Source organism: Setaria viridis, chromosome 5, assembly GCF_005286985.2.
Source record: "Setaria viridis chromosome 5, Setaria_viridis_v4.0, whole genome shotgun sequence".
Classification (NCBI taxonomy): domain Eukaryota; kingdom Viridiplantae; phylum Streptophyta; class Magnoliopsida; order Poales; family Poaceae; genus Setaria; species Setaria viridis.
Window position 1 is genome coordinate 9,702,385 of NC_048267.2, and position 138,835 is coordinate 9,841,219.

The 138,835-nt window shown below is 46.8% G+C and overlaps 12 protein-coding genes, 1 long non-coding RNA gene, 1 other non-coding gene and 3 pseudogenes across 29 annotated transcripts in view; 9 read left to right on the top strand and 8 right to left on the bottom strand.

The window, feature by feature from the left end:
* The window catches only part of LOC117856830 (UDP-glycosyltransferase 73C1), a 9,706-nt gene extending 1,940 nt beyond the window's left edge, over window positions 1-7,766 (bottom strand). Inside the window, exons 1-4 of one of the 6 annotated variants that reach the window (XR_011898121.1) lie at window positions 5,163-7,766; window positions 4,831-4,949; window positions 1,861-2,734; window positions 803-1,765 (exon numbers count right to left, since the gene is read on the bottom strand). The gene's annotated coding sequence lies outside the window, so the exon portion shown is untranslated. Of the gene's footprint in view, window positions 1,766-1,860; window positions 4,514-4,830; window positions 4,950-5,162 lie in introns of those variants that run through there. The other 5 variants (XR_011898123.1, XR_011898122.1, XR_011898120.1 and 2 more) reach the window with 5 other exon arrangements.
* On the top strand, window positions 2,098-4,295 carry LOC117856831 (UDP-glycosyltransferase 73E1). Its single transcript, XM_034739257.2, has 2 exons — window positions 2,098-2,742; window positions 3,048-4,295. Exons 1-2 carry the CDS (start codon window positions 2,246-2,248, stop codon window positions 4,042-4,044), a joined length of 1,494 nt encoding a protein of 497 aa, XP_034595148.1. The 5' UTR covers window positions 2,098-2,245; the 3' UTR covers window positions 4,045-4,295.
* Window positions 7,767-9,862: 2,096 nt separating the features above from the next.
* On the top strand, window positions 9,863-13,747 carry LOC117857934 (coleoptile phototropism protein 1). The gene is made up of 3 exons (XM_034740861.2): window positions 9,863-11,022; window positions 12,849-13,154; window positions 13,247-13,747. The coding sequence occupies exons 1-3, from the start codon at window positions 10,123-10,125 to the stop codon at window positions 13,487-13,489; spliced, it is 1,449 nt and encodes a 482-aa protein (XP_034596752.1). The 5' UTR covers window positions 9,863-10,122; the 3' UTR covers window positions 13,490-13,747.
* Window positions 13,718-17,226, bottom strand: LOC117857933 (uncharacterized). The gene is made up of 7 exons (XM_034740860.2): window positions 16,870-17,226; window positions 16,638-16,753; window positions 16,421-16,539; window positions 16,156-16,318; window positions 15,849-16,066; window positions 15,388-15,763; window positions 13,718-15,293 (listed from the first exon to the last, which is right to left on the bottom strand). Exons 1-7 carry the CDS (start codon window positions 17,032-17,034, stop codon window positions 14,000-14,002), a joined length of 2,451 nt encoding a protein of 816 aa, XP_034596751.1. The 5' UTR covers window positions 17,035-17,226; the 3' UTR covers window positions 13,718-13,999.
* A 5,021-nt stretch (window positions 17,227-22,247) lies between these two features.
* LOC140222776 (uncharacterized) lies at window positions 22,248-28,680 on the bottom strand (annotated as a pseudogene).
* A 4,101-nt stretch (window positions 28,681-32,781) lies between these two features.
* LOC117855670 (uncharacterized) lies at window positions 32,782-36,686 on the bottom strand. Its single transcript, XR_011898388.1, has 2 exons — window positions 36,308-36,686; window positions 32,782-33,218 (listed from the first exon to the last, which is right to left on the bottom strand). It is a non-coding gene; the product is annotated as an uncharacterized lncRNA (long non-coding RNA).
* Window positions 36,687-53,588: 16,902 nt separating this feature from the next.
* LOC117854686 (transcription factor NIGTH1) lies at window positions 53,589-57,603 on the top strand. Of its 2 annotated transcripts, XM_072294206.1 has the most exons (5): window positions 53,589-55,596; window positions 55,690-56,316; window positions 56,439-56,515; window positions 56,676-57,184; window positions 57,259-57,603. In XM_072294206.1, exons 1-5 carry the CDS (start codon window positions 55,356-55,358, stop codon window positions 57,401-57,403), a joined length of 1,599 nt encoding a protein of 532 aa, XP_072150307.1. In that variant the 5' UTR covers window positions 53,589-55,355; the 3' UTR covers window positions 57,404-57,603. The 2 variants fall into 2 exon arrangements, with proteins under 2 accessions (XP_072150307.1, XP_034592801.1); XM_034736910.2 differs by having other exon boundaries at window positions 56,676-57,434.
* Window positions 57,604-58,324: 721 nt separating this feature from the next.
* LOC117855559 (uncharacterized) lies at window positions 58,325-62,379 on the top strand. 2 transcript variants are annotated; one of them, XM_034737943.2, is made up of 2 exons: window positions 58,325-58,673; window positions 58,879-62,379. In XM_034737943.2, exon 2 carries the CDS (start codon window positions 58,940-58,942, stop codon window positions 62,213-62,215), a length of 3,276 nt encoding a protein of 1,091 aa, XP_034593834.1. In that variant the 5' UTR covers window positions 58,325-58,673; window positions 58,879-58,939; the 3' UTR covers window positions 62,216-62,379. The 2 variants fall into 2 exon arrangements, with proteins under 2 accessions (XP_034593834.1, XP_034593833.1); XM_034737942.2 differs by having other exon boundaries at window positions 58,328-58,612.
* A 249-nt stretch (window positions 62,380-62,628) lies between these two features.
* On the bottom strand, window positions 62,629-63,522 carry LOC117856209 (BES1/BZR1 homolog protein 1). The gene is made up of 2 exons (XM_034738623.2): window positions 63,181-63,522; window positions 62,629-62,799 (listed from the first exon to the last, which is right to left on the bottom strand). The coding sequence occupies exons 1-2, from the start codon at window positions 63,520-63,522 to the stop codon at window positions 62,629-62,631; spliced, it is 513 nt and encodes a 170-aa protein (XP_034594514.1).
* Window positions 63,523-70,701: 7,179 nt separating this feature from the next.
* On the top strand, window positions 70,702-72,924 carry LOC117858134 (putative F-box protein At2g02030). Of its 2 annotated transcripts, XM_034741147.2 has the most exons (3): window positions 70,702-70,958; window positions 71,448-71,546; window positions 71,685-72,924. In XM_034741147.2, exons 1-3 carry the CDS (start codon window positions 70,833-70,835, stop codon window positions 72,696-72,698), a joined length of 1,239 nt encoding a protein of 412 aa, XP_034597038.1. In that variant the 5' UTR covers window positions 70,702-70,832; the 3' UTR covers window positions 72,699-72,924. The 2 variants fall into 2 exon arrangements, with proteins under 2 accessions (XP_034597038.1, XP_034597036.1); XM_034741145.2 differs by having other exon boundaries at window positions 71,448-72,924.
* Window positions 72,925-73,253: 329 nt separating this feature from the next.
* Window positions 73,254-82,516, bottom strand: LOC117858133 (uncharacterized). Of its 5 annotated transcripts, none has more exons than XM_034741142.2 (18): window positions 78,119-78,208; window positions 77,866-78,037; window positions 77,734-77,778; window positions 77,591-77,662; window positions 77,385-77,471; window positions 77,179-77,303; window positions 76,757-76,844; window positions 76,617-76,685; window positions 76,346-76,437; window positions 76,110-76,226; window positions 75,942-76,029; window positions 75,737-75,862; window positions 75,458-75,646; window positions 75,307-75,378; window positions 74,251-74,322; window positions 74,070-74,159; window positions 73,842-73,968; window positions 73,254-73,766 (listed from the first exon to the last, which is right to left on the bottom strand). In XM_034741142.2, exons 2-18 carry the CDS (start codon window positions 77,926-77,928, stop codon window positions 73,501-73,503), a joined length of 1,788 nt encoding a protein of 595 aa, XP_034597033.1. In that variant the 5' UTR covers window positions 77,929-78,037; window positions 78,119-78,208; the 3' UTR covers window positions 73,254-73,500. The 5 variants fall into 5 exon arrangements, 4 of the variants coding, with proteins under 4 accessions (XP_034597033.1, XP_034597032.1, XP_034597031.1 ...); XM_034741141.2 differs by having other exon boundaries at window positions 75,942-76,026; window positions 76,757-76,868; XM_034741140.2 differs by having other exon boundaries at window positions 76,757-76,868.
* Window positions 82,517-84,681: 2,165 nt separating this feature from the next.
* On the bottom strand, window positions 84,682-97,239 carry LOC117857244 (uncharacterized). The gene is made up of 14 exons (XR_011898211.1): window positions 96,268-97,239; window positions 95,918-95,983; window positions 94,615-94,713; window positions 91,947-92,021; window positions 91,737-91,874; window positions 91,553-91,647; window positions 91,383-91,468; window positions 91,216-91,308; window positions 90,212-90,274; window positions 90,012-90,140; window positions 89,856-89,924; window positions 88,835-89,775; window positions 85,306-88,736; window positions 84,682-84,911 (listed from the first exon to the last, which is right to left on the bottom strand). It is a non-coding gene; the product is annotated as an uncharacterized protein (transcript).
* LOC140222777 (uncharacterized) lies at window positions 85,311-86,302 on the bottom strand. The gene is made up of 2 exons (XM_072293912.1): window positions 85,809-86,302; window positions 85,311-85,539 (listed from the first exon to the last, which is right to left on the bottom strand). Exons 1-2 carry the CDS (start codon window positions 86,300-86,302, stop codon window positions 85,311-85,313), a joined length of 723 nt encoding a protein of 240 aa, XP_072150013.1.
* A 6,602-nt stretch (window positions 97,240-103,841) lies between the features above and the next one.
* LOC117856763 (transcriptional corepressor LEUNIG) lies at window positions 103,842-113,169 on the top strand. 4 transcript variants are annotated; one of them, XM_072293612.1, is made up of 19 exons: window positions 103,843-104,333; window positions 104,423-104,481; window positions 105,118-105,215; window positions 105,550-105,659; window positions 106,131-106,457; window positions 106,545-106,633; window positions 106,739-106,826; window positions 106,904-106,976; window positions 107,207-107,256; window positions 107,373-107,684; window positions 109,022-109,183; window positions 109,287-109,532; window positions 109,661-109,781; window positions 110,084-110,193; window positions 110,590-110,739; window positions 111,270-111,422; window positions 111,763-111,879; window positions 112,140-112,337; window positions 112,718-113,169. In XM_072293612.1, the coding sequence occupies exons 2-19, from the start codon at window positions 104,450-104,452 to the stop codon at window positions 112,883-112,885; spliced, it is 2,604 nt and encodes an 867-aa protein (XP_072149713.1). In that variant the 5' UTR covers window positions 103,843-104,333; window positions 104,423-104,449; the 3' UTR covers window positions 112,886-113,169. The 4 variants fall into 4 exon arrangements, with proteins under 4 accessions (XP_072149714.1, XP_072149713.1, XP_072149712.1 ...); XM_072293611.1 differs by having other exon boundaries at window positions 103,844-104,333; window positions 109,025-109,183; window positions 111,267-111,422; XM_034739151.2 differs by having other exon boundaries at window positions 103,846-104,333; window positions 111,267-111,422.
* Window positions 113,170-114,192: 1,023 nt separating this feature from the next.
* Window positions 114,193-122,314, top strand: LOC117856764 (ubiquitin carboxyl-terminal hydrolase 14). Its single transcript, XM_034739153.2, has 19 exons — window positions 114,193-114,391; window positions 114,481-114,658; window positions 115,366-115,478; window positions 115,559-115,895; window positions 116,547-116,641; window positions 117,074-117,207; window positions 117,284-117,340; window positions 117,430-117,507; window positions 117,769-117,823; window positions 118,638-118,718; window positions 118,953-119,151; window positions 119,221-119,278; window positions 119,356-119,478; window positions 120,160-120,248; window positions 120,635-120,724; window positions 120,793-120,966; window positions 121,094-121,215; window positions 121,412-121,538; window positions 121,910-122,314. The coding sequence occupies exons 1-19, from the start codon at window positions 114,296-114,298 to the stop codon at window positions 122,086-122,088; spliced, it is 2,385 nt and encodes a 794-aa protein (XP_034595044.1). The 5' UTR covers window positions 114,193-114,295; the 3' UTR covers window positions 122,089-122,314.
* Window positions 122,315-122,860: 546 nt separating this feature from the next.
* LOC117858906 (AAA-ATPase At3g28610-like) lies at window positions 122,861-124,728 on the top strand (annotated as a pseudogene).
* A 918-nt stretch (window positions 124,729-125,646) lies between these two features.
* LOC140222778 (protein FAR1-RELATED SEQUENCE 5-like) lies at window positions 125,647-128,178 on the top strand (annotated as a pseudogene).
* Window positions 128,179-138,835: the final 10,657 nt, after the last annotated feature.

Here is a 138,835-nt window from a genome sequence, read left to right on the forward strand (position 1 = left end):
TGTGTTTGGAGTCTGGGAGTCGGAGCCGCAGGATTTGATTGATCTGAGCTGACGGGTGGCGGCACGGGACGTTGCGGCGGAGGCCAAACTCTGCACTCTGCTGCAGACGCAAACGGCAAGTCGGCATTCGGCAACCATGGCGGGCGAAGCTGTTCTAGAAGGGGAAAGCCTTTGCCTCGGTGGTCAAAGAGGGGTGGAAGCGCTGACGTCAGCGCCGATCAAAGCTCCGTTGTCACCGCCTTCGGGTCAAGGTCGAGCGAATCTGCCCCGGCAAGCAAATCCGCGGAACCACGCGAGACGTGACCGTACGTCTCGTGTACAAATCGTCAACGTGCCTAAGGGGGTGTTTGGGTAAACACCCCTAAACTTTAGTACATATCACATCAGATGTTTGATACTAATTAGGAGTATTAAATATAGTTTAATTATAAAACTAATTACACATATGGAGTCTAAGTCGCGAGACGAATCTATTAAGGCTAATTAGTTCATGATTTGACAATGTGGTGCTACAGTAACCAGTTGCTAATGCTGGATTAATTAGGCTTAATAGATTCGTCTCCCGAATTAGTATAGGGGTTCTGCAGTTAGTTTTATAATTAGCTCATGTTTAATCCTCCTAATTAACGTTCGAACATCTGATGTGACCCTCCTAAAGTTTAGTACCTCGTATCAAATACCCTCTCTGTATCACTGTATGTGATACTGCCGGATCCGGGGATGTTGACTCGAAGATATTCCCAGATGATTCATTGCATAGAGCACGGGCAATGAGAGATGGTTACATCACATCTTGCACGAGTACCATCATAGACAACTTATTTATAGAGTGTAAAAAATGGATTAACGGGGAAAAAAAGGGCTCCACGGCACTCTTTTGCAGGTCTCAACGACCAAACACTTGTCGAAACATCCAAACACTTGCTGCCAGCATTTTCTAGCCAAATTGGTCACCACAATTACCTTGAGACCACCCAGATGAACAGGGAATTCGATACAGCTCTTTCTAGAAGGAAAAACCAGTATTTTGTGCTCCGACTGTCTTGCGTGCCTCTACTTCTTGGCTGCTTTCAAAGATCTCTGGATTCGGGGCACTCATGGTACAGATTGTGAATCTTTGCCTCGAATAAGCCGTTCAAAATACGACAAGCAGCATAATCACTGTCCTGTCCACTTGTCAACATCAGAGACGTAATGGAGAAAATGGATACCTAGTATATGGATGAGATCTAGAGATGATGGTGATTAAAGAAGTGGCCATAGGAGAGCAAACAAAGTGATAGACCAAATGGCCAAGAGGAGAATTTTTCAACCAGCATGCGCCACAGCGTCAACAACATCAGACGAGACTACAAAACGAGATTCAGCATAGCTGGATTGGATAAACTTGGAACCTCAGTGTTGGAATATCTCTTCTTCAAAGATATCACCTATCATATTTTTTTAGAAGTAGAGAAGCAACTGAGAATATACTGAAAAACTATACATACCTGCCAGTAATAAGGACCAATTTCCATGACTAACTAGAACAAGTAGGAGTATCTTGGTAGGCAGTACTGCGCGCTCATGCAAGACTGCAAGTGCCTCTTTCAGAAACGATGGGACCCAATGACCCAGTTTTCCAAATAGATGACCTTGTCACTCTCAGAGTAGACTTCCTTTGTCCATACAAATAATGCAGCCAAGGCAAGGTGAGCATCACCAGCAAGATCAAATCATCAAATGGGGAACTGTATTGCTGCCTTTCTAGGCTACAAAAACATGGCTAGCAGAAAACATGCAAAAACCATTAGTACAACCATGTAACGATTTGAATGTGACATATCGGAACCAAAGAACTAAACTTCTAGATTTGCATACCCAGTTTAGTCCCAGGAGTTTTCAGAAGAGAGCTGCTATACATTCCAGGCCATGTGACATATTAGGCAGTAACCCTCCTAATCTGAGCCTCCTGCTGTCCAGTCGGACATAGTTTAAGTAACCACGGTTCTATGATTGACGTGTGAACATACGTCACCAAAGCTGTGGGCAAGTTGATATGCTGCTGGCCTGACACCCCACCAATTGAGCCCTGACACTTAACCCGTGCCATGTTGCTTTCATAACATGAGGCACAGGCACTGCATATATCTCAGTTGCCATCTCCTTCAGTTCAAACAGCATTCGACCTCTCCAGAACAATTTGCGCGTGCTTTCTGCAGATCTTGTCAGTCCTAGCTCAACTCAACATCTTACAATCACAACCATGGCCTCCGTCGGCCAAGCACTCACCGATAGCCGGAACGCCTCAGAAAGGGCACACTTCGTGCTCATTCCACTGATGGCACAGGGCCACACCATTCCTATGACTGACATGGCACGCCTGCTAGCCGAGCATGGTGCACAGGTTAGCTTCATCACCACACCGGTGAACGCCTCCAGGATGGCAGGGTTCATCAACCACGCAGTGGCAACAGGCCTCACAATCCAGTTCGTCAAGCTCCACTTCCCCGCTGTTGAGTTTGGCCTGCCTGACGGATGCGAGAACGCCGACATGATCCAATCCATAGATCTGTTCAAGAATTTAATGGAGGCCTGTGCAGCACTTCGGGAGCCACTTACAGCATACCTCCGTCAGCAAAGCCCATCTCCAAGCTGCATCATATCCGACGTCGCACACTGGTGGACCGCTGGCATCGCAAGGGAGTTTGGTATCCCAAGGCTCACATTTAACGGCTTCTGCGGCTTCGCATCCCTTGTCAGGTATGTTGATGTAAGGCACATTTTATCACTATAAAAATATCTTCAACCCAAAAATAAGAGCCAAAAAGAAGCATAGATTCCTTTCAGAAAAGAAACACATAAGCATACAGTAACAGTTTTTGATGACTGTAAAATAAAGGAAAAATAATAATCTGTGTATAACTACTTAGCAACAGTATTTTACTGTACACTCGAAGCCCATAATGCTAGAAATTCGACAGGAACATGTTGCATAAAAACTGGCAGTAACAGGAAGCAGGTTTGCAGCTTAATGTGATTTACTACAACATAACTATATCTCGTAGGTACATCATTGTCCGTGACAACTTACTGGAACACGTTGAAGATGAGAATGAGCTCATTAACTTCCCAGGATTCCCTACACCGCTTCAACTGACAAAGGAAAGATGCCCTGGAAGCCTATATGTTTGTGGTCTGGAGCAAATCCGTAAGAACATCTACGAGGAGGAGATAAAATCCACCGGTGTTGTCATGAACAGCTTCCAAGAGCTGGAGGCTTTGTACATTGAGTCTTTTGAGCAGATTACAGGGAAGAAGGTCTGGACGGTGGGACCAATGTGTCTGTGTAACCAGGACATAAACACGATGGCTGAAAGGGGAAACAAGGCCTCGATGGATGAGGCACAGTGCTTGCAATGGCTTGATTCGATGAAGCCAGGTTCAGTGACCTTTATCAGCTTTGGCAGCCTCGCCTGCACTGCACCTCAGCAGCTTACTGAGCTGGGACTAGGACTGGAAGCTTCCAAGAAGCCATTTGTCTGGGTGATTAAAGCAGGAGATAAGTTTCCACAAGTTGAGGAATGGCTCGCAGAGGGGTTCGAAGAACGAGTGAAGGACAGAGGCCTGATCATAAGGGGCTGGGCGCCACAGGTATTGATCCTGTGGCACAAAGCCATTGGATGTTTCATGACGCACTGTGGGTGGAACTCAACAATAGAGAGCATCTGTGCAGGCGTACCCATGATCACATGGCCACACTTTGCAGAGCAGTTTGTGAACGAGAGGTTGGTGGTGGATGTGCTGAAAACTGGAGTGGAGGTTGGGGTTAAAGCAGTGACACAATGGGGGCATGAACAAAAGGAGGTTACAGTGACAAGGGATGCTGTGGAGATAGCAGTGTCCAAGTTGATGGATGAGGGGGAGGCTGCAGAGGAGATGAGGATGAGAGCGAAAGAATTTGGTGTTAAGGCAAGGAAAGCTTTGGAAGAGGGTGGTTCTTCTTATAACAATATAAATTTATTGATTCAAGAAATGGGAAACAAGGCAAATGCATCTGGCTGATAAAGAAAGGGTAAAGTTTTTCCCCCTTCCAGGATGCAAACATAAAGCATAAGATGCACAAAAGTTCGATCACTATAAAGTGTTGTTTCAAATTAACCAGCAGTCTTAATCAGGCAGACTATCTAGATATAAGATCAACTCTTTAAGACAAAAAGTTACTGCACAATCTGTTCTGCACATTGTTGTTTAGCTTCATAGCAATCAACATATTGTGATGATTTGTTATCCTTTAAAAGATGCTAAGTTGCTAACCTCTCCTCTTGTATGCCTTTAGACCATACCACAGGACTAACATGAATAACTTCATTCCTCGAACCTGTTGCTTTTGTTATCTTTGAAAGACGGAATCATTTTTTGCCACTTGTGCGCTTGTTGTGCAGTGTTTTTTTTCTGTATAATGTGCTTGTACAGATCGTTTTGCCCGTTGGGTATTTCCCTCTTTTTAATATAGCAGCAGCCCTCCTGTTGGCTTGTTTTTTTAAAAAAAGGACCCAATCATGCTCAGAATGAAGCTTAGCCTTCTAAAATAAATCTTAACAAGTAAGGATATTTATCAATCAACTGTAGTCACTTTCTACTCACATCATTGTTTCAAAATTCCTCATGACGTTAAAGGAGGTAAATAAAAATTGTCTGTTTCTTAGCTCTTATAGATTTATGGATCCAGAATTAAATATCCTTGTGCAAAGCAGCTCAATATTTCAAGTTCGTTACAGTTTCAAATAGAAACCAAGCCAACAGGATCAAACATATGAAAGCCATGGATCTGAGAAATTTTGAGCATACCTTGGGTTTTATGAAGGCCCAAACAAGAAAACTCCAGAAGACATAATCAATCAACCAAATGTTTGATTTCATGCAGAGACAACCCAAAGCTATACCAAGCATCTCTTTGATGTAAAACTCTGCAAAGTAAATCCAAGAGTTAGATACTGATGACATTTAAAATACCTAAAAAAATCTTACGACTATTTGACTTGCAAGAATCTGAATCAGAAACATTCTGAATAAGATGACAACAGATTATTCAAATGAAAAGAGAGAAAAAAAATATCAATTCCTAACAGACAAAGATAGAACACATTTCTTATGACGTGTAGTAGAACATGTAATAGTACCTTCGAACAAATGATATGCCAGCAGAACCATCAACTATGTCAAGGTTTACATCAAGGTGCAACATGCAAGAAGATGAGCTCAAACAGAATAAAGAAATGGAGGCTCCAGTAGATTAATAATGCTATCACTCTTCTCATTTCACTTCCTAAAGCGCAGTCGATACCATATTTAAAGTGAAAACTCTTGCCATCAACTGATCACTCAAAGCTGAGGTCACCGATATTCTGTCATCTTGTGCGACTGATATGTAAGGAGTTACCAATAGTCTTTACAAGAACAGAATCCATGTCTAAAATGATGGAAGCGCGTCCTGTCCCTCACAACAACCTCCCTTCCATACAATCTTGATATCAACTTAATTGCATTATGGCAATCCAAGCACATCCTCAAGTTTTTCACAATTCTTATCACAGTATTAGGTTCTGAACTGAGTAATGCAAAAGAAATTGCTAGCTTCTCGCTGTGCCAATAAATAATCTTCTGCTTTTCTTTTTCTGCAACTTCAACAAAGACCTCAGTTATGTCAGGAGAATACCCAACATTCTCTAAATCTGTGATTATATTCTCCAACTTAGAGTAGATCTTGTTGCTCATGGGATGAGAGCAATCACCAGCTACAAATTCATGAATCATGCCGTTCATTTCAATCAGACTGCAACCAGGTTCTTTCTTTATTCCTTTCTCCATTATTGACTGCCTAAGCCGTCGGACATCTTCCCATCTGTTAGACTTTGCATACATATTTGACAAAAGGATGTACACCGTGCTGTTCTCTGGATCCAGCTCAAGGAGGCGCTTTGCTACCAACTCACCTATGTCTAAATTGCCATGAACCCTACAAGCTGCCAGCAGGGTTCCCAAAATAGTAGAGTTGGGAGTCACTGGCATTTGGTCTATTGTCTCCAAAGCTTCTGTAATTTTCCCAGCTCGGCCAAGGAGATCTATCATGCATCCATAATGCACCACATTTGGGGCAATCTTATAGGAATGAATCATGCTGCGGAAGAACTCTCGTCCTTTATCAACCAGGCCAGCATGGGTGCAGGCTGTGAGAACACCAATGAAGGTCACCTCATCTGGAGCTTCCCAAACCCTGATCATTCTGTGGAACATGTCAATAGCCTCTTCTCCATGACCATTCACCGCAAGACCAAGTATGATAGCTGTCCAAGTAAACTTATCTCTGCTGTGCATCTCTTTGAATACCCCCAATGCTCGCTCGACACTTCCACACTTGGAATACATGTCTATGAGGGCGTTGCCAACGAAAACATCCAACTTAATCCCTTGCCTGCTCATGTAAACCCTCACCCATTCTCCCATCTCCAGAGCACCTAGCTGCGCGCAAGCAGTGATCACGCTAACCATGGTGAACTCATCTGCCCTCACATTGCTATATTGCATCTCACGGAACATCTCCAATGCCTCCCTGAACCGGGCAGCCTGTACATAACCATCAATCATTGCAGTCCATGAGACAGTGTCTCTCTCAGGCATACTGTCAAACAGTTCCCTGGCATGATCAACCTGGCCTAATCTCGCGAGCCCAGAAACCAAAGACGTCCAGGACACCACATTCCTCACCTGCATGCCGTCAAACAATCTCCGAGCCGAGTCCATCTCAGCGCACTCGGCATACATATCAACCAGTGCATTCTCAACCTTCAGGTCCGGCAGCACCCCACTCTCCAGAACGCGCTTGTGCACCTGGACCCCGAGCAGCAAGTCCCCACCCTTCCCGCAAGCTGACAGCACCGAGACGTACGTGACCGGCGTGGGCGTGGCGCCCGCCTTCACCATGTCCGCAAACGAGCGGCACGACTCCGCGAACCGCTTGCCCCTGCTATGGCCAGAGATCAGCGCGTTCCACACGACGGGCGTGGCGCCGCAACCGCGCGCGTCCAGCAGCGCCGCGCGCGCCGCCGCGCCGTCGCCCCCGGCCGCGTACGCGGCGACCAGAGCGCTCGCTGCATGGGCGCTGCGGCCCATCCCGAACTTGACCACGTGCACGTGGACGGCGGCGGCGGGCGCCGACGAGGACGCCGCGGCGGGGCCGCCACGCCGCGCCACCGCCTTGAGCAGGGGCGGGAACGTGTAGGCGTCGGGCCGGAACCCGCGCGCCAGCATGGTCGCGTAAGCGGCGAGCGCATCCCCATCCCCGTCGGCGCGCTCGCGCCCCGCGCGGTAGCCGGCGGCGGCAGGCCCCCGGTGCGGGATTCCGTCGAGCAGGCTGCGGGCGCGCGGCGGCCTCAGCAGCATACACACGCGCGGCGCGGAGTAACCGCGGGTAACTCGCCGCCGGTAACCGCACGGCGGGGGACCTCGCGGGAATGGGTGGGGAGGCGCCGCGGTGGCGCGGGCCTGCGAGGAAGTAACTGCGGGGGAGGGCGCAGCGCGCAACGGGGACGGAGCTAGCAGAAGGGGGCGAACGGGTAGGTGGATGTGGGCCTGTAGGAGCCAACAACCAAGGCCGCAAGGACCACGACGATGCGGCCCGCGAGCAGGTGTAGATCGCGGGCCGCGAATTGGTTGCGGCCTACGCGGCGGACCCTCTTCTTCCTCCTGTATTATTTTTCAGGTGCTTCTTCCTCTGCTTTCCGTGAGAGCTCACAGCTTCAGAAGTTCAGAGTGAGTGACATCGGGAAGAAACAGAGAGAGAGAGAGAGAGAGAGAGGCAGCTCGGCCGTCCGATCTCACAATCACCGGTCAGGCCAAGATCAGTGGTGATCTTTTCAAAAAAAAAACAGAGAGAGAGAATCGGTGGTGCAAAGGCAACGCTCTGCAGTGGATATTTGGATCTCGTTCGAGTGTGCAAGGCGCCAAGCGAAGATCTCGCACTTACACACACAGACGAGACGAGAAAGGGCAACGACCTTTTGGTCTCATGCATGATGCCATGATTGCGGCGCGCCACAGCGCCATACCCCTCCGGCGACGCGCCGCTGTACGTGTACGCATACCGACGCCGGCATTCATACCGTACGGCCGCGCCCATAGGCCATCCGGCCGCGCCTCTCTGCAGCTACGTCCGCTGTGCGCGTGCAGGGACATGCGCATTAAAGATGCGGTTTGTCCCGCCCTCGTCGCCGTGACGCCGTGACGCCGTGCCGTCGTCGTCGCGTGCATGGCCGCCCGCCCTGACAGCCGCGGCGTTGCATCTGGTTTGTCCCCCTGGTCAACTGGGGATGCCATGCGGGCGAGAACGAAATCGATCGAGCCTGGCCATGATGCGAATCGCCAGACTGAGCATGGATGATTAGGTGTTTTTCTTTATGATCCATGGGGCTAGCGAAAGTGACCCCCCAAGTATAATTAATTGAACGGGGCGGAAGAGTGTGCAAGTAGCAAGCGGGTAGCTGGAGCGCGAGGACAATTGGCGCCTTTGGCTGCGTTGGGGACATGAGGTGATGGCCGTTTTTGTAACCCCTTCACGTGAGTCAGCACTCCCATCCATGTACGTACCAGTACATGGACAACTCTACCTAGCTAAATAGTAAGTATATAAATCTCCATTTTATTAAGCAAATTATGTTTCAAAATGAATGGAGTCAGCCTCTAAAAATTTTGGCCATTAGTACACAGATTAGCACTTGACACGTGAAAATGGTGTGATCAATTTATCATGAAAATGCGTTATAAAATTTTACTTTTAAGTTTTTGTGCTAAGAAATAATTATAAAAGTAATGGTCAGACATGAATGTTAGACTGGTGTCAAAAATGACAACAGAAAAGGAGAGTACTTTCTTTGCCAAACTACATGTCGTTCCTCCGCTCCAATGCAAGTTGTATAGTTGCATCGCAAAACTATAAATTTAACGATGATATAACAAACTACGTATTTAATAAAGTTTATCACAGAACTACAAATCTATCATTCGACATTATTACCACAAACTACAGATTTACTATGTATCCTATCATAAAACCACAAGTTTCACTCACCTGAAATCTATAGTTTTTTTTTTGTGATACAGCAGTTTAGACACGTAGTTTTGTGAGTCTTTGACATGTTAAACATGTTGTTTTATAACACAACCTCTAAAATGTGTATTTTTGCCATTATTTTGGAAAACAATCTATCCCTTTTTGTGAAATTTTCACACTGTGGTTGTTAAAAAATAGCTGAGGTAGTAATAGTACACCCTGCTGTTCGAGAAGGCAGAAGGCAGGTCAGGGTGTACATTATGGGCTGCAGCCCCTGGAACTCTTTGGCCTATAGTGAATTTAAACCAACTAATAAACATGTACCGTTATTTCTGGAGTACAGATGTGCACTGATAGTTCATGAACATGTACATATGGACGACCGCGTGGTCCTTTCGGGTTTTGCCCGAAGTTGTCCTGTGCGGATGAAACAGTAAATTTAAAAGCTACGGAGTAGCATATAGAACAGTAGATTCGCTTGCATGGCTCTGGATGTTACTCCTCTGTGTACGAGTGTCCACACACAGCTACGTTACACACATGCACTGATGGCCTGATGCACATGCTGCTGCTGCTCTTTGTTTCTTCAGAACCACTCCATCTCATCCGACCCCGTTTGTGTAAGTTGCATGGCCCAGAGAACAGAAGCATCTCCAGCAGTAAATGGATTTCACCCCAGCAAATGAATACTCGAATTAGCATACGCCAATGATGCATAGAAACACGGGCATGTTGTCAATTTATACCGACCTTTTTTGTACGTGTTAGGATGCTAATGATGGTGGCATCCGCGGCCATGTACCTGTGCACCCACTCCGATCCAAGCACGTCGGCGTCTCTCGACCTGCAGCACAGCTTGTTCTTTGGTCCACATACGCAGAGACACTCAAGTGAGCGAGCCTGCAGCTGCAGCTGCTCACACGTCTCCCTGAGCTAGCAGCTACGCCTTCTTGCTCACCAACTACTATTACTGCACCCTCCCGCACGCACATAAACCAGCCGAGAGCTTGCGAGCGCCGCCAGCAGAAACAGCCATGAAGTCTTCGTCGCAGAGTCAGAGCCCGAAAACCCTGTCGCCACGGGGCGGCACGGCGGGCGGAGCCGGCGCCGAGCACGCGCGCTCGGCGTCGGAGCCGTGGGTGGTGGCCGCGGCGGCGGCGAGCGCCTGCGACGACTCGTGCGTCAACGACGTGGACAACTTCGCGCGCACCGTGGCCGCCGTCAAGTCCAAGTCGGCGTCCTGCGCGCGGCCGGACATGCTGGCGTCCGTGCTGTCTCACTACGCCGCCAAGTGGCTCCCGGACGTGGCGCCGCCGCCGCTTGCGTCGTCCCCGGCCTCGTCGGCGTCGGGGCGGTTCCTGCCACCGGAGAGCCCCACGGCGACGTGGCTCAAGAAGCGGCTCCTGCTGGAGTCCCTCGTCGCCGCGCTCCCGCCCGACCCGCCGGCGCCCGGCTGCGGCGGGGGCAAGGCCGGCGGCGGCGGCGACGACGGCATCACGTGCGACTTCCTGCTCAAGCTGCTCCGCGCGGGGAGCATGGTGGGCGCGGACGCGGCGCTGCTGCGGGACCTGGAGGCCCGCGCGGCGCGGCGGCTGGACCAGGCCACGCTGGGCGCCGTGATGATACCGGCGTTCGGGCACGCCGGCGAGAACGCGGCGCTGCTGCTGGACGTGCCCCTCGTGCTGCGGCTCGTGCGCGGGTTCCTCAAGGAGGGCGCCGCCGCCTCCTCGAACAAGGCCAGCTCCGCCGCGGCCGTCGGCGGCGGCGGCGCGGCGGCCGCCAGGGTGGCCAGGCTGGTGGACGCCTACCTGGCCGAGGCCGCGCTCGAGGCCGGCCTGCGCCCCGCCGAGTTCGAGGAGCTCGCCCGCGCCGTCCCCGCCCACGCCCGCCCCGCCGACGACGCGCTCTACCGCGCCGTCGACACCTACCTCAAGGTGCGCCTGCGCTGCGCTCGCCCACATCCCTTTCCATTTCTGCTTCCTGCTTGATTGCACTACATGACCATGACTCGGCGGCACGGCACGCGCGCGTGCCGCCTAGGCGCGTACGGCGTACGTGCCCATTCCTGCTCCCGACGAAGGGCCAAAAGGCCACGGTGACACTGTGTCAGTGATAGCTTTTTAGACAACAGAAAATCGTTTACAGGTGCACAAGGCCAACGTGTCAATTCTAGTGCATAGTAACTTTGCTCCATACTTGCAATCGCCATAGCCTGCGGTGAGGTTGGTCAACAGAGGAAATCTTAGCTGCAGAGACTGTTGGTTTCACTTGGCAACGCCTTTTTGTGCACGGCGAAATGATGGTGAAATCAGTGTTCTTGAGTTGATGGCAATGGCAGGGGTGCCTCTGCATTGGGGGTTGCACACACATAGACCCATCCCATCCTTCCCGGACACTGCGACGTGTTCGAGCCCGTGCTGGAGACAGTAAACTAGAGTACTGGAAAAGTGAGAGGAATCAGGCATGCATATACTGGACTGGACGGCGACTTTGGTCTTTGCCTCTTTGGGCTTTGGCCACCTGAAAACTTGCGAGGCATGTTCATGTGGTTGTGTGTTTGACTGTACTGTGATTTGCATTAGACCGTGTAATGCATATCTATAAAATAATAGGGTACAGTACCGTCAATGTCCATTTTTTATTGCATAGGAAATCTTCCTTCCGTAAATCCAATTATTCTGCAATCATAAGTTAAGGTCCTGTGTGTACCATCAGAGCAATAAGCCTCCAACATACAACTACTCATATTCTATGATTCTATCGGGAAGGGAACAGATACAGGCTTGTTATTTTATCCATTGGTTTTGTTTGTGCCTGGCATGTGAATTGAATGATAGATTAGTTGCTTCCACGGTTTGCTAATGCAAAATCAAATCCCCTCCCTTTTTGTTGTTAAGAGTTAAGACCCTTCCGTTCATCCATCTGTTGCGTGAAAGAGATTGTGTCAAAAGTCTGAAATGTCTTATCTGCTGGTGTCACTGTAGCGTCCAAAGTTACCGCTTGAAGGTTTAGTTAAACCTGCTCCTGATGTTGTTAGCAACTTAGCGTCTGGAGAGAGAGACAGAGATGTCACGTGAGCTCCACCCGCTAACCAACAACAAGAGCTACAACCTGTTAATTACACATGGGAATAGGTGCTTCTGGGTATCAAAATCCCTCTTGTCCCTTGGTGCTTGGTGCCATATTTCTTCTTGTCCTGCTATGACCAACCACCAGCAATTTACACCTGCATCTGTCGCAGGAAACTAGACGTGCTAATATTCCCTTCAGAATTCAGATTCATGTAAAAATGTGTGGATGGAATTCCCAAGCAAGCAGTGCCTGCAAGGCTGCAACCTGCTCAGGGATCTTGCAGACATGGACAGAAAATATAGATACTCACAGTCACAGCCATGGCAGAGTGCGGGCTAGAACAGTGGCAGGATCTATCATTTGATCTCATGGGCCTGATGATCAGAACATTAACAGTTTCAGATCGAAATGCAGCCAAGGAAATCTTGGGAATTTCTGTTCCATTGCTCTGTGCATGTCTTGGAGTTGAAACACTGTCATCAGAAAATGATGACAGCGCTGTCCGAGAGGACATATTCTCATGTCAAGTCGATGGTGCGCTAGTCATGAAAAGTCATGTCAGATTCTGAATCGCTAGCTCGTACAATGCAAATTTGATTGTGTACAAGAATGAAATTGCATTAGGATAATCTAGTGATAATCATGAAAAGAAATGGTCACTGACTCTTTGGTTCCTGATTTCCATCAGGCGCATCCGAACACGGCCAAGGAGGAGCGCAAGTCGCTGTGCCGGCTGATCGACGCGCGCAAGCTCACGGCGGAGGCCGCGGCGCACGCCGTCCAGAACGAGCGCATGCCGGTGCGCTCCGTGATGCAGGTGCTCTTCTCGGAGCACGGCAAGCTCAACCGCCTCGCCGAGCTGAGCGCCTCCTTCAGCGGCCCACGGACCCCCAACCCGGCGCTGGAGCTCCCCGGCCGCTGCCCCTCCAAGCGCGAGGTCCTCGCGCAGCACCAGGAGGTGCGCCGCCTCCGCGAGGACGTCGCCAGGCTCCAGGTCCTCCGTCATCTCCATCTTTCCAGTTCAAGGCTCCGATTCAGTACACTGACAATCTGACGCTGAAAGGTATCTCCAATTCTCCATTGCAGGTGCAGTGCAACGCGCTGCAGGCCCAGGTGGACAGGCTAAGCTCGGACAGGAGGCGGCGCGGCGGCGGCGGCGGCGGCTTCTTCAGGTGGAGCGCGTTCTGGTTCGGCGGCGGCATGGGCGCCGACGTCGCGAGGGTCGACGACTCGGAGAGCGGCATGGAACGCCGGACGCCGGCCAAGGGGAAGAAGGACAGCGCCGCCTCAGCGACGCCGAACGCGAAGTGGCGCAAGTCAACTTCATGATGTTGATATGGGGTTGGAGCAACGCTGATGAAGGGATGATGGGTTGTTTCTTTTTTTTGGCTTTTGGTTTGGTTACAGTGATTTCTGAGTTTGAATGCTCTGTTATGTTACTGTCATCTTGAGTTCCTGTTCATGATCAAATTATCTCACTGAACTGTGTGAAGCAGCCTAAAAGCATCAACTGCTGACAGCTGAAACCACAAACAGATCAACATTGACAATGAAAAATTGATGCGCTGAAAGTGCAGATAAATCTCACATTTTCAGCTCAAGAACAAGAATAATTCATTTCTTTCACAAATCAACAAATAGTTGTACACGCATTAATCTGATCACATTGGGGTGATCATAAACAATACAATATCCCACAAATAACAGGCAGAGCCTCAGACAGAAGTCTGCAAGCTATGCTAAACTCACTTATTCAGCTGCAGAAACAAATAACAAATGGAGTCAACTTTGAACACACTGAAAGAAGAATAAATAGGTCCAGACGTGTGGTGCAGCGACTTATTTGTTTACTGCTTTCTTGATCGCCTGCTTGCATCTGCTGAGGAACTTGCTGCTGCTTGTGGACACTGCATCCTCATAGCCATATCTGCAGTCATCCTCGCCAGCAACCTTAGGCTTCCTGCCAATGCACTCCACACCTCTTCTCATTCCAAGGATCTTGGAAGGCGATGAGGGCAGCGACCGGAAACCCCTACTGTTGTCGGATCTTGGGAACCAAATCTTCTTTTCCTCCCTCTCCTTAATGCCAAAGCTGTCCCTGCATAGCGCTGTTCCCTGGTCAGAAGCAATATCGCCCTCCACCTCAACAATCTCATCAGAACATTCAGTAATTTCATTTCTGCTTTGCATATGCTGCTCTTCTGAAGCATTCTCCTCCTCATCGTCATGCTGTTCATCTGAACAATGATATACAGCTTGACCTTCTTGCTGGTTGTCCATGAGCATATGGAGCCACTTATCAACATTTCCTTTGCCAACATGGTTCATGTTTTCATCATCTTCAGACCTGGGAACATGTCGGTGATGTACTTTACTCTTTTGCAGCAGCATTGACTGATCTGCGGGATACCTAGGAGTTCCATGCATGCCAACTGCTCTATAGGGTGGACTTGGGGGAAGTGACGAGGTCCTCGGTACTGAAACTGTCTCACTGGCATGGTATTTTTCAGTCTCAGACTCGTAGCACTGCTGCATGGTCGCTTTATCCTTGTCATCTCCTGACCTCATAGGTGTACCAGCTCCCCTCGATGCCATAGTCTCCATTCTTTCTCTTCTCCTGCTACGACGCCGTTCTTTGATCGCCAGCTCTTCTAGTTTCTCCCGCACCAATGTTCTACCTCTTTCAGAATCAACAGTGTTCTGTTCAATGGAGAGAGACCTCCTTGGGAAGTTTATCACCTTCGATTGCTCATTCCTGGCATTGCTGAATGCTGAAGCACGAGTTGAAGTACCTTCTCCAATTTCTTCTTCTCCTAGGGAAATGTATGCATCTGAATTCCTCTGATCTTCCTCCAGGAAAACCCTCAGCTCCTGCTTGAGAGGGCTACTCCTCAATTTTCTTGCTGAAAGGTACTTTACACTCTCACCGTGCCTTTCCTCGAGCAATCCATCATCAACACGATACCTCTTCCTTTCTGGCTTTATCTGTCTTTCCAAATCATCTCTCTGCTGGTACTTCTTACGGAGCTCGGTTTCAGATGAGTCACACATTGCTCTCTGGGCCTCCAATCTGGCCATGAGTGTGCTGGTAGCGGCTTGGTTCAGTCTAAGCTGTTCCTTGTACACAACAGACCTGCATTTCGTACAACAATAGATAATAATTAGCATCTTTGAACTTCTAAGGGAAGACATGTTAGTTTTCTTTTTATTTAAGTAATCATGCTTACTGGTGCATGGCATCTCTGATCATCTTCTCCAGCACGGCCTTGTAGTTGGACTGGGCCTCCGCCAAGCGATGGCATTTCTCAACTCGCCGCTTCCTCTTTATTAGGAGTGCCTCCAAGCCCTGGATCGCCACCCGCTCCTCTTCATTCTTCTGCTTCAGCTCATTGGCCTCGTTCTCCAATTCAGTGAGCTCAGCCTGCTTCTTCTTGGCCTCTTCTCGGTGCCTAAGTGAATCCCTAGCCATAGCTATGGACAAGTAAGGATTGCTAATGTAGCCATCAGCATCCGGGTTATTGTTCTCCTTTGCCGAATTAGGCCCCTGGCCAGAGATTGGCAAGTTGAAATTCTCATCCTTTTCACCCGTGAATTTCTTAGAAGCTACATAAAGAATGATCAAATTAGTACTCCGCGGTTCATATCAGAACAGGCATACCAATAAGAAAGAAATGGGAAAAAAATTTACCTATCAAAGGGTAATTAGGCCTGAGCGGTCGGTTTGCATCAAGAGATTTGAGCACAGAGTTGTCAGGACCCTTCGTGGAAACAATTGCAGCAGGCGCAAGCCCCACTTTCCTTGTCATCTCAGAGAAGTGTTGGGGGAACGCGTGCGCCTCCACCACCTGCAGCGAGCTCAGCTCCTCGCCGGAGCCGTCGGCGAACAAGAACGCGAATGCTCTATTTCTGCACATCCCAGCAGACCCATCAGTACAGTAAGGCGAGCCAATCGCCAACACCGACCCGCAACTTGTCCGCTGCAGCGGCCAGCGTACCTGAAGTCGGAGTTCTTGGAGGCGAAGATGGAGAGGAACTGGTTGACGGAGACGCCGAGCTGCAGATCCCACCACGGCATGAGGAACTCCAGCTTGTTCTGCTTCTTCCTGCACACCTGCCACTGCACGATCCGCAGGTTGCTCGGCACCGTCTTCCCTCCCCCTGCAAAAAATCCACAGCAACAAGCCAGTTGGTCAGAACTTGAGGAGTGTCAGACTGACCAAAATCAGGCAAAAGTTTCATCAGATCGCAGCGGTTTCTTACTGGCACAGGGGAACCAGTGGTCGATGTCCCAGGCGAGGGGCGAAGCGGAGTCCGCGTGCAGGTAGAGCACGTTCCCGTACGCGTCCACCCGGAAGAGCGCCGGATCGAACCCCGCGTTCCTGCATCCAAGCGCCGCGGAAACCAATCAGCCGAAATAGGGGGAGGGGGGGTGGGGGTTGGAAGGACACCGGAACCAGCGCTTGGATTAGCCACGCACCCGAGGTGGTCGAGCTGCTTCCAGAGGAGGTTGGCGTAGCCGCGGGGGTTGGCGGTGGGCGGCGCCTCCGCGTCGGTCACCGGGAACATCTCGTTCAGGTCCTTGGCCCGCAGCGCCTGCGCCCCCCATCGGGATCACTCAGTCAGCTCAGAAGCACTCGGATCACACAGGCAGCACCGCAGCAGTGAGGGATGATCAGGCATTCAGGCGGCCGTGTCGAATCTAGACGTACCTCGTGCGGCTGGAGGACGTAGGGGAGGAAGGCGTGCGGCGGGCCGTGGCCGTAGGGCAGGCCGACGGCCGCCCCTCCGCCGCCGCGGCAGAGCCTGGCGTAGGCCTTGGGGTACCCCATCGCGTCGTCCACCGCCTTCTCCTCCTCCGTGAACCCGGCCGCCATCTTCGTCGCCTCCACCGCCGGTGCCGCTGCCTGTGCGCGTACGTACAGCTTCGTATCGGGATCGGGAGCGAGAGTGTGGAGGGTGCGTGGGAGTGCGGGAGCAATTTAGCGGAGCTGGATTCGCAGGCGGGGACGAGGGGAGGGGACGGAGCGTTTCGTCTCGCGTTGCAACGGTCCGCGGGATAGGGATGGGAGAGCTGGAGAGAGCCGTTGGGTGTTCAAATCGGGCAGGTGAGGGGCACGTGGGAGCGAGTAGGACGGCGTGGCCTTGACCTTGGGGGCGCTTGGGAGGCTGGCCCGTGGGGCCATGTGTTTTGGCCGAGGAATGATTTGGAAGACCGTTGGAGCGATTAATGCAGGTGCACAGTAAACTGGAGAGGTACTGGACAGGATTTGTTGGGGCCGGACAGGTTGGGCAGTGGATTTCTTTTTCTTTTATGGTGCCGGGCTGACCTTTGTCGGGTTAATGCCTTTTTATGATGCGGCGATGCGCGATTGATGAATCCGGCGTCGGCTCCAGATAACGGCCGCGGCAGGCGTTGGACTCGCCGGATCGGGGTGGAGAACGGCGTCCGGCTGCTGAGGAAGAATGTGTCACAAAACTAGTAGTTCCCAATGTGATGGATTGAGAAACATTACGATTACTCCTTTTTTTTTAAAAAGCAAACATTACGATTACTAGAAGAGGTTTTAATGCTGCTGAGGTGAAATTGTTCCCGCATTTCCGAGACAGGAACGATGTTTTCGGGATAAGGAACGTGGCACTATACCTCTTTCAGCCTTTTCGCTTCAGCTTATTCAGTCGGCTTATCAGCCACCAAACAGTGTTTTCCTCTCACAACAAATCAGCCGCTTCAGCTTTTCAGCCGGCTTATAAGCTGAAGCGAACAGGTCCTTTTTTTTTTGACACAGTAGACTATGTGTCGCCGGTCACGTCATGTGAGAGCAAAGACCTGGAGTGCTTGCTCGAGTGATTTCGGTTCATATTTCTCTATGGGAGCGTAAGTGATAGAGTCGGAGTGTCCGATCTTTCGGTGAGTGGAGATAAATTCGACTTGGTGGAAGTAGACCCTCACGATCCGACTACGACGAGCGAACCCGAAGCGCCAATGCAATCGCTGAATCAACTTCCTGTGGTTACCAACCTTGCCAGCGCAAGATCAGCCTGATCACGAAGATCGATTCCTGTCCACAATCGAAGAACGAACAAGAAAAAGAGGCGAGCAATCTAAATATCACTCGAAGGTGGAGTTCTGAATCACACAAGGACAACGCGTATTTGCGCGTGTTCGAGAGTAGCTAAAGCTAGATGTAAAACAAAACTCAAGTCGTAAACAAAAGGGACTCCGACTAAATAAAGGGGGCGCAGCCCCTGGAGTCCAGAGGAGGCACCACGGCAGGAGGGGGGGCGCGCGCGACCAGGGGAAGGGCCGCGGCTCCCAACCCTAGGCGCCCCACCTGGGCTACCCTATTGGGCCATCTTCTTATTCCGCTGGGCCTTCGTTCCTTAACAGCATGATGAAGTTTAATTCTCTCGCACGGGCCCGAGTGATTGGCCCAACTGGATGATCAACTGTAGGCGCTTGAGGTGCTGCTGGTGTAGATGTACTCGTGGTGTCCTCATCATCCTCCCCTTCTTGAACTGAAGTCGTCCTCGACGGCAACTCCTCATCTTCGCCCGCATACGGTTTCAAATCTGCAACATTAAAACTCGTGGAAACACCAAACTCCGCAGGCAGGTCAAGGATATAAGCATTATCATTAATCTTGGTTAGCACTTTAAAAGGACCAGCAGCACGTGGCATCAATTTAGAACGACGTAAAGTAGGAAAACGATCCTTTCTCAAATGCAACCAAACCAGATCACCCGGTTCAAAAGTAACATGTTTTCTCCCTTTACTACCCGCAACCTGATATTTAGCATTAGCAGCAGCAATGTTTTGTTGAGTTTGCTCATGCAAGCTAATCATTCGATCAACATGTGCAGTGGCATCTATGTGTGGGGCGTCCTCGGCATCAAGCACAAACAAATCAATAGGCGCCCGAGGAATATAACCATAAACAACCTGAAAGGGACACATCTTTGTAGAAGAATGCGTTGCATGATTATAAGCAAACTCAACATGAGGCAAGCAATCTTCCCAACATTTCAAGTGTTTATCTAAAACAGCCCTAAGCATGGTGGACAAGGTTCGATTAACCACCTCAGTTTGTCCATCAGTCTGAGGGTGACAAGTGGTGCTAAACAGCAGTTTAGTTCCCATTTTATTCCACAGTGATCTCCAAAAATGATTGAGAAACTTAGCATCACGATCAGAGACTATTGTATTTGGAATACCATGCAAACGAATAATCTCGCGAAAGAACAATTCAGCAACATTGCTAGCATCATCAGTCTTATGACAAGGTATAAAATGAGCCATTTTGGAGAAACGATCAACAACCACAAAAATACTGTCCCTCCCCTTCTTAGTTCTAGGCAATCCCAAAACAAAGTTCATATAAATATATGACAAGGGGAAGTAGGAACAGGCAAAGGCATGTACAAACCATGGTTGTTCAATCGTGACTTAGCTTTCTGGCAAGTAGTGCAGCGTGCAACAAGGCGCTCAACATCAACGCGCATCCGGGGCCAAAAGAAGTGGGCAGCCAGCACTTCATGTGTCTTGTAGACGCCAAAGTGCCCCATGAGACCGCCTCCATGCGCTTCCTGTAACAACAAACGACGAACCGAGCTAGCTGGAACACACAGCTTGTTAGCGCGAAACAGGAACCCGTCCTGTATGTGAAATTTGCCCCATGGTTTGCCATGAATACAATGGGCGAAAGCATCTTTAAAATCAGCATCGTCCACGTATTGATCCTTCACAGTTTGCAAGCCAAAGATTTTAAAATCTAACTGTGACAGCATGGTTTAGCGACGAGACAAAGCATCAGCAATGCCATTTTCCCTCCCGCTCTTGTGTTTAATAATGTAAGGGAAAGACTCAATGAATTCTACCCATTTAGCATGACGACGGTTCAGGTTTGTTTGGGTACGAATATGTTTTAAAGCCTCATGATCAGAATGAATTATAAACTCGCGATGCCAAAGGTAGTGCTGCCGAGTATGCAAAGTGCACACTAAAGTATAAAGGTCCTCATCAGTAAGCACATAACAGTGGTCAGTAGCAACAGTGAGGATCCAGGTAATGTACGAGGACACATACTGGCCCCTTCCTTATAAAAAAAGGACACGTACTGACCTTCTTGATCCCCGAACCTGATTAATGAAGCCGGAGCACAGAGCTTGTTGAATTTGGGCTGTTAGGCACCCTGACGGGCCAGGCAGGAGGCTCGAAATGTTTACCTAAACGGCAAAAAAAAAAAACCTGGCCCACGTAGCTAGCACTACTAGAAGGCCAGCAGCAGGAATGCAGAAGTCAGCAATGCAAGAGACGGCAAATTATTGGGCCAAAATAATTCAGCCCGGGTAGTACTAGGCCTAGCCCATGTCCTACCAGCATGTGCACGCTACGGGATGCGCTGAGGAAGGGGGAGCTGGCGGGAAGAAAAGCGCGGGCATGGGGGATACGACGCGGCGCGGGTACCGCTGACCAGTGACATATTTCAGCCTCCGGAATTCCGGAGGTCTCGCGGTCTTGGAACGGGTTGCATATGTCTATTGACTTGCTGGAGGGGTAAATCATCTCCCCCGCTTAAGATATTTTGTGACCTACAGCTGTGAGTGCCTCGGCGAAAATAGAAATGGCAGAGAAACAGTACGATTCTGTTGCGAGCTTGCGACTACTTTATATAGTTAATTCTCAAAATAGACTTAAAACTATTATTTTTTGACACCGCTGCCGCCGTGCGCATGCTGCTGGGAGGAGCCGAGGCCGAGTTGCGCTGGCTGAGCCGAGCCGACACAAATATCACAGCACTGCCTCGAGGGTAGTGCCGCGTAGGTGACGCCCTGTCTATAAAGCAGCACTCCTCTCACGTCTCTCCTCCCAAGCCTCACCCCTCTGCAAAGTACATTCATCTCACCTGATCAAAACCTCTTCCTCCAAGCTCTTTCCACGCGCGTTGCTTTTCCCCAACAAATCCCTTATGATTTTGTTTTTGGGATTTATCCCTTGTGTGTGGATGACGAAGGGAAGGGCAAGGCGTCGTTGTCGGGTGGAAGGAACTCGAAGGCCGATGCTGCGAAGGCGCCCAACCCTTTCAAGGTGAGCTTTGAGAGGACGCACTGGAAACATCTCGGATCGGAGATGCATGACCTGAAGTTGGAGAGCCTCGTCGCTGCCAACCCATCGGTCGAGGAGATCGCAGTTGGAGCGCTAGGAGGTGACGTGGCGTGGGGGCGACACCGGCGACAGGAGTGGTTCCGACAGCGGGCGTGGCTGGGGAGATCACAGTTGGTTCGTCAGGAGGAGGCGTGCAGGCGGCACCGGCGGGAGGGGTGGTTCCAGCAGCGGTAGCAGGCGCCGGCGGACTGCAAGCAGTGGCGGGCCCGGAGGACAGCACTTGTCGTACAAACTTCTGTTGGATGCTTGGGGTGTGTGTCATTTTGCTTCTCGTGGTGGGTTGGTTTCTTCTTTGAGATCTTAGATGGTGGATGTGCATGATTTTGCTTGTAAGGGTGGGTGCTACCTTATCCTAGATGGGGGATGTGTGAGATTTAGCCTGTCGTTGGTTCTACTTTGAATCTTTGACATGCTAGAGGATTGTGTTCAAATATACTGTGATATATATGATTATCTGGCACAACTCTTTTTGTTTGTGTGAAATGTTAGTGAATTTCCATGCATATTCTATAATTCTAGCAATGTAAAACATATGCCTCTTGTGGGAACCATGATAGAAAGTATACAAGGCCCGTTCATCGTCTCTATGATATGAGCCACGTATGTATTCTGTCAAAATAAGAAGCTAGCAACTGATATGTCCTAAGCTACTTGTGGGCACCAATGTTCTAAATAGCGAGCTATGGAATTTAGCGGAGGCCTGCTCAAACATCTATGGCAACTATAGCGCAGCTATGGCAGCTATAGCGTAGCTATGGCAGCTATAGCGGCAGCTAAAGGAAATAGCGGTTAAAAAAACATGCCATATACAGCCACAAAACAAGGAATTTCAGCAGGTATTTCAACATAAAATGAAACAATGAATGCACACACTTCATCTGGCATCTCAAGGCACACAATAAGACAACACAAGTGCAAAAGTATCTAAATATCTTCATCATCACTAGAGCGAGAGATGGATTTGTCAGCATCCTCGTTAGAAGCTGACAGAGATTGCATGTCGATGTCCAAATTATCTTCTGATTCTGAAGAGGAAGCATATTGCACTCCATCATCCATGACAGGAACAATCTTCCTCCTCTTCCTAAGGCACCGGTGCTGGATACCTCTCTTTCTTTTGGACTGTGTTGTTGCTGCTCCCTGTGAAGATTCTCCCTTTGATGATGCTTCAGCTTGCTCGGCTTCATATCCTTGTTCAACATTTGGCACAATTCCAGTGATCCACTCATTTTCATCATTCTCGAGAAGAACATTAGCAATTGCCTTCTCAATTGGGTCCCTAACTTTATCATTCTTCTTTTGCTTGAGTTTAGAGTTGAATTTAACAAAGACAAGATCTTTCATACTATTGTGAAGTAGCTTATTTCTTCTTTTTGTGGGAACCTGCATATAAATTGTGACGTGGTGAACTATGAATTAAATAACAGAAGTATTGTACAGAATTACATAATTGACATGTACTCAGTTCTTACTTGTTCAAATGCACTTCAATTCCTTTCACAAGCAGAGGAGCTGCATGTCAAACCCAAGATTCTTATTGCCAATTTCCTAAGATTTGGTGCACTTGTCCCATGATTCAGCCACCATTTAGCTAAAAACAGGAATTGATGACAATAAAGTAGTCATGTGTCTACTAATTTTAAGAAAGAATTGAAGAAATGTAGATAAAAACTACGTATTCACCTGGATCAAAGTTTTTGTTTCTCCTTTGTCTTATAGCCATTTACTTTCCAAATGTACCATTTGTATCCTGACAGTGCTCCAACTCAACAATGATTTGGTCTTGAACTTCAATATCTTCAACCATCTTTGTCACATAGCTTACTAGTCCTTCTCTGAATGATCCATCTAACTCAATATCTAGCTTCTTTGGATAATAATAATATGGGTTCAGGTAGTAACCAACCCTATGTAGTGGTGTCTTCAACTTGTTGTCCCACCTCTTGTCAATGATATCACATACTTCCTAAAATCGACCACGGTCATCGTCAAATATTTGAAAGATTTCTTCCATTGCATCCAACAAGCAGCCATACAAGAAGCCCATAGATGGTACATCACTGTCCATTCTCCTGAGGACATTAACCAATGGCTCAAAGAAATTAACAACATTATCAACTCCTTTCCAAAATTTATCAAAGCAGACAACTCTACTGGCATTCTTCCCTTTCACCTTGTTCAAGTACCCCATTTCATTGAGTTCATCAGACCTAAAAAAACTCATCAATTATTTCTTGTTGTCTTGTATGCTCTTCAAATTCAAATAAGCTGTAGCAAACCTAGTGACACCAGACCTGACCAAATCTTTGCTAAGAAATTTCCTCATGAGTTCCGAGACCCTTGTGTCAGCATAAAGGAACACAGTCAAAGACCTTGCCTTAGTAATTGTTTCATCCACTGATGGCAGCTTCCCGATGTCCTCCAGCATGAGATCAATACAATGGGCAGCACAACCATTCCAATATATGGTGGGGCGCTATAACACCTGGTGTTTCAATCATCAAAGGTGATTAAGAAAATTTAAAGGTGAATTATGGAGAAAAAGAGAAGAAATTGACTAAAAATCAAATTCAAGTCAAATTTGACCGAAATTTGAATTTTGAATTCTAAATTTAGAAAAATTGGGCAAAAATATGGAATGGAAGCTTGAGAGTGTTTAGAACTTTGGGAATCAAGATTGAAGATTAAACCTAGTCCTAAACATCTCAAGAAAGGCAATGGAAAAATCAAAACAAGAGTGTACTGTTCATTGTCCGAAAATGGATTTTCAGAAAAACAGAGTAAGTGTCCATTTTGGAAATTAATTTCTGCCAAATTTTCCAAATAAGTGGACCAAAGCAACTACACAGCAATGAAGTATGAACTTTGGACAAGTACATTGGGGTGTTGTTGGTCAAGAAAAGTAAAGGGACCAAATTCAAATTAAGGCTCAAAGTCAGCACTTTGCCACGGTTGACTTAGCTGCTGAAACTGTCTAAGTCTGAAAACAGCAATCAGTAGCTGAGTTTGGAGCGAAATTCAGAAGGATGTAGTGCAAAAGGTATAAGTGTTTATGAGCAAAATGGAATCTTTGATAGTTGTAGAACACGAATGGTTAGTAGTTGGACTGAGAAGAATGAATTTGGGCCACTGAAAATGATTCACAAGATGGGTAAATGGCCATGTATGAAGTCTGACGAACTGAATCAGAGGTTCAATGAAATTCAGTTACCCGAGAGAGAAAAGTTCAAATTTGATAACCTTTGGATGTTTATCTCGGGTAAGAGTTTATCTATAATTTGAAGGGTCCGAGTTTATCTCCAACTTTGCTTAAACGACTTGTGGACCGTCGGATTCAAACTCAGCCGTGGGAGGGCTCTGAACCTCGGGTGAAAGAGAAGCAAAGAAGGGGGGGGGGGGGGGGGGCGACAGAAGCAGAGCTGGACGTGTCACCGCCGGCGTCTTCGATCGTCCGCTAGCGCAACATCTACGCCACCTCCTCACCACGCAAGCCTAGCACTAGGCCACGGTGTCGCCCATGCGCGCGGTAAGTCCTTCGAATAACTACCGCTCCCGCCGCCGCTCCTTGCCACCCTGCCTTTTTAACGCCGCCGTCACTCTCTGTCAAGCTACCGTCGTCGACCAAAATTCCACCGCCACAACGCCTCTCTCGTCGATTCCTCTCGCCCACACCTCCGCTCATACCTCACCTAGAGCCCTGTCAGCTTGTCGTCCAGCTTCTCCGCCGGCGCGCCCGTGACTGCCGCCGTTTTCGTCCGCCGCCGCAAGACCTCCTACTCACGGTGAGCATCACCTTGCCGTTGTCTTTCTTCTTTGTGGTAAGCCGTAGGTAAGCGCCTGGGGTACTAGGAAGCTGTAGGGGTAGTCGGAGGGGTGAGTTGCGCCGTCGCCGTGCTTGGCCACGGCCGGCCGTTAGCTTCGCCGCCCGCCGCCGTGGAGAGGGTAGCTCCGACCGCCTCCCGGGGAGCTGCCGCTGCGCACGGGTGCGCTATAGCATGGGGATGCTTCCCCAACCTGGCCCCGTCGCTGGTGGGGCGCCAGCCGGCGAGCCGTGCCGCCCCCTGTCGCGCTCGGTTTTGGCACGAGGAGGAAGATGGTGCCTGGCGTTAGGGGCCCGCATGTCAGTTGGAGAAAGAGGGGGGGAGAGTAAAGGGGCCGGCCGGGGCGCAGTGAAAGCGTGGTGGGCCGGAGTCCAGTAGGCCCAGGTACCAGTGCGGGGGCTGATAAAGGAAAAAGGTCGTGGGCCTGTGAGGTCCAGCAGGCCGATGGGCCGGTGGGACAGGCCGGTGCCACGGAAAGAAAAAGAAAAAGGACAGCTGGGCCGTTGGGCTGGAACCGGATTAAGAGAGAGGAAAGGAAAGAGAATCGGCCCAATGAGCCCGGCAGAGGAGAAAAGGGCCGGCGGGTAGAAGAAATAGGGGAAGGAGGTGGGTCCGAGCCACGGGCCCAGCGCAAGAGAGAGGAGGTAGGAAGGGGGTGAGTAAGAAAGGTTCGGCCGGGGGGTTTTGGAAATATTTAGACTTTCTTTTGCTAGAATAATAGATTAAATTCGTATATCACCATTTAAATCATAGAAATTTCTAGGGGTGTCCAAAATTAGTGAAACCAATTTTGTTAGGATTGTTTTATTTTTCTTTATGCATTAAAATTTTTATACTCTAAGAAAAATAATAAAATTTAGGTATTTGTTTAATGCCTTTTCATTAAGGTATTTAAATAAATACTTAACCTTTATTAAATACATAAAATATGGAATAATGTTTTCATAATTACAAACTATTATTAACTCATAGGAAATTAGGTTTTGAGACTAGAAAATAATTATAATATTTTCTAAAAATAAAAGAAAAAGCCTAAGGTAGGGTTAGTAAAGAAAATAAAAATGGTGGGTTAATCTTTTTGGGTTTTTGTGTGTTGGCTTGCAACTTTATCATGATAAATTGTGTAGTCCCTTGTTGGCTTGCAACTTTATTATAAAGGAAAGTTGTATAGTCTTGTATTCAAAAAGTTGCATCACTAACCCATGCATATGCTATATCGTAGACACCGAAGCGCCTGAAGAGGATTTCTTGGAATTATCAGAAGGATCTCCGAAGTTTGAAGAGATCATTGAATTGATCCCCTGCGAGGCCAATCCGTCGGACAGTGCTAACATTTTTTTAGAACAAGGCAAGCCCCGGTGCATTTATACCTATCTACTTTGGAATTATTATTTCATGTGTCCAATTATCGGTTATCTTTTTTATGACTGCATTAAGTTTAGGAGTTGATTAAAACCCATTCTTGTGCATAATCATACCTTGTTTTAAGGACATCTTTGCCACTTGTTCAAACAATTAGTAAGTAATCCAAGTCTAGAAATGCTTAGTTGCTTAAAGTAACTTGTTTACCAAACCTTAAGGCGAAACGTTGGGTCATACATGTTAATCATGGAAAGGTAGCTTGGAAAGTTGAAAGGCAGGCAGAAGCTAGAGAGGTTAGTTCTGTCTGCTAGTTTAATCTGGTTAAGGCCCGATCGTTGTCTTAACCCTTGATCAAGTGAATGACACCTGATTACTTACTGGGTATGGGACCAGTAAAGCCCAGTAGGTTAGTAGACTCTCTGATCAGGAATATTTCGTACCCGTGTTTGACGTGCTGGAGATTGGCAGGGGCGTAGCCTGAAACTCACATGGAGATCAGGCCAGACGTGGGGTCCCATGTGGGGGTGCGTCCCTGGGTTCGGGTAGTCTTATTCCCAATCCTTGGGTTTGCTAATCGAAAGGTCGTTACGTACGACCTGGACAGTCGTACATAGCTGGTGATCAGGGTACTCTCCTGCATGATGTAAATTGATCCGGATCGCCGCAATTCTCGGTTATGAATGCACTTGATCACTGTTGAGCATCGTAGCATAATTTCATGAATGCAATGTCTTCCCATTAATAATTTTGTGTATGACTTAATACCTTGCTGCTTGCAAAATATTCTTTTTGTCATCATTTAGAATGGTTAGGTAATAACTTAATTGGAATAAAAGATAAAGCTAAGGTCTCACTTTTAGTAAGCTCTTTTGGCAAAAAGTGTGTCAGCCAGTACACTAAACAGCTATCATATAGTTCCAGAAATCTCTTATATTGGTTAGTCGGGTAAGCCTTGCTGAGTACCCCGTACTCAGGGTTATCCCTTGTGGCTATTTCAGAAGCACCGCAGGAGTCCGCCGAGGAGGAAGCCTCGAAAAACTAGGGTATTGTTACGAGTCTCGCAATACCCTCAGAAGAAAACTTAAATGTTCATCTCCCACCTGAACCGGTTTATGTTTTAAACTCCTAGAATCTCTCTGACCTGCACTGTTAAGTTTATTTCAAACTACGTTCTGTAATAACTCGTACCTCATGTATGTATGTAAAAATGTAATATCTGTTGATGCTTTCCCATCGTGGAGGCAATCCTGGTGTATGGCTATGAGACGTGACGTGGATCGTTCGAGGAGTCCTAGGGACACTCGACGGACTACCGGACTTATACTATTTTAAGTGTGTTTCGGATAATTGTTGTTCCGACAGCGATTAGGTGCATTTAAACCAGTTTAAGTTGGGTGGTTCCGCCACAGGCGCTTTGCTCTCAATAAACTAGCAGTTGTATCATTAACTCTAGCATTGTCAGTCACCACTTGAACTACATTTTTCTCCCCTATGTCATCTATACACCTATCAATTAGTTCAAAGATGTATTTCCCATCCTTCTTCATAGTTGAACAGTCCACAGATTCAAGGAAACAAACACCATATGCACTATGAACAACCAAATTCATCACCCCTCGGCCTCTTTTATTTGTCCAAGCATCTGTCATCATGCTACAACCAGTGAGCTCCCAAGATTCCTTATGTACCTTGAATGAATCCAACACCCTTCTTTTCCTTTTCTGCAAGAATGGGCCACCCATCTCATAGGGACTAGGACCTTGCAAGTTTCTACCTTAGTCTCCAATTGCTTCAAGCATAAGGTCAAAGCTTGGAAGGGTCACTGCATTGTGTGGAATGCTTGCTTCATAAAAAAACTGACAGATGTACTCACATGCACGATCCATCTTCTCTTCTCTTTTCTGAGTTGAAATCTTTGACTGGACCTTCTCGGCAAGCCCTTTGCCTTTCCTTGCATTTATAACCTCTTTTGGTGTTAGCTTGTAGTACTTCTCAATAGGTCCACTTGAGCTTCTCTCATTCCTTAGCACAACAACAGAAGTTGTTTCAGCGTCATCATCACTAAACCCTCCTTCTCCTTCCGAGTGACTCAAGTCTACCACAGCTCTAGCAGCCTCCTTATGCTTGGCATTATTTTCCTTTGCATTCTTCTTCTTAGTCAATAATTTATACATTTCATCCTTTACATCAGACGGGACACGGTCACACTTAGCAACATTAGACTTTGGAATCTTGGCAAGGTGGTACTTGATTCGAGTAATACCACCGGTGTAAGTATTCTCACAATAGTTGCACTTTAGAGAATTCTTCTTGGCTGGATTCAGACAAGTACAATGCTTCCATGCTGGGTCAGATGAGTCAACCATGGCAGCCTGTACTTGTGTTGTTGATGCTGTGCTTGACTGGCCCAAGCCTACGCATGGTAAAAATAAATAAATGAGACAAATTGTAGTAGGCACAAGCACAAGCACACACAATTAAACACAAATTGTCAAATTCATAAATCACAATCAGAAATCACAACGCACATTGAACTGTAGGAGTAGAGGGACGGGGAGATGATGAACTTGCCTGGCGCAACCTCACTTGGCTGTGTTGCTTCTGCTTGTGACATCATCCCTGGGTGGCCACCAGTCACAGCCTGAGGAGCAGCACCTACCGTCGCAGCCCGCGGCGACAACGAAGCAACGCCATGGCGACAACGGAGCAGCGCCGCCGCGAAGCACGGGATTGGGGAAAATGCATTGATGGATCGGTTTTGGGCCAAAACTAGTGGTGGACATGATCTCAGATTCAAATTAGGCCTACATAGATATGAACTGTGTTTGAAGCACTAAACGCTATGCGACGCTAAACAATTTAGCGCCGCTAAAGTACACTATTGCAGCCTTAGCTGTGATAGCGCTCTAGTGTGCAATATCGTCACGATATGTCACTAGAAACGCTATAGCGCCGCTAAATGGCCGCTATAGCCCGCTATTTAGAACATTGGTGGGCACCAAAATATTGATTCTGCCGTGATTGACAACTTCCATATGGGAAATTTGCTTATAACTATTTACTATTTCAAGCTACTTTGTGAGTAACAAGACCGAATTTGGTAAAACTAGCTATAATTTCTTCTTTACTATTGAGAAGAACATTATATACAAATGGATCTATTGAGAAATCGGCACCCCAAACTAAACACCAACTTCCTAGAAGTGTCACTAAAGTGTAGTATGACACCACTTCTTCTGTGAACTTTGTACCCACACTAAAGGAGACCTTCACACCGACACCAACACGGGAGACCAACTCTTTACAAGGGAACCCAAATCTTTTATTCACCTACTCACAACCTGATACAACACTCACTTTTACACTCTTTATGTGGCTACCCTACCATGATACCACTACACTACATGGCAACATTGTCATCTTTTCACCTATGGTTCACATGCCACTCTGTGCCATGGTATGGCTAGGAGGGAGGGGGAGCACCTCTATTTATATGTGCTCATGATCATTGTAGTGTTGCCATGTGGCAATTTCCACACTCTTCCATGCAAAATATCCTAACTCTAGAACTCTCTTCATCCTTATCTAGTTTCTTATATTTCTACCATACTAAAATATCTAGTTTTAGAGTATTCTACACTTCACCATGAAGCATGTCAACTATAGCTCATGCATTCTCTCCAATTTTCTAGAACCTTCATACCTTGCCAGGATCTTATCCTTATACATGACAAAGTTAGTCTCTTGAGATCTTCACAATCTTCTAGAATGTTCCAAGTGTGCATTGCATATTTCAACAGGATCATACAATATGATGCTTCAGCAGTTCAGCTACTTAAACCTCATGCAACATGCAACCAAACAGGATCCTTGTCTGGAATACCAAATAGCAGTTAAGCTGCTCAAATTGTCATCTGCACACTTCTTCAGGGAAAGGCAAGGCAAGCAATAAAGCAGTTTTTGGGGACATGCAATCCTGCGCAATTGTCTATGCATGCTCACTCCTTAGTCTTCATACCAGTCCATTGGCTTCATGCTGCACAACAGTTTCAACAGAAAAAAGAACATGTAAATTCTATTTAGTGTGTACGATTACAAGACACTAGTATAAGACAAACTAAGAGCAAGCAACAGCAAAAGACATGAAGACCATTATAAAAGCCTAGATATGAGAAATTGGAAACAAGTTTTCTTTGGTAAATAGGAGCAGTAGTGATTACATAAATTATGCATAAGAAAGAAAATAGCTAGACAGCAAGCAAGTGGGGAAGAAAAGAAATGCGATAAAACCCCTCTTCAAGCATGGATCTTGAACTGACCTCATCAAACCAAAAAGAAACGAAAATCTTGCATTTATCAGCATCAACAATTCAACTGGAGTAACATTAGTTGGATGAAAAAAATTAAGGCCTGGCTCCAGAAGAGGCCGAGAATATAAATTATTAGATAAAACAGATATGCAGTACATATGTTCAGAATGAGTCCATGATACACCCCTGATACAGATGTGTTGCAAATGGATTTGTTACCCAATGGTACAAAGCTATGTGGCATTGGTTGAAATGCCACCTGACTTACCATCTTCTAACATGACCACCCACAAATTAGTGAATCAAGTGCTAGAGTGTAGGTTTGAGCTCATTGGCTCAAGAGTCAAGAGAATGAATATAAACAAAGTTAATGCAGGGAATTCATTGAATCCAAAAATCACATGGATGATTCATTGAATCCAGCTTAATAGAGGGAAAACTTAAGAAATGTTGTGCATAAGGCTTTTATCAAGAGGATTATATGAAAAGTTAAAGAGTCGCATTGCAAACATTGTATCAAATAAATAAAAATAACTATTGTAACAAACAAATAAGAGAAAGCGTAGCCTCTTCCTTATCAACTATTCTCAAAGAGCAATTAAATAGATTACAAAAGGCTACTGGACTTGAACTTCGTGAACAGTTCACTGAAGAAGGCAGGCCTTTGGTGAAGATGTCCGCGTAATGAGAGCTCATCAAAACATGAAGAACGCGGACATCTCTGGTGGCAACGCGCCCATGAACAAAGTGTAGATCAATCTCCACATGTTTGGTGTGCTGATGCTGAACGGGGTTCGAAGACATGTAGACAGTGCTAATGTTATCACAATAAACCAAGACGGTGCGGCGTAGAGGAACATGCATCTCAACAAGAAGTTGGCACAACCAAGAAACCTCAGCAACGGCATTGGCAACCGCCCGATACTCAGCCTCGGCACTCGAGTGAGAGACTGCATTCTAACGCATGGAAGACCAGGAGATTAGATTATCACTCAAAAAACAGGGCATAGCTTGAAGTGTATTTCCAGGTGTCCGGGCAGCCAACCCAATCAGCGTCGGAGTAGAGAAGCAGATTAGACTGAGTAGATGGTCGCAAGAGCAAGCCCAGGTTAAGAGTTCCACGTACATACCGAAGAATGCGCTTCAAAGCAGCAAGATGCGGCTCTCACGGGTCATGCATATGGAGGCAGACCTGGTAAACAGCATAGGCAATATCTAGACGTGTGAAGGTGAGGTACTGTACATGTGAATAAAAGCGTTGTGATGCTGAACATAATAGAAAAAGGCATTATCCTTGCTATTGATGCCCATGAAGCAGTCAGGTGGTTATGCAACACAAGCTCAAATACCTGCATCAACCATTATACAGCGAGGTCAGTCAAATGAGTCCTTCGTTTTCTCGACTAAAGTCAATAAGCACATATCTGACCAAGAGGAGCAAATAAGACAAAATATAAAATGGAATAGTTATTCTACGATACAATTAGGCACGCATAAGCATATCAATTCAGTGTTATTTGGGCACATATAACAAGTGTTTTCTTAGCCCAGGATCTCTTTCCCTCCCTCTTACACACAGTGGTTCTCTGCTCTCACAACATGCATGAACACAGGGAGAAAGAACTCAAAGAAGACACGGACAAAAGCTTTGGCGGCACAACAACTGTCTGTTTTTGTGTTTCCTTTATATGTTCAACAGAACTCAACTGAGCATGCACATAGTGAGCTGCTAGCTTGATCCGCTTCCTAATATTCCACCATAATGTGCAGCTACACAAACGAGGTCACATGGCCACTTCAAACCTCCATGCAAATAATTGCAGCATATCTTGCCATTGACATGACGGGCCTAATGCACGGAGTAAATATGAATTAACAAATTTAACGTGTGAAAAATTGGAAAATAATCTAAGTGATGGATGATTGTGTTTGCATTATAGAAACTTATTTTGAGAGCAATAGAGATTGCGTGAAATAATAGATTGATTAGGGCATACAATGGGTACAACAATATATAGGCAGTCCCTTAGAGAGATTTATAGAAACAGAAACAATCTCAGGGTATCCTCACCAAATACTAATCAAGGGGCCACGACAGTAGCCGGCCCTAGCCTAGGCGTACACGCCAGGGGCTCTACACGCACACAATACATCCACATATCTAACATATTTGATTATAGAGAACGGAAAGAGCATGGAGTACATATGTAATGGATCTGCCGACCTCTTATAAACAATAGATTCGCAAAGACTCGTGCCTCATTTTTAATCCAGAAAGTGGATATCAGAACACTAGATCCAAGATGAGACATTTAAACTTCCCATGAACAATGTTTTGCCTCTTGAAGCCAAACTAAGCAAGGATCCACCAGCCAAGAAAGTAAAAGGGTCGTTCAAAGAGCCTGCATAAGAAAAGAGCATTTTATGTTGAGAAACGAAGCTAGATAAATATTGAAAGTAAACTTTGACCTAGAAATATCAGCATAAATTGTTCTTTATTATCTTTGATGGATCTGAATTCCAGCAAAGATGGATATTGATAAGATAACTTAAAGGTGTCGGGAATGGATGGAAACAAGTCAAAACAGAATAAGAATGACCTAATTTACATTTCACATATTCATGACAAACAGGGAGGAAATAACAGTACTTGTTATAGGTGACCTATAAGTGGCTATCTATTACTTTCTATCTCATGACAGCCTTCAAGATTTGTATTATCAGATGATTTGGCAATAATTTGTACTTTACAGGTAGGAATGTATTGAGCCAAAGGAGAAACGCAGGACCCTCTACCTTCACCAAACTTTCATAACTTGGAGCTGACCACCATCCATTCTTTGTTTTGCACACTTTGTGATAAAAGTTTGTTAGAAAAATGACTCTCCAAGCATCTGATAGAATTCCTCACTACTCCTGCCTCAGAAATCATGTGCACAGTAGCGGACTCAGGTTTTCGCCAAGACTAGGGCTAAGTTGTAAGGCTCATGAGTCATGCCACAACAATATATATACGAAAATATCATATACTACCGTAAAGTCTAAATTGTCTTCTAAATTGACTATCATAGCATAATATTTTCTCAAAATCTACACAAATTGCATAATTATTAGTCGATTCTAGCACTCCATTGTGCTGGCATAAAAATCGTGTGTGTGGCCCCCAATAAATTGCTTCACTGAGTTTATTTTTGCGATTGTTTACACTTAAACGGAAACAGGATATAATCAACTAATTGTTAGTTGACTTTTCCTTTACTAGTGTTTGCTACACAGCTGCACGGGAAACTTCGAATCGCTGCCTCCTATGCGACAAGATGCAAGCAAGCACAATGGCCACTAGGTAAGCTGGGCACGCTAGCACTGGTCTACGGATATACGTGCTCACGCTCGCTGGTTGCTGCTCTGCTTGCCGTGTCAGTTGACAACCAAGGACGCTTCGGCAAGGCCACAAGGTAGCAGACGGCATGCATGAAGTGGCCTAGCAATGGCGCAAGCTAATAAGCTCGGGTCGGGCACTACACCAGAAACGATTTGTGCTGCCACGTTGAAATTAGCGTGCTAGTGGACGGAATTAGCACCCGCCAGCATAAAGGTGACAGGGGTCGTCGGACTGGTACCTGCCAGCACAGATGGCTCTGTGCTGGCGGGCTACCTAAGCGCTTGCTAGCACAAATAGAATCTCATTTGTGTTGGCGGGCACTTAGGTAGCCCGCTAGCACAGAGCCCACTACATCTCCCTTATCTTCAGCGAGGCTGGCCTTATCTTATCTCTCCTGGCCTCCCATCTCCCATGTCCCATCCTTATCTTATCTCTCCAGACAGCGTGAGCAGGCGGCGGGAACGGTGGCAGCTTCGGCGAGCGGCGGGAGCGGCGGTAGGCACGGCTTCGGCAGGAGCAGGAGTGGCGGTGGGCGCGACGGGGACGAGCAGGTGCGGCGGGTGGCGGCGAGCGCGGGAGCAGCGGGGACGAGCGGCAGCGAGCGCGGGAGCGGCGGGCGGCGGTGGGGACGAGAGGGCGACAGGCGGCGGGGATGAGTAGCAAGTAGGCTTTTTCTTTATTTTCAAAAAATATCTGTGCTGGCATCACCCGCCAGCACAGAAAGTCTCTGCGCTAGCGGGTGGCTAACGGTGCCCGTCAGTACATAGCGGTCTGTGCTGGCGGGCGAGCACCTGCCAGCACTGACACCATTTGTACTGGCTTAAGGTTGCTGGTGGGTGCTCGGTCCGCAAGCACGGAGCCCATTTAGCTGCCAGGGTAAATTTTTTTGGCCTAGCGGGGCATGCTGCTGCAAAGAAGAAAAACGCAGAAAGAGAGAAGGACATAGGCGTACAGACCAAGTGAAGGCACGTAGACGTGGTAGGTGTGCTGGCCTGGAATGCAGGAACGAGGATGGGACCATACCTTGCTACAAGGCTCAAGACTAGGGCCACGGCCCTACTGGCCCTACCCACAGGTCCGCCCCTGCCTGTGCATACGAGCTATCACATGTGAAAGAAACTGCCAGTGCCCCTGAACTAGTTCTTTCTGACATCCTCGATGACACATAAGAAAATGACTTCAGCAAGAGAAGACACAAGTTCTTCGTCTGATGAGATGATACTGAAATCATAGACATCAATGTATTCACGAACCAGCAAGAAGGGCCCATCCAGTGCTAAAATCTCTCGCAAAAGGCAGGATCTGCGGAAGGGAATTTCTAGGTAGTCTCACCCTTGCTTATTTTGCAAGAAGGCTAGTTTGAATCCAGGACCTTCAGGAAACAAGTGGAGAAAATCTACCAGCCCAAGAAGTGTAGGCAGACAACAAATATATATAATCTGAGCTAAACTATACAAAATTTGCACCTTTCTGTGTTTGCCCAAATCTTGGAAATCTCTCTGAACCCAGCGACACGACCATTAAAAGTAGCTTAAAACGCCATCGTCAAAACACTGCCAGGTTCATTTCCAGAGAAAAAAAAAATCAGAACCAAATCCTTTCATTATCCTACAGTCCCTGTCTTTAACCTCCACAGCTTGCAAAATTTACGAAATTTGCCAAAACTTCCTCATAGTCTAGTGTAGGCAGAAAATCTAACTGAAGTTCAAGAATTCTGCCACACTTCACATGTACGAACAAAATAATAGATTCGAACGTGAGTGCGGTACAATAAAATGAAAAAAGACTCCAAAGGTAGATTTTGACCTTGAATTTCTTTTGGAATATATTCATTTGCACAAAGTCAACGTCATATTGAAAGCACTTTGATCTGTTGATAAAACTTCTATAAACATACCGTGCAGATTATTTCACTAATTGTTGGTCAAAATTTATAAATTTGACTTTTTACCTCTTCAAATGACAAAATTTGCCTTATAAAATTGGGCACATGTGGACTACCAATACTAGGAGCACTTTACCCTATATGTAATAGCAAATTAGTAATATTCCAATAGCTGAGCGAACAGGAGCAAGGGGATACGTGAGAGTGGAAGCCGGAAAGCTCACCACTCGTGTGGACGCGGCGTTTTTCCCACCAATCCACCATCATCGGTTCGTGGGGAGACGCCTCGAAAACAATGGACTCCATACCGGCGTTGAGGTACGCCTCCGCCGCCGCGCCGCCATCGGCCGAGACCGCCGCCGCGGCGACCGTCTGCTCCGGCCGAGCGGCGCCGGAAAGCTCCAGCAGCGCGAGGACGTACGCCCGCGCGAGGACGCCCAGGTAACACCGTGCGAACGGGAAGAGAGCACCGCGGCCGCCGTCCGCCAGACCGAGAGCGGAGGCGAAGGCTGCAGGGCTTATGCTAGGGCAGAGAGAGAGAGAGAGAGAGAGAGAGAGAGAGAGAGAGAGAGGAGGGCGAAGGAGAAGACGCCATTTGATTTGGTTCGGTTTTCGTGGTGGATATCGATCGGTTGGACTCGGTAACCGCCTAACCAGTATGGCTTGTTGGCTCGGTCCAGCTCGGCTTGTTAGTCCGACTGACAACCTACGCTCGGCTCAAAAGCTAAAACTGAGCTCGGCGCCTCGGCTCGGTTTGTTTAAGCTCCAAGTTTACCTCGTTGAAGGCTGGTCTTAATTCTTAAATCTTAATAGAGTTCATTCTCATCAAATGAGATGTCACATGAGCAAATTGATGATACGACACTAGAGTAAAAACAAAGTTTCAAATAGCTGGAACTGGACGTGTCACTCGGTAAGTTATAGTACGTATCTACAAAACAGATAAGCATGTTGTGTATCTCATATTTCTCATTTGTGAAACTTTGCATCCAAAAGTTACCACAGCTTGGTAAAAAAAATCCAAATAAAGGTAGCGCTGACATTTATAGTCATCACATCGAAAGGAAATAGTTTAAATGACAATCTCGCAAGCAGAAATAAGTTAAACCAATATTTCACTGAAAAATAAGTTATAAGGTAATACTCTCCTCCTTTTTCTAATATAGACGTATTTTGTTTCATTAGGATCAGGCTTTTGAACCAAATTGCTATGTTTATTGATAGAGTCGGAGTGCCCGATCTTTCGGTGAGTGGAGATAAATTCGACTTGGTGGAAGTAGACCCTCACGATCCGACTACGACGAGCGAACCCGAAGCGCCAATGCAATCGCTGAACCAACTCCCGATGGTTACCAACCTCGCCGGTGCGAGATCAGCCTGATCACGAAGATCGATTCCTGTCCGCAATCGAAGAACGAACAAGAAAAAGAGGCGAGAAATCTAAATATCACTCGAAGGTGGAGTTCTGAATCACACAAGGACAGCGCGTATTTGCGCGTGTTCGAGAGTAGCTAAAGCTAGATGTAAAACAAAACTCAAGTCGTAAACAAAAAGGACTCCGACTAAATAAAGGGGGCGCATCCCCTGGAGTCCGGAGGGGTCACGCGCGCCCAACCCTAGGCGCCCCACCTGGGCTGCCCTGTTGGGCCATCTTCTTATTCCGATGGGCCTTCGTTCCTTAACACCATGATGAAGTTTAATTCTCTCGCACGGGCCCGAGTGATTGGCCCAACTGGATGATCAACTGTAGGCGCCTGAGGTGGAGGAGCAACTGGAGGCGCCTGAGGTGCTGCTGGTGTAGATGTACTCGTGGTGTCCTCATCATCCTCCCCTTCTTGAACTGAAGTCGTCCTCGACGGCAACTCCTCATCTTCGCCCACATACGGTTTCAAATCTGCAACATTAAAACTCGTGGAAACACCAAACTCCGTAGGCAGGTCAAGGATATAAGCATTATCATTAATCTTGGTTAGCACTTTAAAAGGACCAGCAGCACGTGGCATCAATTTAGAACGACGTAAAGTAGGAAAACGATCCTTTCTCAAATGCAACCAAACTAGATCACCCGGTGCAAAAGTAACATGCTTTCTCCCTTTACTACCCGCAACCTGATATTTAGCATTAGCAGCAGCAATGTTTTGTTGAGTTTGCTCATGCAAGCTAATCATTTGATCAACATGTGCAGCGGCATCTATGTGTGGGGCGTCCTCGGCATCAAGTGCAAACAAATCAATAGGCGCCCGAGGAATATAACTATAAACAACCTGAAAAGGACACATCTTTGTAGAAGAATGCGTTGCATGATTATAAGCAAACTCAACATGAGGCAAGCAATCTTCCCAACGTTTCAAGTGTTTATCTAAAACAGCCCTAAGCATAGTGGACAAGGTTCGATTAACCACCTCAGTTTGTCCATCAGTCTGAGGGTGACAAGTGGTGCTAAACAACAATTTAGTTCCCATTTTATTCCACAGTGATCTCCAAAAATGACTGAGAAACTTAGCATCACGATCAGAGACTATTGTATTTGGAATACCATGCAAACGAATAATCTCGCGAAAGAACAATTCAGCAACATTGCTAGCATCATCAGTCTTATGACAAGGTATAAAATGAGCCATTTTGGAGAAACGATCAACAACCACAAAAATATTGTCCCTCCCCTTCTTAGTTCTAGGCAATCCCAAAACAAAGTCCATAGAAATATCAAGCCAAGGGGAAGTAGGAACAGGCAAAGGCATGTACAAACCATGGTTGTTCAATCGTGACTTAGCTTTCTGGCAAGTAGTGCAGCGTGCAACAAGGCGCTCAACATCAGCGCGCATCCGGGGCCAAAAGAAGTGGGCAGCCAGCACTTCATGCGTCTTGTAGACGCCAAAGTGTCCCATGAGACCGCCTCCATGCGCTTCCTGTAACAACAAACGACGAACCGAGCTAGCTGGAACACACAGCTTGTTAGCGCGAAACAGGAACCCATCCTGTATGTAAAATTTGCCCCATGGTTTGCCATGAATACAGTGGGCGAAAGCATGTTTAAAATCAGCATCATCCACATATTGATCCTTCACAGTTTGCAAGCCAAAGATTTTAAAATCTAACTGTGACAGCATGGTATAGCGACGAGACAAAGCATCAGCAATGACATTTTCCTTCCCGCTCTTGTGTTTAATAATGTAAGGGAAAGACTCAATGAATTCGACCCATTTAGCATGACGACGGTTCAGGTTTGTTTGGGTACGAATATGTTTTAAAGCCTCATGATCAGAATGAATTATAAACTCGCGATGCCAAAGGTAGTGCTGCCAAGTATGCAAAGTTCGCACTAAAGCATAAAGCTCCTTATCATAAGTAGAATAATTCAAGCTAGCACCACGTAATTTCTCGCTAAAGTAAGCAACTGGTTTTCCTTCTTGTAACAAAACAGCACCTAGCCCAATACCGCTAGCATCGCATTCAAGCTCAAACACTTTAGTAAAATCAGGTAACTGCAAGAGAGGAGCATTGGTTAACTTATCTTTCAAGGTGCTGAACGCAACCTCTTGCGAATCACTCCAAGCAAAGGGAACATCCTTCTTTGTAAGCTCATGTAGAGGCGCTGCAATGGAGCTAAAATCACGAACAAACCGGCGGTAGAAACCTGCAAGGCCAAGAAAGCTTCGAATTTGTGTGACCGTCGTCGGTGTAGGCCACTCCCGAATGGCATCAATCTTGCTGCTATCCACCTCAATGCCCTATGGAGTAACAACATAGCCAAGAAACGAGACACGTTGTGTGCAAAACATGCATTTTTCAGGGTTAGCAAATAAATGGGCTGCACGCAACGCATCAAAAACAGCACGCAAATGTTCTAAATGCTCTTCCATAGACTTGCTGTAAATGAGGATATCATCAAAATAGACAACGACAAACAATCCTATGAAGGGCCTCAGAACTTCATTCATCAAACGCATAAATGTGCTGGGAGCATTTGTCAAACCAAACGGCATAACCAACCATTCATATAACCCAAATTTCGTTTTAAAAGCCGTTTTCCATTCATCACCTAATTTCATGCGAATCTGATGGTAGCCACTACGCAAATCAATCTTAGTGAAAATAATGGCACCACTAAGCTCATCTAGCATATCATCAAGGCGTGGTATAGGGTATCAGTAGCGAATGGTAATGTTATTAATAGCCCGACAGTCTACACACATACGCCATGAGCCATCTTTCTTTGGAACAAGTAACACGGGAACGGAGCAAGGGCTAAGAGACTCACGAATATAACCCTTGTCAAGCAACGCCTGTACCTGGCGCTGGATTTCCTTCGTCTCATCCGGATTTGTATGGTACGGTGCGCGGTTCGGAAGCTGTGCGCCGGGAATGAGGTCGATCTGGTGCTCAATGCCACGAAGTGGTGGAAGTCCCGGTGGCAAATCTTTTGGAAAGACATCAGCGTACTCCTGCAAAATGTTAGCAACTGCAGGGGGAATATCCAAAGATGGTGCATCATCAAGTGAAACGAGCACACTAGAGCATATAAGGGCATAGCATGGAAAAGGAGCATCGCGTAACTCATCAAAATCAGCACGTGTGGCAAGCAAAACAGGAGCATTCAACTTGATTTCAGAATTAACAGATGGCGATGCGTCAAGTTGTTTAGCAGTTTTAGCAGCTCTAGCAAGATCATCTTTAAGAATTTGTTCAGGTGTCATTGGATGTATAATTATTTTCTGACCCTTAAACATGAAAGAATAGTGATTTGAACGACCATGATGCAAGCTATCAGTATCATATTGCCAAGGACGCCCAAGTAACAGAGAGCATGCTTCCATGGCAATAACATCACAATCGACAAAATCAGAATAAGCACCCATGGAGAAAGGAACACGGACCGATCGAGTAATTCTAATTTTCCCACCATCATTAAGCCATTGAATGTGATATGGATTTGGATGCTTACGAGTGGGTAAAGACAACTTTTCAACCAGCGCGGTACTCGCCAAATTGTTGCAGCTGCCGCTGTCGATGATGATGCGAATCGACCGCTCCTGCACAACGCCCTTGGTATGGAAAAGAGTGTGTCGCTGATTCTTCTCGGGCAGAGCGACCTGTGTACTAAGAACACGCTGCACAAAAAGACTTTCATACCTATCGGCGTCGCCTGGGTTGACATGTACTTCCGCTTTTGCTGCATGGTCAGTGGCAAGCATAGCATGTTGAATATCTTCAGAATCACTAGCGGAAGAATACTCACCATCGTCACGAATGAGCAAGGTACGCTTGTTCGGACAGTCCCGAAACACGTGGCCAAATCCTCTGCAACGATGGCACTGAATATCCCGTGTGCGGCCTGTGGGATGGGCGGCGCCTGTGGAAGGGGCAACGCTTGCAGGTTTGGCCGTTCTCTCGCGCGGTGTAGTGGTGGGCGTGGGTGGCGCACGTAGAGCGGGTGCGGAGTTGGATGTCGATCTTCTTCCTGCAAAAGAGTTAGAATATGTCTTCGAGCGGCGTCCCTGCACTTCACGTTCAGCTTTGCAAGCATATTCAAATAATGTTGTCATATCTGTGTATTCCTTATAATCAAGTATATCCTGAATTTCGCGGTTCAAACCACCACGAAAACGTGCCATAGCAGCGTCGTTTTCCTCCAATAACCCACAACGAATCATGCCTATTTGTAATTCCTGGAAATATTCCTCAACAGATTTGGAACCTTGCTGAAAACGCTGCATTTTATTAAGCAAATCTCGGGCATAATAAGAAGGCACAAATCTGTGGCGCATAGAAGCTTTTAATTGATCCCAAGTGGTTGGAATGGTATTGGGATGTTTGTGATTATATTCACGCCACCAAATTAAAGCAAAATCAGTAAATTCACTAATAGCAGCTTTAACTTGAGAATTAGCAAGAATATCATGGCATGAAAATTTCTGTTCAACTTCTAATTCCCAATCAAGATATGCAGCAGGATCATATTTGCCATTAAAAGGTGGAATTTTAAATTTAATCTTGGAAAAGGAATCATTACCGGGACGGCGTGGCACGCGGCGGGCACGGCCTCGGCGGTCGCCATCGTCCTGGTCCGAGTCACCACCATAACCCTGCTGCAACTCTGCGACTGTTGTGTGCAATGCATCGAGTCGTGCCACAACTGAGTCGAGTGTGGCCTTAGCGGCCGTCTATGCAAGGTCGAGCTGATCACACCGCTCGGTCGTCGAGGAGATCGTCGAGTCCAGCCGTTCATGAATCGTCTGAATGTCGGTGACAAGCCCTTCAACTTGTGCCTGTATGCCCTGCAGCTGGTTAGCCCCCGCGTCGACATCATCTGCCATGGTTAGCGCAAATACAAGAACAAAAGCGACGACAAAACAGGGGTGTAACGGCTCACAAGGCGCTCACACTAGTGCTGTTATCAAATTCTTATCCGTTCTTACCACGCACACAGGGGCGAACTGCAACCAACCGGTGGAACTCGTGAAAGATTGGAGGAGCGATTGCCTGGAGAAACAAAATGTGCTCGTCGTAGAACTATGTGGAGTTCTGGGAAGGCTGCACTCAAATGAAGGATTAGCACAATCAAACAATAATGCAAAGTTGAAATATAGTGCCAAACACGTAACAAGAGTTGCTGGGAACAAGGGAAATCGAAAGAACAGAGGCAAAGGTGGAGAGGGCCCACCTCTTTTGTTTTTTTTTCTGTTTTTTTTTCACAGAGGGTGCCCCAAAACTGATAATATGAACACAGAGGATCACAAGGAGCAAATTGTGGCACACACTTTCTCTCTCTCTCTCTCTCTAGAGTTTCCACCGAAACAAAACCGGATCACCTTCCTTCTCCCTGTTGGATTCTTTTTTTTTTGCTTCTTTCCTTCTTTTTTTTTGCACTTTCCTTTTTTTTGATTGCTTTCTATCTTTCTTTCTTTTTTTTTTGGACAGGGGAGGTGGCGATCGGAGGGGTGGGATGGCGCGGCGCGGTTGTCGCGAAGGGGAGCGGTGGGCGCGGCATGGTAGGGTTGGCGAGCAGCGGAACGGCGGTGGCGGCGAAAACTAGGGTTAGAGGAAAAACGAGAAACAAGAGATTAAACACAAGTAACCAGCAACAATTGAACGAGTAGGCACACAAATTCAACAAAGACACTTATTGAAAGAATGTGCGAGGCTAAACGGTTGCTGGGACAAAGGATCTAACCTGAAAAAAATTTGTTTTGGTTTTTGTGGACTGTAGGAAGGGAAAAACACTCGGTAAAACTCACCGATCAACCTGGAAAGCTGATACCACTTGATAGAGTCGGAGTGCCCGATCTTTCGGTGAGTGGAGATAAATACGACTTGGTGGAAGTAGACCCTCACGATCCGACTACGACGAGCGAACCCGAAGCGCCAATGCAATCGCTGAACCAACTCCCGATGGTTACCAACCTCGCCGGTGCGAGATTAGCCTGATCACGAAGATCGATTCCTGTCCGCAATCAAAGAACGAACAAGAAAAAGAGGCGAGCAATCTAAATATCACTCGAAGGTGGAGTTCTGAATCACACAAGGACAGCGCGTATTTGCGCGTGTTCGAGAGTAGCTAAAGCTAGATGTAAAACAAAACTCAAGTCGTAAACAAAAAGGACTCCGACTAAATAAAGGGGGCGCAGCCCCTGGAGTCCGGAGGGGTCACGCGCGCCCAACCCTGGGCGCCCCACCTGGGCTGCCCTGTTGGGCCATCTTCTTATTCCGATGGGCCTTCGTTCCTTAACACCATGATGAAGTTTAATTCTCTCGCACGGGCCCGAGTGATTGGCCCAACTGGATGATCAACTGTAGGCGCCTGAGGTGGAGGAGCAACTGGAGGCGCCTGAGGTGCTGCTGGTGTAGATGTACTCGTGGTGTCCTCATCATTTATGCTTCACTTATGTCATTGTGTGTATAGAATTATAATCATAAGCAGGTTTTTTAATCAATGTAGTTTTATCAATTCTGTACTGTATCAAAAAAAAGTAAGTGCCAATTGAGTAACTGCTGGCCAAGGGTTTGTCCTGCCTAGCCTTGTCGTTTCAAACGGATGAAAAGTACCTCTGACTGAAGTTCACACAGTCATTGACACATGTTAAGCAAAGTATGATTGCTCAATACATTTATCCCAACGTGGTTGCAAGTTACAGCACCTATATTAATTAATCGTGCATCTGCGCTTTCCATCATCACAAGAACGCTACCATGCAAGTTAAAACACAAACAAACACCAGGTAGGTCCAGTACAATATTGCGCTGGTTCTCACGAGCCTCGCCTTCCTCTCACGAGCTCGGTGCGCTCGCTTCTGAGCAACGCGGCACCTGCCGCCCTCTTCTCGCGCTGGCGCCTCCACTTGTCGAGGGCGGCTTCCCGCCGAGCACCAGTCGAAGCAAGCACGGGGCTGAGCATCCAGAACCTGGCCGAGTTCGCCTTGGGCAGGAGGTGGACCAGGCCGCGCTCGACGCGGCCTCCTTGTACCTCCGGAGCGCGGCGGCGATGGCGTCGGCGTGCGCCCTGATGGCGGGCAGGTGCTGCTTGAACACGTCCCACTCGAATAAGCCTCCGATCTTGGAGCATGTCTCCGTCATGATCCGTAGCTTCGTGCGGAGCATCACCTCGAGGGCCAGCGGGTGATCCTGACGATCTCACGACCTCCGGGGTGCGCTCTCGTGTCGAACACGTCGCGGCGGGAGGCAGAACCTAAACCTCCTCTTCCAGATCTTGAGCCCTATCAGTCTCATCTTAGCTTGCTGCTGATGCTGCGCTTCAGACCTAGTATAATATACGAGAACACAGGGATTACACGCAAATCACAACAGAAACTGTGGAAAATTATCGCACCTAATTAAACGGAGATTGCACGTAGGATATAACTATATATATATATACTATCTCTTACCTGGAGCACGAGCAAGAGCACTTCTCCATCGCCGGTTTAATTAGAATACCGTGCCATGCAGAATCCAGGACGGTTGTTGCTGGTACCGGGGGATGTTTGGATATTTAGTTCGGACTAAAATTCATGTCACATCGAATATTTGAAGGTTAATTAGAAGGACTAAACATGAGCTAATTATAAAATTAATTACACAGATGGAAGCTAATTCACAAAAACGAATCTATTAAGCCTAATTAATCCATCATTAGCACATGTTTACTGTAGCATCACATGGTCAAATCATGAACTAATTAGGCTTAATAGATTCATCTCGCAAATTAGCCTCCATCTGTACAATTAATTTTGTAATTAGTCTATATTTGATACTTCTAATATCTAAACATTCGCTCAGAAAAAACAAACACCCCTTGCTCGAATACACAAAAGTTGAAGCGACACGGAGTACGCTACCGGTTGTACTTCTTTTGCGGGCGTTCGTTGGTACCAATCTCAAACAAGAGATTTATGGTGGAGCCGCATATGCTGCGGTGTAGTTTGCCTGCCGCGACCCGCGATGACGTGCGGTGCAATGGGCTGCAAGTCCGCGAGACTTTGCGCCAATGGGCCGCGACGACCTACGCTCGGTGCCTCGGCTCGGTTTGTTTAAGCTCCAAGTTTACCTCGTTAAAAGCTAGTTTCAACGGAGTTCATTCTTATTCAACGAGATGCTACATAAGCAACTTTAATGATATGCCATTGAAGTTTTATTATAAAAAAATACAAAATGTTTACCTAGGTGAAACTTGAGGTGTCAGTCTATATTTATAGCTATAAATGCATCATCAAATATAAGGTATTTTAATTTGCTCTAAATTAAATTATTCTAGGTTTAAGTAAATTTATAGAATAGGACAATACTATCCACGATATCAAATAATCATAATTAAATCTATTATTATGAAATATATTTTCATAATTTACTTATTTAATGTATTAGATGTTATTAATACTCTTTTCTATAAACTCAATCAAATTTAGAGTAGTTTGATTTAACACAAACTAAAGTCCCTTGTATTTTAGGATGGAGGAATATCCCTTATTAAACTTTGCCTCCAAAAATTACCGCACAGTCTGATAAAAAAAAGTCCAAGAAAGGTAGCATTGACATTTTGTAGTCATCATATCAGAAGGAAAATAATTCAAAAGACAATAAATTTTGCTTGAAGAAAATAAGTTAAACCATTTCATAGAACTGCAATACTTTCTTAGATTCTGTTTTATTAGGGTATAGGAAAAATACTACATGTTATATTTCACTTGTGTGATATGGAATTAAAATCATAGGTAAGTTCTTTAATAGAAACATAGTTCTATCAATTTTGTCAAAAAAAAAATACACCAATAGAGCTACTGGTGGTCAAAGTTTTGTCCTAACGATACAAATTCAAACGGATGAAGTACCTCTGATTGAGGTCCACAAGTTCATCGATACATGCCAAGCAAGCTAGTATGATTGCTCTACTGCAGTCTGGCTAAAGGAAGGCGCCTGCGTGGGTTCTAGAACTAATCAAGGACGAACGAATACCTTGTCTTCCTAGTTAATAAAACTCTTCTTTTACCCTTAAAAAAAGAAGCAAGTATGATTGCCCGATATATTTCTCTGAACGGACTGATGGTCGATTGCTCAAAATGAACTTGCATTCTTAGTTGCTAGTTACAATACCTGTGTTAATTAATTCAGCATTTGTGCTGTTCATCATCACAAGAACACTACCATGCACCTTCAAACAGAAACAAACAGTCAAAACACTAGGTAGCCCAAGTATAACATTGCGCTGGGTCTCATGAGTCTCGCCTTCGTCTCCCCAATCTCAAGGGATGCACAAGCTTGGTCCGCTTGCTTCTTGAGCAACGCGGCAGCTGCCGCCCTCTTCTCGCGCCGGCGGCTCCACTTGTCGAGGGCGGCTTCCCGCCAAGTGCCCATCGTACGGTTTACTTTATTTGCAGATAGCCTTGCTAATTGGATTGGGTTTAATGGTTTTAATGAATTGGGTTTCTTTTGGAAATTGTTTAGATCGGTTATTAATAGGCTGATTCATCAAATGGTTGGTTTGGTTTGGATTCCTCCTAAGAGGAAATAGTTTGGGAGTGGTTTAGAGTGGGTTGCATTGGTTTAATTCACAAAACAATTTAAGGATCCGATTCTTGATGTGGACCCATATATAAGTCCAACTATACTTTTTCGCATGAAATCACTAATTATTAAACTAACTCATCTCCAACAAATTTCAATCAATTTCGTTAAAATTATATATATATATATACATATACATATATATATATATATATCCAATTATACTATTTTGCACAAAGTAGCGGACACTTAAATTGAGTCATCTCCAATAAATTTTGATCAATTTTGCTAAACTTTTGAAGTGTGAATGCGAGGTTTTAATTCTAGGATCCGGCTCTTGACGCGGGGTCCACATTTATGTTTAACCATATTAATTTGCACAAAGTAGCGGGCAGTCAAATTGAGTCATCCCAACAAATTTCGATCAATTTCGTTAAAATTTTATGGTGTGAACGCAATGTTTTAATTCTAGGGTTCGGCTCTTAATGCGGGGTCCAAATGTATATTTAGCACAAAGTAGCGGGCAATCAGACTCTGTCATCTTCAAAAAATTTCGATCAATTTCACTAAAATTTCAAGGTGTGAACACGACATTTTAGTTTTAGAATCCGGCTCTTGACGTAGGACCCACATGTCGAACTCACATTTATTTCAAATATATACGAGTTTTTTAATGAGCCCAAATGTTTATATAGCAAACCATAGTTTTTTATAGCAAACTCATGGATTTTATCAACTCGTAGGGTGGATTGGCTTAGGTTTGGATAATATAAATATGGGGTGAGTTGGGTTGAAAAAATAAATTAAGTTGACTTGGATGGGGGTGGGCTAGAGTTGGATTACAATCCAATAACAGGCCTATTTGTAGACCGTGTCATCCAGAATGCAGCCCGATTGCTGGTAGAATCAGACTCGAATACGAAGTTGAAAGGAACACGCATGCAGTTCGCTACCGATTGCACTTCTTTTGCGGAGTTCGTTTGTATCAAGAGGGTCGACGGACTTGAGAGCCAAGCTGCATGCGGTGCGTGGTTTGCTTGCCGCGATGACGTACGCTGCAACGGGCTGCAAGTATCGGCCCACTCGTGTAGGTCTCGTTGGGCGGGTGAGGTTAAGCCGTTAAGGAAACGCGGCGATGCGGCGAACATGTAAAGTATTGCTTGCCAGGCATTTACCTCGACTTACTTTTCCTTATGCATATCATTATGGATCCCATTTGGCTCAAGATCACAATTATCTGCGTTTTGCCAAGTTCATTCCATCTCTTTTCTAGACCTTGATTCAGAAAAACTGTCGCTACTTTTTTGAAAGAAAAATAAATAAATCCGTGGCTATTTTGCACGGCATCGTTCCGTAAAGGAGATGTAACAACGAGACAAGTCCATTTTCCTTGGCAATTTTGTCATTGCCATTTGTCTGCAAGGCCGCAGCACCACCAGACCACCAAGTACTAACCGCCACCCACCATATCAGGCTCTGATCGCCTGATCCAAGCAGCGCTAGTACTCCTCCAAGCTCTCTCCCTCCCAATGGCAGTATCCCTTTCCAAGATTTGGATCAAACCCTGGGTCTCCCGCAAGCAGCCGGAGAGAAGCCTTTTGCAGGGCACTTTACTTGACCACCCAAAGCCCCTTTGAAAGCGGCAGCTTCTGTCTGCATGGACGGACGGGCGGACGGACGGATGGATTCCCTCCAAGATGCCCCTTTTCTTTTCCGTCCCTTTTCCCTTCTTTTCCTTGTCTTTGATACCTGTAAGCACCTTCCCTTGGCCCCGCCTAAACCCCCCTTTAAAGCCCGAGAGCATTGATCCCCTCTCCAAAATCACCCACGCGCCCTAACCTTATCCCCCATGTGATGTTCAGATGCTTATCGCCATTCTCTCCATCTTCACCTTGGCCTCTCGCTCTTGTTTGCATCTCTGCAAGTTATCTGCAAATGGCTGTTTTTGCCTCTGAAACGCGATCGTTTGGGCCCCCCCAGTTTCCAAGAGCAAAATGGCAGAGGTAATTGGCGGTTGGCTTGGCTTCAGATGATGGGCATTGGCCAGTAAGAATTTTACATGAAAACTGCACTGGATTGAGAAGTGAGTGGGCTGTCCTTCTGGTGCCAGATTGTTGCCAACATCTTAAGACAGGAATTTGCAGCAAAGGTGGGGATGATGGATAAAGTGCCGAGCTGCTCAAGTCAATGCAGCGCACTCAGCTCGTCAAGGTAAACTGCAGTGTTCAGAGCAGCAGCAGGGGTGTTCAGGTCGAAAGGGTTTCAGTCAGAGTTCAGCAATGGCTCTGACTCGCCTACCACCGGAGAGCAGACTAGTCCTGCGAGATGTAAAGCGAGCTAACAAAGGACCTGCCAGGCTAGGCCGCTACATGTCATGCTAAAACAGACATCTCGCTTATTTTAGCTTACCCGTCAGGTCGAATGTTTGACACTAATTAGAAGTATTAAACCTAGACTAATTACAAAACTAATTACACAACCCCTAGGTCAAATCGCGAGACGAATCTATTAAACTTAATTAGTCTATGATTTGATAATATGGTGCTACAGTAACCATTCACTAATGATGGATTAATTGGACTTAGATTCGTCTCGCGATTTAGCTTAGGGGTTCTACAATTAGTTTTGTATTAGCTTATATTTAGTTCTCCTAATTAGTATCCGAACATCCGAAGTAACAGGATTAGCCCCTCCTCCTAAGCAAAAGCAAAGAAGAGCTGAAGATAAAAGTTCAGACTTCCGAAAGATGAAAGATTTCTCTTTTCGAGAAAATTATGTGAAGTGACCAGTCATGTCAGTGTTCTTCACGCTTATGGTTCTGTGCTCTTGTTTGCGTCTGCTGATACCTGCACCGGGACGTGCAGTGAATGGATAATTGTTCACGGCTCCTTGCGGTACGGAGGAATCGGTCCGTTTCACGCAGTGCAGTCAGGGTTGGGCGCTTGGCAACGCATCAGGCACAGTAGAAAACAATGCAGCTTGCAGAAGCAGCTCATCATCTATCCAGATTCCAGAACGAGGAGTGACTTTTTCAGCTCAGAAGCGTAGGGAGAATCGTGTCACTGCAATGCCACTCTAGGGCTCGACTAATTCGTAAAGAGAAAGGAGATGGAATCACTCATCTTCGTGTCGGTGAGAAAGATGAGCTGCTAATCAGGGGATTAAACGGGGGGAAACAACTGTCAGTGAGAGGTGTTTCGAGCTTTAGCTCGACACAGGTGGCCTACTTGTTGAAGGTGACCGGCGGTGAGGTTATTACAGTTACAGAGGTTTATGAAAGGTTTGTGTCTGCGAGGATGAAAAGGGAAAGCCGGCTCCGACCACTTAGGAATGTTTTCACTGTTAGAGTGTGTTTGTTACAGTGATTAAAGTTTAGTTACTGTCACATCGAATATTTAGACTAATTAGGAGTATTAAATATATGTTAATTACAAAACCAATTGGTCACTGTCACATTAATTTTTGATCATGGACTAATTAGGCTTAGTAGATTAGTCTCGCGAATTAGCCTTCAGCAATTGGTTTTGTTCCCTAATTAGTATCTAAACATTTGATGTGATAGGGATTAAACTTTAGTTCTGTAACTAAACACCCCTTATCTTTATGAAAGGCAGGCAGGTTCTGAAATTCTTGCATGTACGGTGGATATAATTTCATTTCGCCTTGTTGCAAGCGTCAAGCAGCAGATAAAAAAGGGTTCTGTCGGTGAGGGTCAAAAAAAAAGAAATATTCCAAACCGGCGAAGGTCTTTGTTTTTTTCTTAACTAAAAACCATGAAGTACTACAACAAGATTATTACTATGCAACAAACTTAGGGGTGTTTGACACACAGAAGTTAAAATTTAGCCCCTGTCACATCGGATGTTTGGCACTAATTAGGAGTATTAAACATTGGTTAATTACAAAACTAATTGCACAACTCTAGGCTAAATCGTGAGACAAATCTATTAAGCCTAATTAGTCTATGATTTGACAATGTGGTGCTACAGTAACCATTCGCTAATGATGAATTAATTAGACTTAATAGATTCGTCTCGCGATTGAGCCTAGGGGTTCTGCTATTAGTTTTGTAATTAGCTCATATTTAGTCGTCCTAATTAGCATCCGAATCGTCCGATGCGACAGGGCTAAAGTTTAGCCCTGTCTCCCAGACACCCCGAACACTTGACTGCCACACGAAAGAGACAAAAGCTTCAGAAACAGACAGATACTCTGGCTGTGGCAGTCTGATATTGGAGAACGTACTGGTCTTGACCAGTCTGAAACTGAACTTTTTTCAGACGCGTGATCCACTACTATTTCTTTCAGACTTCATCTTTCAAACCAAAAATTCAGAGAAAACATAATCCGATCCATAGCAGTCTGATTCAACAAGAACTTTCATGAGATCTCTGCGTAATAGGGGGTTCAAGATCACCAGAGCTCGGCCGAATCTCTGTACCTAATTTCATGAGGCTGAGCTGCAATTCTTTAGAAAATTAGAAGCCATCCATTGAGTGGGGGAGGGGGCACACAGGAATGTCAATCGAGCTGGCGGATATGAGGAACATTCACCGCGCAAATCCGGATCGCGCGAAGGAGATATGGTTTTCTGTAGGAATTCCTTCCCGGATCTCGCCCCCCACTTGACTGAAAGGCTCGGATGCGAGGATGGTCCTTCGCTCCTCCAGGGAACCTTAACGCAGGCGACAATTAGCATCCCGTCAGATTCCTGATGAGCCCTGGCCGTTCTTTTTTACGCCTCTCCTAATCGCTGCTTTTCTCCCTCTCTGCTCCTGCATTTGGCTTCAGAGAATCATCCCCCCTTCTGCGCGCGCATCATGTCGATTGGCGAGTAGCCCATAACGCCTCGATTATTCTCTCCGTCAGTCATGATATCGAGGCCCACGCCTTGATTGTTTCTGAAGCGTTTGTGTGTTTCAGACTTTCAGTACAAGATGTGATGAACAGGAGATGCATCTGAAGGTGAAAAAAAAGATGAAAATAATCAGGATCAGAGCACCAGCCTGTACTGTGTGCTGTTGGCTCGAAGCTCGAAACAGAATGGCAAAAGCAAGAAGAGGACAGAGCGTAGCAGAGGGTTAGGGTAGGGAGCTGGGGAGGGGGAAGGAATATTCGCGCGCCACGTCGCACCAGACAAAAGGGATATTCACAGGACGACTTGGGCAGGCCACCACTGACGCGTGTCACGAGGGGAAAGTGCGTAAAGCCCTCTGCGCCCAGTCCACCCAACGGTCAGAGGAATAATACCACGAGCCCAGCTACGTCTACGTACAGCTCGTCAGCTTAACACCGTGCCGGATCACTGGATCAGTCCAAAATAAAGAGACAACTTTATAACTAGTTAATGGAGACAATTTGTTACTCTATTTACGTTTAATACTCCTAATTAGTATCTAAACATTTAAACATTCGATATGACACGTGCTAAAAATAAGCAAAGGGAACCAAACGCCCTCTAAATTTAGAGGCTAGAGAGCCTTCCATTCTTTGTGGGTAGAACCTTTGGGTTAGTTGACGTACTATCTCCGTTCCTTTTCAGTTTTTTCATTCTCTTATAGGAGCGTATCCAAGGAGACATGTTTGAATTATTTCAAGTAGTCAAAGCTTTGAAAAGTCCTATACTTAGAACGACAAACAAACACAAATCAATTGATACATAGAGAATGTGCGACAAATAAACCTCCATCGCAGAAAATTAATTAATGTTGGATGCATTGTTCAACGTACTATACCTCCGTCTCGAAATATAGGTCGTACTTGTTTCTTTAAGACAAAAGGGAGTAAAAATTTCTCAAAAAAAAAAGTGCCCCGACATTTGCTGAGAGGTAGGTAGCAGATGGCCGACGGGCCCTTTCTTCATTTGTGCGCGTGGTCCGGTTTTCCTGGTCGGTAAATAGTTGGTAGGGAATTCGTCTTTCACTCACAGGAAATGCTGCAATCACAGTTAAGCACCGTCGGCTATTAAGAGGGGGAAAATGCTAATGATCGAATCCCCTCGTCCACTTAAAAAGTCCCGTTGGTGAATGTTCTGAATCTTGTAGTGTATGTAATATAGTTGAAGTTCACAAAAGAATGTCCAAGCAGTTTCAGCCTAATTAGTCCTGCTTAACAGGCTTGAAAATACCCAGTAGAGAAATGTCACGTGTAGAAAGCTTCTGAGCATGTTGCATCACTCATGAGGGACCAACAATAATTTGATTGTGCACAAACATCCTATACTTGAAAAATACGTACCTATGTACATGTAGGTACGTGCATGTAGACATGCACGGTATGCATGTGTAGGATATCAAAGTACGTACGTACGTACGTCGTATCAAACTGATTGTTCACGTAGAGACGGGCGAAAGAAGAGAGAATCCAGAGAAAAGGTAGGGATTGGAGTCTTGTACCTGAAGACTGCCCCAAGAAAGCGACCAACCCCTAATTATTGCACAGGGAATTCGATGCAGCAATACACATATATACACCTTTCTCCCCGGTCTCCTCCTCCTCTGTCCTCTCTCTCTCTCTCTACCCCTAGTATAGCAACACCATACATGCACTCTCTCTCTTCCCTCTCTTCTGATCTTCTCTCTCGGAGAGAGAAAGAGAGAATCTTCTTAGCTTCCTTCCCACTTCCTAAAAAGCCAAGAGTAGTAGCAGCAGCGGAGATTCTCACTCACATTCTCGCTCACACTCCCTCTTTCTCTCTCCAAAGCACACCATGTTTTCCTTTGTGTCCTCCTTTGTGCGTGCTTGATATCCCCCCCAAAGCCTAAGATATTCCTTGCTTGAGCCATGCCAATATATTCCCCTGTGAATGCAAAGTGAGCCGGTACCTCTTCTTCTTGCACACAGACACATGCAGGGGATAGAGAGGAGACACACCAGCATACATGTGTGTTATTCCCATGGCTAGCCAAGAAGAGCTTGTGTGTGAAGGGATGCGCCACCCTTTTCAAAGCAAAGAGAGAGGAATCTTTTTCATATCTTTGGAGGCTTGAATTATGTGTGGTATATGCTGCTTTACTGCTTTACCATCTCCCTCCTTTGATTAATCGTGCAGGAATCATCCATTAGAACCCCGAAAAACAAAAGTTGACAATGCGCGGGCATCTACGATGTATATAGTTAACTTATAGAATTATAGTTGCTTTGCTGCATTCTTTTGGTTTCTGTAATGCAAGTTGGGAGTTGGAGAAGGAGGTGATGTGATTCTCAGGTAGGTATATCTGGTGATTATCCCTGCGTTTTGAGATGAAAATTAGGTAAAAGGTAAATATTCTCCAAGACACCTAGTTGGTTCTCGCTTAGACTTGCAAGGTTCTCTTTGGACTACTTTGAGCTCATCTTTAATTCCATTGAATCAAACGCGCCCAGCTAAGCTTTTCTCCCATGGGTGGACAGTGCAAAAGGCATGTGGATAAATTTTTCGTTGTGAAAAACTTTGCAAAGTTAACTTACCACAAAATGAGCATCCATGTAAAAGATACGCAGACACAGAGAGAATACATATGGATGCCCAAATGCTTATTGGGACAAGAAGACCTGGCCATGTAAAAGTTCCAATTTTTCATGCATGGTTGCATATGCTGGTGAGAGGAGATTCACAGTATATATAGTAGAACTTTATTTGAATGCCAGAGCTGGATTTGATTTGAATGGAGTTACCAGAAGTGCACACAGGTGATGACTGATGAGGTTGATCATCAGGGGAGACTGACTAGACTGGGACTAGAGATGAGAGAGAGAGACGTAGTGCCATGAAGAGGCCAAAACCAGATGTGGCCCCATCTGTGTGGTCGTTGTGCTGTGCTGGGAGGAGATAAGTTTTTGATTCCCTTGCATGTACATGGTGCATGAAACCTCCTGCATATGCAGAAGCTTTTGCATGCAGATGCCTTTGATCTTTGCAAGAAGTTACCATGCCTTTGCTTTATCCCTCCTCCCCCTGCCTGCTCCTGCTGCTGCTAGCTAGCTAGCTAGGAACCTCTTACAAGATCACACATGGCTTTTCCTTTTCTCCCCCTCTAAATCCACCTTTATTCTCTCTCCACTCCCAAAACTCACCCTTAAAAGAAGCCGATTCCCTCCTCTGATCCCTCATCAAACACACTCTCTCACATTCACATTCTCTCTCCACACCCCTCTCTCTCTAGCACACAGACACTTGATCATATCTGAGAAGTAATATACTAGAAGCTTGTAGCAGCTACTGCCAATAGTGCAAGGTCCAAGTCCAACACAAAGGATTCTAGTACAGGACGGTGGACGGCTGAGCTTGGCAGCATGGCGTCTTCGGCCTCCGACCTAACCCTAGACTACAAGCCCAACGGCAACAGCAACGGCGGCGGCGCGTACGCTGTGATCCCGAAGCAGCAGCAGGAGCCGCTCGTCGACGGCCACCACCTGACGACGGAGCAGACGACGCAGAAGCTCCGGGAGTTCCTCGCCCGCCTGGAGGAGGAGCGTCTCAAGATCGACGCCTTCAAGCGCGAGCTCCCCTTGTGCATGCATCTTCTCAACCACGGTGCGTAACCTTCATGTTCATCGTCATCGATCGGCATACCCATGAATGCATGCATGGCTGTAACAATGTATTGATGATTGGGTGCGCGCGCAGCCATGGAGGCCTACGGGCAGCAGCTGGAGGCGTACCAGATGGGGAGCCTGCAGGGCGCGCCGGCGAGGCCGCTGGTGCTGGAGGAGTTCATACCGCTCAAGAAAATCGGGATCGACGCCGCCGCCGACAAGATGGGGAACCCGCCGTCGGAGAAGGCGAGCTGGATGGAGTCGGCGCAGCTCTGGAACGGGCCCGGCGCGGCGTTGGCGGCGGCGGACACTGCGGCGAAGGGTCCGCAGACGCCCAAAGAGAGCTCGGAGCACCAGTTGCCGATCGACACGCTCGGCGCGCTCGACACTGCCGCGGGGCAGCGCAACGGCGGCGCGTTCCTCCCGTTCGCCAAGGACAAGGCCGCCGCGGAAGCCGCGGCGCTGCCGGAGCTCGCCCTCGCGCCGGCGGAGAAAGACGCGGCCGAGACCGACAGGAAGCCGTACCTTGACGCCGCCGGAGCCAACGGTGGCCTGGGCGCGCGGAGAGACGTCCAGAACGGGGTGAAGCCGGCGTCGAACGCGACGGATGGGCAGGCGCCCCCGCCCCCGCAGACGCACAGGAAGGCTCGTCGGTGCTGGTCGCCGGAGCTGCACCGCCGCTTCGTCAATGCCCTGCAGATCCTCGGCGGCGCCCAAGGTACACTCCCTATTGTAATATCTGACGACGAATCAAACCTTAGTTTGGGTAGACGAAATGACAAATGCATGCGTGTGTGAGCTAGCTAAAGACAAATAAAACTTGTTTCTTGTTTGCAAAAGTGGCGACCCCGAAGCAGATCCGCGAGCTGATGAAGGTGGATGGATTGACCAATGATGAGGTGAAAAGCCATCTCCAGGTAATTATAATCTCATCATCCTTCCATGCACGATCATGACGCGGTAATAGTATATCGAGTGATTAGTCATGGGTTGTTATGATTAGCACGCGTGAATCACATTCCAGACAGGAGTATTTGTGTTTCTAAACTGATTATTCTCTTGTGATCTCTCGTACAGAAGTACAGGCTGCACACGCGGCGGCCGATGCCGACGCCGCCGGCGCCGGCGACCGCGGCGCCGCAGCTGGTGGTGCTCGGCGGCATCTGGGTGCCGCCGGAGTACGCGACGCAGGCGGCGGGCCAGGCCATCTACGGCGCGCACCCGGCGACGCAGCCGCACTACACGGCGGCGGTGGCGGCGGCGCAGGAGTACTACCCGCCCCCCGCGGCGGTGCACCACCTGCAGCACCACCCGGCGGCCGCCATGGTGCACCACCGCGCGGCCGCGCCACCGCCGCCGCAGGCCGCCGCGTACAAGGCGGCCATGGCGGGCTCGCCGCCGGAGTCGTCGGAGGGCCTCGGCAGCGCAGGAGGAGGCAGCGTCGGCGGCGGCGGCGGAAGGGAGAGGTCGGAGAGCATCGAGGATGAGGACGAGGGCGAGGAACGGGAGGAGGACGGCGACGACGACGACGACGTGCCGGCCGCCAAGACCGACGGCGAGGACTCCACCGGCGCCGCGGCGATCAAGTACTGATCATTGATCAAACAAAATTAACTAGCTAGCTTAATCACTACTATTAACTCCGGGATTTTTCTAAAAGTCTGTGCTGTTGCATCATCGGGAAAGTGGATTTTTGTTCGCGCCCGCGCGGAGAACGGACGCCGATCGATCTGAACTCACTCCACTCCACTCCACCCAACAACATGTGGAGTGGAGCCGAGTGTCCGAGATTGTCTCATTCGTGATGTGATACATGAGCGAGGGGCCTTTTGTTTACTTTTGGGGGCTTGGCACATTGGTCTCTCTTTGTTCTTGCTTTTGTTTTCGTTTTCGTTTGAACTAGTAGTAAATATAGTTGTGGTGAAATATGATCACCTAATAGGTTAATGTAAACTTGGTTGGATCTAGAGATAATTGGGAAATGTGGATTGGACTTTACTATGCATTTCTTTGATTGTTACATGCTTGTACCCTAGTGTTATGATAAGCACGTTGAGGACCCTTGAATAATGCAAGCTGGTTAAAATTTCAGGTGTACTACTGCTGTGACAACATTGACGATTATTCTTGATTTGATACCTTCAAGATAATTAAACTTTGAGGAGTGTGAATTTTTTTAAGCTTCTTTTTGATTTGGGAAGTAGTTTCTCGTTGTGCTACGGCCGATAGAGGCCTCATAAACTTAGGCCCATATGAAGGGCACGCAGTCCAGTCCCTTTTCCCGTCATGGGCCACCCAAACCTAATGCATCATCAACGGAAGCGCCCCCCGGACAACCCCCCCCCCCCCCCCCCCCCCCCCCCCCCCCCCGGTAACAACAAAGTCAAAGTTCGTTGACGAAACACGGAGACGAACGCGAAGGTAAAAATCTCCTCCTCCTCCTCCTCGTTCACGTGGACGACACATGCCGCCGACCTCGCCGGCGTGACATGCCGTGGACTGCCGCGATGCCCGCCGCGGCGGCCGCGGGCGCCGCCGCGTCAACTCTCTCGATCCCTCGCTAGCCCCCCGGATGTCGCACGGGCACCAATACCCCAAACTGCCCCTCTCCGCCTCGCGGTAGCACGGTGACAACTGACAAGGCTTCTCCTGGGCCGAGGGCGTTCTGGGGAGTCGGCACCCTGTGCCCTCTGTTTCTGGGTCGCTTCCCTCGGAAGTCAAACACAATTCTCTATGTCCAGCCTCCAAGAACCCTACTCGTAGTTCTGAGAGGCCGGAATGGATTGGCAGGCTGATAAACAATGCGGCCGAAGCATCCATGGGGTGACTAACTGAACTATAAGATTGGATTCCGAGTGATCCAATCTGGTCCACGAATTTTTCTGGATCTGGCACATTCTGGTCAGAAATCCATGCGCTGTACTAGAGCAGAGGAGCCAGTGGTGGTGGTGTCCTGGGCTCTCGGATACCAGCCATTGGACGCTGAAGGGGACTGAAGAAATCTCCATGTTGAGGTCAGCAACCAAATCACTCTATGATGATGTTAGCAGCGTAATTTCAGAAGTTTTGCTGCAGGTTTGCAATGTTTTTCGAGCTTTTTTACTCTCACTTTTGTACTCTCCAGGGTAGCAAGCATTTCGTGCCAAAAGTTTGCAGTGTGTCCATGATACCTATGCAGTTATGCTAGCCTTGTACCCCAGCTTCAGATGTCAGCAACGTCAATCCGTACAACGGCACAAGTAGTGATGTAATTCTGTTGCTCTTGTTGTTTCAAATGCAGGGCTGAGAATCTCTGAACAGATAGATAATCAAGGGTGGTTCAAGCTTGCTCTCGAGCAGCAATGGCGTCGAAAAAACTGCAGTACATCAGCGCGTTCTTGCTGCCATTCCTTGCTGTCGCCGCGTCGTTTGATCCCTTTCATCAAAATGAGCAAGCGGTCGGTCCGATGGGCCCCGGCGGCCAGGGCCCCTTCATCCCCCACGAGTACGTCCGCTTCGCCGACGTCAAGCGGCAGTGCCGGTCCGTGCTCTCCGCCGCCGAGGAGCTCACGTTCGACGCCAACCGCGCCAACGCCCTCATGCCGGAGCTGAGCTTCGTCAAGGGGGACTGGAAGCAGGACGCCGACGGCGCGCCGCTGCTGCCGTTCGACGGCACCGACGCCGCGGACGGGGCGCCGGACCCGCTGCCGCTCGCCTCATTCACGCTCACGCACGTCGACGTGGGGCGCCGCGAGAAGACGGCCCTCAACGTCAGCGGCGTCCTCGGCGTCGCCATCTCCCGCAACGGTACCGTCCCGGAGATGGGCCAGTACGTGTCGCCGGAGCTCAAGGTGTGGCCCGGGAGCACGGAGCTCAAGATCCTCTTCGAGGGCGTGTACACTGAGAACGGCGACGGCGAGAGCGTGCTCTGCATGGTCGGCAACGCCCTGCTGCCGCGGCGCGGCGACGACGCCGGCGACCCGTGGGGCTGGGCCAAGAACACCAACCGCGACAACTTCCAGCCGCCAGTCGAGAAGGACGACAACATACTACTCGTGCTCCGGTACCCGACGACGCTGACGCTGACGACGCGCGCCGTGCGCGGCGAGCTCACGAGCACGAGCGGCAAGTCCGGCGCCGCCTACTTCGACGCCGTGCACCTGCTGTCGCAGCTGGGCGCCTACTCCAACTACAAGTTCGGGTCCGAGAAGCTCGTCGACAAAGCGTGCACCCCGCACCCTTACCGCGACGACATCCTCCGCGGCGGCGGCAGGGGGCTTTACAAGGGCAACTCCTTTTGCGGCATCCTCGACCGGTTCACGTCGGAGGACCTGCTCGCCGTCGTGCCGAACTGGCAGTGCAACGGCACGGACGCCACCTGCCGGAGGCTCGGGCCGTTCGAGACGGACAAGGCGGTCGACGCGACGGACGGCGCGTTCACGGGCGTCAGCGTCGTGATGCAGGACGTCCGGTGCGAGCCGAGGAACGCCCCGGGCGGCGAGAGCTCGGCGAGGGTGTCGGCCGTGTTCCGCGCCGTGGCGCCGTGGGAGCACAAGTACACGGCGAGCAAGCGGAGCGGGCTCAGCGGCATGACGCTCTCGGCCGAGGGCGTGTGGCGCGCGTCCACGGGCCAGCTCTGCATGGTGGGCTGCCTCGGCGTCGGCGAGAAGGCGTGCCACTCGCGCGTGTGCCTCTACGTGCAGACCACCTTCACGGCCACCCGCCGCAGCATCACGGTGGGGCAGATCACCCGCATCGACGGCAGCGGCGGCGCCGCCCACTTCCCGCTGACGATCAAACGCACGGTGCACCCGACAGAGCTCTGGAACCGGTTCGGCGTCTCCGGTGGTGCGCCGCTGAGCATGGCGTACAACTACACCAAGGTGAGGCAGGCCGGCGAGTTTCTCAGGCGGAGCGAGCCGTTCGACTTCGGCACCGTCCTCGCTAAGTCGCTCCTGAGCTACCCGAGGGTGGCCTCCGCCGACGCGATGAGCCTGTCCAACCTCGCCGACGACCTCACGCTCCACGTCGCCGCCGTGCCCGACCCGTTCCCGCGTGAACGGTTCGAGCGGCCGTTCTTTCAGCTGGAGGTGCTCTCTCTCGGATCACTCGTCGGCCGTACCTCGCAGCTGGCGGCAGAGAGCATTCCGTTTTCTGACATGCCAGGTGGGCGAGGAGGGGGCAAAGCATCCTCGTCGTCGTCGTCGCAGCCAGAGTCCTCGTCGACGTCGTCGTCGCAGCCGACTGCAGCGTCCTCTCTTCTCAACGTGTCCGCGGAGCTCTCGCTGTCCGGGGAGCCTTATGCGAACGTGTCGAGCCTGTTCTTGGAGGGCGTGTACAACCCGGTCAACGGCCGGATGTACCTGATCGGCTGCCGGAGAATCCAAGCGACTCGGCAAGCCTTCTCGACGCTGAAAGCTGTGGAGGATGGCATGGACTGCTCGATCGAGATGAGGGTGGAGTACCCGCCGACGACGGCGCGGTGGCTGATCAACCCGACGGCGAAGGTGCGCATCGCCAGCACGCGCGACCCCGGCGACCCGCTGCACTTCAACGAGACGGCGCTCCAGACGCTTCCGATCCTGTACCGGGAGCAGCGGCAGGACATCCTGTCCCGTCGCAGCGTCGAGGGCATCCTCCGCATCGCGACGCTGGCGGCGGCCATCGCCGCGGAGTTCAGCCAGCTCATGTACATCAAGGCCAACACCGACGTGATGCCGTACGTGTCGCTGGTGATGCTGGGCGTGCAGGCGGTCGGGTACAGCGTGCCGCTGATCACCGGCGCGGAGGCGCTGTTCGCGCGCATCGCCGCCGGCAACGACGGCGGAGCCGCCGTACCGCCGTCATACGAGGTGGACAAGAGCGCCCTGTACTGGATCATCGACTGCGTCGTCAAGATCCTCATCCTCGCCGCGTTCCTCCTGACGCTCCGGCTGGCGCAGAAGGTCTGGCGGTCGCGCATCCGGCTGCTGACGCGGTCGCCACTGGAGCCCGGCCGCGTGCCGAGCGACCGGAGGGTGCTCCTCTACAGCTCCGGCGCGCACCTCGTCGGCTTCACGGTGATCCTGGCGGCGCACTACGTGAGCGTGTACGGCCGGCCGGTGCGGGACGACGGGTCGTACATGGACGCCCGCGGGAGGACGCACGCGCTGCGGGAGTGGGCGGTGACTCTAGAGGAGTACGTCGGGATGGCGCAGGACTTCTTCCTCCTCCCGCAGGTGATCGGCAACGTGGTGTGGCGGATCAACTGCAAGCCGCTCAAGAAGAGCTACTACGCCGGCGTGACGGCGGTGCGGCTGCTGCCGCACCTCTACGACTACATCAAGGCGCCGGCGATCAACCCATACTTCGCGGAGGAGTACGAGTTCGTGAACACGAGCCTCGACTTCTACTCCCGGTTCGGCGACGTGGCCATCCCGCTGGTCGCCGTCGCGCTCGCCGCCGCCGTGTACGTGCAGCAGCGGTGGAACTACAAGATCATCAGCAAGACCGTCAAGACGCAGCAGAAGAAGCTGCAGCACCTCGGGTCGAGGGTGTACGAGCGGCTGCCGTCCATGTCGTCGGCGAACTTCGAGGCCGAGCTCGTCTCCGGCGTCAACGAGGGCGTCGGCCTGCGCCGCGACACAAGCTTGAGCTGAGGCTGCTGAGCCATTCAACCATCGACCTGCTAGCTAGCTCGTTTGCTTTCCCTTTTTCTTTCTTACCTTTTTGGTGTTTATTTGATGTTCTTTGTTTTCGCCTTCTGTCTTCGAAACAAAACTGTGTACTAATAGTAGCTCAATAAATTTCATTTCTTTTTTCATGTTCATTTTTTTAAAATTTTCCCTGATAGTGATAGCTTTGGTTTGCAGTTACATTTGCAGCAGTCATGCTCATGTGAATTGCATGCCAAAGTCGTCATGGCATCGCCTTATAGATTGTGAATGATGCTGAGGTGATTTGCAACTTCCAATATTCTTTCACAGTACAGTACGGCTGGCTAGCTCGCTAGTTAGTACTACCGGTAATTAGTTAAGAGTCCGGGACAGAGATAATTAATCTAGCATCGCATCTACATGTAGGCGAAGGAAAGGGTGAGCTCGAGTGACAGCTTGGTCTCCTCCTCAAGCTGCTGCTGCTGCTCCGGCTGCTGCAGGGTCGCCGCCTCCGTCGCGCCGCTGTGGGAGGAAGGCTTCTGATGATCGGAGCTGCAGCTTGGGCCTGCCGCGCCGTCAGGCACACCCTGCAATGCAAATGACAATGACATACAGATCAGCGTTGTGGTGGTTGCAAATGCTTCCATCGAATTTGATCAACCCCGTCAGTAGCTGGTTCTAACAAGTTAACAACATTTCAGTGAAATTCATGTGGCTGTTTTAATTTACTTTATTTTAAAATTACCAGCATGCAAAACATGGGTTATGTCGACTTAATGTACTACTTATAACCAACAAAATGCCAGCACTGATTTTTGTTGGTGCAAGAAAAGTGACGTGCTAGTGCTAATGGATGAGTACACAATACACAGGCACATTGCCTGAACGCAAGCAGGAAGGACGTTCTCTTGCCATTGGCCGAGAAGAAAGCGAGAACGATGCACGAGGGAGACGGGGGAGTGATCTACCTGGAGGCGGGTGACGTTGCCGCCGTCGTCGACGTGATAGCCGGCCTCGGCGCAGAGCGCGCGGAGCACGTCGTTCTGGTCGGCGTGCTTGGGCAGCGTGTACCCGGCGTGGGCGCGCAGGCCGGCGTAGATCCTGGCGGCCACCTGCCGCCGCCGCCGCTCGCGCTGCCGGTTGTTCTCCCGCTCCCGGGGCGTCGGGTGCCGCAGCGACGTCGTCAGCCCGCCGCCCCGGCCCCGCCGCCGCACCGTCCACGGCCCCTGCGTCGAGCGGATGCACCCCCGCCGCCCGGCCACTGGCGCCGCCGCCGCTTCGCCCTCCTCTCTCCCGGCTCCGACCTCCATTGTCGTCGATCGGTCACGCACACACCTACACCTCCACGCAGCACGTACTGCTCTCTCGCTCGCTCTCTCACGGGTCTTACTCAACTGGTGGGTGATAAATCTCCCTCTCACTCACACGAATATTTATAGGGAGAGAATCATATGCATGCCTGTGGAGTGATGAAAAGTTGCTGCTTCTTTGGCATTGCGAAAAACCAAGTGCTCCTAGTTCATGAAGGCTTTTGTTGCTACGTGCATGTAAGTTTCTTGGCATCTCCCTCTCTCTCACACACTCCCGGTGTGTGTGTGTGTGTGTGAGAAAAGGAATAATGTAGTTGGGAGCATGTAACATCTGTGTTGAGCACTTGGGATGTACTCTACAAGAGGAAGCAGGAGATGCTGCAGGCTATTGCCACAAGAAGGGGAATATTTTCGCCGCAGTACATCCAATGGTTCCATGCCCCGTTCTGGATCCTACCTGCCTTTTCAGTTCTCGGCCATGCCTTGTGTCTTTCTCACTGGCAGGTGTGCACTAGTGTACTGCCTAGACTGCTGCTGAGCAGTGCCTAGAGAGAAGCCTATCAACCAGTCAGAGGAAGTTACAACGTTACATGCATGGTAACGCATTCTTGGCCCATAGTATGCAAGCAGCTCTAGCTTTTGGCGATGGTGCGCCCAAGCAGATCAAAACCGAATGTTGTTCTGAGGAGAAATATTTGTTGCTGGTTTTCCGATTTATTTTCTTCCTTGTTCAGTGTTCATGCATAGTTCCTATGCTTCTGTTTTCCTGGTATCTTTTACTCGCTTCGATTGAGTACAGTCGGATGGTCAAAAGAGGAGCAAGGAGCATCAGATTTTGATGAGTCATGAGATATCTGCCTTAGAATCTCAAAATTCCCGTGCAGGCAGGCATACATGCGTTTGGGGCTCAAGGAGTCAAGGTTCAGGTGTGCCAAGGTGCTCCAGCCACTGGGATGGTTTTCTTTGACCGTGGTGTTCATGCACATCGTTGTGTATCAGCATGCAAGATTAACACCAGATGTCACTGCAAGGTGAGAACAAAGAAGTTGTAAGGAATTTGAAAGCCGCATGTGTACATGTAAGTAAAAACAACTGAGTAAATCGAAAAGGAATGAAATGAAAGTAAGTAACCATACGACATACTTCAGGGTTCAGAGATGCAGCTGCGTTTTTACTGACGAATACAAATTTCAGAGCTTCCCGTATTAGGTCAGGATTTACAGTGTGAACAAGCGGTAAGTTGTTTGATGTCGCTGTACACATACATATGAGGTTCGCCGGAAAGAAACTTTTCTTCATGTGATGTTAGATCATCGCATTTGCTGAATACCTTGGACATCTTTATCCGGTTGCCTTTTGGCAGAAAATATCCAAGAATGCGCCAGAGTTGGATTGGTTCGCCACTTAACTGTCCAGAGCCTCCTACAACAAACAAGTACTAAATGATTCAAGTAATCTCCAATCTCTCTAATGATTAGGGATGCCTCGATGCCCAGAGCCTCATAAGTAAAAGGCTAATGTCTATTCTTTACATGCTCAAGCCAATGCCTCTGATGCAATGCAAAAGTGTTTCGATTCAGAGTTTCAAAAATCTTTCATGGTACGGAAGAACCAATGCACTTGTGGATGGTAACTAACGAGCAGGTGGAGACAAAAAAAAAGGTCCAGAACTCAACGGAGAAAGACGGCGAAAAGCTAAGCAAAAAGGCGAAGGAGAAGTGCTCAGGCCGCCGCACCATCGTGTTCATCTGATCATCTCTTCACATGTCAGAGACACACAAGCAGCCCTGATTCCTGGGATCAGACACGGGAATATTTACGCCGTTCCAGGGGAATAGAATTGTTACCGCAGCACAAGAGACAAGGAGCAGCTTCTCTCATTCCCTGCGCTTCCCTATCAAACGAAATCTATCTGCTGCTGCTATATTCTACCCACGCCCTACCCATCCATCAGTCACTGAAATCCTCTGCATGCCAGTCTGACCGGGGGCTTGGCTACTCTTTCCTTGCGGTGATGATTGCGCGGCGTCTGAGCTGCGGTGGCAGTGGCGGTAGGCCGGTAGGGTTTCAAGAACTGACGCGCAAAAGCACGAGCCCTTTCCGGCAGCCTCCTGCCAATTGGAATGGCTCGAAAAGCACCAACCTCGGCGTCGTCTTGCAATGGAAAAAGGTGCTGGAGGAGGACCGGCGGGAGGGACGGAGCGCGCCCCCGGTGCGGGCGGGACGAGCTCCGGTACCCGCCGGCGCGGGGCGACAGGGAGGCGGCGCGCGACGGTCGGTATGAGGGGGAGGCAGGAGCGAAGCGGTCGAGGGAGGCGGGGGCTGGTGCGTCGGCCGGGCGGAGGCAGAGGGCGCCGGCGCGGGCAGATGCGGGCGGCGACAGTCGGCAGGCGAGGGCGCAGGGGAGAGGGCCTGCCGCGGCGCTGGGCACGCGCCGCTGCTGCCGCAGGACCCGCCGGTGGTGGTGCTCGGCTCGGCCGCCGGCCCACATGCGGCGCGGGTCTCATGCCGGCGGGGGCGGCTGGCTGGCGGTGGATGCCACTGAAACGGACCCGCCGGCGAGCAGCAGCGGACGGAGCCTGGAGGCCGGAGGTGCAGGTGTGCAGTGTGCCGCCGGTTTTGGGGAAGATAGATGGGGAAGAGACGGTGGGGAAGAGTGAGGAGCAAGATTAGAATAAAATACGCGATTTGTCTCTAGAGATTTTCTTATTTAAGTTGCAATCGTCACTGCGGTGCAAGTGAAGATGTCTGAATACTCATTGGAATATTTTCTTGAACATTTTTAATTATTTATTTTAATAAACATTTTGGTGAAATGTAGGTGTCCCATGAGGAGATTGTTGAACATGTTTCATCGATTCTAACCAGCAGTGGCATCGTTTATTCTGGGAAAAGTATTGACACTGGAAATCTAGAATGGTTTGGCATCAATTTGGTTCACTTACATTCATTCATATATTTTATGCGCACCTGGTGTGGTGATTTTTCTTTTTCTTAATTCTTACCTTGTTGTTTTGAAGCTACCAATATGGGGCAATGCCGATTGGGTCAAGTTCACAAAGCGGTATGTTACTTTTGGTTGATATTATTTCCTACTAAAATTAGAAAAGAATATTAGTTGTGCAACAACTTTATTATGTTTCCAACCATTGCAAAGTTGGATGTGGTGGATGCACCTCTTTTCAACTTTGCAGTACCAAAAGTGGTGCAACCAGACCTTCTTGGAATACCAGCCTCCGAACAATGCTTCCCAATTTCATAAGTTGATTCCTAACCAATTTCATTACTGAATAGGGGATTGTGAGGAAACTAATGAAGCTGACAAGTCATCTTCTGTGGAAGACAAAGTTAGTAAAAGGGTAAGGAGATATTTAACAAAATTTAAGTGCGGATGATATCACATTTTTCCATGTCAACCTGTGGATGCTTTAGCTATCAGATAGTTGCTGTTTGATTTTTTCCCCAACTTGTAATACTTTTGTTGCCGGAGGATAAAAGCCTTTTAGTTTGTTCCAAATATTAATTTTATTCCGGGGAAATTGTGAATTAATTTTATTCTGGGAAATTGTGAAAACCCACCTTTAAGTCATTTTGGTCCAGCCTTCGCAGTTCCCACCTGCAAATTTCCGTTAATTTGATCACATGAACTTGCTGTAAATCTTTGTCCCCTCACCTATTTACTTTGTCTGCTTAAACGTCTGAACAAAATTTAGGCTCACTTTACTCCCCCGAACTATTTCATTTGGTTCAATCTACCCCCTAATTAGATTTATCTTTTTCTGTTTCTTCGTGTAAAAGTTGAGTTTTAAGTTCATATTTTCTCAGTGACTTATAACATAATGCTCGACGTTAGAAAAATATATTAGAATTTTTCATGATTACTTTTCATACAGTTTTATATATTTAAGATCAATTTCATATTAAATATTCCTAACCTATGAAAATAATCATGAAAAATTCCTAGTATAATTTTTTAACATAAAGCATCATGTTTTGTATCTGCTCACAAAATTTGAACTCAAAATTCAACTCATATAGAGAGAAACAAAAAAGAGAAATCTAATTAGGGGTAGATTGGAAAAATAAATTAGTTCAGGGGAGTAAAGTGAGCCAAAATTTTGTTCAGGGGGTTAAGCGGACAAAGTGGATAGGTGAGGGGAATAAAATTGACTTTTTCCTAAATCTTTTTGTGGTGCTATTCTGCAATGTTCTAGTTCCACATGTAGCCCAACGTTTTTTTTTTCATAGCTACCATTCTATCTTGGAGCTTAGTCTCCTACAATGGAACCGAAGCTTCTATCGGCAATTGTATATTTGTTAAGTCTAATTTGTACTGATGATGAAACTAATCTCAAAACAAATTGATACTTTAGTGACATTGTTCTTCTGAGCAGCATCATACCCTGTCGATCAAGGAATTGTTTTATTAAGCAAACATAATACATAACCTCCAATCGTCGCCTTGTTGGTTAAACAGCAGCATGAATACTCATTGCTTCTCACAACTGTTGGCGTTTTAATGATATTTTTACACATTTTGATACTAATTGACTCATGTAAACAGATTCTGATAAAGCAACCGCCGAAAGGATTGGCCATAAAAGAAGTGAGAAACATGTTCTTCCCAGACTGGAAAACGGTGCTGGCTTGTCGGTTCCTGGTGAAGATGGCTCCAACCTGTCAACCAAGCAGGAAAGACTTGCGAAGTGCTGAAGCAAGCAAGAAGGGGGCAAAGAAATCGATGGCAAATCCTGGATCGATGGGATGGCCCCAATTAGCAAGCAACTATGAATCCAGAAGGATGCTTTGTGCTGTTGCTTCCATGTCCCGGAAGGTATTGTTTAAGCGCACTTAGGAAATCTGTGCCGGTATGCTCGTTGAAGTACTTGTCTGGACACTTAGCTTGGATATCTTTTTGGTGCGGTTCCGACTACATGCTCAATGTTGCCTTAATCTTGTGCAGGTCTGAGAAATAGATATGAAATTGTGAGCTGACATGAGAATGATCGTGTCCTGCTGTGCGAGAAGTTATTTTCATATGTAGTTGCCTGACTTTTTAATTTTAAAGCAAGGGATTCCCGCAGTCATTAAAGCAAGGGAGCAGCAACACAACAATCACAGCAGCAGGTTGAGGTGCAGCGACTCTTGCTCCAGAGGCATGTGCAACAGCAGCAGCAAAATTCGCAAGAGCAGCACCCGCAGCTGCAACAGCGCCAGCAGAAGCAACAGCAGCGTAATGAAAACACTGACTTTAGCACAAGAGCTCAGCATGGTACAGTTGCTGCTGCTGATCCACCAGCGCGACAACATGCTGCAGCGGCAAGTGTTTTATGTGCAAAGATATATGAGGATAGAGCGAAAATTACTGCTCAGAGGGACGTTTCAGATGAGGCTTCAATGAAGCTAATTTTCTAAATTGCAGTATCAACTGCTGCTTCAATATTTGATGTACACTCAATATTTGTAATGCACCAAAGGCTCGCTGAAAGCACTGGTCCATTGCTGGAAGCAAACCCACAACTTCAATGCTAAGGTCACCTGCAAGATCAGCTCTAGCTTCAGGGTACCACTTAATTTTATTCTGTAGCACTGCATTTACATGGTAGGAGATATCCCGTGCAAACCTTTCTCAATGTGATTTGCTCGTTTTTATTCTGTTATTAGGCAAACCTTCCATAGATCGGCTGGTGGTATGTCCGGTTCAATAGTTTTCTCAATGGTAGGAGATATCCAGTGCAAACCTTTCTCAATGGTTTTCTGAGACTTGCATTTGTCAAGTTGCTATGTTGTCGGTACCGGATTCCGATTGCGTTAAGGTTTATCAAGTCATGACATTGTCAGGGACTTCCATGAACACCAACTGATATCCAATTCCCAAGAACATAACCATATTTCACTTTTTTCCCTAATTGCTGTATAATGCATTTCATTGGTTGTTCTCAAAACTAAAGTTATCCAAAGAAAACATGCTAGGCATGCCCAGTTGATAGATTTACATTTACTCTGCAGTATCACTTTCTTGTTGCCAAATAAATGTTAAATCATGAAAAAGAATGGGCTATTGATCATCGTCGATTAACTAATTGTACATGTAGTGTCAAAATCAGGTGCCACCGTGCCGGAGCCTCTTGGCTCCTGCACTCTTGCTGATCTTTCCCGGCGGTGATGATTGCGCGGTGTGGCAGTGGCAGTAGGGTTTCAAGAACTGACGCGCGAAAGCACGAGTCCTTTCCGGCAGCCTCCCCTCCCTTGGAATGGCGCGAAAAGCACCAGCCTCGGCGTCGTCTTGCACCGGGAGAAAAGGGGATTTGAAATGGCTTGCTCTGCTTCCCGATCTCAGACATCGCCGCCGCCCGTGAGCCCCGCTCACGGTGGCGCCGTGCATGGCTGAAGAAAACGGGAGCTTTGTTGCCGCCGATCACGCAGCTCGCCGGCTCCATCACCTGCCATTGACTTGTAGGACTCGAGCATCGATCAAACAATCCATTGGTGCTGCTCGGTTCAGGTTGAGCGGCCGGTCGTGGAGGAAGACGTGCGTGCACAGTTTGTTCTTACTTCTTACTCCGTCAGCTCGGAGCATCACCGGATCGTCGACGCGCACGGCGAGTACAGCGCCGGATCGTTCGACGTCAGATGTGAGTTCCTAAGGTGGGCAGGTGACCGCCATGATGAAGCCGTCGACGAGTCTATGATCAATGCACCATCAACCATGGCGAGGACAGGATTGCTCGGTTTTGCCATCGATGCCGGCTCCTGACGGACTAAAGTACACCGCAGTAGCATCTGAAGTGCAACGAAGGGCCTGTTCGCTTCAGCTTATAAGCCGGTTGAAAAGTCGAGACAGCTGATTTGTTGTGAGAGGAAAACACTATTTGGTGACTGATAAGCCGGCTGAATAAGCTGAAGCGAACATCGCGAAAGAAAAAAAGTACAATGAAAGCTGCCACGTGTGCTGACAGGCCCCAAGCTAGGCCCACATATGTGTGTAGCAGAAGAGCATTGGCCCAGCCCGACATCACCGGATACACTGCCCGTAGGCCCATTAGGCCCAATGCAGGAAGAAATGGGCTGGTGAAATTGCAGCCTACATCGTCATTTCCTCCAAAAATGTAGCAGGAACAAATGAACAGCCCAGCATGATGTCAAAGGAAAATGGGCCCAAAGGCCAAAGCCAAAGGACGGGCCTGTCCTTCCACCACAGCGGGTCCCCTTCGTCTCCAAGGAGCACTCGCTCTGTCGCTCACCCCTCCGTTTCCTCTCCCCGGCGGCTCTTCACCAGATCCAGTGGCGCCGTGCGGTATCCTCCGGCGATGGGTCACCCACGTCCTGTTCGTGGATGGCGCCGTCGGCGCTACCTGACCTCGGCGACAGAGGAAGGTGGAGAGAGCATAAAACGTTGTGCGGGTGTGGCGAGCGGCAACCGGGCCCTGACTAATGTAAGTTGCCTCCGATCCGAACATGAATGTAAATCCAATCCTTGCACATGCTCGCACTTGTAGCAGGCAGCCAGCAGGATCTTGTTCCTCTTCATCTTGTTGTTTTTTTAAGAAAAAAAGGGGACCTTTGTGCTTACTGCTTATATGCATATGCTTCTCCGAGAGGAAGCTTCATTTTAGCTGTCAGATCTCACGGATTCCTTTCTGATCGATCATGCCTACTCCGATGCTATCAAGGACAATTGATTGATTTCTTTTAAAATTTGTGTGCGTGCCTACTCCGATCCTAAGTACGAGACCGATTCCTATAAGGACAGGGATCGAATTCGATCAGGAATCATCCATCGACCACGAATATATATATATATATATATATATATATATATATATATATATATATATATATATATATATATAGATTGTTATTGCCAAGCCCCTAACTCGTGGTCATTTTCCTTGCTGCTTGTGCTTGGCGCCATGGGGTTGAAGACGGCCAGTAAGAGGAAGAGGAAGAGGAAGAGGGATACACCTGAGCTGTTCGACGAGATCGTCTGGGAGATCTTAATCCGGCTGCCTGTGAAATCCCTGGTGAGGTTCAGATCCGTCAGCAAGGCCTGGCGCGCCATCATCTCCGACCCCTCCTTTGTTCGTGCGCACCTCCACTTCTGCAGACAGACCCAGCATCAGAACCCATCTTTCCTCATCAGCCCCCATTTTTATCTGCAGCGACGGCGTCGTGCAACTGCCAAGGCTCTCTCCACCAACATCCGCTTCTACCAATGGCATTTAAAAAAGGAGACTTGGAGCACTGCAACGCTTGTCTACGGGAGGCACTTCCCAGCTGGCGAGTTTGGGACGGTGTCCCAAATGGTACACTGCGATGGCTTGGTCTTGCTCTCCACCAACACCAAGGCCTACGTCTTCAACCCGGCCACAAGGGACGCCATTGCGCTGCCAGAGAGCAAGCGCAACGCGCTGTCGCTGCATGATACGTGCCTTCCTATAGGCTTGGGTATGGATGCTTCCACAGGCAGATACAAGGTTGCACGCGCTTTCTATCGCCCCAGCGACGACGATCCCATGAGGATGGCTGCCATGGGCATGGAGGTCTTCACCATTGGTGGCGAAGACGGCTCCTGGAGGGAAATCTTGGAGGATCCACCCTACCTCATGGCGAGCTTCTGGCAGGCCGCCGCACATTGCAAGGGTTGCCTATTTTATTTCATTGATAAGAAAAACCATCAAAATCCCCCGCAGGGGCTAATCCGTTTCAATCTTCAAGACGAAACGTTCGGTATCACTCCATTGATTCCCGACCTGCTTCCTCAAGTTGAAGATGATGATATTGCTTTGAGCGAGCTTGATGGGGAGCTATGCGCTTGTTTCTTCTCCAAGTGGTTGCAACGACTAATGATCTTTACAACAGGACATATCTTGGATCGTTCGGACGATGCGCATTGGAGATGCCGTTATGTGATCGATTTACCTGAATGCCATCCAATGGCCTTACATGGCAGTGGGGGGATTCTAATGCGACTAGGTCACTGCCTCTTCCGCTACGACTTGGGAGCTCACGGCATACAAGGCAAAGATGACTTTCATTGGATGGATCGCCTAAAATACGTTGGGCTGCGTTGCCGGGGGCGCGCATGGAAAAACCTATGCTTCTTCAACCTAATTTCTTACACGGAAAGCCTTGTTCCACTTAATGCTAAGGCGAGCTCGCAGGCCTTGCAGTAATGGGTAAACTTTGCCCACCATCTTTGATGGATGCAACATTAGTCTCAGGCAAAGCGAGCTGTTTGCATGCGAGTTCTATATTGTTACCTTAGAAACATTCCGATTTGTGCTTATCATGGTCTTCAGTTGTAATTGTATTAAGGTTGCCGTTGGCATTTCTCCATGGAACTCACTCTGTTGAATCATTCTGTGCTGAATAAAAATTACTGTGTCAATCGTTTGGCTACGCTGTGGGATTTTCTTTCCAGAAAGAGTGTTGCCACTCATGTTAGCTTGTTTAATGGATGAAAAATTAAAATGGTTTGCCTAGAATGTGAAAAAAAAAATTCCTGTTCACCGCACTATAGTATAACAACGCCCATTCTCTAGCCATCCCCGTCCTGCCAAAATGAGCACTTCTATGCATTTTTGAGTGGGTTTTTTGAATTCGAATCAAACTGATGGATTAAATGCAAACACCAACATTGCGAACAACCTACGCAAATCTAACACAGGACATGTGCTAGTAGGTATTTTTTGTGAAATAGTGTATCGCGAATCATCACCACCAGAGCCAACAAAAACTGGCGTGCGATGCAACAGCTAAGTTAATTCGTGCACAACTGACAATAAACCATCAACAGACGCCAATGCTTACATCTTCAAAACAAAAGCCATCGTGACATAACATCTCCCAGAATGCCCCCATGCAACACAAAAAACATATGGTAATATGGGAACCAAATGAAGCAACACTATCTCTTCTGCGTTTGCACACTCAACTTGGCGGCAGAACGCAGCTGCCTCTGTTGGTGGTGTGCCCCTAACCCTTGGTTGGAGGTTCCTCCCCCGGCCACAGCACTGTATCCTGAATCTGATCTCTGCAGTCTTCTGGCCCTATCCTTGGATGATAATTTTGCCCCTCCAACTGATGCTCAAAGTTTCCAGGAGGGCTGAATGCAATCCCAGTGCCCCTTTCACCATAGTACTCGGACCTCGCACGTGGAGAAGGCATTCCCTGTGGTGGCCGCAGTGTGTGGTCCATGGCAGATCTGTACATGTGGCCACTGCCACGCCCAGAACTCAATCCTGGTGAAGACATCGCCTGATCAGTAACCCTGGGACAGTAAAAGTTTACAGGAGACCTGTAAGGCGTTGCCTGACCTGTAGCCCTGGTTGTGTAGAAACTTCCAGGAGGCCTGTCATGTGTTGACTCGCCTGAAACCTGAGCCTTGTGATCTTGTTTCAGAATCCGTTTACCTTCACCTCCATAGGACGAAGAGCCAGCATGCTGTAGCAACATACGTAACCAAAACATATCAATCAATCACATCTAAACAAGCTATGCACCACATTTAATAACTGATGAAATAGATGTTAAGTAATATGCACCTTGTTAATGATGTCTGACATAATTCCTTTAGCATTGTTTACTTCTTCTAAGGTACCACGGATCCTGAATTTACTTTCATGCTTTATATGCTGTAAAAAAGTTTTTTATTAAGGCCAGTTATGGGAAGCAGGCCTGAACTTTAAATCTACGGAAAGGGGGGGGGGGGGGGATTGATCATACACTAATACGAGCACCAGACTCATGTTCTATGCTTTGCACTCTTCGGCCACCGCTCCCAATGATCAGCCCGATCTAATGACAAAAGAAAATCTTAGAATATGCAAGGAAAAAGGCTCGAGTTTGGTCTCTCAACTCTTCAATTAGTTTAACTGTGAGTCCTCATCTTCGATACCTGTCACATTTGGTCCCTTATCTGGGAACACCAGGCAACTCTAGTCCCTGTGCTCATTTCCTGCTGGTTTTGCAAACCTAGCAGAAGCCAGAACCACCATGGCCCATACCCACCATCCGACATCAGTGCATGCCCTCTCTCTTCGCCTTCTTTGTTTTTTTCTCTCTTTCCCAATGGAAACACCAGCAGGCCCAGTCCAGCTGCTGCACTGCAATCCCACTGCCCATCAGTGTTGCAGTGCACCCGATATACGGCCATAAGATGCAGCTGGACATTGCTTAGCAAATTGCGAAAAGTCTGCGAATCACAAGTGCTAATTTGGCATGCAGTACCAGCCCCAGGTACTTGTTACTCCAATAAATCCAATGAGTGGCGACCTCATTGCAATCATGGAACATGGCTAATAAATACTCAAAGAGGGCACTCCTTATACAGGACCAGCAAGGGCAATGACCAAAAGACCTTCCATTGAGCTTGCCATCAACTAGACATGGCTCACAGATAGGAGTTTGTCATGGCTACAGCCTACAGGGGTAGGAGTAGCAACTGCACACAATATTGTCCGTTGACTTGACAACCGGATGGTTCAGATCTACTTCTATACTACCTAAAAAAACACATGTGCTACCATGTCCTCTGCTACAATATAGAAAAAAGAGAGAGTTCCTAACACGTCAGCTCTACCATGTCATTGGAGTCAACTATGCACATCAGCAAAAGAGCCATGGACAGCGAACAAGGACTACTCTTGCCTGGTATTAGAAGATGGAGGACTAAAGATGACTGGTAAAAGATAAGAGACAAAAATCAAACTACAAAAAGAGACACGGTACCAATCTTACTTTTTCTTATTAGCAAACTAGCAACTAGGAGTTAAGACTCACCATGTGCTGTGGGACAGAAAAATGAATTTCTACACCACCATCTGTTGCACCTTCAATATATGTTTCATTTTCCTGTGAAAGATGATACAGTGACCTCCATACCGTTGTATCCAAATCAAATAAAATGTACACAGCAAAACTGAATAGATACCTTGGAAACGGCTTCCGTGATGAGTTGCACAGCCGTAGTTATCTCCCTGAGTGTACCCCGGATTTCAACCGGGCAGGGGTCAGGAAATTTACCTCTCCAGTGCCCATCTGGATTTATTCTAATAATTGCAGAGGATCTTATTTTAATCCTTTCGATTGTATGTCCACCCGTGCCAATAAGCGCACCGACCTGGCATATTTACATAAAAAAGATCAAGAATTAACACAACAATGTTGTGCTGAAAAGAGTTCTATAGCATAAAAAGGAGAGCTAGAACACCTTATTCGCAGGAATATAAATTCTCCGAGAAGTAGTGGTAAGTGAATCTTCTTCATGTTCTAATGATGCATCATCTCGCTTCTTGGAATGATGACAGCTTTTGGGTTTCTCATTCAAGGAACGTACCTAAGCATAATGGATCTCTTTAAATCAGAGGAAAATAAACAATTATGTGTGCATAATTACAAAGATAAAAAATTATTACATTTTGTCGTTCCTGTTTATAGCTTTTAGCACCTTTGCTAGCCTTTGTAGCATGTCTTTCCTCTGAGGAACTGGCCTCCTCATCACTACTGCACAGATTCATAGCAGATCATGCATCTAAAAAAATTCATAAATATGGAAGTTTAAGTTAATGATAAAAACATGTAACCTTTCACTCAGGGGTAAATCAATAAGTGATATTTCCTCATGGGAAGAAATAACTTCCTGGTTTGTCAATCCGGCAACAAGATGATGTTTCTGCAAAAACCTTTGGTGTCTACTTCTCCTGGTAAATTTTCCAACATAATGGTAAAATACAAGTATAAACCCAATTGATGCAGACACTTTTATGCATTTACCGGGAACATATCACATCATCTTAATATGATAGGAGAGAAACATTACATTTCAAGTATATCTCCCATCAGAGTTTCCAGCAGCTGCTGTGTTTTTGAAGAATTAAAACCACACTCTGGAAGTCTAATAAATTTCCGGTCCTGCATTTTTTTAAACGAGATTTAGTATCCTTTCTTGCACTTTCATAACTCGTGAAATGCCAAGTGGGCACGAATTCCCCCAATTTGCGAAAAAAATGATAAGTTCAGTGTTACTACGAGTATGTTAAGTACAGCTTCGAAAGGAACTTCTGACAGATAGGAACGTTTGCTCGAATTACCTCGAGTTCAACTAAAGGTGAACAAACCTTTCCTTCCAATATTGCTCTGGCCAAATTACCTTTTAGTATCTAAATAGCAATATGAAAAGGACGTCAACACAACAAAAATACGTATAGAAAAGAGAAGATGCTCATGTTACCTGAGTTTTATATATGTCTTCTTCAATTGTCATGCAGGTCACAAGCCTGTATACGGTAACATCCTCTTTTTGGCCAATTCTAAAGACCCTGTCAGCTATCTGATTGTCATCACTATGGTAAACAAATGTGTAAGTGACATTGAACAAGGCAATTATTTTGTTAGACTCAGAGTGGCTTTAAAATGGAATTTTATTATGCAAATTGTGCTGCACTGACCACGAAAGGGGTTTAGTAATGAAAGAGGTCAAGTAGTTCATGGTCGCATGGATTATTATCAAGCTTAGGTTCTTGTGGCAGGAAAATGCATGAATTGTACAAGCAGAATAGCTTGTTGGGAAAAAGATTGTGGACTAGACAGAAATATTGCCCAAATAAAAATCAACTGACGCAACATTTCTAGCAATTCCGTGAACATATAAACCTTATGTTCCATGACGGATCAACGATGATAACCCTGGTTGCTGCAGTCAGGTTCAGGCCTTCACCACCCACTCTTGCACTGAGCAAAAAAATTTTAGGAGCATCTTCAACTTGAGAACTAAATTTCTGCACAATGAGAAGGTAAGTAAACAACAAGAAATTAAGAGGGGATATAAGTACTCTTTGCAAAAATAAATAAGGAATAACCTTAATCTTTTGATCTCTTTCTGTCCTCTCCATGGATCCATCAATTCGAATAGTATCACCTTCTTTTCCTATAGCTTTAAGTGCTATCTGCTTACAATACAACAAAGTAATAAATTTTGCACATCAAGTACATGGAACAAAAATTGTCTTCAAATATGCTCAACAAGCATGTAAAAAGAAAAGTCATGAACTGATGGAGCTATCACCTCTATTCTATCGAGCATAGAAATGAATTGTGAGAAGATAAGTATCTTCAGGTTCTTGTTTTTCCTCATACCCTGCAACAAAAGGTAAGAGTCTATGTTTCGATGCAATGAAAGAAAGCAAACTAATTGTTTAGAGAAAATACCAGATCCTTTTTTTTCTCAGCCTTCTCTTCCTCAAATAGTTCATTCTGCAACAAAATAAAAGGTTGAGTTTCAAACAAAAAGAAAGATAATATCCTATAGCGAAGGAAAGGAAAAGCTCAAAAAAAACTTACGTGCCACAAGATCCAAGATGAAGGAAATCTTGCATGAATTTTTATATTTTTTCCAAACTTCATGATCGAATGACTCAAGCAATCTTTTTGCTAACCTCCTAACTGAATTCCCCTGGCCTCTATCAATTGCTTCTAACAGTAGCTCTGGACCATTGCATATGTGTCGACAGATCTATTTCAAAGACCATAGAGAATGGTAAATACGTTCATCACATGACTAAGATAACTGATAAGCTTTACCATGTAGGCTTACCACTCCCTGCGTGATTGTTGACTTATCTTCATCATACCATGCATGTGATTCTTGGTCAATAATTTTGCAGAACCTTGAGTAAATCTCAGCCTGTGCATCAGTTGTCATTATAGACGCATAATAAAGATAAGAAAGCTGCAGTAGTTATGCACAGTGCATAACTACGTAGATAAAACTGCAGTACCACTAAACATAGAGAATACCTGAAGCTCTGTCAATCTTAACCAAACAATAAGCTCAGTTTTCTTACAGGGTAGCTCCCCACTTTCTATTAGGACTGATTTTGTTCTTCTGAGAATATAGGGAGAAATTTCTTTTCTGCAACTCTGTACAAGAACAAGGCCACAGTTAACTTGGTTAGTTGGTATGAACTAATGACTGTAGCATGCAAGAAAAAATTTGTGCAAAATTTACCGCAAGAGCTTTTATAAATCGTTTCTTATTTCTTTCTGTAGAGTTCAAATACTGTCCCAGCTCAACAGGCCTCATATACTTCTTGTGAAAAGTGTGTTGGTCACCCAGGACATCAGGTTTTATGAATTTCATAAGAGAGAATATGTCCTGTTAGAAGCAAGAAGTAAAAAGAAGGGTAAGCCGTCGAAGAGGGTGTGGTGTGTGTTGGGGGTTGGGGGAACGTACTAAGAGGTTTCTTGGCAATGGAGTCCCTGTCAAAAGAAGTTTTTTCCTGCATTCAATGTTATCCACTTGTTTTCTTACATTGGAAATGAGGTTCTTTATTCTGTGAGCTTCATCGAGAATTGTGTAGTCCCAATCCACTGCTGTCAGCTCCTTAAACTTGCTTCCATAAGTTTCATAAGTTGTTACCAAAATACCTCCTCTCTGAAAAGAAGAAAACATGTTAAAAGGCAGTCGCAGATAAACACAGAATTAAGAATATCTCGAAATGAAATGAAATATAACCTCGTTCACAATTTGCAGGCCTCTTTCACCAGAACCATGATAGATGTGAAAATGTTTGGCTAGCCCTGCATTTGTAAGCTCCTCTGACCATGAGACAAGGACACTTACTGGAACAATAATCATAGCCCTGCGAATTATATCGGAATGCAGAAGACCGGATAGGAATGCTACAGTCTGAAGTAAGGAAAACAAATAAATGTGTTACAAACACAATGGCTCAGTGATTTGAAACCATCATCTTAAAAAGAGCTCACAAGATCATTGGAAAATATAAATAATACAGCATCCCAAAGCAGATAAAGTATTTTGTGATCCATTCAACTGACCAGTTGAAATACTGAAGAAATCCAATAAAATACATTGCAAAGGTGTGTCAGATGTCAATTGACATGTGATATACTTCATCCGTCCCAAATTACTATTCGTTTTAGCTTTTCTAGATACACACCTTTTGGCATGCACCTAGATATATACTTATGTCTAGATACATAGCAAAAATGATGTACCTAGAAAAGCCAAAACGAATAGTAATTTGGGATGGAGGGAGTAATTGAGAAAAGGGGCAATTATTTAGAGGAAATGGAAATATAACAGCAATGTAAATCGATCTTAGCTAATATGATATGCAAATTATAAAATAAGATGTACCTGCAATGTTTTTCCCATCCCCATATCATCCGCAACAATACCTCCAGAATGCTGGCAATAGATTCTCCAAAGCCAGTGCAACCCCTCTTGCTGGTGGGGCTGGAGCTTCTGGTAAAGTCTACCAGGTACAATGCAAACTTTGTCCATGTTCCCCCCAAAAGGGTGCATTTGCAAATCCGGCAAGACATGCTCAGCTAAGAAAGAATGCATCAATATCAGTACAAATTGAACCACTGCAATCATTGATTCATTATCATGATGCCATAGCTGATTTTGCCTTTAGAAACATTTAATACTAAAGCAGTGGCGAAAAGGACATAGAAGATACTCTTGCTCCTACTAAACACATCAAACAGCAAGACTCATTGAAATAAATCATATATTTGTATTTAGAAAGCCCCTGACTCAATTCAATTCTCTATCTCCCTTAACTTTTGTCCTTATTACAGGAGCTCAAACACTTCAAACGGAATTAGGAACAAGTAGAAACCATCTATCTACATGGAGGGTGTTCACATGTTCGAGAAAAGATTAAGGATGCTGACCTTGATTTCCATTGGCGCCAATGTTGACAGGCCAGGCAGGGCCCTTGCCCTTGTCAATGGTGCGGACAGGGTGCTTCTCGTCACTGGCACCCTTGTCGACTGGCTGGATGGGGCCCTTGCACTTGTCCGCAGGGTGGACAGGATGCATCTTGTTTCCAGCACCCTTTGTCATGGTGCATGTGCACAAAAGTAAAACAATTTAAAGATGCTATGGAGTAAGTTGTGTGCTGTAAACTGTAATGTCCTAGAAAGCTTAGGAAATATACTATCTGAAGGGCTGTATACTTCCAGAAGAATAAGAAAACTATACATAACTATGACAAACACTAAAGACATTGTGCTCTGGTTAGCGAACAAACACTCTGGGATCACCAAGTAATACAGACATAGCATTATGATATATGGTGGCCCTTCTTCCTGTTCCTAAATCTCTACTCTATTTCTATTCCTAATACTATTACAAAATTTCAAGAACATATATGTGATTTAATGCACTGATTCGTGTAATATAAATGATGTTTCAATTATTCAGAGCATTATGCAACGGCAACCAATAGCATCACACAAAAATGAGATCCGGCAATATAAAGGAAAACATTCCATGCAAAATGCAACTGATTGCATATACAAAAAGAGTCTAGGAGAGCACAAACAACAGTAATCTAATTGGAAATAAACCACACGGTATCTTCAAGTAAATAAGGCAGCAAAACTTCTATAACAGACCAATCATCATCAAACTATAGGGAATTACTAATACCGCAATTGTTCTGCATCTCAGCCACAGTCTGATTGCCAAAACCATATACTTTATTGTGATACAATGAAGTTGATGTTACTAGAGCAAGCTAGGAAAGGCTTGATAAGCTCATATGATTCCTACAGGTCCACCATAAAATTTAGACTCCGAAGAATGGCACAATGCAGCAACCAATTAGAAATTGTGGAAGAATAGTTTCGATCCACACAGAAATATGTACTGCTTGATTTTTGTCCAAAGTAGAAATTAAAATATGTACTGCTAGAAATACGGGCACTGGTAATGTTGAAATCTATGCAAATAAAATCTTAGTTGCTATTTAAGGTATACTTGGACATAAAAGTATGGCCATTCCAGACACAAGCAGCAGTAAGGGGTGCAGGCTACTAACCACAGAAAAATCACAGAAATTAAGCCCAACAGAAAGCTAAATCAACCCAACCTGAGGTGTTTTAAACCGCAGAAATCAGATCACAGACAAGGATAGTTCGGCACTAGCTTTAGATCTTATCCAGCGCGAACCTAGTAGAGAATCCTCCCCAGAGCGATGCTTCCAGATCAGTGAAGCAATTCGAACAAGCAAGCAGCGGGAGAAACATCTATCAAATTCATGTGTACGGTGTACTAACCAAGCAATCTATGAATATATCTGAATAGCCAAACTTATCCGCACGTTGGAGAGTGATTCGCGGATAACAAGAACCCAACGCAATTTAAGCGATCTAAAGCTACCGACGCGCGCTTGGAACCGACTGAATTAGAAGCAATGGAAGCAGTAACTAGCAGAGACCAGAGACCCCAAAACCCCACTGCTAAGCAACAGGAACGCTACAACCCGCTCATGAAACTGGTAAACCAAATCCACCAAAAACCGACGAATCCAAACCAACTCGATACACGAGCACGGCGATCCTCAAATCGACCCCAATTTGAACCAACAAGCCCACGATGAAACCCTCGTGCAAACGCCTGTCACATATCTATCGATCCAACAACAACGATTCGACCGGCGGGAGCCGCCCGAACCCACTCGAACCGCACGGAATCGAAGCGGAGAAGGGCAAGGAAGTGGGGAGGAGACTTACGAGGACAAGCGAGTCCTGCTCCGTGATCTCCGCCTCCTTCGTCTTCCGAGGCACCACCTGAAGAGGCACAACCACGATCAGAGGTCAGAGCGCACACAAGCCTACAAGCGCAGGATGCGAAGCACGGAATGGGTTGAGAGCTCACCATCTCGCCGGGTCTGCGTTGCGCTCGCGGCGCGCGTGTGCGCTTGGGTGGAGGGAGTGGGGGAGAGAGGACGGAGGAAGGGTGGGAAATGGCGTGGGATTTGGGGTACTTATAGAAGAGCCGTGCCGCGAAGGAGGCCGTAAGCGTGGAGGTGGCCGCGGAGGAGGAAGCGTGGAAATGACCAGGGAGGAGACCGCAAGCGTGGAGGCGTCGAGCCGTGTACGAGAATGCCACGAGGGGTCTGCCTTTTCGTTTATTAATTTGAAATTTGAATTGCATGGTTCGAAAATTTCAGTAACAACCTCCGTTTCCAAATACTTGATAATTTTGATCACTTTACTTGGGGTGTTTGGGAGGAGGGGGTTAAATTTTTAGCCCCCATCACATCGAATATTTGACACTAATTAGGAGTATTAAACTTAGACTAATTACAAAACTAATTACACAACCCCTAGGCTAAATCGCGAGACGAATCTATTAAGCCTAATTAGTTCATGATTTGACAATGTGGTGCTACATTAACCATTCACTAATGATGGATTAATTAGGCTTAATAGATTCGTCTCGCGATTTAGCCTGGGGTTCTGCAATTAGTTTTGTAATTAGCTTATGTTTAGTCCTCCTAATTAGTATCCGAACATCCGATGTGACAGGGCTAAAGTTTAGCCCCCTCCTCCCAAACACCCCCTTAGCATTCACATTTCTTGAAACATAGTTTCCTACTTTGCCCCTCATTCAATGCTATAAGAATGTTCCAGAAACATTGGATATAACTTTATAAGTGTATTTTGGTCATTTCTTGGATCACCTTGGTAATCGCCGAGTATTTAGAAACGGAGGTTAGTATGTGGTGGGATTTGATTAATTTGCGTTTGATTCCACTGCACCATTGAAAGGCTATAGTTAACTCAAACTACGTAAACGTAATTTTATACATAGCTACTCTCACCTTCTAAATATCAGCTACTTGAAAAGTTAAAATTGGAGGAAATCTCAGGTGATGTTCAAGTCCATATATTTTGGTTTGGGTATTAGGGTTTCAACATTTCTTTGAGGAGAGATGAGTTTTTTCTATACTTAAAAGAAGTTTGGGGCGACATCGATAGTGGAAGATTGTAGTTGGGTAATGTAGCAAAAGAGGAGGCAAAGTTGGATTCATTCAGGTTCAGGTTCAGAGGGTGGTGATGATGTGCTGGTGTCTTCCAGGGAGGTGATGTTCGATTCTATCATAAGACCACGATGTTGTCTTATAGTTGGGAGGTGGAAGAAAAGGCTTCAAAATACTTAGGATACGTTTGGTTCTAGGACAGAATGTAACGAGACGGGCGATCTTTGGTTGAGGGACACACGGGACGGAGTCATCCCGACGAAGTCATCCCACGTAGAGGATATTATATTCCCCTCGGATGCGGGGTGACCCCGTCCACTGGGCTCATCCCTAGTCAACACCGTTGACTTCTCCGTCAACGTCTTCCTAGTTCCTCGTCCACGCGGATGCAACCAGAGCCAACGAGCAAGAGCTCGGGCCAGCAGGAATCGAGTGGCGGCGAGCTCCGGGCGCGGCGTCAGGAGGGAAGGTGGAGGGCGAGCTCCACGTGGCGACGAGCATGGGCGTTTGTCGGAGGGGATGAGCCGCGACGCAAGCTTGGGCCCCCCGGTGGTGACGAACGAGCAGGGGCGGCCGTGAGAGCACAGGCGGCCACGCGAAGGGGATGAGCCGCAAGGTGAGCTTGGGGGGTCCGGCGGCCACGGGCGCGAGCGGCCACCTGCGGCTGCAGGGATGGGCTCCGGCATGGGAGCCATGGGCAAGCGGCAGGCCAGTAGGTCGACGAGATGCGGTGCTGAGCTGTGTCTCCGGGAAGAAGATAAGGCTGAAAAAATGTATATAGGATGACACGTGGGACCTTAAATAACGAAATAGTGTAGTTAACGGTATCAAAATACCGTCCATACCATCCACCTCAACTCCTTCAACCAATATACGGGACCGTCCCGTCCCACTTGAACCAAATGCTAAAGGGGATCGTCCCATACCATCTTGTCTCCGAATCAAACGCATCCTTAGATTATCTAACGTAAATGATTCTTCGTTTGGAAAAGAAGAAGACAAGAATAATATTTGCACATTCAATTGAAAAGTTCCACGCATGCTATGTAGGCGATGGCATATTTGGATTCAGATTTTTTTTTCTATTGTAAAAGAATGTCTCGATGCCTTTTTCCTTTGGCGCCAACTTCACATTTGTAGTTTTTCTTGGTTGTGATTTTGTAAAATAAGGCTAGGGGTGACGATATGGTTGGAAATCAAAATGCATTTCAAGTTCACTTTGATCTTCGACGTACTTCTTCCCATTCCAAATTGTAAGTCGTTTTGGCTTTTCTAGATTCACTAGGATCATACCCGTGCGTTGCTACGGGCAACAAAATTTTTATATTGCAAGATATTGGATTCAACGGGATAATAAAAATATAAAACATCTATAAATATAAAATAAGTATATCATATAAGATTGGATTCAACAGGACAATAATTATGTGGAACAAGTACGAATACAAGTCATCCAAATGTCACCCCTATCTATCCTATTTCTTTGCTTGTGATGCACCAAAGAAAATGTTTTACAATGCCCGGTAGTCTTGTCCTCCAGGCATTCGCTTCGTGCGCCAGAAGATCGATGAAGAAGCTGTGCTGCATCGTTATAGCATCATGTACGTAAGATAAGTGCTTACTCCAAGTTAAGCTCTCGTGTGATGGGATTATCGTATATTGTAAAAATCACAAAGGAACGTACAACAAAGCATATCTACTCACTTTTTCGATGTGCACAGGAAACAGAGAAATGTTTGAAGAAACATAAATATTGAACTAATTAGCATGTCCCAAATATCATGTATAGTCAAGTGATGTAATCCAGTTTTTCAGTATACGTGGAATTTCCCATACAGTTACATCATGTGACAAAATTAAGCAATCACTTCAACCTAAATACCTAGCAAGAGCAAGAAATATGGAATTGATGAGTTTAGTATTTTAAAAAAATAAATTAAAAATGTAAGACACGCACAAATAATCATTATATTACCTCGCCTATGGTGTTAGAACCTCCTTGTATACAATATTCTTCGTATACGTGCCATCTACAGTTGGTACCCTTTTCTTCTTCACTGATGTACCTTTTTGTTCATTGTTATTTTGATTACCCTGGCCGTTCACTTTCTTAGAAGCTTTTTTCTTTTCCTTCCTTTTAGTATGTTCCTCGTCTGCCTCTACGTTAGGTGGGAGGGCGAGGATCTTGATATTCGTTCTAGCTGTGGCTCTAGACATAGCAACATACAACTGACCATGAGAGAACACAGGGGCGGGCAAGTACACACCCATATTTGGTATAGTTTGGCCCTGTGACTTGTTGACCGTCATGGCGAAGCTGAGCCTAATAGGGAACTGCTTCCTCTTAAATTGGAATGGGAACATCTCATCGTCAGAGGGGCACAACGGTATTTGAGGAAGGAAAACCCTCTTTCCGGCATGTTGTCCCAGCACAATTTCAGCATCGATTGAATTTTTTTGAAGCCTCGAACCACCAACCTTGTACCATTGCACAGCCCATTCGCAGGGTCGATATTCCTAAGCAATATGACCGGGTAGCCGATCTTGAGCTTTAGCAAATGTGGAGGAAGCCTGTTGGGAGTCAATGTGTTAAGGAACTCCGACGGATAGTAGTTATGCGGATCATCAATCGCGGAGTCGAAACTATGGTACACCATCTCCCCACCCTGGAACATGCCGATCATCTTGATATTAATATTGTCCACCCAATCATTACGTGTAGATAGAATCGCTCTGGAGGTGATGTAGTCCTTGTTTGTCATGTTTGCATTGAGGTTTGGAAAGATGCATTCAATCAACCTGTCAAGATCTTTCTCAGAATCCCCAGAGTACGGGACACATATATCGTCAGGAAGACACACATCACCATCTCCATTAACCTCCTCCGTGCCACCACCAATGCGCAGTAGATATTCCGCAAACCACGGGTCACTCTGCGCCCTCATGTAGCGCACGAGCTTAAGGTGGTGCATGGATTCCCAAAGATACGACCTCCGTAGAGAAGCATCGACTATCTGCGCCCTGGATCCTTTCCGCACAGCAGGGAGAACTTGTCTGAAATCCCCTCCAAAGACAACAGTCTTCCCCCGAAGGCAGATCCTACCGGCCTATTATATCACATAGGCTGTTGTCTAGGGCTTCCATAGCTTGCCTCTTTGCCATAGACGCCTCATCCCAAATGATGAGAGATGCTTGCTGCAGTAGCTTTGCAGTACCACTCTGTTTGGTAAAACTACAACAACCACCATCCTCAAGAGTAAGGGGTATCTTGAAACGTAAGTGGGCCATCCTCCCACCTTATAGACGCTGCGACACCAGATGTAGCTGTAGCAATGGCAAGCTTGTTCTGATTGCGAAGGGTTCCGAGAAGTGCCCTGTACAAAAATGTCTTTCCTGTGCCGCCAGGTCCATCTACAAAGAACAAACCGCCTTGTTCGGTGTCCACTTTGGACATTATCTCTTCGTAGGCAGGCCTCTGCTCCTCGTTTAGGGAATCGGATAGTCCCACGTCTTCCAGATCCTGATCAATGCTTGCCTCCTCAAATATCTCACGAGGGATACCGCTAGCGTCGTCATATGCGTCGTCAATTCCTGGGAGAGGGAACGACCTTATGTCCTTCCCCATAGATTGCAACATATTCCTAATGTCAATCAAAACCATCTGTTCCACCAGACTCGGGTTTGGATTGTTGCGCCTGTAGTCTTCTGACATTGCGTCAAGGTGTTTTGTCCACAACCCAAACACATCATTCGGCTCGCAGAATACCAATATTGTCGCGAATAACCTACGCAATGAGGATGGCATATGGAACAAACTGTTTTCAGTAAGACACTCATCAAGGTATTATGTTCTTCGATTAGGCCTCGCCTCTCTGCAGCTTCACGGAACGAGGGCAGGAGCACACCGTCAACAGTCCTTAGGTCCCTGTATGAAGTAGCCCCAGCAACATGGTTCAGGAGAACCCGAAGAAAGTAGCGTTCCCCCTCAGCCGGATGAGCCGATACGAGTCTCCCGACTTGGTATACGGCGTTTTTCCTTGGTTTCCAAAATTTACCATTGGAACCAAGTATAATGCTCCGGAAAGTCACGGTACAAGATTCCTCGAGCTTCCTCATGAAGCCTGTTATAGTCAAAGTACGCTGTCAGCATTGACTCATCGGCACCTGGACGCTTGACAACCCGTTCGATCTTGTCCCATTTATGATATGTAACCATATGCATGGCGGGAAGATGAAGCTGCAACTGCTGCACTGGTGGATGGTTCTTGCTCAAGTCAAAGCCATATATCCTCCACGTCGCTTCTGGAGGTGTCACCCACCGAGCCTCTCTGTACTGTGTGATCTCATCAACGTTCCCCTTGTCATCTTTTTTTCCAGCCTCCCTAACAGCCACAGACGCTCTGTCATGGCCCTTGTATATGTATTTGAATAGGTATTTCACAGATTTAATGCTACTACATGCCTCAACATTGATGTGGCAATTGAAAGTACGTAGCAGACATGGGTTGTATGGGATGACCCACTGATTGTCCAGGATGTGACCTCTAATTATTTCCTTACAACCATCATCGCGTCGCCGATAGATGGGGTACGAATCCTTACCTTGCGACGTTGAATCGCAGAATGGCCGCGGGTAACGGTTTTTGCATGAAGTACGTCCCCTTGTGCATGGACATAATGGATTTAGCGTCCCGCATGGGCCATGCATCATATGCTTCGTCACCATCCTGTAGAGGTCAGGGTACTTCTTCTTGTTTGGTAGCTCAGCAGAGATAAGCAGGTCATACTGTTCTGGACACGTGATCTTGTACTTCCTCTGCATTATTAGCAAAAAGTGTGCATGCGGCAAGCCCCTCTTCTGGAACTCCACGACATATACGAATGCACGGACCTTTCCAAGTATGTCCCTTTCCATCAACATCTTCTTAAGCTCCTCCAACTTCGCCCTGAACACTCGAGATACAAGATCTGGACGATCCTGTGGACTCTGACCAGGATAAAGCTCATTCTTGATCTCATCCCAATTAGGATTGCACATCATTGTGAGGAAGATATCCGGTTTACCAAACTTTCGCACCAGAGCCATCGCATCCATGTACCGACGCCTCATATTATGGGGCCCTCCGATGAAAGTCGGCGATAGCACAGTACGCTTACCAACCTCATCAGCGTCTTCCACCCCCGTACGCCAGCTGTCAACCAAACCTTGATACAGGTCAGCCCTAAGAATGTCCTGATTGTTGCGGATGTAGTCTAGACGCGAGCTTTCAATCTTAACGTAGGTGTCGACGGCAAACTGCTGGAATAGACGCTTGCCGTATAGTATAGGATTAAAAATCCCAGGCCGCATCTGGAATTTGTAGCAATAGTAATCACGCACGGAGACACATTTATTTCCAGCAGACCCTACACACATAAACATTGTTCATATTAGTACCGTGATTGATGACATGCGGAACATTTGTCTAATGTTTGTAAGACACTATAAAGACATCTGAATTTACCAGCATCATCGTCACCACCACCATTAGCACGCGCCTTGCGAATCGCTCGAGCTTTATTGACTTCAACCATAATCACACCAACTTTTGGAATGCAGTTGTGCCAGCCAAGCTCACCTCTCGGAAAGAATAGCGGGTATGAGAGAGCGTCGTAGCACCCATGATAGGACCGGATGCCATGGATCGACCTATCCTTCCCTTGGAGGACAACACTATTATCGAACTGGCCCCGACGCTCGCTCCCTTCAATCCAAACGGCAGCAACCTCTGACGTTAATGGCACGTTATATGTTCTCTGGTCTAGCCGTTGGTCAAGGTTCAACTCAACATGGTAATCCTCAAGGTTGTCAACCTGACCCATACTCCTAAGATTCTCTGAGTAGGGATTAATGCCATGTAAGATGTCCTTTAGCCTCTGGATGACTTCCCTGTCTTCTTGGGCAGACTTCTCATGGCACTTGCGGAGCCTATGCTCAAGAGACGGATCGTCATCGTAAAAATAAAGCTCGAGGTGACCAGGTTCATGACCATCCTCTTTACCAAATGATCTTATGTTATGGTAGATTTGACCATGGGTACGGAATGTGTAAATTCCACAGTTTCTCATGTCGGTGGTCACACGATCAAGCTTACAGTACATAGAAGTGAAAGAGAAGTGGCCATTGAAATATCTGATGTTTGCACGGAAATGCCTAGCATCAGCGTCCGAGCTCGACCACAATCTCACGAGTTCCGGTGGTGTCTCATGGGTCAGAATCCAGGTGGCTCGGACTCAAACTTCTTTGCATTGCAGTGCTCGCAGTTATCCTCTAGCTTGAGCATGCGCGTCACGTCAAGGACATTGGCATAAACCGCATCATATGGATCTGGTACATCGGGTTCGTTGGGATCTTCATTAGCCGTCTCGAGATCGACATCCTCATCAGCTTCCCAATCATCAGGTTCTAATAATTAGCACGAGTATGAAGTGTTAGATTTTGGAAATAAGATAAGTCAAATGTCACATAGATGCGCCAGGGTGTACCTTGGCCTCCAAAAAGGTACCCCTCATCCTCTTCCTCGTCGTCCTCAAATATGATGTTCTCATCGCAATCTGATGCAACATTGGCACATGAGTGATGAGACAAATGTATTTACATAGGTAGAATAATAGCATGCAAGAAGCACGTGCAACATTTACCGTCCTCTTCCATGGAGGCATGTGTCTCTGCCTGCCCACCATGTGGAGGCATTGAATACGGCTCGTCAACAACAGATGGTAGTGTCTGAATACCTGTAGTAGCGTCATTAGGTGTAGGCCTAGTATTTTCTGCGCAAGATTAATTGCGGGTGAGACATAGAAGAGGTATTGACAAATAAGCAAAGTGAATTTCTTTTTACCCGCTCCAAATACATTAGATGCAGTGAAGGGATGGGAGTCGCGAGCGTCCGTTTGGGTGCCACCTTTAGTAGTAGAATAGCAGTAGGATAAATGTAGGTTACTTTAAATATCATAATAATATAATATATGAATACTAAGGTGGGCAAAGGATGTGAGCTAATTACTATTGTCCATGACACAAGACGTTTGAGTCGGCTGGCTCGTATAATTGAATTTTTCACAAGCAGGCCATTTGGTATTTCTGCCAATGGTTGCTTCAAACATTTGATTACGCCAGTTTAGGCGTGAATTCCTAATTCCAGGAGTCACAGGCTTGCTATGGATGGTGTGGTTTGCAGGGACCGGCTGAGGAGTAATGACTCCAGGGGATTGCTCCACAGATGACTGGATGTAAACAGGCCTGCCGTTTACAAGGGGGATTTCCAACTCGTCCGATATTCTTGACGGCGATTTATCAGGAAGAGGGAATACCAACTCTAGGGTAAAGTGAGGACTTGGCATAGTGATAGAGTCAGGATGCAAATTGCTTGCCTGTTGTTCTTTGGCCCTCTTTCTATAGTCTCTCTTGGACTGTCTTGTTTTCTCTTTCTTCTTTTCTGGCGTCATAAATAATCTCTTTCCAACATATGAATCACGCCGCCTCTTATTTATTGCAGCCCTCTGCCTAGGAGACATTGCCGCCCTCCGTGCCCTATCCCTTCTACGCCTACGCTCCTTAGGTGAGAGGTCATGATCATCCATAGAACATGGATCTAATCCATCACCTAAATAACGAGTTGCATTGATGTTTGGTTAATATGTTTGGTGCATTAAGATGGCAACAATTAAGAATAACAAGATCTCTATTTGATTTGGCATATGTATCACGCCGCCTCTTATTTATTAATGCGATGTTTTCATAAAAAATCCTATTAAAGGAAGCAGTTATAATTAAAGAAGCACTAAATAATTAGCCACCAGTCATAATTAAGAAGCACTAAATAATTAGCCACCATGGGATTACCTGCTCCACCCACAGTATTGCTATAACTTTCAACGCAAACGTCCCCCGTGTCACCAGGAGTAGCATCATCAATGCGTAATGCGGCGTTTATATCTAAAAAAGTTTTAGAGCTTTAAATTCCTGAAATCAGAGTCAGATCATATGATTATTCATCACACGGTTACCACCTTCACATATAGGGCTGATACAACTCTGATCGCGTAACTCTTCCATCTCACCAAAGTAGTAGCCTCATCATTGATTAAATATGCGTCTACATATTTAAAAGATCATTAAAATAAAGCACCTTCTGAAACAATGATGTTTTTTCCAAAACAACAAAAGTGTGTAGGCGCACCTGATTCACCTGTCCCCACATGAAGTATGTCTTTATTTTCTCCCAAATCTCCCCTATGGAGCCAGCTATCGTTTTCATCTGCCTCCATGTGTACACTGTCATCTACATAAACTCTTTAGTCTCACTATTTGTCATGAAAAAATAATGATGCACAAGTGGAGTGAAATGAAGAACACAATAGTACCTTGACGATGGTTTGGAATGTGCTTAATGGCACCTTGACGATGGTTTGGAATGTGCTTAATGGCACCTTGTTCCGTTTTTCTCCTCTTACCCTCTCTATCACGTTCATTAGGATCTACATGATCCAGGGTTTGCGTACCTTCATCATATTGAAATGACATAATGAGTGATCATAGTACATCACGACCCAAATGTCCAACTGTATCCTCACCTAGAATTGTTATATTTGTGAGTTCTTTAAAAGGTTCCCTAGATCGCCTTGACCCTTCCATCAACGCGATAGTACCTGCACAAGCCAAATGAAAGGCAAGATCGGATTTCAAAAAATTGATTGTACAATTTGCTTGCGCATCTCATTTAGTTTTTGCTAACTTTCAGGGAAGACCTATATGGGTATAGGCCTGGTAAATTATACATGGAACTATTCCTACTCTAGCTTGGCAGGTCTTACATTACTGATAGGATTTCTTAATTTAAAATTTGATTGGATCAAGTTAACCACCATATAGCATATACTTGTTAGCATATACTCTAGCTCGACCCATTGACAAATTGGATTGGTTAAATGATATACTTATTTCAAAAACTAACATTCCATTGAAATACCCTTTACAGGCTGCCACTGCAACACTTTAACAGCTACAATTAACCAGATGCAATGAAGAAACAATCAGCTCATTAAAAGACTGCATTTGATGATGAACATTTTCAATTAGATTTCAGGTTGCCACATAATCATATATAAACTTATTTTTAGGACCGTCAGATTGGAGCATTCAGTTTTCAGTTCAATTCACGATTAACTGAGCTTCATGCTCAATGCTCCCAGCTATTAGAATAAAACAAGGTGGATGTGTACATCTACAATTGGAATGCCCATGATGACATGTCCGGAAAAAAAATCGAAGTCATAGGAAAGACCATGTTGTCTTTGTAGATGATGTCATAGACCAAAATTGTAGAAGAATAGCCAAAAAACGGTACTTGCATTGCTGAAATATTACAGGGAGACGGTAGCACCAGCCACCAGTTAGTTGCATAGTGATGGTATTTATCTCATGCGTGGTCCATACAGGGAGACGGTAGCACCAGCCACCAGTTAGTTGTGATACAGTGTTAATTAAATGCAGTATACCTATTCAAGTACAATACTATTGCCTAATGCATGATGACAAAAGTACGCTGCCTAATGCAGACCTATACTGCCTAATGCATGAGAAAGTACAATATTATTGCCTGCAGAACCATTCTATTGCCTAATTCATACAAGGCATTACTGATTAACTAAGTACAATTGCTCAAGCATAATAAATAAACTGCTTAAATTCATAACAAGTAAATTGCTTTATAGTAATCGGAAGAACGCTATAATGTCAAGCTATCACTCTACAACTAAAATATACTGGATTGAAAATTGGTAAAGCATTGCTAATTGAAGAATTTCTACAGCCCAAGGCTAATTGGAAATTTAGAATGGGATCAATATGCATGTGATTTTGAAAATTTAGAATGGGATCAATATCATTAGTGTTTTACAAAAGGTTAACTGAACTTTCTCGTTCATAGTTACCAAAAAGTTCAGTTTATTCGAAGCAGATAAACACTACCTCTTGTTATTATGGTTAGCCTAGGTACATAAGTGCAAATGCAATGCCCTCATCGCAGAGAAGATAGGTGGACCATAAAAGATAGGAGCTCAACTAAGCAACCAAATTTTTCTAAAGGAAATCAGAAGCCAAAAGACATGAAAAATACATAGCACATATGAACTACAATGCCCTAAATACAGTCTAAGTATGGCACTCTAATTGAAAGTGAGAACATTTTCATCCCTCCCTATGGCACTCTAGAACCAAAAATCGGTAGCTCAAATATTACAGGCTTTCATGGCCTATGGGCTACAGGAAAAATGCATTGCTCAATTTTATACACAGTTTTCATTTGCATACTATAGTTTTTCTGGAGTGACATTTCTTATCACTACCAAAACACATAGATAATGGAGCAATGCATTGACCAGGAGGCAAGGACCGTAATTGCATTGACAAGGGGGCATGAACCATAATTTTTTGCTACAGCAACAGTTTGCAAATAAACCCCAGATAGTTTGTCTTGGAAATTCATACATACTATAGTACCACACTACCATGCTTTCAAAATTTCCAAAATAAATAGAAACAATAAAGAGTCCACACTAAAGATGACATGATTTGGGCGAGTACCTTCTAATGCAGAGAATGATTTGACTGAAAAAATCACCTGAAATGCAGAGAATGATTTGACTGAGAAAAGATAAACAAAATCACATTATACTTCAAGAGAATGGCATTTCAAGAAAGTAAGCTAACAAGCAAATGTGGTAGGTGTTAATATCATAGCTAAATATCCAAAATTCACTATAAGCTCATCCAGCAGTCACAAAGGTTACTGAAATCAAGATGCACCTATATGAAGAATTAAATTTGTGCCAAGATAAGACATGCAAAAACAGCCAAGAAAAGATTTGCATGCACAACTATTGTAAGAAGAAAAGATCTGGTCATAGTTTACAAAAGATATGGTGCCAGTAAGGAAAAATGGACAGTACAAGCTTACAAAGCAAACTGACTTAAAATGTTGCAATGCAAATACCAAGTCAAGTGATCGCTCTCCATTTTTGTAAATAAGTGATAAGGACTGGGACTCCTTATCCGGGCAAAATTATGAAATCCTTAGAATAGTTGTGGTATTTAATGAATAATGGAGAACATATCTTTTTCATTACAAAATGAACTGCGTACAGTCTTCTGTCCAAGAACCACAACAGACACAGAGCTTAAGAAAAAAAAATAGAATCATGATATGCAAGGGCGTATCCGTGTATCACCAGAATTACTCACAGATGATAGCCTGAAGGTGCAGAATTTGGGCTTCCCTCTCTTGCCGCAGTTCAGGAGATGTGCGCCCTTCTTCAGATCAAGGATGGCCTGAATAAAGCACTGAATTGAGCAGTCAGATGGCCAATCCTCCCAAAACTAAAGGGAATGTGTTCAAGTACTGCTAGTCTAAGGAAGTGCTAGTCTAAGGAATATGCAGAAACTAATACCGTTGCTATAAACAACTGATGAGGAAGGCAATCATGAAAAGGTAATAAAAAGGAATTCAGTAGGCACTACGAGATCAGCTACCGATTTTAATTGGATGGATAGCAAGTGCAGGCATAACAACATAGTTTAATCTAGAGATCCTAGAAAAACAGAAGATATTGCTTAACCTTCATGCATAGAAAATAAAAGAGACTGACACTACAAATACTGTACAAATTCGTTCCCAATCTCCCATTATAAATTGTTTAAACAACCAAAGGTAGCTTCACTGCATAGTTTGCTTGAGGTATCATCTCTATAGGATTGGAAAAAAAATGTTCTTATCTCAGGTGTTAACAAATAAAAAGTGTTAACTAAAGAAAAAAAAAGCTAGCATATAGTTTGTCATAGATGATACCTTCTGTAACTAAACACTGGACAAAAATTATGACTGAAAACTGAAGAAACCTCTTATTTGAAACAGAAACTTAAAACTGGACGAACCTCAATGACATTCAGATATGCGGTTCAGAAACAGAACATTCAGAATTTTAGATATACGATGCATACATAATTTCTAGATGGATACCCGTGCGTTGCTATGGTTGAAACAAATTCCCTTTGTAAGCATCAATTTTCATTATAACGAAATACATTAATGGAGTCATATCCTTTGACTTAAAATATATTCACGCTCATATATGTATTTCATCTTTATCGTCTTCCTCTCACCCTCTACTTGCTGACTATGCGCCACCTCTATTGCAGCATGCTTTCCACCGCCTAGTGACAACTTCCTGCTGCCACCATCTCTGATGCTTGCAGCTTGCCCAACCACTTGAAACTAAGAAAATAAGCACACAAATTCTAGATAATTTAATGTGCAAACCTTAAATAATTTGCAACTTATTCAAACCTACATGGGCTTGAGAAAGGATATCAACTGTGGGCAGAGGTAACCATACGGGAAAGTAGATCGGTCAGATGGAAACCATATGATGGCCCTGAGCTCTTTAAAAAAAATATGATGGCACTAAACTACAACACCAGATACGAAATCACACTCACAGCAGAGTGATTTCCACAAAAATATTAGAGGATGATTTGACAGACTTACATTCACTGATGGAGGTGCTCTACCCTTGAGGATTGCAAGCTTTCTCCGGTATGAACTGACATGCATCTTGCAACAAAAATTCAAAAGTGGTAAGATGCATTTAATTACCAACGAAATTATCAGGTATACTTAGGTGTTAAACTCTTGGAATAGATATGGTCATAATTCACATTAAGCAGGTGCAACACACATGAACTACCTACCAAACATTTTGTTGAGTCCCAGTTGAAGAACCTAGTAAAAAACAATGGCTCATAGATTTTGGTGTTTCTCATGAAAGTTTTTTCATAAGGAAATCAAGAACAAGAAATTTCGGCAGTTATAGTGAGAAAGAAAGTGACAGTTCTTACTTGCTGCTGAGATTCACAGCAGCCCAGGACAGTCAGTAGATGGTCAAAGCCTAATTTATAGTAAGCATCCAACAGTTATGCAGCCTGAATGCCTATCCAGTCCTGCAGGGGATTTTGGAAGATAGCTGAACATAATTTAAATGAAACATGTAAAATAAACTGAATTGTTGCAAATCATAGTATCATGAAACATTGAACTAAGCAAGATCTGACCATACCAAACAGAGAGAGACCAACAAGAATCGCTGAAATGAGCACTGAATATGATTATATCAATGTGGTGTGGCCCAGATCAGTTTGTCCTGAGTGCAAATGATTGAACTGTATCACCTGAAGGGTAGTAGCAGATTATATGTGACAGTCCACAGGCTCTAGGAGAAATTCAAGCATAGATAGTGGGCTGTCACTTTCTAATGGATGAAATTCGCCAACCTTGTATATTTTGTATTTTTGGCCCATCAGATAATAGTTCGTAACAGTGATTGGATAAATGCAGTTTTTGTTGGAAACTGGTACCTGTATTGTTTGAGTTCAGTTAAATTGGACTGGTTGACCCCTTTGTAGGCTGGTGCAGTTCAAAATGAATCAGGCATGCAGCACATTTCATTTTTCATTCAAATAGCGTTGTACAACAGATCCTTATGTGGAGCAACAAACCGTCATGATTCCAGATATCGATGGACATTGCTAGCATACAACACAAACTTGAACCACCTAGTTCAAAGTACTGCAAAAAATGACTCTAAGACAAAAATAAATCAAGTCATCACTTGGGCTTAGTAATGGCTGGTTGGACCATTGGACAAGATATTATAGGTCCCATATGGAGGAATGATTATAGCCTTATAGGCATCGAACAATAGCAAGTACTGGCAGAGACTCTCAACAGCAATTCATGGGGGCGGATCTGGCGAAGGCAGAACACAAAACGGCTCGGATTGGAAACAGGGCGACGAATGGAGGGAGCCTAGCACGTACCCTTGCGGTCGGGCTTGTGGCAGCGGCGGCGGCGCAGGGCGACCGAGGAGTGGCGGCGGTGGCGGCGGCGGCGCAGGAAGACCGAGCGGAGGAGAAACAGCGGCGGCGAAGCAAGGCGAGCGAGCCGAGGAGAGGAGGATTGCGGGCGGTGGCGGCGGCGCAGGGCGAGCGAGGAGGAGTAGGCGAGCGAGCTGCAGATTGGAGGGCCAACCGGGAAGCGCGGGGCTGGAGGGAGGCGCAGTGGACGGCGCGTGGTGGCTCCCGATGCGCAATCCATCGGAGGGCCAAGCGGGTAGCGCGGGATGGAGGGAATCGAAGCGGACGACGCTGGGTCATCGCGGACGGCGGAACCGAGCGGAAGAACTGGGACGTACGAAGTTTTTTCTCGTCTTTGGTTTTTTTAGGAGTAGAGATAGATATTATTATGCATCTACATACATTATATCTATTGTATGTAGATACATAATAATATCTATGAACCTAGAAAAGTCAAAATGACCTACAATTTAGAACGGAGGGATCAATAAAATTGTTCAAATGTGTCATATTGGATAACTAATGGGCAAAATGGGTATTTGCTACATTGATATTGATTCATCGTTCCAACTTCGGTCAACTCATGAGAAAATTCGAACCTAATTAAGGAAATATTTTATGGACTTACATAATATTTTGAAAAATTTAGAAACTTACAGGGAAAAGCATGATGTAGAGTATGAAGATGTCAAAGTGTGTATATAAAAAGTAAAAGAACTACGTAGACTATGTTTGCATAATTTATAAGAAAACCAATATAATTCCTACAAGAATCACTTGCAGACCATGACTCGTCATGTGGGAGAACTCTATTTTATTACCCTCACTAATCCACTTCGTCTATTTAAACCCATGAACAAAAACTATGGTTTGATTTACTCCGACAAATTATTTCAGTTGGTCTAATCTAACTCTAATGAGTTTTTCCTTATTTTATTTCTGCACATACATGTTGAATATTAAGTTTAAATTTCGTTTGTAATAATATATGTCATTTGATTTTTCCGGCGCTTCCAAGCGTCATTGTGCTTCTCTTTCCAAAACCTCCCTTCATTGTTTGTTCTAACAGCTGCTTGTGGGGCCACTGTCAAGGACCTCGCCATGTTCACTGTGATCGTCTACTATAGATGTCCATGCAACCCATTAGCCTAGCACGGAGCTCTTTTTTTGCCCATCCCTAGCCCGACCCGACACAGGCGTCAGGGATAGATCCTCATTATCCGTAAGGAAGGAAGAAGATGGACTCCTACTAGCATTCTTCTGTAATCCTACTAGGACTCATACTATATAATCCTACTAGGACTCCTTCTTGTAACTGACTAGTAATCCCGCCCCTTGGAGTATATAAAGAAGGGCAGGGGTCCCTAGATCGGTAAGCCAAGGCCTCATAAACTACAATAGAGGATCAAATCCTCAACACCAAACAACACCCAAGTGCAGGGCGCAATACAACACCCCAAACAGGACGTAGGGTATTACGCTACTCTACCAGTCCGAACCTGTATAAATCTATGTCTTGTGTCCTCGCTTTTACCTTCGAGTTTCAGATTCGACGATTCCCCACCAACCAATCTACTACCTCGGGATACCCTTCGGTAGGTTGCCGGGTATAAAACACCGACAACGGGATCCTTTGGGCCCGGGCAGGCCTGGCTCGGTGGCTCGTGTCGGGTGTAGGCTGTCACCTCGGCGCGACAGGTGGCTCGGCCCGGCATGATTTTTAGAGACCGGCTCAAGATGGTCCGTTAAACTCACCTTCCCCTTAATCTAACCTTATCCTCAGTCCTCACCCTCCAGCTCTCCCAGTCCCACCGTCTCGCCCACGGACCTCCCTCGCCCATGCCCGACCCCGACGTCCCGGCTGGCCGGCTCCCCACCCTCCTCCCCTCCAGCCCTCCGCCTCCCCTTCAGCCTCCGGCCTCCGCCTCCCTTCGACAACGGCGAGCTTGGTGGTGGGCATGGCAAGTGACGAGCAGGCCGAGAGAGCCCGCCATGCCTCAGGTCGACCCGTAGCCGATCGTGCCACGAGCCGGCCTGTAGCCTTTCGGGCCCGTGCTTGGGCTGCCGGCTCAACCCGTCAGTAGGCATGGCACGGCACGAAGATGGCCGAGCCTTGCGGGGCCCGTGCCTGGGCTGGGCGGCACGAATGGACAACTATATTGTCTACCCTGTTGCTCCCAAGTTCGCAAGTACCAGTGTACAACCGTCCCACGCCATTGGGCCGTCCTTCCTGTTGCGGGTGGTTCCGTTCCGTCGATCCACCTGGCAAGGATCTGTCCAGGGACGGATCTGCTGGGGTGCTGAAATTAGCTTTTTAGCTCCAAAGTTCAGATATAAACTATAAATTTAGATTAATTACAAGAGGCTCACGAACCCCTTCCGGTTGATTCTGGCTCTGGCCCTGGATCTGTCCTTGCCATCCTGCAAAGGAGCTTTGGTGCGTTGCCTTGTCCTTTGTGAGCATGAGCTGATTGTGCTTGTTGTAAAAAATCCACGGTGTGCTTGTGCTCCAATATGGGTAGACATCCTTTGATCTTTGCACCTGGAACGTGGGAGGGCTGGTGTCCGGACGACGGTTACGGAGGTTCGACATCAGAGGTGGGTTCCTAGGGCCGCCACGGCGAATCCGACGGCGGGCCGCGGCTGCCAATGGACCATTGCGAGGACCGGATTGGTTTCGGTATCGCTGCCGCCGTCCACGTCAGCGTGCTCGCGGACCGAAGCCAAACTCAGAATCCAAAGTGAAACAAAAAGCTGACATGTGTATTGGCAGGCCCGAAAGCTAGGAATCAGAAGAGAATTGGCCCAGCCCGACATCACCTGATAGAATGTGTGGGCCTATTGGGCTAAGTGGACGTCGTGAGAGAGATGTGAACGCGCGTCGATTTCATCTTTGCAAACTTGCAACTGCGAGTCCGTTGTTTTGAGCAGCAGCCAGCAGGACGCCGAGTACGATCCGGGTCGTGCCGTCCCACTCCCTCATTGATCTACTGCCACCTCGGCCCTCATCGTCGTCTCCGGTGATCAGCGCACATGCGCATGGTGTACGCCTGTACGGTCATGACCGAGCGCGACACCGACCGATCGACAGTTCAGCACCAACCCATCGTGCTCCACCGAACCAAAACACACTCTCACAAAGTCACAGGCGCTGCCACGGCGATGCGTGCCTTCACCCTGAACGATGATCCATCACAGATCAGTAGATCACGCTGCTGCCAGAGGCGGAGGGCACACGCTCGTGCCTCTTCCCCGCCACGCTCTCGCACCCTGACCCCGTGGGCCCGGAGCACTGTGCAGGCCCTGCCCAATGAACGGGTTCTCGGGGTCTCAGGTATCCGTGCGCGCTCGTCGTTGTACTGTTCCTCAGTTTGGATACCACCCCAGTTCAGCACCTATCTCATCGAATGTTTAGATACTAATTAGGAGTATTAAACATAGGCTAATTATAAAACTAATTGCATAGATGGAGTCTAATTCGCGAGCTGAATCTATTAAGCCTAATTAGTCCATGATTTGACAAGATGGTGCTACAGTAACCATTTGCTAATGATGGATTAATTAGGTTTAATAGATTCGTCTCGTGAATTAGCCAGGGGTTCTGCAATTAGTTTTATAATTAGGTTATGTTTAATCCTACTAATTAGCATCTGAACATTCGGGGTGTTTGTTTCTTTAGGAGCTCATAAAATTCCTGTCACATCGAATGTTTAGATACTAATTAGGAGTATTAAACATAGAGTAATTACAAAACTAATGGCACAGATGGAGGCTAATTTGCGAGACGAATCTATTAAGCCTAATTAGTTCATGATTTGATAATGTGATGCTACAGTAAACATGTTCTCATGATGGATTAATTAAGCTTAATAGATTCGAGTTCTCGCGAATTAGCCTCCATCCGTATGATTAGTTTTATAATTATCTCATGTTCAATCCTTCTAATTAGCATCCGAATGTTCGATGTGACATGAATTTTAGTCCGGACTAAGGCCTGGTTTGGTTACTATTGCTTATTTTTAGCACCCATCACATCGAACGTTTAGATACTAATTAGGAGTATTAAACATAGACTATTTACAAAACCCATTACATAAGTGGAGGCTAAACGGTGAGACGAATCTATTAAGCTTAATTAGCCCATGATTTGACAATGTATTACTACAATAAAAATTTACTGATGGATTAATTAGGCTTAATAGATTTGTCTCGCCGTTTAGCCTCCATCTATGTAATGAGTTTTGTAAATAGTCTACGTTTACTACTTCTAATTAGTATCTAAACATTTGATGTGACACGTGCTAAAAATAAGTAAAGGGATCCAAACACCCCTAAAGATCCAAACACCCCTTAAAATTTAGCACCTACTCCCTCTATCCTTTTGAAGATGGTATTTCCTCGTAAACCCACCTCCCGAGCGACACGGAGGGAGCAGTACCCAAACAACCCTGGACCGCCTGCAAAGCTTGGAATCGGGCACTATCGCACGACGATCCGAGCGCGTACGATCCGAGCGACGGCGACGCAGTGGGTGCGGAGACTTATGAGCGGAGGAGCAGGCAGCAAGCACAGGAGATGGGGGGAACACGCGTCGCGCACGCGAGGCGACGGGGCAGACGGGGTAGCAGAGCGCGTCCAGTGGGCCTAGTAGCTACGGCCAGGTCGGACTTGACCTGTGACTTTGACAGCGGTAGAGCTGCGCCTGCGCGCCGTGTCGCAGTCGGCAAAAAATTTGTACGCATCCCCGAGGGCCGAGGCGCTCCCTAGTCTCTCCCCTCTCCTCCGGCCCTCCCCACCTTTTCGTTTCGCCTCGCCGCTACCGCGCCCCAGGGGCACCGGAGGCGTCTGCCCGCGGTCCCTCCGGGGGCAGGACGGTAGTTTCGGGGTGGCCGCCGCGCGTCCGCGAAGACTGGACTGGCCCCACATCTGACACGCGCCGAGGGGTGGCAGCGGCAGTCTGACCGCTGCGCCACACAAACTAGCCACCCTGACGCGGTAATGGGGCAGGCCCGGCCAGTACTGCGTTGACCATTTGGCCCCTGTCCCGCCGCGCGTTCCCATTCCGCTCGGCCACTCGGACTCGGGTTAGGCCCCTCCCGCAAGGCCACGAGACAAGACTACCCCTCCGGGCTTCGTTCGCTTCCCAGTTCCCTCGCGCCACGGCCGTTTCACACGCAGCCTCTGTCCGTCGTCGTTGCGTGCGAGGCGCTGCCTGCATGCCCGGAGGTGAAGGACGAGGCCACCACAATGGCCATGGACCGCCACTGCACTGGACCTCAGGACCTTGGGACCTGAAGGACGAAACGCCCCCTCCGTGCCAATGCCAATATGGAAGAGGCAGAGGTAGAGGAGGAGGCAACGCAGGTCTCAGGCAAGTTGACAAGAGCGTCAAGGCCAGAGGGGGCGCGAGGAGAGGGCAGCAGAGTAATGGCACATGTCTGGTCTGGAGTCCTAGACTCTGGAACCCCGTAGGGAAGGGAGCGCAATTGCTCATTTGTCATTTGCTCTCTCGCTGGCCCAGGTATCCAAGCAGATCAGTTAATTCCTGCTGCTCGTGAGTCATGGAGCAGAACTCATTTCACGAATAAACCCTTTGCTGCCGTCGTTTTTATATGATGCTCGCGTACTCAGGGGTTTGCTGCCGTCGTTTTTATATGATGCTCGCGTACTCAATTTCCTTCAACGATCGGCCTCCGTTGATCCGTGGTGGGAGACGTCGTTGTCCACTCTAACAATACTTGTACGTTTGGATGCTCTTCAACTCGAATTTTCATTTAGTTTTTCTAACAAATAAACGCTAGTTTTTCAATGTTAAATTAGCTACAGTTTGGATGAGTTCTGCCATGGCATGCTTGCTCAATTGCGGAGTACTCCCTCCGTCCCAAATCAATTCCCTCCGTCTCGAATGATAGTTCATTTTAACTTTTTTTTATTTATAAATTTTTTTATGCACTTAGATGTGCATATAAATATCTATGCATCTAGAAAAGTTAAAATAAATTATAATTTGGAACGAAGGGAATACCAGGGAATACCATTCAATCGTCTTTTTATAACGTCAAAAACACAATAACAACTACATTGCCCATCAAGCAATCAGCTGATCAAAAGTTTAATTTATGCCACTTCATTGCATTGCATTGGAAAGAATCGCACGTACTAGTTTCGTTTAATTTCTTGACAAATGACATTGCTCATGCATCCAACATCTCAGCTCCCCGCTGTTCTCCTCCAGACGAACTTCCCATTTTACCCCTGCCCACTTTATCCCCTTGTGCTGATTGGACCGCACCACACACATCTCCGGCAGCTCGACCGAACTTGACCGTGCCAGATGGCCAACGCCCAGACGCACCGCACTCGGCACCACTTTCTTCGACCTCGACTGGAGGCACTTTCTTCGACCTCGACTGGAGGAAGCTCGCCGGCAAAGGTCCAGGCCACCCTGCGCCCCTGCCCGCAAGAGTGCGACGCGGCAATGCCGTCCTGGTGCGATGGGTTGGATAGAAGAGGTGGCTGCATCGTGGCGGTGAGGCAGGACTCAGGAACAGCAAGTGAGGAGGGTGTGCCTGCGCCCGCGGCTGCGGGGATGCATGGCCGTAGGCCGTGCAAAATGTGCGAGCAGAAAGGTGTGGGCACCAGGGGCTCGAGCAGGATGGAACTAGCTGTTGTTCTTGCTGCTCAAAGTCTGAAACCAAATTACGATCAAGAAAAGGAAACGGTGCAGGGGCAGGGGCAAAATGGTAACTAAAGTTCAGGGGAAAGAACGAGAAAAGCCCAGGAGAACTGAAGGACTAAACAGTAAATGAACTGCAGCATTGGCCTTTTGGGGTTTTCTGGCCTCATCTGAGCTTTAAAACCCTTCTTCCTCCTCACCTGTTTCATCCCTTTCTTTTCCTCGTTCTTCTCAGTACCATCTGGCCAGTCACCTCTTCTGTTTTTTTTTAAAAAAAAAATTAAACCAGCACCTACTCTCCTCTGCAACCGAAGATTTCTTTTCCAGCGCGTTTTGGCTTTGCAAAGCGGCATCAATATTGGATTTGGAGCGGAATGTGAGCGGTCAAATCTTTCCTTATTCTTGCGCCATTCTTTTTGCTCTAGTTGCTGAGGAGGTGTTCCCTTCTTGATTTCTCGTGTGTAGTGTGGCTGCGAGGAGTTAGCAGCAGCCATGGCGCAGAATGTGTGGGAGGCAGACAAGATGTGAGTTTTCTTCCTCCGCTCAATCTGTTACATAGTTAATCTCCATGATCGGACTGCTTTGATCAGTGCACACCTTCAGCCTTTGTATGTTTTGGGTTGTCTTTCATGGTGCTTGAAATCCCCTACTTCATTTCAGCTTTTTTTTCCTGATGGTTTTCTACTTTTCTGTTCCAGTTAGGTTTCTGGATCGTTTTGTTCCTTCTCTTTACTTTCTGATTTTTATTATGAATCGTGCCCTTCGTCTCGCTTTGTAGGATTAGTGATGGGTGCAGATGCTTGGTATTCAGTTTATTTTCTCATGAATTTCTGCTTTTCCACTCCATTTTCTCGCCTCCTTTGCAAAACTTAAGCTTTTTTCCCCTCTTCCTCTGATTCTTTTGTCGCATTTCCCTTTACAAGGCAATGTTTCGTTCGGTAGTACCATACAATGCTACTGTGACTATTTATTTAGAATTTATTTCTCTTCTTTCTCGTGGAAAGTTTGGTTTTCTTGTCCTACTTGTTCGTTGGGGTTTTCTCTGCCGCGCGAGTATTTCTGAAGACGATTTCTGCAGGTCATTTTTTGTCTGGGCTCCTGCATACTAGCAACTTCAGTTTCCTGTTATCTTTGACTACTGCTCGTTGTTGGAGAAGCAGGTTAGATTCCTACATTTATGATTACCTGTTGAAGAGGAACATGCAGAACACGGCGAAGGCATTCCAAGCCGAAAGCAACGTGCCTTCAGATCCTGTAGGTGAGTGCTACAATATCATGTGCTGTGATCGGGTTATAATGATGGCACATTTTTAGATTCTGAACTCTTATCTTCCTTCATGAAGAACTGGAATTTAATTCCTTGAAACATTAATTTGAAGCCAAACACTAAGTTTAGATTCATGTTTATCTTTGACTAACACAAGAAAGAAAACAAAATTACTACTTAGTCATAGAGGAGCATATAGAAGTGAACAATAAGCCTTGCTGTTGTGTATGATTGAACAAATGCAAGTACGATTCTTTTTGCATTTTGAAAAACACAATTTCATTCCTTGTACTTAATTGCCATTGCCTCTTTTTACTTTGCATAGCGATCGATGCCCCAGGTGGCTTTCTCTTCGAGTGGTGGTCAGTTTTCTGGGACATCTTCATTGCAAGGACGAATGAGAAGCATTCTGATTCTGCTGCTGCTTACCTTGAGGTTCTTTTCTTGATATAGTAACTTGAGGTTACTATAGCACATGCATTTAACTCACTCAAGGCTTTGACCACCAATTACTCCATCAATAGTTCCTTTATGTGATACAAAATTGTAACCATAAGTTAGTATTTTTAAATATGAATTTAATAACGTCAATTTTGCGTCACAAAGATTATGTATTAATAGAGTAATTGTTGGTCAAAGGTTATTGGTCCAAGCTAGCTCTTATTTTCTTCGCAGTTGATTGAAAAATAGTAATCAATGTCCCAAGTGCCTGTTGGTCCTGTTCACGCCATGTAGCTACTAGCTCATACTAGTTTATTTTGTGCTGGTTATTTATCTCGAACTACGTGTCATTGCTAGAGATCTTCTGCGATGAATGTGCAGTAACTGCGATTTATTTTGCCTGGTTCATTGTCCTGTACTCTTGTTCTCCCTAATATGATGGCACATAAATTTATGCCCGCACAGTCGATTAAAGCACGGGATCAGCAACAACAATCCCAGCAGCAGGTTGAGGTGCAGCAACTCTTGCTCCAGAGGCATGTGCAACAGCAGCAACAACATTCGCAAGAGCAGCAGCAACAGCAGCACCCGCAGCTGCAACAGCGCCAGCAGAAGCAACAGCAGCGTAGTGAAAACACTGATTTTAGCACAAGTGCCCAGAATGGTACGGTTGCTGCTGATCCACCAGCACGACAAAATGCTGCAGCGGCAAGTGGTTTATCTGCAAAGCTATATGAGGATAGAACAAAAATTACTGCTCAGAGGGACGTTTCAGATGAGGCTTCAATGAAGGTAATTTTCTAAATTGCAGTATCAACTGCTGCTTCAATACTTGATGTACACTCAATATAGATTGCTATGTGTTAATTTGTAATGCAGCAAAGGCTCGCAGAAAGAACTGGTCCATTGCTGGAAGCAAACCCAACTTCAATGCTCAAGTCACCTGCAAGATCAGCTCTAGCTTCAGGGTACCGTTTACTTGTTTTTATTCTGTAGCATTGCATTTACATGGTAGGAGATATCTAGTGCAAGCCTTTCTCAAGGTTGATTTGCTCGTTTTATTCTGTTATTAGGCAAATCTTCCATAGATCGACTGGTGGTCTGTCCGGTTCATTGCAGCAAGCTCAAGCCAGGAGTCAACCGCTTCTGGGATCAACACAGGTTGATAATTTGTATTCAGATATTATATATCCTTATATTTGTCAGTATCTGTAATTGATGAGTGGAGATTGTATCAGGATATGAAGGCAGAAACAAATGTAGCTTTAAATCTGAGAGCAGGTGCAGATGGGTCACCATTCGGAGTACCAGGTGTTTGACATCGAACTCAGTTGTTATTTGATGCTTCTGTTATTACACTGATGTTTTTTCACAACTAAAGCCATTCTAATGTACAATTCAAAATACAATCTTATGAGATTTTCCATTCACCGTATTTAGTTAAAATTCCACTAAGTTTGCCTTAGCTTTAATGGAGATTTTAAAGGCTTCAACGTCCTGTTTATAACATACATTTCCATCTTTACTTCCATGCTTGGCAGGCTCTAATCAGGCGGGGAACAATTTGACCTTGAAAGGGTGGCCTCTCACAGTTAGTTCTTCACCTTTTCCAGTCACTAGCAATCTAGTTATAAATTGGAACCAAGTTTGTCTGTTGCACATTGTCGTGCTCTTATGACTTGTGTCCTTCTGATCATAACTATTCAGGGTTTAGAACAGCTTCGATCTGGGTTTCTCCAGCACAAATCTTATATGCACTCTCCCCAACCATTACAACACCAGCTCCAGTTTCTCACTCCTCAGCAGCAGCAAGTTCTACTTCAAGCACAACAAAATATGACTGCTTCACCTGTAGAGATGGAGAATAGACGACTTCGGATGCTTTTTAGCAGCCGAAACTTGGTTCCTGGGAGAGATGGCCAATCAAATGCATTCACTGAAATTATTCCCAGTGTTGGTCAGTCATTGCAGAACCTGTGCTTACCTATGCAGCGCACAGAGACAGATATGCTGATGAAGGTAGTTTTTTCTTAGTTCTATGTATGCTTCAGTTATCAGTATGTTGTGTTTATTAACATCTTTTGGAATCAATTTTTTTTAGTTTGTGCCCCTGAATCAACATTAAGTTTCCCAATTTCTCAAAAAAACAAAAAAAAGTTTCCCAAAAGAAAAATGAGTATGTAGTTTAGAATGTATTACACCACTTCTAAAATTTAAAGGGTAAATTCAATATTTGGTAGGAGTACCAAAAAGAGATACATTGTGGTGGTGACTTTTGACCTTTCCTTGTTAACACTTATGAATGCGAAGGATTCCACTTTCTCGTTTGTTTTGATACAAATCAAATATGAACTTAAAAATATGGATATCTCTTTAAGGTCTACATTATTAATTATCTTCTTGTTTCATGTTGATTCTTCTGTCCTCAAACTATCAAGATTTTCAAGATATTGGTTTCAACCGATGTGTCCTTTTTAATGCGTATCGTTGTCCACATAACATAATATGAATTCTGAATGACTGAGCAGTAATTGACTTGCTTAAGTAAACTGAATTAAATGGTACATATGCAATCCTACTCTTGATTACCTGATTCTGAGGTCTTAGATCACGGTTGTTTTGAATTCTGATGCGAAGGAAGGATTAATCCTTGTTGATCCTATAAAAACCAACATGTGACAAATTCTTATCATTTATACAGATGTAGTGTCAAAATCAGATGTACTGATATTGAATTCTGATGCGAAGGAAGGATTAATCCTATAAAAACCAATATGTGACAAATTCTTATCATTCATCAGTCACAGAATTTTATAAAAATTCCACTTGAGTGCAACCACTTTGATGTGCATAGCTAGGCAATGGTTATCTGGGACTTGCGTTTGTCAAGTTGCTATGTTGTCTGTACCAGATTCCGATTGTGTTAAGGTTTATCAAGTCATGACATTGTCAGGGACTTCCATGAATACCAACTGATATCCAATTCCCAGTTGATAGATTTACTCTGCAGTATCATTTTCTTGTTAAACTTTGAGTATGCTTGTAATTTTGGCGGTCTGATGCCTCTCTTTTGAGAGGTTTGAAGCCGGTTTTTTTCCATTATCTAACAAAATCATTTTCTTGTTGCCAAATAAATGTTAAATCATGAAAAGGAATGGGCTATTGATCATCGTTGTCGTTGATTAACTAATTGTACATGTAGTGTCAAAATCAAATGTACTGATATTGTTATGATCACTTGGTGATCTGGCTGCTAGTGTATGTGCGTACAATACAGATGTATCCCAAAACTACCATTTGGGAATAAACCCTTTATATTTTCAGTTAAACCTTACTACATCGTCTATCTTGTGTAGAAGATAGCAGCTCTGCAGCAGCAACAACAAAGTAGCAGTCAGCAACAGCTCCTCCAACATCCATTGCTGAATCAGCAACAACAAAGCTCAAATTATCATGCAGGCGAGCTGGAAAAAATGGGTGCTGGAATTGTAACCGTGGCTTTCCATGGACATGACCAGGTCTCTCTCTCTCTCCAAGATCACCCCTCATTTGTTTTTTCCCTTAATTTAATTTCTGTCAAAATAATAGAATCCATATTTTCCGATGGTTTATGTCTCACAGGTTTCTAAGAATCAAAAAGGGCGAAAGCGCAAACAGCCTATCTCATCGTCTGGTCCGGCTAATAGCTCTGGTACTACGAATACTGCTGGTGCTTCCCCCAGTTCAACGCCCTCAACTCCTTCCGCACATTCTCCAGGAGATACCATATCAACCCCACCGCTGCTTCACAATGCGAGCTTATCTAAGGCTTTAATTGTTTATGGTTCCGAGCCCCTGGTGCCAACAGCATCACCAGCTAACTCACTTGTAAGTTGCTGTATGCTAGGGTACACTCTTTGGTGAGGCAGTTGTACATAGATTTGTGGGGCAGCCTATAAAGTCTGCTGTTTTGTTGGATTTTTTATTATTTTATTTATGATATTCCTTAATTCTAGGTTGATATGGATCACTATGTGGAGGATGACTCCATGGAAGACAATAATGTAGAACCGATCTTATCACATGATGACATGGATCTAAGATCTGCTGGCAGCCACTGTATCAATTCTGCAAAAGGTTTGTGGCATATCCTATCTGTTTAATCCATATACTTAAAGTTCAGTTACTGTTAAGTTCTATAAAAAGAACTGGTGGCACTGGACCTACACAAGTACACAGAAAGACCCCCATTCTTACAAATTGATGTATAGCCTCTGAGGACATCCTAGGGATTTGGGTCATTTTGTCCTTGGTCTGTCACAAATGGCTAGTACTATATGTGATATGTGGGTTCAATGCATCAGATTAACCCTATATTGTTTAGTCAAATTTCTTTTTTGCAAATTACTGCTTTTATTTCCTCTTGCATGTTGATTCAGGATATATCCTCCGAGAGATGTCTTCAGCTCAAGCAAGCACAAGCAGTGTTCTATGTTGCCACTTCTCATCAGATGGAAAACTACTCGCTACTGGAGGTCAAGATAAGAAGGTAAAAGCATGTGTCGCTGTGCTTGCTAAGCTATTCAGTGGAGTTTTTTTTTTGAACGAACAACACTCAATGTGTGCGTTTCTATTGATATAGCAAAAAAATACAAGCTTATGACCTTGGGAGCGTAGTGAGTAGTTTTCCATCTGATTTCAGTGGAGTTGATACAGTCATGGAACTTTATGTTCAAAATTGTTATTTGCTCTGAAATATGTAGCTACTCCCTCCGTTTCAAATTAGAGGTTGTTTTGGCTTTTCTAGATTCATAGTATTTACTATGTATCTAGACATAAGCATATATCTAGGTGCATAGCTAAAATTATGCACCTAGAAAAGCCAAAACGACCTGTAAATTGGGACGGAGGGAGTACTTAATACCATTTGTAATTCGCAATGCAGGTATTCCTGTGGAATGCTGAAACTTTGAAGCAAAAATCAATATTGGAGGAGCATTCTCTGCTAATAACTGATGTGCGCTTCAGCCCGAGCACTCCACACCTTGCCACCTCTTCATTTGATAAAACCGTGAGGGTCTGGGATGCCGATAATGTAAGTATACAATCCATGCTTCCTACCTTTTGCTCTGATCGTGTCCATATGTCAAGTTATGTACATTTCACCATGTTTAGTTACACAATTTACTGAACTTATGCATGTCCCTGTAAGTTTATTTCTAGCTCTACGTTTTTCATTCTGTACAGTTTATGCTTGACACGTGATAATTTTCTCCTGTTGATCACATTCTCTGTCATGCATTGTGCAGCTATGTTGTGCTGAATAGCTATGCCAAGTAACATTCAATGATGATACTTCATTGCTTATTTTTATTTTGAAAACTAAGGTGGTTGTCTTACAATGCCCTTTCCTACTTGAACTACTTTGTGTATTTAATTATTGGTGTGAAGCTGAAAAGAAAGCAGTAAGCGACCACTGTTTGCAGTTGTATCCTGTAAAGGTCCATAGCATCGTTTCCTTAATATGAAGTGGAGTCAATAGGTGATATGCAGCAAAATGTGTTTGTATTTTACTACTTTTCAGTTTGATCTTATAGTTATTCATTGGAATTAATTTTGCAGCAGGATTATTCAATTCGTACATTCACTGGGCACTCGGCATCTGTTATGTCGCTTGATTTCCACCCAAACAAGGATGACCTCATTTGTTCTTGTGATGGGGACAATGAGATAAGATTCTGGAATATCAAGCATGGAAACAACGTCCGAATTTTCAAGGTTTCTCAACTTTGCATATTTAGTATATTGTCAGCCTGTAATTTTCTTCTTGCCGCAAACACAGACTTATGTCTAACTTGCATGCTGAGTAGCAAACTGTTTAGTACATCTGACATTTCATATCATATCAACTTGTTTAATTGGTAGCAAGCATGGATAATATATGGTAGATACCTTGATAGTGTGTAAAAGAAAGTGAGTTGTCACCAGGCACAATCACCAGCTTGTCTCTGATGTGACAGGACTGTCTCCTGAGTTTTTCATTTTCCTTTTCCCCGAACACGAAGTGAGCTGATGCTATTGTAACAATAAGATTTTTCTGTGTTCGATGCCTATGCAGGGAGGTTCGACCCAGCTGAGATTCCAACCACGTTATGGAGGATATCTTGCAACAGCTTCAGATAATATGGTCTCTATTCTGGATGTGGAGACACAAGCTTGTGTGAGGAGATTTGAGGTTTGTAAGTGACTGAGGTGACTCTTAACAGTTTGCTGATAACTTGAATACATTTGCAAGTCACACCTTGCTAATTGTGTGCACCTGCTTAATACAGTGGCCGGTACCTCATTCCATATTGGAATAAAGCTTCCTTTATCTACAAAAATCTGATAGATATAGTCAGCATTCATTTCTATATTTATCACTATAGCTCCCCTGTTATTGATAAGAGATCACTTAAAAGCAGCTCTGATAGTCCCATTTCTTGGAAATTGCAGAGCCACACTAACCACGTTGATTCCTTGTGCTGGGATCCCACTGGAGGATATATCGTGTCTGTCAGTGAAGACATGGTGAAGATGTGGTCATTGAACGAGGAGAGCTGTGTGAATGAGCTTAACTGCAGCGGGAGAAAGTTCAGTTCATGTGCTTTCCACCCTACATATCCATCCTTGCTTGTCATTGGCTGTTACCAGGCAAGTAACTTTACCTTGTATGGCTTTTACTCACAATTACATGGACCTAGGTTGCCTGTGGTTAGATGGGGGTTTCAACTTCATACATTGACCTTCCACTATTCAATTCCTTTACAGATTACACAATTGCTGCCACTTCAGTTTTAGGCTTTTAGCAGAGCATATCTTTTAACACAAGTGATACTGTTTGAAGTCTGAAGTTTCACTAATATCCACGAGTAGCAGCCTAGTAGGACAATGCTATGAACAATTGCAACAATGAAGTATCTCTGATATACACGAGTTAAGATTGTTTTAGCACAATTCCATGATGATTGCAGCTGCTGTTCGTCTTTGAAATGTCTTTCATGCTTACCTGTGGGCTGTGCTGAATGTTGCAGTCTCTGGAGCTGTGGGACATGGCCGAGAACCGGAGCATGACCATTGCAGCGCACGACAGCCTCATCTCAGCCGTGGCCTCATCGAGCTCCGGCCTGGTGGCTTCCACAGGCCATGACAAGTATGTCAAGCTGTGGAGATTAGGTCACCTTCGTCATGCCGCGCCATAGATGTTAACTATTGATGGCCGCCCCTTTTGTCACACCATTAGCTGCCTGCTGCTCAGCTGTGCTGCTGATATGTTGCAGTTGGAGACTACTGAACTGCGTGGCTGAACATATGGCCGTGGAAGTAGCATGCAGTAAACCCTGAAGAAGTGGTTTAGCACTAGCTTTTGTATAGAAAACTAGAACCTGAGCCGGAGGTATATCGAGTAATCTAGTATTGGTGCCTGTCAACTATCTTGTTGATACTTGCACTCTGATTTCTGAAATGGCCAGGTTCTGAATTCCCAGTGCTCCCCGCTGCATCTCTGCAAATGCGTTTTGCGCTGTGATATAGTGCTGCATCTAGACTATGGATGCTTCATGGCTAGGAAAAGGTACAGATTGGCGCCCCAACTTGCAAGAAAGGAATCGTTGCTCGTGATGCCTAACGTACTCAGGTTCCGGCATCCGATTCCAGTTCGCATGATGTGTAGTGGATCCCAAAGTAGAATTGATCGGGTGAAGTTCTGATTCCTCTCGGTTTCGGGGGGAAGATTTGGCATCCTCGGGTTGCGATGGATGTGGATGTGGTCTTGGGTGATGGATCTCAGCTCTTGGCAAGTATCCTAACTTCATCCTGCGGTGATCGTTAGCGTTGGATCTCTATCAGACGGGCACCCTGCATTCCCATCAGCGCCAGGTTGAACAGCTATGGCTCCCATCGTGCAAGTTTTATGGTGGGCTTGTTTGCAATGTTTGCATCTAATCATCACCATCTGCAAATTTTTTCGAGGTAAGATCAGTACATTTGGTCTTCTTTAACAAAGGGACTTCGATGAGGGGAAGCATTCTTGCATGAGTTTGCACAGTACAGGTTGGTTTGTAGGAGTTTTTGCATGTGAAGAATTTGGGCCTGTAGGAAGTTTCTAAGGACATGGAAATTTCATCGATATTATGGAAATTGTAAAATTGTATTTACAAAATTCTTGCGATAATTCGAATAGTTGGTCTCTGTTTTCTCCCTCTTGGTATTTGAAAGTACGATAAAACTTCTCCCCACCAATCTCACAAGGTTCGAAAAGGCTATGCTCTGGTTTGTGTATCATGTGTTGCAAAAAGGAGTCCCGTGATCAGATTGAGGGCCAAATGTAGAATTCCACACGGAGAAAATATGTCCTCGCATGAATCCAAGAGAACTGCAGTGTTCTAAGAAAGAAAAGGGTTCAAATGTATTTTGGCCAAAAAAAATTCTTAAAGAACTTATGGAGGCCGGCCGAACGCTTGGGTTTGGTTTACCCCACCAAGCTTCCTACTTAACTCTCTCCCCCCTCAACTAATCACCCATTCTTCCTCCCTCTCATCTCTCTCGCCGTCTCCAACCCCAAAACCCTAGACGCGACCCTCCGCCGGCGCCGCTCGCCGCCGCCCGCGGCCATGGATCTCCTCCGCTCGCACCTCCACAAGGTCCGCATCCCGGAGCCCACCAACCGCATCCACAAGGACGAGTGCTGCGTCTCCTTCGACACCCCGGTAACTACCGCCTGCCCCCCTGTGCTCCTCCCCCTCTTCGCCTCGATTTGCTACGGCTAGGGTTTGACGCGGTTCGGCGCTGTGTGCAGAGGTCGGAGGGGGGCCTGTACGTGGACATGAGCTCGTTCCTGGGGTTCGGGAGGGAGCATGTGGAGTGGAACTTCGAGAAGACCGGGAACCCCGTGTACCTCCACATCGTGCAGCGCCGGAAGCCGGAGCCCGACGAGGCGGATCGCCCGCTTAAGAAGCCCACACTCCTCGCGATAGGTATGTGTTCTTCTTACTTGGACATAAGCCATTCTGCGTAGCTTGACTGAAGCCAAAAGTTCAGACTTATGCTGATCGTGCTGAATACTTATGCTTTAAGTTCCAGCGCGAAGTGTTTGCAGCCTAAGTGAATCGTGCGTTTAGGTTCAGGTGATGTCATTGTTTCTTTTCGGTCTTGTTTATCATGATTATTGATTGAATTGTGATGGACAGAATGGAGTTTATTGTATCTGCTATCTGGATTCAGATTCACACGAAATATGTAAATTGTGTGGCAGTGTCACCAAAATACTCTAGGAATGCTATGATATATTTGCTTTTCTGTTTGTTGATGAAGCCTCTGTACTGTAGTGGTGTAGTACTCTCTAGGAATGCTGTAGCATAGCAAGGTTGTGGTATTGCGCTATGTTGTTTGGTATTATCTAGAAAATTAAGACTGCGGTATGGATTCAAATTTACAGTGGTTATGTGGGCTGCTGTTGGTTTTGTCATATAATTTATGATTAGTATTTATAGTATAATGCTAAATTTGCAGTAAGAGTTGTTTATATATCTGAATTTTCATACTTGAGGTAGACACTTGTTAGAACTGTACAGTGTATTCCTGTGTTTGCAGACTTACAAATATTAGGACGTTGGTCTAGGCATTTCTGTTATATACTTAAGAAGTTATGATCTCCATTAATTAGTTTTTCTGCAATTGACAGGTGTTGAAGGAGGCTTTGGTGATCAAGAACCTGAATATGATGAGCATTTTGAAATCATCATCTTACCTGATTTTATCTCTCTTCCATTCCCTTCAGTTGACTTGCCAGAGAAGGTACTTTTTACCCTTGATGTAAGTTGAAGGCTAAATCTATTGTATGCATTTTAATTTAGCATGTATACTACACCCTGCAGGTTAGGCTTGCAGTTGATAAGGTTATCCTTGCTGAGAGTGCTGATAGAAAACAACAACTAGCTGCTTGGGTTGCTGATAAGAAGAACATTAGTAAATATGCTATGGATCTGCAGCAGCTAGACAATGGTGTTATTGTGCCTCCTACTGGATGGAAGTGTAGCAAATGCGATAAAACTGAGAACCTCTGGTTGAATTTAACTGATGGTATGATCCTTTGTGGGAGAAAGCTTTGGGATGGAAGCGGTGGGAATAATCATGCAATTGAACATTACGAACAGACTAAATACCCTCTTGCAGTAAAGCTTGGAACAATAACTGCTGATTTGGAAGCCGCAGGTAATTGTACACCTGAACCTTTGCACTTTGGACTTTCTTGTTTTTAGCATTAAAATTTAGAAAATGGGATTCTGTCTTCATGATACATAGCAGAACTGCATTGAGATGATTTTTTAATATATTTTTTATTTTTATAATTAGCCTTCCTATTTCCATTTATTTACTGAACATACATGTTGCTATCAGTCACCAGTTGGATGTGCTATTTATCCCATCAGGATTCAATAATTAGATATTGGTAAATGGCCGCTTAGTGTTCGCAAGTTACTACTAACTCTAGTTACAGAGCTTTTGATCTGGAATCAAATAGCCAGCATTTTTATTTCTCAGCAACTAATGGCTTAATGCACTTCTGAAAATCTTCTTGGATCATATGACCTTGAATGGGGGTAAATTAACACAACGTTTACTTGTTATGCATAAATGTAATGATAAAACCAATGTCCAAAATTGTTTTCAGAGGCTTGAAAATTTTAAAAAATATTGTCTGGAGAAAAGTAATTTTGCAAACACTGTTGGCACACAATCTCTGAGAGCACATTAACCTGCCTTTCTTAAACACATCGATCTATTTCATTAATCTATGCAGTTCACAGAGGTGGTTTTTATTGTTAAATACCTGTTGATGCCATATTTTCTGCGACAGCTCAGACGTTTTCTCATACCCGGAAGATGATAGTGTTGAAGATCCACTATTAGCTCAGCACTTGTCACATTTCGGTATCGATTTTTCTTCACTTCAAAAGGTGAGCAACGATATTTGATTTTTGTGTCACTATATAAGATAATTTAGCTTTGTTTAATAGAGCCTTTTGTTGGTAAAAAAATTGTGAAAGAATCAGACCTGGAATTATCATAGTGACTAAGATATGCTATAGCACTCAAATTGTAGACTACCCTCCAAGATAAGATAACATTTGAGCTACGCATTATTGCTCGTCAACTTGTTGACCGCTTGATACCAAGGTTGCTTTCATGCTTGAACCCTTCTTGAACAAAAAAAATATTATGAGTAGATTCTGTTGCCCTAGGAATTATTTGTAAACAACTATCTCATTGGATGTGATATTTGACAGGAATTAGAAACGAAAAATGCTAGCAATGGTGATGCAATATTCTGTTCTTTTTTTGTGTCCATATTTTAAGCAGCAAATTTATGTGTCTTGTTGTTTTTGCAGACTGAGATGACTACTGCCGAGAGAGAACTTGATGCCAACACAAATTATGACTGGAATAGAATACAAGAAAGTGGAAAAGATGCTGAACTTCTATTTGGACCTGGCTATACTGGTCTTGCAAACCTAGGGAACAGGTAAGGTGGTTTGACTTCATGATATTGTCTTCTGCTTTCATAATTTCTTGTAATAAACTAATACCTCTCTTTACAGTTGCTATATGGCTTCAATAATGCAAGTCATGTTTTCAACCCATCCTTTCATATCGAGGTTAGTTTTACTTTTTCACAATCATTTTTCATCCAATTGTTACATTTGTCCTTTTTTTTCTCTGTTACACTGAGTGACGTTCATTTCAGATACTTCGAGAAGCAGAGTTTGAAAGCTGCATTTGCAACTGCACCTGCTGATCCAACTGTGGACCTAAACATGCAGATGTAAGTTTACACTAGCTGAAGTGCAGGTCATATGGCCTTGTTTGTGTGTGTGTGTGTGTGTGGCGCGCACGATAATATTGTTGTTTATGTAGTTGAGGTCTGATACATTTGTGTGTTAACAATGTTGAAACCAAGCATTTAACTTACTTTAGGAAAAAAATTGTGTTGCCTTCCATTCAAGCTATCAGTTAGCTATATTTTCTATGCAAGGGCTGATCAATTTGTATTTTGCTCTTATATGCTTGTTTACTTTTTGTACAGGACAAAACTAGGACATGGTTTGCTCTCTGGAAAATATTCTGCACGAACCAAGGAGGTATGAGTTCCATTTTGTATTGATCTGTTGCTATGGCTTCCAATTGTCGGTTGTTACCTTTTCTATCCTGGTGCTTTTAGTATGTCAATAATGATTGTTTGGTGGTTCCATCTGGCATAGACTGCTTTCTTGTCGCATTCCTAGTTAATGTTATGCAATACCAGTTCACGCTTCTGCTTGTTGTCTACCGACGTACTGTTCTTCCTCTTCATTTGATGGACCTTCACCTGTAAACTTCTTTGATTTGATTGGGAAAAATCAAAACTGCTGTGCGTGGTAGTAGAATCCATGTACCTAGGGTCAGATTTGGTTATTCAAGAGAAACAGAAAGGATTGTTTTGTTAGCTGTGCTATAGTGAACATCCTTAGCAATTGAATGTTGTTATGCTTGAATAGTCAAGGGGATGAGTGTCTGTGGGAAGATGTTGTGCAACGAAGGGGGTTTTACACAGCCTTCATGCCGTTTTGTTTCTTACTTGAATTGGGGATAAACAAGTGCTTTGAGTAACAGGTCTCCTACGTTCTAGATTGTACAAACATGTAATGCTGACTTAAATGTTCTTTTATTGTTGGCTTTTTATCTCTTCTCGATTTCATTATAGTGAAACACCATGTACTCTTTGCTTGCTGCACCTCTAGTTTAATGGGATTGCAAGTTCCTATGAGTTTTAGTAAGCCAATCTGGTTCTATGCCGTTCACTTCATTCTGAAAATCTTAAGTGTTTCAGAAATACCCTTGGTATTGATGAAATGAAACTCTGACATACTTCTTGTTTCTGATATTTTCCCGTATGTTGTGTGTTCACTTTGATAGGGGCAGGAAGGGATACGTCCTCGCATGTTTAAGTCAGTTATTGCTGCGAACCATCCTGAATTTTCTAGTATGAGGCAACAGGTAGTATTCTTTTCAACCTTGACTCCAATTTTTGAATATCTATGATGTTTAAGACAAGCTAATTAGTTAAAAAATGAAGTAATTAGCTTGTCCTAAACATAATATATTTAAAAATGGCAGGAGTATAAGCTATGGCAACCAGCATTTTTCTTGTTGTAATTTTTTAATATAAAAAACCATAATCATTGTTATGAAATAAGTGTATTAAGTCTTAACATCTGTCGATTCATCCAGGATGCCCTTGACTTCTTCCTTCACCTTATTGACCGAGTTGAGCAGGCAAACCCTGGGAACCATGAGTTAAATCCTTGTTCAGGTTTCAAGTTCATTATTGAGGAGAGGGTCCAGTGCCCTTCTGGGAAAGTTTCTTACAACAAACGGTCGGACTACATTCTTTCTTTGGGCATACCACTGCATGAGGCAACTAATAAAGGTAGCTTTAAACATTTTTACTGCTGGGACATATAAATGTATAGGTCCTTGACATTTGTTTGACATGCAGAGGAGCTAGAAGCTTTTAATGAAAAGAAAGTCACAATGGACTTGGATGGAAAAGAAGTGTAAGTCATTCAATCGTTAATAGTCCATGGAGTACCTGGTTAATGTTGCCTTATGGACAACTGTGTTTCCATAACAGGTCTAATGAGGAAATTGTGAGGCCTAGAGTCCCATTGGAGGCATGCTTGGCAAACTTTGCAGGCCCAGAGGAAATTCCTGATTTTTACAGCACTGCTTTAAATTCGAAGACGACTGCCACAAAGTATGCACGTTTTGAACTCTACACTTTTTAAAGGATATTTAACATAGTATTCTCATATGAAAGTGCAATACTTAATTGGTAAATTATTTTAGCAATGCCGTAGTTTTTTCATTTATTTAATAAATATTAGGATAATATTTGGTGAATGCCCATGTTGCCTTGGAATGACTGCGTAACTTTTTAGGGATTTTTTATTTTGTTTAGCTTATCAACTAAGCACCACCTTTCAGTAGTGAAGTCATCCATGTGACATCAATCAGCAGTGACTATATTAAAGCTCATTTACATGAAAAGTTGCCCAGTGGGAATCCAGTTTGACTAGGGCAAAAAGGCAGTGTAGTTATGCACTACTTCAGCAGTTCAGCATCAACAATCTTAAACCAAACTAGTTAGCATAAATTAATTCTCTAACCTGTATACCAATACTGAACTTTTTAAGCTAGTCCTGGTATTTGCAATAATCTTAATGTGAGGATTTGAGTCCATGATTTTTACTCATGAATTGTGGAGACCCCTTCAATGCTAATTGATTCCTCTGCTCAATTGAGAACATTTTGTAGAATAGGTGGTATGTTTGGACTTCAAATTGTGTTTGTTTGTAATGGCTGAATCTGTGTTATCTGAAGAACAATATGATGGCTGCTTATATATAGCATGTAAACAATGAAATATTTTGTGCAGGACTGCTGGCTTTAACACCTTTCCTGATTACCTGGTGCTGCATATGCGCAAGTTTGTAATGGAAGCAGGATGGGTGCCAAAGAAACTCGGTAATACTCCCCACTTTGTCTGCGTGAGCATGCATGCTGCTGATTGAAAGAATGGTTTTAAAATCCATTAGTCTTGTTTCATAGAGATCTTCCAGTACAGCACATGTCCAGTATCACATGATATTTTCAGGCTGTTCTGAGCAAGTAATCCACCTTAACATTACCCACAATTCAATTCAGCAACTGGTGCCGAATTTTACTAGAATCAGTAAATGTTTTAGCAATCTCACATTTTGGGATAGATGTTCTTAAACAGTTTGATGACATTGTTTTCCTATTTCATACAACAGTTATACTTGGTTGGAATGTGATTTTAGTTGGCAATATCTTTTTTATTCCTCCCTATTTTTGATGTATTGGCTGATGGCCATTTATTTCTGTCTCAGATGTTTATATAGATGTGCCAGATACAATTGATATCTCACATATGCGCAGCAAGGGTGTACAGCCTGGGGAAGAGCTGCTACCCGACGGAGGTTAGGATTTCATTTATTAGTTCTATAATGTGTTTCTCCTCATCTTTTTTGACTTTGCATTGCTTCAGCTTCTGGTGACAACAAAGCGGAGCCTGCTCTACCTGTTGCCAGTGAGGATATTGTGTCCCAGCTTGCAAGTATGGGGTTCAATTACCTTCACTGTCAGAAAGCTGCTATTAACACATCAAACACAGGAGTTGAGGAGGCAATGAATTGGCTCCTCTCACACATGGACGATCCAGGTTGGTCTGTTACTGTGATTATTTTATTCATAACCACTTCTCATCATGAAATAATCAACTTGTACTTCGAAGTCGTAACTGTGACAGAAGAAACTGTTCTCCATCTAAGTTTCATTTTGCGATGCAGATATAAATGATCCCATATCAAAAGATTCACGTGCTTCTGAATCTGTTGATGAAGCAAGTGTTCAAACTCTCATTTCCTTTGGATTCCCAGAAGATGTTGCCATAAAGGCCCTGAAAGCTTCTGTAAGATTCTCTTTTATGATTTGTTGTTTTGAATAGGCAGTGTTCTGAAGATTCTTAACCTTAAGGACATTAGTGGTTGCCAATCTGCTCCTCCACTTGCCTTCTATTGCATTTCCCTCTTCCACTGTTCCCTCTCAACTTTGCAATGTTGTTGGCCCTGTTCTAATATGACAAATCTTGTTTTGTTTTGTGTTAGGGTGGTAATATCGAGAAAGCTACCGATTGGATTTTTAGCCACCCCGAGGCATCGAGTTCAGCATCTGCTGACTCTTCAACTAGTAATGTAAATGCTGATGACACTTACGTACCAGATGGAAGTGGCAGTAAGTTTCACTAATCCCTTTGTTCCCTTCAGCCCTTTGTCATGATGCATTACTTGAGCCATGTTGATGTTTTGAAAGGTTCTCTTAATGTGTGCATATCGTGCTGATAGGTACCATGTTATCACGAAAAGTAGATGCAAAAACTGAATTGGCTATGTTTCCAACAATATATATTATTTCTAACGTTCTTGAAAACAATGGCAAAGATATGAAGTAGGATAAGCAAGGTCCTATCCTAGATTGGCATGCTTGATGATTCCAAACTTACCCATTTAAGTATAACTCTAAATTAGGTTTCACTTCTGTATTTGCAGTTTAGTTGATCATCAGGTGACTGAGATTCGCTTTCCATAACAATGTTCTGTTTGCAGGATACAAGCTGATGGCATTTGTGAGCCATATGGGCACATCCACCCACTGCGGGCACTATGTAGCTCATGTCCTCAAGGATGGGAGGTGGACAATATTCAACGACAGCAAGGTCGCCGCATCTGTCGACCTGCCCAAGGATATGGGCTACCTTTATTTCTTTCAGAGGATTAGCAGCTAGGCACATAGGCAAATACCATCTTTGACTGAATTCATAGTTCATGCACACACCGTTAAAAGAATGGAGAGCTGTTAGGATGCTGTCATGCTGATTTTAAAGCGACTGTTTGCTCACATTCTGCAGTGCTGGCTACAGACTATAGGTCTATAGCTGGGATGTTGCTTTGTTTCATGAGACGGTATAGAGTGACCACCGGTTACATCAATCGCCTGATTAACTGTGTTAATGTGGTGTTTTGCATTGGTGGTTACCTTTGGCACTGACGTAGTTTGCTCTCAGAACTTGGGCTTGTCTACAGCCAAAGACTTTGAAAGGACGAGAGCATCGAACACTTCGTGTTCGTGATCCGGCGTTACCAGTCATGCCACTCCTATATGCAACCTATAATCATCACATATCCCACACGCATTAAACTCATCACATCTAATAACAACAGTACAAGTAGAGGAGGAGCGTAAAACATGATCAGTAGTTATACTCCTAATAAATACATTCTTTTCGAGTGCTCGAGTTCTCATGGAGAAGGGCAGTAAGATATCGAGAAGACTGCAAGAGCATCGTGTAGAAACTCTTCGACCAACCGCACCCGTGCGAGCAGTCGCCGGCTCCGGCAGTCAGGCGTGGAGTCGAGAGGTAGAGCCGTAGAGACGAGGAATGGCGAACTCGCGAGCACCGGTTGGCGGCGCTCTGGTTGCAATCGCGGCGCCATCCATGATGCGGTGATCCTTGCACGGACGTTTCGGTTTTTATTCCTTCATCTTCCTTGGAAATCCTACAAGGGGTTCATCAATTCGAGACGAACTTGGAAATTCTACCAAGGATTCTTTCGTATGCTGCCTTGCCAGGGGCTTTGAGAATTCGAAACGAACTCGGGCGACGCGCGCCGTATAAATCTCCGCGCGCGCGCGCGCGCGCCAGCCCATGCATTGAGCTCGATCAAGAGCGCCGGCGCGTTCGAGATCGAAGGGCCATGGCCGTCACGGCGAAGCCCGGCGCGATGGCGCGAGTGCGGCAGTGGGTGCTGGCCAACTTCGCCTCGTCGTGGTTCCTGCTGGCGCCGCTGCTCGCGGCGTACGCGCCGCGGCGGCTGTTCCAGACCTACTTCAACCTCTTCCTCCGGCGCCACGCGCGGCGGGCCCTCGCCGTCGTCAACCCCTACGTCAGCCTCGACATCTCGGAGAGGCCCGGCGGCGTGCTCGCAGGACGCCCTCGAGCTCCGAGCCGAGGGCGCCGAGGAGGGCGACGGCCTCGTCGTCAGCATGCGCGACGGCCAGGACGTCGCCGACGAGTTTCGGGGCGCCACGTTCCTGTGGTCGTCGGTGTCGGAGGAGTCGGAGGGGGACGGGCAGCAGAACAACCGCCGGCGCCCGTCCCAGCGCCTCACGTTCCACAAACACCACCGCCGGCTCGTCATCGACGAGTACCTCCCGCACGTCCGCCGGAGAGGCCGCGAGATCCTCTTCGCCAACCGCCGCCGCCGGCTCTACAGCAACAACAGAATCTCCGAGTACTCGTACGTAGCATCATATCCCTCCCCCTCGCCGATGCCGTTCTTGAATTTTATTTATTTATATATTTATTTGTTTGTTTGTTTGTTTATTCATTCATTTTTACGTGGCAAGCAGTTACTACGACGACGACAACGCGTGGAGTTTCGTCAACTTCGACCACCCGACGACGTTCGAGACGCTGGCAATGGAGCCAGCCAAGAAGAAGAAGATCATGGACGACCTCGACGCGTTCCGGAACAACAGGGACTTCTACCGGCGCACCGGCAAGCCATGGAAGCGCGGCTACCTCCTCTACGGCCCGCGGGGGACCGGCAAGTCCACCATGATCGCGGCCATGGCCAACCACCTCAACTACGACATCTACGACATCGAGCTCACCATCGTGCACACCAACGACGACCTCCGCAAGCTCCTCGTCCAGACGACCAGCAAGTCCATCATCGTCATCGAGGACATCGACTGCACCCTGGACCTGACGGGCGACCGCGAAGCGAAGACGAAGGGCCAACCGAAGAAGAGCAGCAGGGTGACGCTGTCGGGCCTGCTCAATTTCATCGACGGGCTGTGGTCGGCGTGCGGCGGCGAGCGGATCGTTGTCTTCACGACCAACTACGCCGACAGGCTCGACCCGGCGCTCATCCGGCGGGGCAGGATGGACATGCACATCGAGATGTCCTACTGCGGCTTCGAGGCGTTCAAGACCCTGGCCAAGAACTACTTCGGCGTCGACGTGCACCCGCTGTTCGGCGCTGTCGAGGAGCTGCTGCGGGAGGTGGACATCACGCCGGCCGACGTCGCCGAGTGCCTGATGACGGCCAAGAACGCCGGCTCCGGGGAGGATGACAGCCTCGAGGACTTGATAGAGGAGCTGAAGAACAAGAGGGAACAGGCAAAGGCATCAGCGGAGGCCAGCGCAGGCAAAACGGACTATGATCAGGAACTGCAAGAAGGTGATGACCCTGAAGATTCAGGAGAAGAAGATGATGAAGAGTTGGAATATTCAGATGAATCTGACGAATAGCATCATACACAACACTTGCTAATGTTATTTTTTTTCCACGAAAAGTAACTAGAACTGTATTTATACATGTTGAATTGTTGATCAAAAAGATTTTCGATAATTTGATTAGACTTCAGAAGACTGCCCCTTGCGTGTTTGACGCGGCGCGGCACAAAGCTGGCTGCTGCAACTGCAAAACGCCGCTCAAAATTCGGTGCAGCCCGATGCAAAGCGCATCCGGTGCGCACCCGTCCGGTGCGCACCCATCCGCTCGGTCGACGCGTGGACGTCAGGGAAGGCTCCTCGCAGCTCGGCTGCCTGGCTCCTCGCGTGGCTGCATGGCTCGGCGGGGAATCGGAATAGGCGTGGTGCGCGCGGAGGACATACATGCAGCATGCTGCCGTGCCTTGCCTACGTGGTGTGATTGGCCCAAAGATCACGAAGGGGGCAGTACAGATCCCTCTCGCAAGTCTCTGTCTTTGCCCATTACGTCTGGAAACGCACTGCCGCCGCCGCCTGCATCCGGGCTGCTGCCACCTCATCCATCTGGCCGGCGGATCGGCGACGCCGCCACCTCCATCTGGCCCGGCTCGCCACCTCCTCCATCTGGCCGGCGGACCAGCAACGCACCCCAAGAACAGCTTCCTGCCTCGAGAGCTCAACGAAAGTAAGTCTCTGTTATGGTTAAAAAAATATTCATCTTTGCAATCATCAGTGTTGTGCAATTCATTCTGAATTTGTGATTTACACGAGCTACTGAATCGCCTGCAGAGTACCCAAAGGACTGATCGCACCACCGGAGACAGTTCCGTGACGCACCACCAACGGAACTCCATCTGCCCGTCGTCGTATGAAGCTCTGAGCTCTTGGGAGCGGAAGACTTCTTGTCAGATGGATTCTTTTGCGTCGACTCTTCTCCCGGCCGATCCTTCTTGTACGTCTCAAAGAACTCCCTGTTCTCCTTCTCTAGCTCCTTCCAAACTATCAATGCAAAGAAGAAATAAATCAACAAAGCGCATGATACAAGCTCACAGTAGACAACCTCAGATGCGCATGAGGATGATGCAATCGCTGATGGTGGTCATGGAGTCGACAGAGAGCAGCCATCACAGGTAGGGTCATCACATGTTCATTTATACGATAATGCAGAAACATCGCATGTTATTACTCATCTATTTTGGTACGATCATGCATAACATGACTGAATAATTATTCATCATCTCATTTTACAACAGGTGGCATATAAAGTTGGGATCACTCCTGAAGTTGGAATGAATTTTGAATCAGAGGAACAAGCCTTTGAGATGTATAACACATATACCAGTAAGGTTGGGTTCAATGTTAGAAAGAGCAATACAAATCGTCCAGTGGATGGTAGTATATCTCAGAAATATATAGTTTGCAGTAGCCAGGGACATCGGCAAACTGAGTCATCAAAAGACACTACAAGAACGGGTTGTGATGCTCGTGTTCAGTTTAGTGTCAGCAGAGAGGGGATTTGGACAGTGCAAAAGATTTTAACTGAACATAATCATTACCTTGCTAGTCCAGATAAGTCGCACAAGCTGAGATCCCAACAACGTGTCACTGAAGCAGATAGGATGCTAATTGGCCAGATACGAGATGCCGAGATGAAGCCAGCCCAGATGTATGAGTTCATGAAGCAGTTTTACGGAGGAGCTGACAAAGTGCCCTTTTGCAAAAATGGATTGCAATAACGAGATTGGACGTGAGCGCATAAAGTACTTAGAAGCCAATGATGTACAGACACTGGTACAATACTTGAGAAACAAACAGTTACAGGATCCTACATTTTTTTATGCTATTCAGGTAGATGAGAAAGATGGTCGGATAGAAAATTTTTTCTAGGTAGATGGTCAATCTATTATGGACTACAAATGCTTTGGTGATGTTGTGTCATTTGACACTATATTTCAGAATAATAAGTTTGAGATGCCTTTTGCTCCAATCCTTGGAACAAACCATCACAAGCAGACGATAATATTTGGGGCTGCATTGATATTTAATGAATCTATTGAATCATTTGTTTGGCTCTTTGAAACATTCCTAACAGCAATGTCAGGCAAGCATCCAAGAACAATTTTCACTGATCAAGATGCGGCCATGGCTGGAGCAATTGCCTATGTATTCCCAAATACAAGCCATCGCCTTTATTTGTCGCACATTTATTTAAATGCTGCTAAATATCTCGGGCATGTAATTCACGAGTCAGATAACAAGTTTCTACCTGATTTTAAGATATGTGTGCATGAAGATAGAACGGAGGCTTACTTCATCGAGAAGTGGAATGAGTTGTTATCTGAATATAACCTGGAGGATAACTCTTGGATGAGAAACCTATATGATTTGAGGGCAAAGTGGGCAGCTGTGTACCGTGATGCTTTTACAGCAGATATGACCTCGACTCAAAGGAGTGAAGGCATAAATAATGTGTTTAAGAAAAGATTTCGTAGGAAACTCGGTCTTTCAGAACTCCTTGTAGAATGTGAGAAGGTTTCAGTTAGTCTTCATGAAAATGAGTTAGATGAAGACTTTAATTCACGCCGAAAGGACGCGGTTACTTACACCCCAGATTTACTTATGCTGAAGACCACAGCGGAATCATACACAAGAATGATGTATTCTGAGTTTGAGGATGAATTTAAAAAACAATTATCATTGTCTCATAAATTGCTACAAACTGAAGGGACCAACCTGACATTCTTTGTCACATACATGCAATCCGATCATGGAGCAACTGTAGTGTTCAATAGTGCAGATTCTACCATTACATGTTCTTGTAGAAAGTTTGAAGCCATAGGTACGTACAAAAAGTTTGGAGCCATTATATTTTTATACAATTTGCTGAAAATGGTATCCATATCGTATAGGTATATTGTGCAAGCATGCCCCTAGAGTCTTCAATATAAATGGAGTGTATAGTTTGCCATCGGAATATATTCAAAACAGATGGACAAAATATGCGAAAAGGGAATTTTATATCGACAAACAAGGAAGTGAGGAGGAAGATTTGAAAGCACGTGCTGCACTTATCTCTTGAAAAGCTACAACCATTGCATTGAAGTGTTCAGTGTCAAGAGAGCTTATTGATGATTTGGAGAAAGTCATAGAGAAGTTGGACTTGGAAGCAGATACTTCTCTTAGCAAGATGCAAGAAAAATCAAATAAGGTTCCTCCAATTCGCCATGAATGTGACACAAGCTCATTGAATGGTGCAATATCTTTTAGAGTTCCTCAGGTGGTAAAAGGCCCAAAGAATGCACGGTCCTTACAGGTCGGGGGAGGATAATAGAGTGAGTGTACGAGCGCTGCCTAGTCTTATCGAATCCCACGTCAGTGGATACGGTATGGCTTTCGTCCTCGGTCCCTATTCTCCTCGTCAGGCCACTACGCCATAGCGGGTAGGTTTACGACACCACTATGCAGACGTGCGCAGGGCGTGGCATGGTACGGCTCCGCGTACGGCCAGCTGACCTAGCACCACCTCATTATCCGCCCCATCTGCTCCCTGGGCCCACTCCGGGCGGGCGTCCCCGGTTGGGGAGATCAGTGCAAGTGGTACGACGAGTCATCAGTCGGGGATTAGGTCGGGAGCACTCCATCAGGAGTACTCAGTCGGGAGTACTCAGTCGGGGTCGGACTGTGGTCCCACCCTCGGCTAGCTCCCTCTAGTTGGGGCATCAACCAGGCCTCCTGGTTGGAGGGGCCGGTCAGCAGCCGGATCGTGGTCTCGGCCTGAAAGCGCGTAGTTAGGCCGGCCCAAGTGTACATTTGTTGTTATGCCCTTTATTGGGCTAAGTATCATGGGAAAGTAGTCCCGTTGGGGACCCCGAGTCTATGGACCTGTCAGGAGCCCTCAAGCCCCTTTGGGGTTTTGTTGAAGCCCTGAAGGGGCTATCGGTCGGAATGCCCCGTCACGGGGAATCACACACAGGGGTGTTGTTTATTTTTGTTTTGTTTACAAAGCGGCCGGGCCACTTTGGGGGATTTGGCCCTATGTTCGAGATGATAAGGACGGGCTCCATGTGGGAGCCAAACCGGCGCCTCGTGACCCAGTACTTTCACCTCGGTTTTCAGCGTACGGTGGTCGAACTATCGTCTCAAGGCCTGACGCCTTTAATACAAGGGTGCTGAACCGTCGCCCTGCTATAAGGTGTTTTTTTCGCGCGTCCGTGGACGTGAACCGTAACCGCTCCTGGATCTTGGCCATTCGCCCGGCTATAAATAGGGAAGCTTCCGCATCCGAAGCCCCCAAGGCTCGGGTTGTAGATCCCATGGCTCGAGTTGTAGATCCGGTAGGTTTGAGGCTCTTGCTCTTTGCCCTAGGCGGCTTGGGCCACTCCTCATGATGCCAGAAGATCTCTCGTAATAGGTGTTCTACCTCCTTCTTGTAGTCTCCTTCAGCATGCCCGGGCGCCACGATGCGAGAAGAACTCTCATAACATGGATCCATCGTGCAATGAGGGGCTGGATTAGAGGACGAGGGCACCGCCTTGGGAGGAAGGGGGAGCATGGCCTCCTTGTCCTCCATGCCACGCTCATACCTTGGGTCGCCGGTCACTAGAGGTCATTGTCTTCACCTACCATGCACATGGCCGCGGCGGCGGTGGAGATATGTAGGCATCGATGGCCACGTGTGGCCTCGAGCCAGTTTACCTAGGGATCCGGAGAGCGGTTCTCTTACTCCCTCCTTGCCTTTTCTTCCTGTACCAGGCCACACCAGAGGGGGAAGAGAACTTTGCGTGGCTTCCTATGCTACTTGGGTTCCCTCATCTTCCTCTCCTCCTAGCGCCTCTCGCTCAGAAGGAGGAGATCGGAGAAGATCCGGCGAGGATGGGTCGGCGGGCGAGGTTTCGAGCACAACTTTCTTGTATGGCTTGCACTCTTTTTGTTTCTTTTGTTGCCGAGTCGTAGGGTAGTCCCTGGGTTATATTTGCACGCTTTGTGTGATATTGTAAAGCCTTTGGCTTATGTCTTTAGTCTTAATGAAAGCTCATATTCGACGTGTGAAACTTGTGCCCACCGTGCCGTAGAGGCGGACTGTCATCGGGATTTTTGGCATTTTTTCCTTTGTTTGCTGCGTTGCGTAGGATAGCCGAGTGGTTCCAGCATTCCAGCCCCCGAGTAAGTGCAGACGCTTAGCTCTCGTGGGGACATCTGGCAGAGGCTACGGCCGACTAAGGAGTCGGTCAGAGGCTGAGTATTCTGTTACCCTCTTTGACCAGAAGCGAGTCGGGTGGACATGAGCATCCTTCTCCCAAGGAGGAGGACCCGTGTTTAGTCCAGTTTCCGTTGGGTGCGTGTGAGCGCACCCGGTGGGTGTAGCCCCCAAGCCTGCGGCCGACTAAGGAGTCAGTTGGAGGCTAAGCATTTTGGTACCCCCTTGACCAGAACCGAGTCGAGTGGACACCAGCGCCCTTCTCCCGAGGAGGAGGACCCGTTGTCAGTCCAGTTACCGCTAGGTTCGCGTGAGCGGACCCGGTGGGTCTAGCCCCCGAGCCTGCGGCTGACTGAGGAGTCGGTCGGAGCTGAGCACTTAGGTACTCTTTTGGGGCCACGAACTTTGGTGTCTCCGTCGATCACGGTGGTCCCTCTTGCGGGTCGGGGTACTTTCCTGTGTTCGTTTCGACCGCGACTCGTGTCGTCAGTCGTATCCCTAGGTTGGGATCTGGCGACCCGAGCCCCCAAGCCCCGTCGGACTCAGTCGGTGTCGGTCGAGTTTCATGCGTCACCCATCCTCGGTCTCCGCGACTGGAGGGGCTGAGCTAATGCCACTTGCCTTTATGGCTCGAGTGACGCGCTTGGTGAGCTCGCTAACGGGCACGTTTGAGCGGAATCTGGGTCCGTCATTCGTATCGGGGTCGGCATAGTCCGCATGGGGCATTCCACTGCTCCTCAACCTGCCTTCCAACAGATGCCCGAGTCGTTCCGGAGACCAACTCAGGTGGCCCACTGGCCTCCCCTCGATGGAGATTCTATGGGCATGGCTTGAGGTCGGGATCGAACAAGAAGGTCAAGATGATCCCATCGGCTTCCGAGCGGATCGGGCAAAGGCCACTGGGGCTTCATCTGCGTTTTTCCCCTGCTTTGTTTGACGCGAGGTGGCAGCTCATATTGAATGAGCCGCTATTGCTTCATGACTTGACGCGAAGCAATTGAAATGCAGTGATTGCATGTGTGGGAAGAATGTTTGATGCATGAATGAATGCATGCACGCATGAGATGGATGAATGAATGAGTGCTTGTTTGCGGAGTGAGTAAATGGGGGGTCGGTAAGGTTACCTCGATCAAACTCTAGGGCATCACCCCATCTACAGTTTCCACAACCAGAGAGGCCAAGCCGACATTGCTTATCTTGACAGTTCGAGGGACGGGCTCGAGGCACCCTAACTATGCCCAATTGGAGTCCGTATCCGTCGTTCGTGACGGGGTCGGTCGCGCCCTGCATGTTAGTGTTTGAGTGACAGGTTCGGGATGCCCACAGCAGGTACGCCCGAGTGGAGTCTGCGTTCGTCATTCGTGATGGGGTCGGTCATGCCCTGCACGTTAGTGTTCCCCTTGTTTTACCTGTCTCCCATCAGGGGCCCAAACCGTCCGACCGACCCGAGTGCCTACCGGCCTTGGTTCGGCGGAGGTTCCGACGGTGGGTCCCTCCACTTCGTCCGATCGACCTGAGGGCCTACTAGCCTCGGTTCAGTGGAGGCCCTGATGGTGGGTCCCTCCGCTCTCCTGCCTCGCAAGGCGAAGGGGCGCTTGCATGCGGTTGTGCCCTATTTTTCGCGGCTTTGCTGCAAGTGTAGGTGGCCCCATTTCAAGCCGTGCCCCATCGCGTAGGATCATGTCCCGTCGGTTGCGTCCCATCTGCCAGGGCTCCGCGCCCCGTGCCCTATTAAATAGGGGGAGGGTCAGAGGTCTTCTAGCCTGTCCTTTCACCTTTCCTCGATTGCCGCCGCTTCCTCCTCCGCTCTTACGCCAAAACTTCCTTGCGCGCTGTAGTGAGTTCCGAGGGAGAGGAGGATCGAGGGTGAAAGCGAAAGAAGTCTTACAGATCTGTTCGTCACCTCCCGTCGCGTGATGTCGAATTGGACGGCATCCGTGGTGAAGGAGGAACTACTGGAGGACTTCGTGAGGAAGGGGTTGCTGCCGCCGAAGACGGTTGCAGGTTGGAGAGCGCTGGAGGCGGGGGACGCCCGGCGAGGTTGTCTCCTTCCTTGCTTTCCACAAGTGCGGGCTTGGGTATCCCGCACATTGGTTCCTGCACGGGCTCCTCCACCGCTAGGGGTTGGAGTTGCAGCACCTCAATCCCAACGGGGTGCTGCATATTGCCGGCTTCATCACTGTTTGCGAGGCCTTCCTCGGGATGGAGCTGCACGTGAACCTCTTCGTGAAGTTTTTCTCCGGGTGAGCCTGGTCTGAGGAAAGTGGGAGGCCGAGCCTGCCAGCCCCAGTCGGGGAGTTCGCGCTTCAGAGGAAACCTAAGGTCGTGTACCCACCGTACACCCCCAACGATTCTAATCGGGGATGGCACGGCGAGTGGTTCTACATCTGGAACCTGACAGGGGCGCTGTTCCCAAAGTTCACCGGAGGGAGGCCAATGAGACAGGACAACTGGGTGTGGGAACCTGCTTTGAAGCAGAAGAAACACATGGAGGTCCTCGAACTGGCGCTGCGGCAACGTGTGGAGGAGGGCCTTAATGGGCTTCGGATCTTCGACACCTTCATCCGTTGGTGGATCGCCCCACTTGGGCAGAGAGTACGACCGATGTGGCAGTATTCCAACCCATCAGACCCTGATCGCATGTCGCTAGTGGAGCCGCCAGAGAATGAGATCGAGGCACACCTCGATCAAGTGTAAACTAGGAAAGCTGACGCGACCCTTAGTGGAACGCTGGAGCCCTTCCAGGTTGGAAGGCGGCCTGACCATACTATTGATGGGATAGGAGGTAGGCTACGCTAGCACAAAACAAAATTTTTCTACCGTGTAAACTAGGAAAGCTGCCGTATATGGATCACGGGATTACCACTCGACGCACTGGTGCGGAAGATGTAGAATCGCGTCGGGGCAGCGAAGTTGATCAGCATAGTTGAACACGTAGTCGATCACTCGACGTCAAGAAGCTCCTCAGCAGCTCGTCCACGTGCAGCAAGATCATCCTCGTGCCCCGGCTCATCATCGGGTCATCGTGGCTTGTCGGTGGCTCGTCGGCGGCTCGTCGTGGCTCGTCGGCGGCTCGTCGTGGCTCGTCCAATTGCTGCAGGTGCAACACCTCCAAGGTATCCATGCGTGCAGGGAGGAAACGTCGCAAGCTGGACTGCTAGGTCCGCGAGTTGCAACAGGGCGAGAGTGTGGGAGGCGCGACAGATTTGTTTTCGGTCAAAGGGATGAAACCCTAGGGCGCCTCACCCCTCTATTTATAGAGGTTCCTGACGGGCCTCTAGGTTCGAGGCCCATTAGTACTTCTAAATCTGATCCAACTCGAATCACATCCGAATTGGGCTTTCAACCCCTTAAGTGTGTGACCTTATGGGTTCGGATACGTATAGACATGACCTGAGTACTCCTACTCGACCTAATAGTCGGTAGCAGCCTCTAGCAAGACGTGACAACTCCTATACGCACTCAAAGATCATATCAGACGAACTGTCACAACATCATGTACATGCTATTCCCTTTGCCTCATGATATTTGGTCTAGCTTCAAGCCGACCGCTCTTTCTCGATCCTGTGATTCGGAATCCCTTTGTAGGTTAACTCTTAACCGTACGTAGCATGACCATGCATTTTTGGATCCGACCACTCGAGGGGCCCAGAGATATCTCTCTCAATTAGAGAAGGGCAAATTCCATCTTGATTGACCATGCCTCACAGCATGCTTCTCGACAAACCCGAAAGCTACCTTTTTAACTACCCTGTTACGGTGTAGCGTTTGATAGCCCCTAAGTAAGTCGATCCACATCTTGAATACATGTGACAATCTCAGGTCCAAGGATAAAGCGTACATGTCGTGTAAAGAGAGAACTACTTCTCGTGTTGGGTCAGTCCTAGCATATGTCTCCACATACGCTTACATTATTAGTTTGACATCTCCATGTCCATGACTTGTGAAACATAGTCATCAACTAATACATGTACTAGTCTAATATTCATGTGTGTCCTCACATGAACTCCAACTAGGGACAACTTTAGAATAACCATACAAGTAAAGAGTTCCACATACAATTCACATAATTGCAGATCAATTCAAGTAGCCTTTAATGGATATTCAATGAACACAATATACAAATCATGGATACAATCAGATATCATTATCTCTATGATTGCCTCTAGGGCATACCTCCAACAGTATGTCTCCACTTTTGCGGTATGCTTCTTCTTCGTCCAGTCTTTCCGACCAGTTTTGAGCCATTCACATCGCAGGGGCTCGAGCGATACAAGTCCCGACCGGGCCACCCAAAAGGGGCCAGAGGGTGCGACCCGTTAGGCGGCCCAGAGGACGACAGCGAATGGGAGGAAAAAGAAGAAAGCTGCGAAGGCCCAGAGGTGGGAGGTGAGGTAGCGAGAAATCAACCGGCGGGTGCGTGGTGGCGAGAGCCCATCGGCTGTGGGGGCGGAGCTCAAATCTTCCGACCCGTCGAGGTTGGGAGACGGTTCGGACTCTTCGGGGGACGAGACCAGTGGGAGCGTCGTCGTGATTTCAACTGGATGTCGCAGGCCCGCTGCCGCGCCCTCTAGCAGAGCGCGAGGTGCGAAGGGACCTTCTGGTGCCTCCGAGTCAAGGAAGCGCACTGCTGATAGGGATGCCATCCGCGAGTGGAAGGCAAAGCGCGCGCGATCACCGCCACACCGTCCGGAGGTGCCCTTGGCATCGCAACCCTCGGCGTCGAGCGTGATAGTGCGCGGCGGTCGGTCGTATGTAGACGCACGCCAGCGGCCCATGAATCGGTAGATGCGCCTGGTCCTCGACAAAGGGATGCCCCGCCGACTACTCTAGTGGATCCGCCACGGGCTGGGGTGCCCCTCCCCTCGGTCGTCGTGGAGCGAGCCGGGTGGCAGCCCCCAACTGGTTTTGGTCCGATGGACTTCCTGGTTCCTCTGATCATGTACGTGGTTGCAGTTTTTCTCACTCATGTGAACGCTTTTTGTTCTATTTTTCTAACTCCCGCACCTTCTTCTGCAGTGATCCGTCATCGGCTCCCCTGGTCATCGCGCCGCCTCCTGTACACGCGGAGTGGGCGCCTAACCTGCAATGAGTCGTGGTGAGCGATGGGAGGATCGTGCTGGAGTCAGACCAATCCTCATTGATGGGGCTCGTCCCCCCCTCGTCGGGCGCACCTATCCCGGTGGCGGCAACGACGGTGACCCCTGCGGTGACGGCGAGTCCCGCGGTGATGGCGGATTCCGCTGCCGCGATAACCGTGGCAATCCCTCCCCTACCGGTCACGAAGGAGGTGAGGGAGGAACCTGTGGTCCCCGTATCACCTGAAGGCGGGGTGCACGCCATCGGCTCACCCTTTTGGTCGGATTTGGAGGGGGGCAGAGAAGCTGGGGTCGAGACCGCCGATGGAGCGGTGGAGGTTCACATGTCCCCCGAGCTAGCCGAGGGCCATGCTTGGGCGAGTGCCCTCCCGAGCCTACCCAAGGGTGGCGTGTTGGAGGTGACTGGAGCAGAGGAAGAGCAATTGTTGGTGGGCCGCGACATCCCAGTGGTGGTCCTTCGTTCCGTCAGAGGGGAGGTTACCATGGCGGCAGCTGGATCTTCAAGTGGGTAGGAGGCGGCCGACGACCTGGTGTGGCCTCAGCCGTGCCAGCCGGGGAAGGTCCGGTTCATGCTCTGCGACGGGAGGGAGCGGGAACTTTGGGACCTACTCGGGAGCGGCGGACGGTCGGTGCGGTCGGACCTCACCTCCGTCGTGGTGAAGTTGAAGGAGGCCCTGGATGAAGCCGGTCTTGCCAATCGGGCTATGTCCATTGACCTGTCGCGTATCAGAGAAGTAATCCTTCTTCGATCCTAACTTTGCCCCTGGTCTTTTGTTTATTCAACTGGTTGCCTTAGCGCGCCTACCCTTATTTCTGCAGAGCCTGGAGATGATATCGACCAATAAGTCCTAGTTCCTGCGGGTGGAGCACGGTCGTCAGGAACATGACGCGGCAATGTTGCGGCAGATCGGTGATCTTGCTCACGAGCTAAAGACTGCCTGTCGCGAGTCCCAGGACCAGGCGGCACGCGCGACCATCGCCGAGCAGGAGCTTGCTGCAATGGAGTGTCGCCTGGCAGAGGCCGTGGTGGTGACTCAAGAGTGTCTGGAGGCGGAGCGATGAGCGACCGAGCGAGCGATTGCCGCTGAGCAGGCGCTCACCGTGGCGCAGAAGGCCCTGGGGGCAGAGCAAGCAACTCGAGTGAATGCCGAGTGAGAGGCCGCTCTTCTACTAAAAAGGTTGACCCAGCTGGAAGAGGTGCAAATCATCCTCGAGAGCGCCAGTCAAGAGCTGGGTGAGAAGAATGCCTTTCTGTGGCCAGAGCTGCAGCGGTCGGAGGAGGGACGCGTCACAGCCGTTGCTGCGATGGAGAGTAAGTCCCGCCGTTCTGAGAGTTAGAGGCGGGTTCATACCCCCTTTTTACCTTCTGCTGACCTGGTCTACTATGCAGTCGTGGAGGGGGAGTTGAGGATGACCTAGGCGACGGTCACTCGGAATGCGGAGGTGTTAGCTCGGTCCCTGGTAGAACGGTCCACTCTCGAGGATAAGCTCAATCAGCTCCACGACATGGCGTAGGTGGTGGTGACTGAGGTGCTTGGGTCGAGCCCGAGTACCAGCTAGCTTGCCGTCCAGCTTGTGAAGGTCCTGGACATGGTCAAATTGCTTATCTTCGACGGTGTGTTCCACGGGGCGTCGGGGGTGCTGACGTCGGTGGCGACCTATTACCCCGACCTGGACTTCGAGGCAATCTGCAGAAGGTACGCCGGTGGAAAGAGCTTCGCGGAGATCCGGAAACTGGGTCAGAGTCTGGCCCCAGGCGCGCGAGCGATTGTCGCACACGTGACCACGATGTGGGTCATGGAAGCTTGCCGCTTGTGGATAGCCGCACACGCGAGTCGGGAGGGTGCCACCAATCCTAACATAGTGACGCAGGCTGGGGTAGAGCCAGGTGTCACCCCGACCAACCCGAGCGTCGGCCCGGATGCGACTGAGGAGCCTTTGTCCTCATTGGTTGCGCCGCCGACCGACTCGGTCGAGGGGGAGTAGGAGAAAAAGGGTAGTTAGTTTCTTTGTGTATGTAAGAAATTTGTGGGGGGATCATGAGCCCTTGAGTGAACGATTTTAAATTCGTTTGTGATTGTGACGGGGAGCTGGTCCCACCTATCCTCGTTTTCGTCCTTAAGCAACTTCTGCTTTTTGCCCTTTTCCTTTCAGACCTGCCCGTTGACCATAGGGTTCAACCTTAAGAACCCGGGCGTGGCCCACGAGGCTTAGCTGCTCGTAACCGTAGTCGTGGTGGGGTCCAATCAGTTTGCAAGCTAGAGCATAAGCTGCTTTTAGGGTGAGTTACAGGATGGGATGCTCTTTCATTTGGGTGCGGTGCGTGTTTACACAAAAAGTAAAGAGGGAGTGGTGCCGCACCTCTGTGGAGCCACTGAGTGACTCGGGCCGAGAGTGCCCGGGCTGGGGTGCTGTAGGAGCGATTGTTGAATGGGAACGGATTGGTAATGAACCGAGCTAAGGGAAGAAACAATGTAATTACTCGATGTTCTAAGTGTTGGTGAGGATGTTGCTGTTATCATCCTTCAGTGGGTAGGCGCCTGGTTGGATCACCTCGGCCACTGCGTACGGTCCTTCCAATGGCGGAGAGACCTTGTGCTTGTCCTTGGTTGTTTGGGTCCGCCGGAGCATGAGGTTGCCGACCTCGAGGGTTCTTCCTTGAATTTTCCTCTCATGGTACCTGCGAAGGGTTTGCTGGTAACGGGTGGAGCGAATGAGCGCCGTCTCGCGCGCCTCCTCGAGCAGGTCAATCACGTCCAGTTGAGCCTCCGCGGCTCGGTCGAGGTCGAATCCCTTCACCCTTGGAGCGGCGTAGTTGAGGTCGGATGGCAATACCACCTCAGCACCGTACACCAGGAAGAAGGGGGTGAACCCTGTCGACCAGTTCGGGGTCGTCCTTAGGCTCCAGAGGATGGCTGGGAGCTCCGCGACCCATCTTCCGACAAGTTTCTTGAGCTGGTCGAAAATGCATGGCTTGAGTCCTCGAAGGACCCTGCCATTGGCCCTCTCAACCTGGCCGTTGGTCCGCGGGTGTTCGACTGAGGCCCAGTCAACCCTGATGCCATAACCATCATAGAAATCCAGGAACTTCTTGCCGGTGCAGTTGGTTCCGTTGTCTGTGATGATGCAGTTAGGGACGCCAAACCGATAGATGATGTCGAGGAAGAATTCAACCGCTTCTTGTGAGCGGATGTTGGTGATGGGCTTCGCCTCAATCCACTTGATGAACTTGTCCACCGCCACGAGCAGGTGGGTGTGACCTCCTGGGGCCTTTTTGAGGGGTCCGACCATATCGAGGCCCCAGACCGCAAATGGCCAGGTGATGGGGATGGTCTGGAGTTCCTGCATCGGCATGTGAGCCTGTCGGGTGTAAAACTGGCACCCCTCGCACCTATGGACCACCCTCTCCGTGTCGCGTAGTGCTGTGGGCGAGTAGAAACCTTGACAGAAGACTTTCCCAACCAGTGATCGCGAGGACGCGTGATGTCCGCAAATTCTGATGTGGACTTCGAGGAGAAGCTGCTTCCCCTGGGCGGTCGGGATGCACTTCATGAGTACCCTCGACGAACTTCGTTTGTAAAGTTCGTCTCCGATGGCAACGAACGTTTTGGCGCGTCGAGCGATTTGTCGCGCTTCGGTCCTATCCGGTGGGAGGACTTCTTCGAGGATGTAGGCGAGTAGCGGCGCCCTCTAGTCAGTCGGGTCGAGCGGTGTCCTGGTCGGAGCACCCGGACCCTTGGTCGGGGTTTGGCCACGCTGATGTGTTGGAGCCCCCGAGTGCCTGATTGGGACTGGGCTACACTTGGGTCGGATTCGCCCGGATGCGGGCGGATGGCTCGTGGATGTCGTTAACGAAGACCCCGTCTGGGGAGAATCCCACTTGGCCGCTAATTTTGCGAGGGAGTCGGCAGCGTCATTGTCCCTTCGCAGGACGTTGTGCAGCTCGATTCCTCGGAAC

Bases quoted from the DNA above. Each gene is read 5' to 3' on its own strand.
- LOC117856831 (XM_034739257.2), top strand. From the start codon at position 2,246: ATGGCCTCCGTCGGCCAAGCACTCACCGATAGCCGGAACGCCTCAGAA. The intron at 2,743-3,047 runs GTATGTTGATGT...TATATCTCGTAG, and splicing joins GGCTTCGCATCCCTTGTCAG to GTACATCATTGTCCGTGACA.
- LOC117857934 (XM_034740861.2), top strand. From the start codon at position 10,123: ATGAAGTCTTCGTCGCAGAGTCAGAGCCCGAAAACCCTGTCGCCACGG. The intron at 11,023-12,848 runs GTGCGCCTGCGC...GATTTCCATCAG, and splicing joins CCGTCGACACCTACCTCAAG to GCGCATCCGAACACGGCCAA. The intron at 13,155-13,246 runs GTCCTCCGTCAT...TCTCCATTGCAG, and splicing joins AGGACGTCGCCAGGCTCCAG to GTGCAGTGCAACGCGCTGCA.
- LOC117857933 (XM_034740860.2), bottom strand. From the start codon at position 17,034: ATGGCGGCCGGGTTCACGGAGGAGGAGAAGGCGGTGGACGACGCGATG. The intron at 16,319-16,420 runs GTAAGAAACCGC...GATTTTTTGCAG, and splicing joins CCACTGGTTCCCCTGTGCCA to GGGGAGGGAAGACGGTGCCG. The intron at 16,067-16,155 runs GTACGCTGGCCG...TGGGATGTGCAG, and splicing joins TCCAAGAACTCCGACTTCAG to AAATAGAGCATTCGCGTTCT.
- LOC117854686 (XM_072294206.1), top strand. From the start codon at position 55,356: ATGGCGTCTTCGGCCTCCGACCTAACCCTAGACTACAAGCCCAACGGC. The intron at 55,597-55,689 runs GTGCGTAACCTT...GTGCGCGCGCAG, and splicing joins CATGCATCTTCTCAACCACG to CCATGGAGGCCTACGGGCAG. The intron at 57,185-57,258 runs GTACTGATCATT...TTTTTCTAAAAG, and splicing joins ACCGGCGCCGCGGCGATCAA to TCTGTGCTGTTGCATCATCG.
- LOC117855559 (XM_034737943.2), top strand. From the start codon at position 58,940: ATGGCGTCGAAAAAACTGCAGTACATCAGCGCGTTCTTGCTGCCATTC.
- LOC117856209 (XM_034738623.2), bottom strand. From the start codon at position 63,522: ATGGAGGTCGGAGCCGGGAGAGAGGAGGGCGAAGCGGCGGCGGCGCCA. The intron at 62,800-63,180 runs GTAGATCACTCC...TTTGCATTGCAG, and splicing joins GCAACGTCACCCGCCTCCAG to GGTGTGCCTGACGGCGCGGC.
- LOC117858134 (XM_034741145.2), top strand. From the start codon at position 70,833: ATGGGTCACCCACGTCCTGTTCGTGGATGGCGCCGTCGGCGCTACCTG. The intron at 70,959-71,447 runs GTAAGTTGCCTC...ATGGGGTTGAAG, and splicing joins GCAACCGGGCCCTGACTAAT to ACGGCCAGTAAGAGGAAGAG.
- LOC117858133 (XM_034741140.2), bottom strand. From the start codon at position 77,928: ATGAAGTTTGGAAAAAATATAAAAATTCATGCAAGATTTCCTTCATCT. The intron at 77,304-77,384 runs GTTATTCCTTAT...CTCATTGTGCAG, and splicing joins AAAGAGATCAAAAGATTAAG to AAATTTAGTTCTCAAGTTGA. The intron at 76,438-76,616 runs GTAATTCGAGCA...AAAAAAATGCAG, and splicing joins CACCTTTAGTTGAACTCGAG to GACCGGAAATTTATTAGACT.
- LOC140222777 (XM_072293912.1), bottom strand. From the start codon at position 86,302: ATGCACCACCTTAAGCTCGTGCGCTACATGAGGGCGCAGAGTGACCCG. The intron at 85,540-85,808 runs GTTGGTGGTTCG...TGCTATGTCTAG, and splicing joins GGGCTGTGCAATGGTACAAG to AGCCACAGCTAGAACGAATA.
- LOC117856763 (XM_034739151.2), top strand. From the start codon at position 104,450: ATGGCGCAGAATGTGTGGGAGGCAGACAAGAT. The intron at 106,634-106,738 runs GTACCGTTTACT...TTCTGTTATTAG, and splicing joins AGATCAGCTCTAGCTTCAGG to GCAAATCTTCCATAGATCGA. The intron at 106,977-107,206 runs GTGTTTGACATC...CATGCTTGGCAG, and splicing joins GTCACCATTCGGAGTACCAG to GCTCTAATCAGGCGGGGAAC.
- LOC117856764 (XM_034739153.2), top strand. From the start codon at position 114,296: ATGGATCTCCTCCGCTCGCACCTCCACAAGGTCCGCATCCCGGAGCCC. The intron at 116,642-117,073 runs GTGAGCAACGAT...TTGTTTTTGCAG, and splicing joins ATTTTTCTTCACTTCAAAAG to ACTGAGATGACTACTGCCGA. The intron at 120,725-120,792 runs GTTAGGATTTCA...GCATTGCTTCAG, and splicing joins AGAGCTGCTACCCGACGGAG to CTTCTGGTGACAACAAAGCG.